Raw genomic sequence first — 110,496 nt, 5'->3', positions numbered from 1 at the left:
ACATCAGATTCCTGACTAAGGACAGGTGCAAACAATTGCAGCGGGTTTAAACTTTTTAATGGTACCAAACCTTCACCCTTATCTGAAACAATAGTGTAACATCACAACATAGAAAGAGATACTATAAAATATCAATTGAAATGGCTTACCTCAATCAAAAGACATATACATTTATTTGATCACTATTTTTAGTATCATGTAAATATGATGTTCAAGCTTGTGAACATTAACCAATATTATAAGGATAATGGCATTTATAACAAATTTATAGGATATAATCATATATGCTTTATACATTGACATATTAATTTAAACTTTGTTAATGCTTTATGTTCAAATTGTTATATTTATTGAGTGTTATTTCAGATTCTTTTCAAATGTAATGTTTAGTGGTTAAGTTCAATTAAGAGCCAATTTTGGCTTATTTTTGTTATATTATGAAATTCACCAACATAAAAATTTCCAGTATTTTAGGAAGAACCATATTTGCATATAATTATACAATTTGAAAACCACAAAAATACACCTATGAAAATAATCTAGTTTAGAGTACTTGTATTACTGATTAAACAACTGTTATGTTTTTTAATAATGAAAAATTTGTTATAGAATGAATTCCAGACATGGATTCAAATGATTTAAATTCTTGATATAATCAAATTATTTGTGTTAAACCAATATTGGCTAGATTATGTTCACAATAATTAAAAATATTACCAGAATTCAGTATGAATAAATCACTGTTCAAAAATAAGATTATTTTTCCCGTCAAATCTTACATTCAAACTTTTTCATAAACTTTTTATTTTTAAAATTGCAAAATCTTATTCAAGCAAAAAGAAACCACTATAAAAACAGTACTGTTTTAATGACTTAAAGTATCAGGTTACTCTAAAATGTATTTATTTTCTGTTATTTTTTCATCCAAGGGGCAATAATTAGAGTTGTGTTCATTTTATTTGTAGTATACTCATAGTTCCTATATCTTATATATTCAGTTTATATTTAGTTTAGATACTGATCTGCAAGTAAAGATTTTTAGTTAGTAGAAAAAAAGCTATTCTTCCACTATTATTTTCAGAATCAAGATAGTCATCCTATAAATTATTAAGGGTTTTTAATTGACTTCCAAAAATGTGCTTTAATTTTGTTAAAAGAGGTTAAAATAAGAATATTTATGTGATATTTCTGCTTCAAATTTTTTTTTCAATTAATTTTAAGGTGATAAACATGTTGAACCATTGTTACTTTGACCACCTTTACCTTTTGGAATTATTATTAAAGTTTCTACATAAAACCTTTGTCATAAATTAATAAATGAACCAGGTCAGCAGATCAAGATTAACTTGTCAAATTGAAGTATACTTTAATATGTCAACTAAATTCATGGTTTGTTGGTCAATGTTAAGTTTTTGTGTTTTGTTCCATTTCTTAGATACTATAAGCAATAGGTCAACTATGTTTGGTGTATATAATGATTGTAAGATGTGCATGTCTTTTGTAGGGTTCATCTGACCTTGACCTCCTTTTCATGGTTTATTCCAATTTTAAGTTTTCATGGTTAGGTCTTTTTCTCAGGTACTATAAACAATAGGTTAAATATATTTAATATATGGAATGAAACAGGTGTTATGTTCATCTGACCTTGACCTCATTTGTATGGCTCATTGATATTGTTAAGTTTATATGATACTTGTATTTAACCCTTATCTTAAAGACTTTCAACACAAAATTCAATCATGATCAGTAAAGCAGACGAGAGATTTTAGCATGTGCACTCTTAGTTATTATTGATATTTATGGAAAGTCTTTTGATGATAAAAGTAAAATCATGCTGAAGATTGTTCAAATCCTTATAATCTAGATTATGATATTTTTTTCTTATGTAAGGATGGGTACTGTATTTTTTTGCTTATCATTTAAATATTTTGTAATTAAGATAATAACTGCAAGCTTTTTTTTTGCATTCACCAGTTGAACAACCAATAAAATGGATATTTCTATGTCTTGTTACTGTATAATATCAAGTCAGTTATTTGAATGAGTTTCTTTATGGAGGTTGATAAATTATAACCATATCATATTGACTCCCATGACATTGTAGGAGTATACAGGAATGCCATGTTGGAATAAAGATTGGCTTCAAACATACTATCTCATTAAGGGTCCACCATTTTATCATGTCTGGATACTGTAATTTTCATGTACTTTTTTATTTGTTCTGTAAGGCAATATATTTGGACTTTTCAAGCTATGCTGAGGCTAATAAAGGATTTGAAACTGTTCATTTCCAATAACTTAAAAACAGTTTCTCCAGATAAATATAAGAAGATGTGATAGGATTGCCAATGAGACAACTCTCCACCAGAGACCAAATGAAATAGATATCAAGCAGCTATAAGTCAATGTATGGCCTTCAACAGCATTATAATGCTCCATATTTATACTGAATGCTAAAATGGAACACACCCTTGTCAAAGGGTAGTAATAAGGTCAACTGGAAAATATTCAGATGTTATCTGTAATTACAAATGACACAATTTTTCATAACAAATATCAGCACAATATCATAGTACATTGTAATGGCTAAAATCGAAAAGAAACTGTCATTTTCATGAAAACTTGTCAAAAATTGAATAAATATGAATTTAAGGAGATGTCAGGTACATATTAATAGGCTGGAACACACAACACAAATATCAAACTAAAACACATCTAGCAATTTTCATACAGTCTACAACAATAGTCAGGTGTCTATACAATATATCAAGCCCAAGTTTAAAAGCTGTAAATAAAACATCAGACATTAGCAAAGATCTATCATCAGCACCAAATTATTAAAAACAAATAAGAAAAAAACATTAAGAAATGGCAACCATTGACAAGTTTCCTGACTTGGGACAGTCACATGAACGTGTCCAGGCTAAATGAGGTAGCTCAGATGGTCCATATCTATTGCCATTTCTTTGGGTCGGTTGTCATAAACTATAAAAAAAACTTCTCAAAGGCTTGAGTGAGATCCTTAGGGTACGTAGTATAAAGTTTGTACTATTTGGTCCTGCAAATCAATAGACATGACTGTCATGACTTTAAAAAACAGAACATAAGGGTAAAATGAGAGAAATTGTCTATTATCATGAAAACTACAGTAGTTCAGGAACAAAAATGCTCAAAAGTCAAGGTTTACTCACTTTCCATTTCTACCAACCAACTTCTTTTATGAGTTAATGCCCCATAATGAATCTTCAATTTACACAAGAAAATTATATATCGTCTAGCTATATCAGCCGAGTTTTGTAAGGAGATATCCAAATATACTGAGTAAAAAAGTTAAGCAACAAATATTTTGATTAAAAATCTTTGCATTAAAAATTTCGAAAGTTGCAGAAATAAATTTAATAATGAGCTTCTGTCAGTGAAATTTGCACCTTATTTTATTTTATTTGTTGCAATAATATATTTATTGTTGTTTTGAAGTGTAGTTTGTTTTAGAAATATGATATCAAAAATGTTTGTTGCTTAAAAATTTTTACTCAGTATAAAATATGAAATCAACAGAACCTTTCACAATCATATAATCACTATTTAAGTCAAAGTGGTAAGTAAAAATATTGGATGGCCTCTTTCTTAGTACTTGTATATAAAAGATCAAAAATATTTGGAATGAAAATGTTTCTTAAGTAGGAAGGGGCCTCGGTGGCCGAGTGGTCTAAGTAGTTACTACTGTAATCACTAGCCAGTCAACACTGAGGTTGTGAGTTCGAACCCCGCTCATGCGGGTGCACTCGACTTCAATCTTAATTGACTAGGATTGTCAGTTTTCCTATCGAAGGTCGGTGGTTTTCTCCAGGGACTCCGGCTTCCTCCACCAATAAAAACTGGCCGCCACGAAATAGCCCAAAAGCGGTGCTTAAAAGTGGCGTTAAAACACTAATAAAAAAAAAAAAAAAATCTTAAGTAGGATATATTCATCTACCCTCAACTTCAACCTAAATATATGATCCAGTGGTTAGATTGAAGTCTTTGGATTATGTCTGTTTTTTACTAACAATACATATGCTATTTTTATACGACCGCAAAAATATTTTGCAGTCGTATATTGGTATGACGTTGGCGTCGTCGTTGTCGTCCAAAGACACATTGGTTTTCGCACTCTAACTTTAGTTTAAGTAAATGGATCTCTATGAAATTTTACCATAAGGTTCAATACCACAAAAGGAAGGAATTTTGGGGGTTATGGTACCAACAGTTAAGGAATTAGGGGCCAAAAAGGGGCCAAAAATAAGCATTTTTGTAACTTCCAGACATAACTTGTGTGTTAGTGTGTGGATCTCTCTGAAATTGTACCACAAGGTTCCATATCACAAAGGGAATGCTGGGATTGATTTTGGGGATAATTGCCTCCAAATTTTAGGAATTAGGGGCCAAAAAGGGGCAAAAAACAAGCATTTTTCTAGTTTCATGACAATAACTTGTGTGTAAGTGTATGGATCTCTGACATTGTACCACAAGGTTCCATATCACAAAGGGAATGCTGGGATTGATTTTGGGGGTAATTGCCTACAAATTTTAGGAATTAGGGGCCAAAAAGGGGCAAAAAACAAGCATTTTTCTAGTTTCATGGCAATAACTTGTGTTTAAGTGTATGGATCTTTATGAAATTGTACTACAAGGTTCCATATCACAAAGGGAAAGCTGGAATTGAGTTTGGGGGTAATTGCCCAAAACGTTTAGGAATGAGGGGCCAAAAAGGGGCCAAAAATAAGCATTTTTCTAGTTTCCAGACAATAACGTGTGTTCAAGTGTATGTACCTCTCTGAAATTGTACTGCAAGGTACCATACCACAAAGGGAAGGCTATGATTGATTTTGGGGGTAATTGCCTCAAAATTTTAGGAATTAGGGGCCATAAAGGGGCAAAAAACAAGCATTTTTCTAGTTTCAGGACAATAACTTGTTTGTAAGTGTATCTATCTTTATGAAATTGTACTACAAGGTTCCATATCATAAAGGGAAAGCTGGAATTGAGTTTGGGGGTAATTGCCCTAAACGTTTAGGGATTTGGGGCCAAAAAACGAGCATTTTTCTAGTTTCCAGACAATAACTTGTGTTCAAGTGTATGGATCTCTCTGAAATTGTACTGCAAGGTACCATACCACAAAGGGAATGCTGGGATTGAGTTTGGGGGTGATGAATCATAAGGGGGTTCAAAAAATTGGGGGGGGGGGATTTTTTTCCTTTTTTTTCTTTAAAATTTTCCATTTTAAATTGGTTATTTCTGATTTATATATAAAAGCAAATAGTAATGATATGGTTTCAATAGGTAAATAAAAAAATTTTAAGTTCAGAGACCACATTCATTCTGTGTCAGAAACCTATGCTGTGTCAAATATTTAATAACAATCCAAATTCAGTGCTGTATCAAGCTTGAATGTTGTGTCCATACTTGCCCCAACTGTTCAGGGTACGACCTCTGTGGTCGTATCAAGCTGCGCCCCAGCGGAGCATTTTATTGCATATAAAATACTTGTTATGCTGTCATGCATGTCAATCTTGCAGGTATTATGCAACTTATAAAGGATAGTAAGAATGATTTTGGATATATAATACCTTTCATGCATCATCAAACATAGAACCTTATATTCTATCATTTCAAAGAGTGAAATTTTAATAGAAATATAGGACATTTTACGACATTTTAAAGATGTAATTTTTGAATGATTTTTGTTAAATTTTGGTGAAGGATACAGGAAAATATATGGTCATATAAAGATGATAAAACACAAGTAAGTCAAAGAATACGAAACTACACTTTACAAGATTGGATCCTTTTGCCCAGATCCAACTTACAGACCGTATTCATTGAAAAAAAAATTGTGATATTCATCTGTTAAGACATCAGAGGTGTTGAGCTCACAAGAATTTTAATTATTATGTCCCTAGGTTAAACATGTTGAAATTCCAACCAAGTTATTTAATTCATTATTCTACACTGCACATCCATTTAAAGACATTTACCTCACCTTAAAAAAGATAGATTTACCAGATAAAATATGTTAAATGGACCAGGAAGATGACCTTCCCTGATAATATTGTATATCGGTGATCTGAACTCAGCTATAACCTACTGTACAATGCTTAAAAGGTTTAGGTTTTATTCTGTGATGTCCAAAGCTATATTCCTGCCATCAGCAAAACAATATGAATGGCTGGACCAATATCTGGCCACATAAGCCTCATACATATACTATATAATTGTCAAATATTAGCTTTAAGTATAAAATTAAAATATTCAAACCAAGGTACTCAATATATATTTCTTAAAGATTTAGGAATACTCCATAGAATTAACATTTCTATACACTGATCACGAAGAAAAGCTAAGAAGTTATTTATGTCCTTGCTAGCCATATTGATATCAGACTTTTACTTAGCATAGACTAATAACAGACAATATCATTTGAGATAAAGAATGTCATTAAAAATGCTTCCCATTGATGTGTTTTCACTTGTTCTGATATATAAAGTCAGAAGTGAGATTCAGTGCACAGAATAACAACAAAATAAAATGCACTGTGAATTATTTCTTCTTCTAATACATGGCAAGACTAAGTCAAAAAGCGAGACATAGGTATGTTGTTGCCAGCGTCAGAGGCATCATCAACAATGTATTAGTTCATGATTAGGTTAGTTTACGGTGTAACACTAGTGGTAAGTCAATGATATTTGGTATGCAGTTGTATTAGCATTGGCACATCTTATTTTCATTGAGATTGTTTGGACCTGTATCTTCAGTCATGGTTCATTAATTTTGAATATTTTGCATAACTATTACATGTTAAAGTATTTCTATTTAAATTTCAACATTAAATCAATATTATACTATCAAAATAACAAAAAGGCGACATATCTCTGTATTAACAGTTTATTTACCCTGGTGAGAGTGTCAATAATTGAGAATACATGCATCTTAATCCACTTTCATATAAGGTTTATCAAAATTTCTTGCAAGGTTTATGCTGAAATCTTTCAACCAGTCACTGTCAGCTGACCCTGACCTAGTTTTCACCCATCATGTCAGGTTAAATGAAGATGTCTGATAGTAGCCATTATTTGGCCCTTAAAATTGAAAAAATAGTAAACTTATTCAAGCTTTTCAAAATTATGTCAATTCCAATGTCCCTCACTGGTGCACATATTTGATCTGTCCAAGGGCAATAACTAAAGCTAAAAGTTTTGGGTACTTTAAGCTTTGTCATAAATATCCAACAATTATAGAAATGTAGGCATTATTTCATGAATAATCTTATCTCATATATGTAACACTCCCAAACGTGTCCATCCCCCCAAACGTGTCCGATTCCCCCAAACGTGTCCGTAAAATCATAAATCGCCCAAACGTGTCTGATTTCACATCCCCCAAGCGTGTCCGATAATTGTTATTCGCCAAAACGTGTCTACTTTAAGACGCCTGAACGTCTCAAAACTTTTAGCGCTATTATGTCCTCAGTGTCGTCAATAACATTTACGGCAATTCAATTTTACGATTGTAGATGTTGGGATCCTAAAAAAAGATTAAAGCCGCATTCAAAGGACATAAATGCTGAAGTTTTTTGGGCACAATTACCGGAAATTAAAAAAGTAACAGAGTTGAAAGAAGAACATCCAAAATTTATTAGCACTAATTTGTTCAACGCCGGTTGTTCATATTTAGCATAATTGCAAGTTTAATTTGAAACATATCAGTTAACTCTTTACTGTTGATTGGTTAATGTCCAATGACAAATATTTCATGCATTTTAGAGCGAACATAAACAAATTGCAATTAATTAGTTTTTTACAGTTAAATTCATCGTTTACTAGATGAATTCTTTTGTACCAATATACTCCGGTGATGTCTTACTACATGCATATTACTGATGTTTGAGAATATTGGACTGATTTTTTTTATCAGCTCTTCAAAGTATGTACTGGTATTAAGTTTTTGGGTTCGATCATCACTAAAGAGACATAAACAAGAGGAATAAATTTGCATGTATCATTAGCATCCTTGATACCAACCTTATAATTCATAACCGTTATTACCTAAAGGTATCGTTAAAATACGTTAAAAACTCTATTCGTTAATTCCAATATTAAATGTAAGTAATTTTGAATGTGCATCATCCTTTTAACTGTCACATTACGTTAAATCAATTGTGAAAGAGGTAATAATCGACTAGGAAAAAGTAAAAGATTAACTGATTGTTGCTTGTGACAATTATTTCATGCATATCTAAGACAATAAATTGATTGATTGGTGGTTGCTAAACGTCCAGTGGCAAATAGTTCATGCATATTCAAGACTTTAACATATCAACAATAAATACATTAGGTAGGTCTATCTCTTCCTACACGAGGTTTCAGGTTTAACATCCCCATTCTGATTGGACGTGGCTACGTACTTATACATCCCACATAGCCAAACTGACGCCCAACTTTCGCAAGGATTTAACTGTCGGTTGGAAGAAGACCTTATTAACCATATTTCTGTTCTCCAGTCACGCTTTGAGGTAGGACAAAAGATGAAAGAGTAAATTAGAAGAATACGTCAATAGAAGAACAATAACAAAATTATATATTTAATATTGGTGGACATTTTATTGTTACTTGAAGGCCAAAAATTAACTTAATTAAATGGAGCGTTTAGGCTTTATATGGACATGTTTGGGCGTTCTTTAAAAAATGGACACATTTGGGCGTTCTTAAAAATGACAGGTTTTGGCGCCCTTTAGCACCTAGACATGTTTTGCAGTTCAGTGACGTCATATGGACACGTTTGGGGGAATCGGACACGTTTGGGGGGATGGACACGTTTCTGAGTGTTGCATATATATTTTCTTTTTCCAATGGGTATAACTCCTGTAAAGATAGTTGAATAGTGCTCATTATAAAACTCTTCAAAGATCTTGCTGATATAAACCATTGCCGATGCCACCATTGCCATGAAGTAATCCCTATGACTCGCATACTGGGACTTTTTTTGCAGGAGAGACAAAAAAATCAGTCAAGAGAATTTAGGTGTTAGAGTTCTTACAATGAAATGTTTAATATAATTTCTATTTCAAAGGGGCACAACTCCTTTAAAAAAAGTTGAAAGGCACGAATTGTCCAAGGAGAGCACTTTCAAGACCAGACAAAGGATAGACACCCAGTATTTCTATATCCCTGCACCGAAGTTGCCTTGGGACAAATATACAACAAAAGCACCCACTAAATGATGAAGCGTAGAAGAAAGATTTGTATGAGAGCCTGGATGGTATAACTTACACCAATGCAATATATAACTTTTTTTAATTGATGTTTAGTTTTGCATACATCCATAAATTTTTGTTTTCTTTTGTTTCTTAATCCAAATAAATGGAGAATGTGTCCATTGGACTTAGATGATGCCCCCTCTTGCATATAACTAGGGATGTCAAAGAGTACTCGAGTATTCGAGTATCGCTCGGTAGTACCGAGTATCGAATACCAAAACAATATTTGACTAATCGGTTTCTTGTAAAATATTGCTGTATCTTTATAAAATTGATCTTCTTTTTGGAAAATTAAATAGGCATCACTGATTAATCATACTAGTAAATAAAATATATTTTGTTTCGAATGCTTGTGCTAAATTGTCATTTAAAATGCCTCCGAAAATACGTGGGCTATACATAGGCTAACACTTTAAACTAAACATGTCTGCAAGACTGTAATTTACAAAGTTGCAAAAACCGACTGTCCCCAATAAAAGTTGACAAGAAAATGTTTCCAAATAATAAAAATCGTTGCATCCTATGGTGATCCTCAGTGAATAGTTAAACTTCTAATCGTTACTCCTTTGTAAACATTAAATGTGTTTTCTTAACGATTACCAAATACTATAATTTAAGGTAGAGAACGGAAATGAAAAATTCAGCAATTTTTCCATTTGTTAAGGGGCATAACTCTGGAATGGTAAAAGTGACGCCACCCAAATTCAAATTTGATCTGAGTTTTGTGGTAATAAGCATTGTGTATAAGTTTCATAACATTTGGTTTTGGCAAACTAAAGTTCAAGAGCTGAAACCAATTTCGGGATGTATGTATGGGCGGATGTACAGACGGACAAGGGTAACACTTAATGCCCTCTCCGCTGCGGCAGGTTAAAAAAATATTTGTTGTCATTTGTCTTTTTGTACATATAACTACCAATTCATTTGTTCTTAGGTGATCAGACAGGAAATAAGATTTTTGAGGACCATATCCTTTCAAACAGAAAACAAAAGTTAACATATATGGTACCAAAAAAAAATCACAAGAATGCATATATATTCCTTTAATACATTAGCAGTGCCAGGAGGTTTCATAAATAATTCATAATTGCATTCATATAATATCATTACTAGTCAACTTTATAAAAATCGCTTATTCTTTTGGCAAGAAGAGTATTTTTAAGTTGCGGTGAGACTAAATGTCTATGTAACATTCTCATTGTAGCTGCTGGACTATGTGACCAAGTTTCTAAAACATATTTCATTGGTAATTCTAACTTCCATCTTTTCCACTGTACCACAGTCTCTGAAGATACCCCTATTCTCTCGGCAAACATTCTCCAATCTGCACCTAAAAATAGAATTGTCTCTAGTTGAATCATAAATATTATATAAATCTGAAACTACCCGTTATAATTTCAAATTCCAGAATATTTTTACTAAATAAATATGCACCATTGTTATAAATTAGTTTTCTCAATTGAATTGTTTCATATTTTTCATGTCAGGGCCTTTTATAGCCGACTATAGGGTATGGGTTTTTCTCATTGTTGAAGGCCATATGGTTGCTTATAATTACTTACATCCACTTGATTTGAACTTTGGTCGATAGTTGTCTCATTGGCAATCATACCACATTTCCTTATTTCTATATCTTAATTTAATATTTTAGTGAAAAAGAATACTGAAATTTAAACAAAGATACTTAATTTAGAAATAAGGAACATACTAACAAGAATCACTATAGCCAAAAATATAGGTCAAGGTGATCCCATTCAATGCTATTATAAATTCAGAAATGTAATCAGTAACATAATATGAGTCCTATATCTTGGAAGATGCTGAAAACTGGATATCTTGACATTAAGGTCATGACTGAGTCTGTGAAAATGCTTAACAAGGGACAGTTTTTGTAAGCAACTTAATACTGTGGATTAATGCATTTTTGTGGGTTACAATTTTTTTGGATTGATCAAATATCGTAACTTTATATATAATCACAGATATATGTTTTTGTGCTTACAAGCCTCTATAAAACTTGTACTTCATTGAATATTTAAATTCATGGTTTTCCTATACCCACTAAAGTTGATACCCCATGAAAAACAATGAACCCACAGTACACATGAATTATTTGACACTGGACATTAAAAAGTAATCAATCAATCCTTGAGAATAATGTGTAGAGAATAATGTAATATGGAATGCTTTTATCAAGTAAAAAAAAATCTGGACTATGGCCAATTCACTCATCACAATTCAAACACTTTGTTCAATAAATTTAAATGTTATATATATTTAGCCTTTGTCAGAAGAATATTTGATACAATAAAAATTGCATTTTCAATTTACTTACCATTTCCTTTACAGAGACTTAGTTCATTGACAATGTATTGCTCCAGGTCTTTGTCCATTTTCTTTATATGTGTTTCTCCTGGTAACTTAGTAATGGGCTAAAATAAGGCAAATACATACCTAGATATTTATATCTAATAGAATAGTAATAATGTCAAATGCATTGAATACAAATTATCTTTAATATTATAGGTTTTAACCAAATTCACACTGAAATTATTGAACAGTGTAAAGTATATTTTACTAGATCAATATAGCTTCAATTGATTAGTAGTTAATCATTGCATTGTTCATTAAGAAAAAAAAAGAACAAATGTTATTCTTCTTTACTCATTCTCCCTTTTCCTGCTCTACCTTACTATATCACAGACTCTGTGACAAACTAAATTGATAATATACTACTGTGTGACACTAGAAATGGAGCACCTATAGCTAGCTCTTTCAGGACTCAGTTTTCTTTAATTGTCTAATGGAGAATATTCCTTTTTTATAGCTCAACCAAAAAATTTGAACATCATAAGTAAAAGATTTTACATTTTTCACAATGTAAGTTTTGTCAAAATAGGATAAGAATGAGAGAACAAATTTTCTTTGTTCTTCCTTTATTTTTAGGAACCAATTACCAATATTAATTTTCTAAGTGTTGAAAAGGGTATCTTTGATAAAAAAACAGAGTTCCAATGTCCCCTGCGTTGCACATATTTTTAAATAACCAAGGGCAATAACCAAAAAAAACTTCTTTTTTTGTTCTTTAAAATACAATGTAATTTCAAATATAATTAATGTTTCCAAGGGGCATAACTTTTAACAATATTTGATCTGCACTGATTTTCGAAATTGTCAGAGACATTGCTTATATAAACCTTTCATATAAATTTGATAAAAATCTGGCAAAAATTGTACACATGAGCGCGCTTACAATTCAATTTTCCATCTAAGTAATATTTCAAAGGGGCATAACTCTTAAAAATATTTGATCTGCACTGATTTGCAAACTTGTATGAAACATTGCTGATATTAAGCTATAATATAAGTTTCATAAAAATCTGGCAAGAATTGTACACATGACAGCACTAGCAATGCAATTTCCCATATTATTAATATTCCAAGGGGCATAACTCTTTTAAAAATAATTGCAGAATTTGGAGTTTGTCCGAGATATTGCTGATATAAACCTAGGATATAAGTTTCATAAAAATCTGGAGAGAATTGTACACGAGAGTGGGAACAAAATATCGGATGGGCGCCCGGTATTTCTATATGTCCCCCTCATCGCGTCACGTGGGGGACAATAAACCTCAGTTTTGTATTTGTATGCTTTTCCCCAAAATGAAAAGTTAAATGATTAACATGCTTACAACGGGTTGCCAAAAAAGGGCATAGATTACTAAATCAAGCTATTACTTGTGGACATCTGTGGTGAGGAGGTTTCTTTGCTTATTTTGAGTGAAAAGTTTGAAGTTTTGCAATTTGCACGATTGTGCGACTGTTAACTCACTAAGGTTAATATTACTAAATCAGTTTGAATAATTCTGGGTTTTAGAAATCCAGTTGAGAGAATTTGTTCAAGTATGACTTACCGGTGTTAAATCTAAGGTTTTAAGTTTTTTAATAATGGATTCAGTATGGGTAATACTAGGTTTGACTTCTGAGGTTGTCACTGTGGTTGAGGTATTGTGGTTGTTAGTGATTTCTTCTTCATTAACACCAAACTGATCTTTTTCAAGGAAAGTAAACAGCCTACTCCCTTCTGAAATTAACAAACAGAGTCAACTTTCTGTGATTTATATGCTCTTCAACTTTGTATTTGATTAAGGGTATATGATAAAGGAATCCTCATGTCCATGATTTTATTCGACTCTATTAACTTTGGTCTCTGGGTGTTCTTTAAAGCATCATTTGAACAAGACTTTTAACATTAATAGTATAAAGAACCATCTTATTCATGTCCTATTTCAGCAGATATGTCCCAATTGATATACAAAATTTGTTTCATTTTTTTTTATTAAATTCTTTGATGATAAAGTAGTGCTCCACATAATCTTATGCAATCTATACACATTTTTTTTTATTTCAATTTTGACATCTGTTGAAGGTATCTACTTTAAATATGTCATGCATACATATTTAACTAAATTAAATGCATAGTAAGAAAAAATTATGATTTTATGTGTAATCATATAGTCACTCTAAACATATAATCACATTAAAGCTTTTAAAGAGACTATGAACCTATTGCAGGGTTAAAGAATTTGCTCATAGCTAAATGTAACAAATACAACAAGCCTTTTTAAAAGTAATTCTTATACAGTACAATTAGTGTATAACAACTGTTCCATATATGTCTTTAGTATCGTATATTTTTTGTATGTTTAATTCAATGCATACTTTGACACAGCATTATGACTTACAAATAAGCCTAAAAAACAACTTAAGCCTGGAGATTAATAATTGTGTTGTTATATATGTTGTGTACAAGTTATCATTTTGTACAAATTATAATTTGTACAAAACAATTGTACAAATTATAATTTGTATTTTGACTTTGTACAAATTGTAATTTGTACAAATAGTGCTTGTACTAATTACAATTTGTACAAAATTTGACTAAAATTCACTTATAACTTGTACAATAATTTAGTATGGATTTTGTTATCAAAAAAAGCATTGATACACACAATAGAATTGTTATTCAATGACCACACAATAAACCTTATTTACATAATACAAAAATAGTTCTGTATCATTTGTTTGAGCATGTGAGTGAATTGTGGCATCGGGAATTGCACAACATCTTTTGCTTTTCACATTTACATTTAGAAGTGCTGCACCCCTCTTTGCATTTACATGAAAGAATCCCTTACGGACCCTGACCACCAGTTTTTGAAACCTTATTTACAAAATAAAAAAAAAAGTTCTGTATCATTTGTTTGAGCATGTGAGTGAATTACGCTATAATGGCATCGGGAATTGCACAACATATTTTGCTTTTTACATTTACATTTAGAAGTGTTGCACCCCCTTTGCATTTACATGAAAGAACCCCCTGACGGACCCTGACCACCAGGTTTGAAAGCCTTTTAACTGATTCACGAAGCGAAAGTTTAAGCTCAGGAACCGTTGCTACGAATAAAGATGTGTCTTTAACAGCTTCAATTTAATTTCTCAACAAATATCCTGTTAAAATTCCTATAGCTGTTCCAATGCGGTATCCAAATTCCCCAGATTCAATAATTACACCTAAGATCGATATTTCGAGGATCAGTTGGGGCACGACCATAACTGACAAGCATGCATCATTTACATTTCCTGTCTCCATCTGGGTATTTTTGTATTTTGTAAAATAAGGTTTATTGTGTGGTCATTGAATAAACATTCTATTGTGTGTATCAATGCTTTTTTATAACAAAACTCATACTATAAATTATTGTACAAGTTATAAGTAAATTTTAGTCAAATTTTGTACAAATTGTAATTTGTACAAGCACTTTTTGTACAAATTACAATTTGTACAAAGTCAAAATACAAATTATAATTTGTACAATTTTTTTGTACAAATTATAATTTGTACAAAATGATAACTTGTACACAACATATATATATGCACATCAAGTTACAGATTTAAAATAGATTGTACAAAGAGGAAATTAATTAACAAATTACTTCCCTGAGATAAAGAATGTAGAATTTTATAATGTACCGTAATGAAAAAGGTCCTTTTACATGTTTTTATGAAAAAATTCAGATTTTGGTCAATATCTAACTAGATTTTAGGTCAGCAATTTATATAGAAAGAACTTGTAAGTACCAACTAAATAATTTACCATGATGTTTGTATATGACCAACAAATCTTACATGACTATGTCATATATCATATATGTAGCAAAATATGCAATTTTTAAATTTGCGTAAAGACAATTGATATGTATATGTTCAAGGCTAAACTTTGAAATTATGAGGTCAAAAGATAGTATGATGTAGTTTAACTTTGATTTTTCCTCTTTTTTTGACTGCCCAATTTTAAAATTTAAACTTTGCACATGCATATCAATTATCTTTATACCAAAATCACTTCATTTTTTAATAGAAACTGTACTATTTTTATAGTTTGGAGTTTAGTATGACGTCCACTATCACTGAACTAGTATACATATTTGTTTAGGGGCCAGCTGAAGGACGCCTCCGGGTGCGGGAGTTTCTCGCTGCATTGAAGACCCATTGGTGGCCTTCGGCTGTTGTCTGCTCTATGGTCGGGTCGTTGTCTCTTTGACACATTCCCCATTTCCATTCTCAATTTTATTTTTATAGTTTGTTCTTATGTTGTACTGTTACACCACTGTCCCAGGTTAGGGGGGAGGGTTTAGCACTCACAAACATGTTTAACCCTGCCACATTCTTTGTGTGCCTGTCCCAAGTCAGGAGCCTGTAGTTCAGTGATTGTCGTTGGTTCATGTCTGTCATTTTTGTTTTTCGTTAATTGTTTTGTTATGAATTAGACCGATAGTTTTCTCAATTGAATTGTTTCATATAATTTTCATGTTGGGGCCTTTTATAGCCGACTATCAGTATGGATTTTTCTCATTGATGAAGGCCGTACGGTTGCCTATAATTGCTTAAATCCACTTTATTTGAACTTTGGTGGATAGCTGTCTCATTGGCAATCATACCTCATCTCCTTATTTTTATATTATATTTTTTCAGGCCAAATATGGCCCTTAAGTGCTGACGTGTCATGCCATGGAAAGGATATACTTTCAATAAAATAGCAATGTTTTTATTTTTGTACATAAATTCAACATTTACTTCTGCAAATATTATCAGTACTTTTTGACATCCCAGATTTTGGGACAAACTTGGCCAATATGTATTTTCCCTTTAGAAAAGGGGGTTATCTGTAACAAATCAGGTAAGAGTCTGGTAGATTGTGACAAAAGATTGACTTTAAAGACAAGGTCAATTGTGAAATGGCAGATATTCTACTTGTAACAAACTATCAAAAGTTAACTTACTTGTTTCATATAACAAAAATCTAGCTCTATTTTGAGCATCAAACAAATTATTACAGTTTTGAATAGCATCTAGTCCATGTTCTAAATTTATTCTCTGTTCCAACATCTTTGCTAATTCCATATTCAAATGAGTAATTCTGGTTTCTAGTTCCTCTACCCTTGTTTCTATAGAAGCCCTATTTCTAGGATCTTTCCCGTGTGTCAAAAACTCAATAAGTTCAGAAATTTTTCCTATAGGTAAATCAAGAACATCCATGTTTTGATTACTTGCACTATATTTGTACCCTTTTGTTTTGGAATGTTCAACAATATCAGTAGTAATAAGTCTTAATCTTTCCACTAGTTCCAAATTTCTAGAATTTAAAGATTTGACTTCAGCTTGTAACTCTGAATTGTCTTTGAGTATTTGATCTTGTTTTGATTTGCTAAATAATCCATTTGTATTGATATTTGCTATTTTGGCTGAAGACTCCCTCTTTGTTAATTTTGATGAGACTGGACGAGATTTATCTCCCTTTTCTCCAGAATCTTTCTTCATTGCTGACTTTTTAGGTTGACTTGCCATGGGACATACTTAAGATACTGCAATATATATAACACATTTCAATTAATAGTATTTGTTAATTTTTCTAAATAATAATAATAATAATAAATATAAATCAACAGTATCCCTTATTTTCACATTACAATATAAACTACATACATGAATATTCAAAAATATTTTTAAAGTTAGAATCAGAACTACATTTAACATAAGCGCCAGTTATCAGTAGTTCAATAATTTAATCTAAAGAAAATTGAACAGTTAATGTTTGAAAAATACAAGTTCCCTTAAATTTGTCTGATTTCTAAATTTTCATTTTTAGTCTTTTATTTTAAAAACAAAATGTTATTTGAATTAAAGTTTTGTGAAATTCCTTTCTCATAAACCCAATGAAATAAAATGGTCAATCAATTATTGTATTACACAACTTTTTCTAATTTAACGGCAATGTCATTTACTAAGCACTTAAAATTTTACTCGTACATGTAGTAACCTTGAATATTATCTGTAACTGTAAACAAACCCTTTTTGAAAAGATGCCACCATAACGTAAAATTGTTAACTCCTTGTTTTTTTTATTTTTGTGTAGAAAAGTTAACAGGCTGTTAGTTGGTTTGCCTTTTCCTAACTAAAGAGCAAACCCTTTACATCTGGTATAATGTATTTCATATATTCCTATATAAATGTATTTGATCATTTTGATCTGCATAATGTGTTTTTTAATAAGCTCTTAGTCTGTAAATGTGAGCATTCTAGTGTTTTTGTTATATAATGTAATAATCAGTCTTTCACAAATCTCGATCTTTTAGAACATATTTTGTGTTGGCAGGGTTTCGTTTGTTTTTTTCAACTAACCTTTGGATATGGAGGGGGGTTAGAGCTTGTTAATCTCAATTTTCTCATTTTTACAGACTATGTGTCAACTTCAGTTGGTTTTTTGTTTCACTATGTATATTTAGAATTTTATACCATGTAAATCTAACCAACATCTTCATTTTTGTATGAGTCATAAAGAATTGAAGATGTAGTATGATTGCCAATAAGACAACTCTCTCCACCAGATACTTAGTGACATAAAAGTTAGTAACTTTTATGTATGCATAATATATACAGATGTAAAATTAAAGATACATATGAAATTTATAATATAAAAAAAACTTCCTTACCAAAACCAGGTACAAGAAATTAATATTTCATCTGTATTTTTTTTCTGTCTTCAAAAATATCCTGAAAAAGATTGAAATTCCTGTAAAATAAAAATATTAAATTACCATCATACCACTGTTCAATCTATAAAATCTTTTAAATTTATTTGTCACCAGTAAAATGAATAATACGCACTCAAGAATATCTATATTGATAACAAAGAATTTAAATGCCAAAGCTTAAATAATTTAATATAAGTATTCAATTTCAGTATGAAACAATTATTAATGAAAAGAGTATGTATACTGTATTTTTAATAGATTTCAGACAGGTGTATATACAAATATTGCTATGTTGAAATGCTGTAATGTAAACATGTAACTCAAATTCCAATAGGAAGTTCTATTATCATGGCGTTTGTTTGAATTGATGTTAAAACATTTCAGATAAGGTCTCAGAATCTGTTGCAATTTGGACAAGATTGAATATATTATGTCCCAAATTGAAGATAAAAAAATTTACAATAGAAGTTCAATGCCATTGCACTTTCAAATTTAAATGAAACTAATATATTCTTGATTTGTTTCAAAGTATGTACACCTTTTTAAAGTTCTTCAGTAGTGTATTGATAAAACACCTTGCTATTTAATCAAGTTCTTAACAATACTTATGAACATGTTAGAAGTATTTAAAATTTAACAAAGAATTATTTACAGACTTCAATCAACAGAAAAAGTGGTTAAGTAATTCTGTTTAAAGGTAAATGTTATCAGAAAAGGATCTTCCATTTAACTTAATCTTAAACATTCAAATCTTTCCATACAGAATGATAAAATTTCACATCAACATTCATATCTGATATAAAGATACACATTTCTATACAAGTAAACAAAACAGAATTTTCTGTAACCAGGTTTATTCAATAAATACTTTTAAAATGACCCCGATTAGGTTTAAAAAAAAATAAAGAAATTTTATAATGGTAATGACACTCCAGTGATTGAATAGGATTACTTAAAGATCCTATATAAATTTATCTGTCTCAAACAAAATATTCACCTTGGGTTGTGTCCCTATCAAAAGCAAAAGTTGGATTAATAGAATTAATATCTAAATTTTAATATTTGTAAATAAACAACAATTGATGTTAGAAATGAAATATAAATTGTTTGACTTAATTTATTGAAAGCTAATTTTTTTTTACAAGAAAGACAATATTTACCAATTTACTTAAGATAGTTATCTGAGAAGATCAATTCAGAATAATCTCACAACCCCACCTCATCTGATGAAATTTATTATTAGTAAACATCATAAAATTGATTGTAAAATATATTTTTTCATAACTTGCATGGAAGCATACATGGTAATGGTCTTAACTTCAACAATAATAAGGCAATGACACATTTTCTAAACTTTTTTTAATCAACTGCTTTACAATTCTCATAAAAGCAACTGGAAAAATTAGTACACTCGATCCTCCCTCTTAAAAATACACACATCACATTGGCAAAATAAACAACAAAGAAATAAACAAAAAATACTGCAATAAACATTTAATTTTTGCTAGATAAATACTGTATATGTTGTATTTCCCAATATCTCATATCATACAGTTTATTAATTAGTTTATTATTTAATTACATATTTTAAAAGATTGTTAAAAGATCTAAATTTATTTTCAGTTCTTAGATCATCTTGAATTTCTCAGACTACAATGAAAATTTTTGGTCTTTCAAAAAAGATGTACGGTAAAACTAACATCAATAATTGCTACAAAATCTACTTTGAATAATGAAATTGGTCAGATAATTCTTATAAATTCAATGAATTAAGGTCTTGTTATAAAATAGTTTTCATTTAAAAATTACTATTTACATCTATTTATAAAACAAGTATTTAGCAACCCAAACTTCATTTTTTCCCCCGTTTTATACATTGAATAATATTGTATGATATTTGCAATACAAAATTTGTCATACATACACATTCTTTTCCCATTACTTTGATGTTTTCCCTACAAATGTGACAGCATTTCTATTCAACAGGTGCACGTTGGTAAGGAAGCCAGACATGCGTAGTTGTTGAACTGTGGACTTCCGTAAACATTGCATATGGCGCTGGAAATATGAACGTCAAAGTTGACAGCTGATTAATGTGAGATTTACTGGTAAATTGTGGATTAGAACCACAATACACGCATAAGAAAACGAATTATGTTTACATTTTTATGCATTTTAAGATTTGTGAATTGACTATTAATAAATAAATCAAGGTTGACACAGCATAATATTTTACTGACCCTGAAACTCACTTTCATGAAAATATGATGACCATATTAAGATAGTATGTAAATTTTATCTAAGGTCGGCATATATATACACAATAACAATCACAGAATGAGCTCGTTAAAATGCTAATCATTATGACACAAAACCATGCTGCTTCATGCTATTCAAAAATATATAAAAGGGCATGCAAACATAATGAAAACATATCATACTTAATTTCTGAGCCTCTAAAGGCAAATCATCGCTATGTACACCGACTGAAGGGACCAACAATCACTGACATATCCATAAAATACTAATAAAATTAAAAAGGATAAAAATAAGTATTAAAGTTTAATTAAGCACTGGCATTTAAAAGCAGCTATATATATCATATGTAAAACCAGAGGTCCATTACTAGAGGAAGTGTGCATCTCGCTATATAGTAAGGCGATCGCGTTGTCCCTGCACTTCCAACTGTGATTGAAACGGGATTTGAGCGAGATTGTTATTAATAGTAAAAATAATCAATAGCCAAATTTTTTGCAACACATTTTGGGTAGAGGTAATTTATGTATACTGTAAATTCAGAAATTATTGCGTGCATTTATTATTGCGATTTTGTCATTTTAGACTAAAATGCGATTTTAATTTTTGTGATATTGAGAAAAATCCTGTTAAATTCATATAAAAAAATTTCAAAATGCGAGTTTAAATTATTGCGATTATAACCCTGTCGCATTTTTCGCAATAATAAAAACATCGCAATAATTTCTGAATTTACAGTAACACCCCATGAATTAATTAACCCACTGTTGCATTGAAAGATAGAACATATGGATATGATAATTAATAGCTGGTGGTGATTGTTAAACAACGTTTATAATGGCTGACAAAGCAGCCATCAATGTGGTGGTGGTATGACGTAAATACTACGTGGAAGTCCTTAAGGATGAAAATATACAGTAAACTACATTCAAGGTGGTATGCTCCACAGAAAGTCATGTAGTAAATAATTATGTCAAACAACAGCTCAGCTAAAGGCTTCTTCTGAACATTTGAAGGTCCCAACTATGTATTTGTTACCTTAACTACACAAAAACACTGTAAAATATCGTTTCATCACGGCCTCTAGCAGTGATCGGGAAGGTCATGCGCCATTTGCGCATATGGAACAGAAATGGTGCATAGAGTGGCAAATGTAAGTGCCAGTGTGGCACACGACATTTTTCATTTCATATCTAAACTTTTAGATTATCGTAAAATGGATTTCAGATTGTGTTTCGTGTGGCCATATTTGTGTACAAAACTGTGCTGTGTTCCCTCCAATAACATGATGTGTTCCCTCCAATAACACTCAGCACCACTATATATTTTTGGGATGTCTTCCTTCATGTTAAGGATAGCAATGTGCGGTATATCTGATTACCAAAAAAACCGTAATTAACCATCATCCATGATCTAAATTTTCAAAGTAAACAACTTTAATTATTTGAAAGTTGGCTAGTACAGTTGAGAATTTTTCTCAAATTATAATCTTTAAAGTAAACTTGCTATAATATCGATTGAAAAACTTAAAGGCCTTTTTATACACCTGTCAAAATTTTGATGGGACGTATTATGGTAAACAAATGTCCAGCGTCTGTCTGTCTGTCCGTCCGTCTGTCCCGCGTCCACATGTCGCACCGTAACTTGAGAATGACTTATCCAAATGTCATGAAACTTAACATAGTTGTTTCTTATGATAGTCAAATGATCTGTATACTTTTTGGTGAAAATAAGATTAAAACTTTATGAGTTACGGGACTTTGTAACTAAAACAGGGGGTGTTTTTTTCACATGTCGCGCCTTATCTCAAAAACGATTTATGATTATTGCTTAAAACTTTACACACTTCTTAGTTATATTAATCTAAAGATCTGTATACTTTTTGGTGATGATTCAAAATTTTATTTTAGAGTTATTGAGTTTTTTTGTGAAAAAAGGGAAGGGTTTCACATGTCACGCCGTATCTCAAAAACGATTTATGATTATTGCTTAAAACTTTACACACTTCTTAATTATATTAATCTAAATATCAGTATACTTTTTGGTGATGATTCAAAATTTTATTTTAGAGTTATTGATTTTTTAATAAAAAAAGGGGGGTTTTCACATGTCGCACCATATCTCTGAAACGATTTATGATGATTGCATAAAACCTCACACACAAGACGATGGGCGTATCATGCGCTCGTGGCACAGCTGTTTATTTCAATATAGTATTTGTCTCCATAAAAGGCATTGTCCTTGTCATTTTTTTGGTCTTTGGCTAAAGTTCGTTTGTACATTTTGTAAACATGCCTACAGCGAATTGTTGTTGTGTCTTATCAAAAAACTTTACTCTCTTTTATTATTCTTGATAAAATGATAATAATATAAAAAAATGCAGAGGAAATGCCTGAAACGTCCTCTAATATGGAACATCAGGAATAAAGTATGGCAGTCGACAAAGACCCAAATTTAATGTCAAAGGAACATAAACATGAACAAGGCGATGTTACCAGTATCAACATTGTTAATAAAGGTTCTCATAAGTATAGCCCGGTTTGGGAGAAGTTATGGCCCTGGTTACTGTATGATGGCAGCAAAATGTACTGCAAATCTGGCCAAAAATCATTTCAAATAACTTGGAATTTAATCGGTCTAGTTTTCTTATCAAGATTCATTTCTTCTTTCTCCAATTTTGTGCAACAAAATCTAGGTCTACTCAGCTACTTTTAGTCTGCCATTGTCGTAGTTCTAGTAACTCAGTTTATTTTTTTGCCTAATATTAATACAGAGTAACAGTTATTACTTTTATCTTTTATTATGTTACTACTATGATTGTACTGTATGGTTTGATAATTAATATACACGTATGTTCAAGTTTCATGTTTTCTCAAAAGAATGAAATTTAATCAAATATCATAGATTTTTCAATGATTATTAGTGCAGATTTTAAAAAATCAGTCCAGATCAGATGTCTATTCTTGATCTCAGCATTTCCTCATTAATGATTCTGTCCATTGAAGTGGTGTTGGTCTAGTCATATATTGCTCAGTTTGATAGTTTTTTTATTATAAGTCATTAAAAGTTTAATTTCTGAGTGATGTTACATTTCATGAACTCATACAATGTCATTCTTAATCACATCAGAGACATATATTCTTTTGTATGTCTTTGGTCACATAAATCTCCATGAACTTAATTAACTTTATTCACTGGACCTACAAAAGCACAGGAACAATATCCATGATATCAATTAAAATCATACAGGTTAGTACCTTTTTGCTGAAATATACAATTTTTTTATTTTTGTTATAAACGAATGGCCCACTCATTTGACAACATGGCCCATTGATTTTATTTTTTGTGGGCCCTGGGCCCATAGAAAAAAATCCTTCCAGATCACTGCTCTAGTACAGTAGTGTCCGGTAATTCTGCCCGTACGGTAAACCAGCCCAATCCTATTTGCTTCCTTGAATATTTCGTCTGCTATTTTATTCATAGGAACTGTACTTATCATCACTGCATGTCAAATTTTAAAGAAAAATCCTTTATTACGAAAATATCTAGTGATATATATAATACATTTCCTAAAGTTAACGATAATCATATTATTGCATACAAAACTCATTTCTGGCTTGAAATGTGTTTTTTTTTTTTTGGATTATCTGGAATCCCTTTATAAGTGGTCTATAAATAGATCATCTTTTCCTTTCATAAATATGTAATAAACTGGCCCTCCATACATATTTACTGTGTTTGGGTGGATTTATGGGACAAACACATTTTCGATAAAAGCACAGATGAACAACTTGTTTTGTTGATTTTAAAATTTATTTCAGATATTTTTTGGGAAATGAGATAAACTACTCAAAATTGATTTGTCAGTGAATCAATTTATAGTAAATTTGATACAATTTGTATATAATTTTAAGCAGAAAAACATGCGATCAAAGCCTATGTGGGCTGATTAACCAGACTGCATTGTAAGCGTTCTACTACAATACTTTCAGTGCTTTTAATGAGTTCCTTAACCACTGTACTTGACTGACTTCTACGGCCTCCGTCTAAAGTATATAGAAGAAAGGAGGAGATACCAATTTAGAATTACTAAGTTTGACAAGGTAATGTTCCAATTTACGTTAAGCAACAACAAAAACGTGATCCAAATTCTTACATCTTGCTGAACACTGTGTGTTATTTTATATGTATAACGAAGGAAACTAACAAGTTCGTGGGATTTTTACAGTATTCAGATTTCAATAATACGAAATATTTTTTTTGGTATTTCTTATCATGAAAGTATAAAATTGACGAATCTTTAAACAGGTGCTCAAGGTCAAAGAGATCCTACTCTTTGTTAATTACTGGAACGATAATTATCGCTGTGTTCTAAGTACTTTGATGCTCATTTTACAGGTACATTTTAATAACTTAAGCCTTTTTCCCATTGAAGATAGTGGTTTTCTCTGGGCACTCCAGCTTCCTCCACCAATAAAACTGACCGCCACGAAATAGCACAATAGTGCTGAAAGTGGTGTTAAACACCAATCAAAATCAATTAAATAAATCCTTGTTTACCATAGATGTTGTCTAATCTTGTGCATTAAAAAAATGTTGTATGCTGTAAAATTTTTATCTTGTTTAGTATGAGGTTACAATTAACCACAATTAAATACAATTTATGACATTGTTGATATTAATATTGCTGATCATATAACAATCAAATATAAATAAATAATCCAAGACAGACTCAGTTTACTGTTAAACTACTGATATTTACAATTTTTTCTCTTATCCACTCTTACATATGATATAAAAAAGGAATTATTGTCCAATACTGCAACAGAAGGTGTTGTAACTTCAAAGTTTACTCTTTTTTGTCTGGGTTGATGTTATTTTTGAAGCCACTTTACATTCAGTTGCTGTAGTCTGCAGGTTTGGTAAAGAATCTAAATAAGTATTGCACTGTGTACTTGAATCTTTGCTGGTTTTATTCATTTTCAGTACTGATAATTAATCAAAAACTGAAGGAGATAATAAGTTTCAATGACTCCCTGATGACTCAGCCTAACAAAATTGGCCTCTCAAACTAGGCCTATAACATACTTGGACTAATAGTCTATCATACTAATAGACTAGTTTAAATAAGATTATGAACACAACCTTATTAACAAATGATTAAGTATATTGGACAAAAAAATATATAATTGGATCAATTTTCATGCAGTTTACAAATTTACAAATGTAAAAATTCAAATATAGATAGATGTTTAAATGAATGGATCTGTATGAAATTTTACCATAAGGTTCAATACCACAAAAGGAAGGTGGAGATTGATTTTGGGGGTTATGGTTCCAACAGTTAAGGAATTAGGGACCAAAAAGGGGCCAACAATAAGCATTTTTGTAACTTCCAGACATAACTTGTGTGTTAGTGTATGGATCTCTCTGACATTGTACCACAAGGTTCCATATCACAAAGGGAATGCTTGGATTGATTTTTGGGGTAATTGCCTCAAAATTTTAGGAATTAGGGGCCAAAAAAGGGGCAAAAAACAAGCATTTTTCTAGTTTCAGGACAATAACTTGTGTGTAAGTGTATGGATCTTTCTCAAATTGTACTACAAGGTTCCATATCACAAAGAGAAAGCTGGGTTTGAGTTTGGGGGTAATTGCCCAAAACGTGTAGGAATAAGGGGCCAAAAATAAGCATTTTTCTAGTTTCCAGACAATAACTTGTGTTCAAGTGTATGGATCTCTCTGAAATTGTACTGCAAGGTACCATACCACAAAGGGAAGGCTGGGATTGATTTTGGGGGTAATTGCCTCAAAATTTAAGGAATTAGGGGCCAAAAAGGGGCAAAAAACAAGCATTTTTCTAGTTTCAGGACAATAACTTGTGTGTAAGTGTATGGATCTTTCTCAAATTGTACTTCAAGGTTCCATATCACGAAGGGAAAGCTGGGTGTGAGTTTGGGGGTAATTGCCCTAAATGTTTAGGAATTTGGGGCCAAAAAGGGGCAAAAAACAAGCATTTTTCTAGTTTCCTGACAATAACTTGTGTTCAAGTGTATGGATCTCTCTGAAATTGTACTGCAAGATACCATACCACAAAGGGAAGGCTGGGATTGGGTTTGGGTCTGATGAATCATAAGGGGGTTCAAAAAATTTGGGGTGGGGGGATTTTTTTTTTCCTTTTTGTCGAGCCTTCGACTTTAGTCGAAAAAGCGAGACATAGCGATCCTACATTCCGTCGTTTTTGTCGGCGGCGTCTACAAATATTCACTCTGTGGTTAAAGTTTTTGAAATTTTAATAACTTTCTTAAACTATCCTGGATTTCTACCAAACATGGACAGAAGCTTGTTTATGATCATAAGATAGTATCCAGAAGTAAATTTTGTAAAAATAAAATTCCATTTTTTCCGTATTTTACTTATAAATGGACTTAGTTTTTCTGCCGGGAAATATTACATTCACTCTGCGGTTAAAGTTTTTAAAATTTTAATAACTTTCTTAAACTATCCTGGGTTTCTACCAAACTTGGACAGAAGCTTGTTTATGATCATAAGATAGTATCCAGAAGTAAATTTTGTAAAAAAAAAAATCCTTTTTTTCCATATTTTACTTTTAAATGGACTTAGATTTTCTGCCAGGAAAGAACACATTCACTCTGTGGGTAAAGTTTTTAAAATTTTAATAACTTTCTTAAACTATCCTGGATTTCTACCAAACTTGGACAGAAGCTTGTTTATGATCATAAGATAGTATCCAGAAGTAAATTTTGTAAAAAAAAAAAATCCATTTTTTCCTTATTTTACTTTTAAACGGACTTAGATTTTCTGCCAGGAAACATTACATTCACTCTGTGGTTAAAGTTTTTAAAATTTTAATAACTTTCTTATACTATTTTGGATTTGTACCAAACTTGGACAGAAGCTTGTTTTTGATCAAAAGCTAGTATCTGGAAGGAAATTTTTTAAAAAAACAAGTCCATTTTTTCCATATTTTACTTTTAAATGGACTTAGATTTTCTGCCAGGAAACAACACATTCACTCTGTGGTTAAAGTTTTTAAAATTTTGATAACTTTCTTATACTATTTTGGATTTGTACCAAACTTGGACAGAAGCTTGTTTATGATCAAATGCTAGTATCTAGAAGGAAATTTTGTTTTCTTCCAGTTAACATTACATTCAGTCTGCAGTTAAAGTTTTTAAACATTTATTAGATTCATAAACTATCCTGGATTTTTACCAAACTTTGACAGAAGCTCTTTCAATCAAAAGATAGTATCAAGAGGAATATTTTTATTGATTTACTTCCTCATTTTTGTTGAGCCTGCGATTAACAGAAAAAGTAGGCAAGACACTGGGTTCCACGGAACCCTTACGAATTTTTTTCCTTTTTTTTTCTTTAAAATTTTCTATTTTAAATTGGTTATTTCTGATTTATATATAAAAGCAAATAATAATGATTTGGTTTCAATAGGTAAATTAAAAATTTTTAAGTTCTTAGACCACATTCATTCTGTGTCAGAAACCTATGCTGTGTCAAATATTTAATCACAATCCAAATTCAGAGCTGTATCAAGCTTGAATGTTGTGTCCATACTTGCCCCAACTGTTCAGGGTTTGACCTCTGCGGTCGTATCAAGCTGGGCCCAGCGGAGCATTTTATTGGTTTTTGTAATTATGTTTCATATGCATGACTCACTTGAATGGACATGACATACTGATACAATTTATTACTGCCACATGTACTGTTGACATGTTTTCAATCACTAATAAAAACCATTAAACTAGATGACACTATAATTGCACAACTGTAAAATCACATTTTTTGTATTTAATCAATTAACTAGGGATAGCAACTGTACAGCCTTCAACAATGAGAAAACCCCATACTATAAAAGGCCCCGACATAAAAAATATGAAACAATTCAATCAAGAAAACTATCGGCCAAATTTATGACAAAACAATGTACGAAAAACAAATATGAAAGGCAACATATACAAAATGAAGGTGACAATAGACAGTACTTAGTCTTTCTGTCTATCTACCTAAGTATATAAATCCTATTTGAATAATTGTGCCCATTCGAAAGGTTTAGGCCATGGAAAATGAATGTTCAGGGGCCGATCCAGCCATTTTTAAAAGGGGGGGTTTCCAACCCAGGATAAAGGGGGGTTCCAACTATATGTCCCCATTCAAATTCATTGATCGTCAAAAAAAAAAGGTTAGGGGAAACAAACAATCATGTTTGCATGGCCTAATAACAATGAGTCAAAATGTTTTTCCAAGATGCAGTTTTTTATTCAGTCTTTAACTTGTGAAAAAATTAAGCTTGTTGCAATTGAAAGGTTGTTAGTATGAAGCTAGTGCTTTTGAGTAAAAAATATTCTTACGATCCTAGTTGTAATTGCATATAGGTAACTTAAGTGCAGAAATGATAAGCCTAACATGTACAAGATCCATATACGCTGAAAATATCAGAAAAATTTGATAACCATATTTGTGAGTTAAATGCCCCTGAAATGTCATTATTTTGCATGTTGCAGAAAGCATTAGCAGAACTACCCTGATTCTAAAAATTTCACAAAAAAATTAAAAGAATCATTTTGGAGTTATGACCCTGAGATGGCATTTTATTAGTAAATTTCACAGTTTTCTATTATTTCTTCTATCTTAAAAGCTATTATTATCATTATTATTATTTATTATAGATGGAAAAAATAGAACTTGCAATAATGATCACCAAAAAAAGATCTATCTTCCTTGAAAATTTCAGAGATATAGGACAAGGCAATTTGGAGTTGTAATGTGTTGGCATTAACTCAATAAAAAATCTTCTTCTTTGAAACATTCAGCAAGAAAAATGGCTGCTGTTGCTAAAAATAGAACATTTGGGTCAAACTGCAATATTTATGCTAGCACAAAAGTATAAATTGCAAAAATGATCACATCTTTATTATAAAAATTGCCATAATGTTGAAATTATATGAAAATTTGATAGAGAATTGTTGCCCCTGAAATGTGTTTCTTTACCATGTCAACTGTTTAGCCTCTATCTCAAAAACTATAAGAGATAGAGAAAAAGTGTAAATTGGAAAAATGTTAAGTACATTCTACATCAAGATCTATGAAAGTCTTAAAAGGGACAGAAATTGTCTGATCACAACTTGAATAGTTGTTGCCTGATCCCTCTGAAACGCATTTTTATACGACCGCAAAAAAATTTTTGTGGTCGTATATTGGTATGACGTTGGCGTCGTCGTCGTCTTCCGAAGACACATTGGTTTTCGCACTCTAACTTTAGTTTAAGTGAATGGATCTCTATGAAATTTTACCACAAGGTTCAATACCACAAAAGGAAGGTTGGGATTGATTTTGGGGGTTATGGTACTAACAGTAAAGGAATTAGGGGCCAAAAAGGGGCCAAAAATAAGCATTTTTTGTAACTTCCAGACATAACTTGTGTGTTAGTGTATGGATCTCTCTGACATTGTACCACAAGGTTCCATATCACAAAAGGAATGCTGGGATTGATTTTGGGGGTAATTGCCCAAAAATTTTAGGAAATTAGGGGCCAAAAAAGGGGCAAAAAACAAGCATTTTTCTAGTTTCAGGACAATAACTTGTGTGTAAGTGTATGGATCTTTCCGAAATTGTACTACAAGGTTCTATATCACAAAGGGAAAGCTGGGTTTGATTATGGGGGTAATTGCCCTAATTGTTTAGGATTTTGGGGCCAAAAAGGGGCCAAAAAACACATTTTTATAGTTTCCAGACAATAACTTGTGTTCAAGTGTATGGATCTCTCTGAAATTGTACTGCAAGGTACCATACCACAAAGGGAAGGCTGGGATTGAGTTTGGGGGTGATGAATCATAAGGGGGTTCAAAAAATTTGGGGAGGGGGGGGCGATTTTTTTTTTTTTCCTTTTTTTTTTCTTTTAAAATTTTCCATTTTAAGTTTGTTATTTCTGATTTATATTTAAAAGCAAATAATAATGATATGGTAGGAGATACACACCAAACAGGATGTGTAAATTATTATATAATAAGTATTGTGCAATAGCAAGAAATTTTCAATTGCACAGTATTGCACAATAGCAAGAAATCTTCAATTGCACAGTATTGCGCAATAGCAAGAAATCTTCAACTGCACAGTATTGCGCAATAGCAAGAAAAATCCAATAGCACAATATTGCGCAATAGCAAGAAATTGTCAATTGGACAGTATTGCGCAATAGCAAGAAATATTTAATTGCACAGTATTGTGCAAAAGAAGATACTTCATATAAATTGCTTATTTCTTGACCAATTTCAATGGGGTTTTATTCTTGAATTCTTGGGGTTCTTTAATATGCTGAATCTAACCGTGTATTTAGTTTTTGGATTTTGGGCCCCGTTTTTAAATTGGTCCACATTGAGGTCCAAAGGGTCCAAAATTAAACTTTGTTTGATTTCATCAAAAATTGAATTATTGGGGTTCTTTGATATGCCGAATCTAACCGTGTATTTAGATTTTTGATTATGGGCCCAGTTTTCAAGTTGGTCCAAATCGGGGTCCAAAATTAAACTTTGTTTGATTTCAACATAAATTGAATATATGGGGTTCTTTGATATGCTGAATCTAACCATGTATTTAGATTTTTGATTTTTGGGCCCCGTTATCAACTTTGTCCACATTGAGGTCAAAAGGGTCCAAAATTAAACTTTGTTTGATTTCATCAAAAATTGAATTCTTGGGGTTCTTTGATATGCTGAATCTAACCATGTATTTAGATTTTGGATATTGGACCATAATAGGTGAATGTCCAATTTAAAATTTTTAAGTTCTTAGACCACATTCATTCTGTGTCAGAAACCTATGCTGTGTCAAATATTTAATCACAATCCAAATGCAAAGCTGTATCAAGCTTGAATGTTGTGTCCATACTTGCCCAACTGTTCAGGGTTCGACCTCTGCGGTCGTATCAAGCTGCGCCCCGCTGAGCATTTTATTAATGATTTGTAATGGACAGATGAATTAAAATGTTTAAAAACCCAACAATAAAGGAGTGTGTTTGTAGTAGTATTATTGTTTCTGACATGACCTTGTTTCTCAAGTGTCTGCTGATGTACCAAGTGAGCGATTCTGGCTCGTGTGAGCCTCTAATTATACTGTCAGTCACCTACATTTTGTGTACAAACCCATCTCACAAACTGAAAACCTAAGGAAATGAAGAAAAAACTTTAAAAAACAAGAACTGTTTTAGTGGTTAATGGTGTAGTCTGATATTTGGACTTTTTTATGCCCCCGCCTCAGATCAAGTTCAAATTTGGGTGTCGTCACTTTTACCAATCTCGAGTTTTGCCCCCTTATACATGGAAACATTGCTGAATTTTTCGTTTCCATTCTCTAACTTTAGTTTGCCTCAACCAAATGTTATGAAACTTATACACAATGCTTTTTACCATAAAACACAGATTGGGTTCGAATTTGGGTGGCTTCACATTTAAAATTCTCTGGTTATGTCCCTTTATAACGTTATATGCAAGCGGGGCCATCAACTGTGTCCCATGGACACTTTCTCCATTTACTGTTTCTGTATTACACCCAACTCATCCCTTGATGATCAGCTACATTTATGTTCATTCTGATTTCCAGACCATCCTGACTGAATCCAATTTATCTAATCATCCCTTTCCCAATGGTTCTTACATAATCATTGATTGTCTTCATGTAAAGTTATATCATTACCTGCCTTATTTCACTGTCACAATAAAACAGATGCTGTTTACAATTTTAGATGAAGAAATGTATTTCTAAGGAAAACATTTGTATCAATATGTCACGAAAGATGTCCATAGGGAATCCTTATATATTTACATTTCTATTGTTTCATCAATTACCAGTTTTCTGAGCATCGTGAGAAATGTCAGTATTAGTGATACTAGAAATTAAGATATCACAAATTGGTTGTCATTGTATTAATGTTAACCCATTAGATGTAATTTTATAAGCGTAAGAAGCAGAAATCTGATTTACTTACACAATATTTCTGGTTAAATTTTCGTAATTTTATTCATTATGTTGTATTATGTCTCCACAAACACATTGATTTTCCATTCTCTGTTATAAGGAGTTGAGCATAAAGAGACTGAAGTTAGATAATAAATTTTAAGAAAGGAACTTTGATTTTTATTTACAGACATGAACAGGAGTATGGAAGTGCTATAGAACTTGTAAAGACTAAGTGATATTGATTAGAACAGCCAATGCCATGTGTTAACCAATCTGTAACTCCAACACGGCATAGAAGGTCTGCATGGCTGGAAGAAATGAGTTAGTTTATCAGTATACATAGTTAACACAACTATAAATATCTGATATTGATTTGTCAACAATTACTCTATCTTTTAGTGGCATTGAACTTGGTAATTTGGATAATTTACTGATGCATGAAGTGAGTATGGATTTAATGATTCGGTGAAGTTTTTTTATATAGATTTTTACAAAACTGGATTTAAAGATGTGAAGGACATGAAATATTAAGATATTGAAAAATATTGCTTTTAGAATGAGTATATCAGAAGCACCAACTACAATATCTGGTGATTTAAGAGCTCCTTTGGCAACATTTGATACATTTGATTTTGGAGAGGAAAGGAGCTCATTCAAAACTTTAAAAGATGATTCATTTGAGTTGAAAAGCGAAGTTGAAAGCACCAATTCAGAAGCCAGTATACCCTTTGAATACTCAACATTCACAGAGGATAGTAATGACCCCTTTATGCAGGACGTAAACACAGATTCTACCAAACAAGAGGATGTTTGGTCTAAAGTAGATATAAAGACATTTTCTAGTCCTCAACATTCAAAATTAAATAAAAGGAATAGTTTTGGATACCACAATTTAAAAGAGAAAAAGACAAGTAGTAGTTCAAATTCTTCAGATAGTTCTGATTCTGAGAGTGGGTACATACAAAGTGGTTATGTCACTGTTTCTAATAAGTTCTCAGGTTCTCAATTTCCTAGCGACATTTTTGATTCACCTTTACCACAGAGGGCATTTTTAAAACACATTGGAGATAATAATAGTTCTTGTGAATCTACGCCATTTTCTTCACCAAATTTGTCTAGATTTTCTCTTCCATCACTATTACAAGAACTTGAAACTGTTACTGAAAAGTCAAAACGAAAAGCAATTGAAAAGAGGATTCAAAGACTCCAGGTAACAAACAAACCGGTGGAAAGACCTCGGAGTACAACTCATATAAATGTGGTCAATTTTGAAGAATACAAACCAGAAATATCTCCATCTTTAAATAGTGAAAAACTGTCAATAAAATTGCCACCTGAGGAATTTCGAAAAAGACATAAAAGCCCCCTGAAGCTTCATGGTGAAATTTTTACCTTTATGAATGAGGATCAACTTTTCACAAGAACAAAATCTTTAGTTGTTGAAACGGCAAGTATACCTGGACAATCTCCAAAACGTGTATTGATACCTCCAACTCTTAGCCCATCTTGTTCACCATGTGTTTCTCGTAGGAAAAATGAATTAACAGAAGCATGTTCAAAACACTCTGAAATACTTTTCTCAACATCACCTGATAATTGGGTTGCATTTCCTAATGTGTCTTTATCTAGACAAGAAAACAGTATTTCAACAACAGCAAACTTCCATACAGATGGCAATTATTGTAAACAGGATGAAATTCCACCTCTAAACGAAGAAGTTCTTACCATAAGCATTGTAGAAAGAGATAATTCTAAGACTTGTGATATTTCATTGGAAGCCAGTTCAGCAGGTGACAGTTTACAATTAGAAAAGCAAATCAATATTCCCATGACAGGTCAAGGAGACAATGAACATTTACATACAGAACAGTTTGACAAAATGACATTAGACAATTCTGAAACATCAGATTTTCATAAAGAAATTATTTCAATTGTCAATGAAATATTTGATGCTGAATCAAGTCTACCACAGGTATTTCAGAATGAGAGAAAAGAAGATGAAGAAGTAGCAAAGGAGGGTGAAGTTTGTGCCAAAGAAGAGAATAATACTCAGAGTACTCATTTGCTTATTTCATAACTCATAATCGTAAGTACATTTATTTACTGGACAACTAAATTAGTAAACTCATTATTATTTTCTGTTTACTCATATTTAGGAATCACTTAAATAGAGTCAAAATAAAATTTAAGCTTTTACACTTCTAAATAACAATATGAAACGTATTATTAATTAGGAATTACAAACCCTTCAAATAGATTTCATTAACACCAAATTAATTATCAATATATATATATATATATGCAGAAGGTAAAAAATCCAATGTGATAAATGTGTGCACTGTTATTACTGCCTAATGAAGCACCATCATTTGACCATGGCTATTGTCTGTCTGTATGATGATACACATACTTATGAACCAAATGTCAAGTATAACCTAAGCTAACCAAAGACCTAACTGTAATGTGCAAGAAAAATTAATCTTTACATGCAATACTCTCAGAATGCTTGTTTAATTCGTGTTTCTTTTTGAAAGAGGTCAAGACTGTCAAGTAACTCTTGTTCATAAAATTATCGTAAAATCACTACACACCTTATAGTAATGTAATCTTATCTCACTTTATTTGTTTTAAATTAAAAGGAGAAAAGTTTGTGGTTCTGATTACACTTACAATGTTTTTTAATACTTCCTTGAAATTACAGCCCTGTTATTTATTATGGGTTTCCTTATTGCTGATTGATACTGATAGACTCCACTCTGTAAACAAATGATTTATGATCAACTGATCAAGGTTACTTCTCCAGACAGTGTCAAATGTCATAATGATCCTCTAGGCAATTGAAAATGATTACCTGTAATTCTCAGGAATTAAAAAGTTTTGTGTTTTATATTCTAAAGTTTTGTGTTTTTTTTTGCTGTGCATGTACTGATTATGTGTCATTGATGGATACCCCTATCCTTTGTTTTTAGCTCACCTGGCCCAAAAGGGCCAAGTTAGCTTTTCTTATCACTTGGCGTCCATTGTCCGTCTTCGTCATCCGTTAACTTTTACAAAAATCTTCTCTGAAACTACTGGGCCAAATAAAACCAAACTTGGCTTAAACCATCCTGCGGGTATCTAGTTTAAAAATGTATCCGATGACCGCCATGGATAAAAGTAGAACATGGGGGTCAAATGCAGTTTTTGGCTTATATCTCTGAAGCTAAAGCATTTAGAGCAAATCTTACAAGGGTAAAAATGTTCATCAGGTCAAGATCTATTTTGCTGCTCCTAATTAGTAATTTTAATGAAATTTTGCAGTTTTTGATTATTATCTTGAATATTATAATAGATAGAGATTAACTGTAAACAGCAAAATTGTTCAGCAAAGTAAGAACTACAAATAAGTCAAACCTGACTAAAATTGTCAATTGACCCCATAAGGAGTTATTGCCCTTGAAAGTCAATTTTTTACAATTTTTTTACAATTTTTGTAATCTTTTACAAAAATCTTCTCCTCGGAAACTACTTGGCCAAATTAAACCAATCTTGGCCTAAATCATCCTTAATGATCTAATGACCCCACCCATCAACCAAGATGGCCACCATGGCTAAAAATAGAACATAGGGGTTTACTATTGAAGTCTATGGGAAAATTGTAAAAAAATAATTTCAAATGGTCACAACTTGAAAACTAATTTAAATAATGATAAGGGGTCTTCAGTAACTATTGTCAGACTACAATGGGATGACCTGCTTTTAATTTAACTACTGGGCCAAATTAAACCAAACTTGGTCTCAATCATTATTGGGGTATCTAATACTATTTATTATGATTTTAACCTTATTTTACATGATTTCCAAAACCACAGTAGATACAGGTGAGCGACACAGGCTCTTGAGAGCCTCTACTTTTATTGTATTATGATATTATTGTTGTTTTATCATGCCCATTTTATCATACACATATTCTGTTGTTGGTACTTCCTTCTTTATGGACAAGGATGGAAGCTGGTTATTGGAAGCACTCCTTGATATTATAGAATTACATGATGTGACAATTTAATGGCTTCACTCAAGTTAATGTTTTGTGTAGGAGTGACATCGCATAATTTAACTTGTAGTTCTTTCAATCTAAAATCATTAAAATGAGTGTAAATAAGGAGAAAAAAGATTAAGAATGGGGAACATTTAAGGAAGGAGGAGTCTTCATGTCTTCCTTCGATACAGAGGATAGTGTTCACTGGGATTAATGAGCTTGAGAACTAAAGGTTATGGTTGTTATTTGGAAACATATATCTTTTATTTATGTTTCAAGATGACTAAAAAAGTCAAAAAAGAAGTTCAAAGACAACAAATTGCAAGTTAATTTTGACAATCAAAATTTATATTTATTAATTGTGAATATAATGCCCTGTTTCTTATCTGAAAAATGTGTTTTGTCTTGTCACTGAATGAATTTCAGCAATATTTGTTATGACTTTGTCCTTACAACTATTTGCTTATCGTATCCTCTCATAAACCTTCTTACATGTATGATTACTTATCTCTCAGTTTTTGTTGGACGTCATTTACTGTTATTTAGCTTTTTTCCACCATGTATAGACTTGCACTAAGGTTTTAGAATTTTTATGCCCCTGCCGTAGCAGAGGGGGCATTAAGTTTTACCCTTGTCCCTCTGTATGTACGTCTGTACGTCCCAAAATTGGTTTCCTTTCTCTAACTTGAGTTTGCCTCAACCAAATGTTATGAAACATACACAATGATAATTATCACAAAACACAGATCAAGTTTGAATTTTGGTAGCGTCACTTTAACCATTCTAGAGTTATGCCCCTTTATAAATGGAAAAATTGCAACATTTTTAGTTTCCGTTCTCTAACTTAAGTTTGCCTCAACCAAATGTTATGAAACATATACACAATGCTTATTACCACCAAATACAGTTCAAGTTTGAAATTTTGGTAGGGTCACTCTAACTGTTCTAGAGTAATGCCCCTTTATAAATGGAAAAAAATGCAAAATATTAAGTTTCCGTTCTCTAACTTAAAATGCATCAACCAAATGTTATGAAACTTATACACAATGCTTTTTACCACAAAACACAGATCAAGTTGAATTTTGGTAGGGTCACTTTTATCATTATTGAGCTATGCCCCTTTATAAATCGAAAAATTGCAAAAATTTTAGTTTCTGTTCTGTAACTTAAGTTTGCCCCAACCAAACATTATGAAACCTATACACAATACTTATTACCTTAAAACTCAGATCAAGTACAAATTTGGGTAGACTCACTTTTATCGTTCTTGGGTTATGTCCCTTTATAATGTTGTATGCAGGCGGGGGCATCATCTGTGTCCATGGGGACACATTCTCCATTTATTATTTTTGCTTTAGAAGTCCAACAGTGTATAATTTGTCATGTTGACCTTGTCTCCAGACCTCCTCTCTCTTTCATTTGACATTTCTCTGTTGGCAGCACTCATAAAAATCCTGTATGTTCTTAATTTGACAATCTGTTGATCCTTTTGTTTTTTTTGTCAATATGTACTTTTTTACCAGAGCATTTCTTGTTGCAGGTATTTTATTATGTACATTTATACATATTATAGTATATTGTTTATTACTATGGCATGTACATGATGTATGTGTAGATCAGCAATGAGGATTTGGTATTCTGAATTTTATATACAAGTCATATTTTAGACCAGTAATGGAAACTTAGTATTGTGGACATATTCTTGAAAAGTCTTTCTTGATGCAGATTTTTAATAGTTAACATCATTGTTCCTAACCATATTTGATGTGCCGTAAGCTTTGTAATGAATAATGAATTAAGGTTTTGTTTTATGTATTGAAAATGTAAAACTGGCACAAACGACTGGTAATATGGATCTTCCTTCCAGAGCTCTTCTTCAGTTTAGACTTTTATTGTTTTATATTATATTTATCATTAGTCGTTACCTTCAGTCCGTGGTCAGATGTACAATTAGGTTTTTGAATTTTGCTTAAGGGATTTTGTTAAGGGACCAAAATTTAAATTTGTATGGCTCATTCACCATTGTACCTATTTAAAAAACCTAGTAAAATTTGTATGTTTCATCCATCATTATCTCTATAAATCTAGTCAAATTTGTATGGTTCATCCATCATTGTCTCTATAAAACCAAGTCAAATTTGTATGGTTCATCCATCATTTTCTTTATTAAACCTTGTCAAATTTGTATGGTTCATCCATCTTTGTGTCTATAAAACCTAGTCAAATTTGTATGGTTCATCCATCCTTGTGTCTATAAAACCTAGTCAAATTTGTATGTTTCATCCATCCTTGTGTCTATTAAACCTAGACAAATTTGTATGGTTTATCCATCATTGTCTCTATTAAACCTTGTCAAATTTGTATGGTTCATCCATCATCATGTCTATTAAACCTAGTCAAAATTGTATGGTTCATCCATCATTGTCTCTATTAAACCTAGTCAAATTTGTATGGTTCATCCATCATTGTCTCTTTTAAACCTAGTCAAATTTGTATGGTTCATCCATCACTGTGTCTATTAAACCTAGTCAAATTTGTATGGTTCATCCATCATCGTGTCTATTAAACCTAGTCAAATTTGTAAGGTTCATCCATCATTGTCTCTATTAAACCTTGTCAAATTTGTATGGTTCATCCATCATTGTCTCTATTAAACCTTGTCAAATTTGTATGGTTCATCCATCATTGTCTCTTTTAAACCTAGTCAAATTTGTATGGTTCATCCATCACTGTGTCTATTAAACCTAGTCAAATTTGTATGGTTCATCCATCATCGTGTCTATTAAACCTAGTCAAATTTGTAAGGTTCATCCATCATTGTCTCTTTTAAACCTAGTCAAATTTGTATGGTTCATCCATCACTGTGTCTATTAAACCTAGTCAAATTTGTATGGTTCATCCATCATCGTGTCTATTAAACCTAGTCAAATTTGTAAGGTGTATCCATCATTGTCTCTATTAAACCTAGTCAAATTTGTATGGTTCATCCATCATTGTCTCTATTAAACCTTGTCAAATTTGTATGGTTCATCCATCATCGTGTCTATTAAACCTAGTCAAATTTGTATGGTTCATCCATCATTGTCTCTATTAAACCTTGTCAAATTTGTATGGTTCATCCATCATCGTGTCTATTAAACCTAGTCAAATTTGTATGGTTCATCCATCATTGTCTCTATTAAACCTAGTCAAATTTGTATGGTTCATCCATCATTGTGTCTATTGAACCTACATGTTCATCCATCATTGTGTCTATTGAACCTACATGTAGTCAAATTGAAAGTATTGTACAATAATACTAAAAGTATGACTTATATTGAAGTGAAATTTTAAAAAGATTTAGAATGACCTTAAAGGGTCCTGCTGTTGACTGAAAATTTAAAAAAAATACAATGAAGTGGCCCTTATTTTCTCTTTCTTGTTTAAGTTGAAGGTCTTTTATTGTTAAATCATAATAATTTAATTTTGGATGTAACACATCATCTGATTGGCTGAGAGAATTTTGTTTATCAGCTCATAGACATAATTTTGTCATGTGACCGTGACGTCATCAACGTTTTGTAGTTGTTAAATAAGGCTATTAAATTTTTAGTTTGATTTATGTTATCCATTTTTTCCGACTCAAATTTAGAACATTCTCACATCTTCCTGTCCAATGGAATTCAAGTGATAGGTTAGATAAATATAGATTATCTATGGTATTGAAAACAAGAGGGAGTTTCTCAGCTACAATCTTATCCAAGGTTGATAGTTCTGAGAGGAGATGTAGCCAAGAAACTTCCTTGAGTTGAAAGACCATAGATAAAATCTGTTTATCTACTGTAAATTCAGAAATTATTGCATGCACTTATTATTGCGATTTTGAAGAATTGACAAAATTGCGATATTAACTATTGCGATTTCAGGATTATCTGCATACAGATATATGTATTGTATATTAGAATGCGAGTTCTTATTATTGCGATACTCACCCAGTCGCATTTTTCGTAATAATAAAAACCTCACAATATTTTCTGAATTTACAGTATATTTTCCTAGTCAAGGTTAATGACATTGGCTTAAGATGTCATCTTGTTCTCTTTCAAGCCATTCTCAGTCCATTAGCTAAAGATGGAAATGATCACACAAAAACATCAAAGCAACATTTACCGGTAAGAATATAGGGATAATACTTGGGCTTGGTCTTTTCTTATTAAAGCCCTTACCAGAGCCTGAATATTCTATTGTTCCTTGCTAATTTTTGGTGTGCAATAATTATAACGTCTCAGAAGTTTGAATTTGTTATAGGGTTTAATGAATTTTCATAACATAAATGTTAAATTGGTAATTAGGATATCCTCTACAGAATTCTCGCATATTTTATATATATTATATTATTATGTGCTTTACCATTTGATTTCCAGTAAGATTTGAATTTCATGTAAAGTTTCCATGTGTGTTTTACCAAAAATGGTAAATTTGTTTGGAAGATATTTAAAATTTTTGATATATCTGCACTTTGCTTGGGAAGCAAAATTCACACAATATGTCAAATTTGTACCCCAAAATGGTAAATGTATAGCTAGAGATATAAGAAGATGTGGTATGAGTGCCAATGAGACAACTCTCCATCCAAGTCACAATTTATAAAAGTAAACCATTATAGGTCAAAGTACGGTCTTCAACACGGAGCCTTGGCTCACACCGAACAGCAAGCTATAAAGGGCCCCAAAAATTACTAGTGTAAAACAATTCAAACGGAAAAACCAACGGTCTAATCTATATAACTCACTTATGAACCACATCAACAAACGACAACTACTGAACATGAGATTCATAAGTATATAACTTACAATGACAAAATTTCTCATTTTTGTCTTGACTGTGAGGAAGGCATGTTGCTTTTCCAGGCAGCAGTAGTGGCATGGTCGTTGAATTAATTAGTAATGTTGCTGTCCATTAGATTGTCTTTTAGTGAATTTTCTGCTGACATGCGAGACATATATCTATGTCAACAGTGTATTTGTTTCAGACTTAGTTTTATATTTAAAATGTGTAGCACATATATCATGCCTGAACATGCAGTTTATTGTTTGATTTTGAAGCTTGTCATGAACAAGTATAAAATTATCAGTTACCGGTAGATTTTTTAAACATTAAGGAAGTGACAGGAAAAGAGGAGTATTTTCTTAAGAAAATTATCCAAGCTAAACTTGATAACCAGTTATTATCATGTATGATATACTGTGTTTTAACATGAGTAGAAGTACACAGCCCCCATGAAGTTTATTTATTGGCAGTAAAGAATCATTGTAAGAACTTATTGATGTTTTCTAAGTTGTAATCAATAGACCAATTAATAAATAGAATATGTGATGATCACTATAAATGTTTTATTCACTTTATATTGATTTGTCAGCGAAGTGAAACTTATGAAAATAAGATAGTCAAAGTCCATATAATGTCCAGAAATAATGAATCAATAGGAAAACCAACTATAGTATACCAATTGTAGCATCTAACAATAAAAACTTTTGTGGACATATTGATTGTGGAATTTAGTTTTAAGAGGTTTCACATAAATGCACATTGGAACTTTTTTATTCACTGTTATTTTCAGAATGGGAAATAAAGGGTCAATATTACCATTAGAACATCAGAAATAAAAAATCTGAAAAAAAGTAAATAGATAATTTCCAGCTTGTAGAATTTAAAATTGGTTTTTGTCTCGCCTTGACGGAGCAAAAAAGCGAGACATAGGTATGCTGTTTCCGGCATCGGCGGCGGCGGCGTCAACAATGTATTAGTTTGTGATTAGGTCTAGTTCATGGTGAACCACTAGTGGTAGGTCAATGATATTTGGTATGCACTTGTATTAGCATTTGCACATCTCATTACCATGGAGATTATTTGGCACCGCCCCCTCAGTCAAGGTCTATTGACTTTGAAACTTTTCATAGTTTACATGTATTAGTTTGTGATTAGGTCAATTTATGGGGAACCACTAGTGGTAGGTCAATGATATTTAGTATGCAGTTGTATAAGCATTGGCATATCTCATTTCCATGGAGATTTTTTGGCTTCGCCTCTTTAGTCATGGTCTATAGACTTTGAAAATTTTGCTAAGTAAACATGTATTAGTCTGTGATTAGGTCGTTTCAAGGGGAACCATTAGTGGTAGGCCAATGTTAATTGGTGTTCAGTTGTATAAGCATTAGTGCATCTCATTTCCATGGAGAATATTTGGCCCTGCCCCCTCAGTCATGGTTTATTTACTTTGAAAGTTTTGCTTAGTTTACATGTATTAGTTTGTGATTAGATCAGTTTAAGATGAACTGCTAATGTTACGTCAATGATATTTGGTATGCAAAGTTATTGGCATTTGCAAGTATCGTTTCCATGGAGATTATATAGCCCCACCCCCTGATCATGGTTCATTGACTTTGAAACTTTTACATAGTTTACAAGTTAATGTTTGTGTTTAGGTTTGTTTAAAGGGAACGACTTATAATAAGTCAATGGTATTTGGTATGCAGTTGTATTAGCATTGGCACATCTCATTCCATGGAGATGTTTAGCCATGTACCTTCAGTCATGGTTCATCGACTTTGAATATTTGCATAACTTACATGTTAAAGTATTGCTCTTTTAATTTCAACATTTGCATTATCAAAATTACAAAAAGGCGAGACATATCTCTGTGATAACAGTTTATGTAATTAATGTTATATTCATTCATTCATGTGTACATGACGTACATTAGAACAAAGCATTACCGAGGGATGATTACTGTATAAATGTTTAATTCATCTAATGTTTAAGTGTCAGTGATTTGACAATTAGATAATTGTAACCTTTAAAGTAATGAATCAATATAAAAGAACAACATTCATTTTGTTTATATGTGGTATTATTGTTTATATGGTGATACATGAATAAATAAGAAGTATAATAAATTAATAATGATTGTCTTTCAAATCTTTTTCTTTGGCCCAATCATCTTAGTTCTTATTTATAAAAGTTATAATTAAGGATGTACACCTCTGAGGAGCCAAAAATTTCTAGAATTAAACTTTTTTTCTTAACCTGATTTTTGGGTTTATATGACTGTAAGAAAGTAATTGATGCAGAAAAAAATCATATGGTGGTGCACTTTTTTTTTTTTGCCTCGGCCATTTGAAAGTATCCCATTTTTAATGAATTTCCCATTTTTGGGCTATTATCATGAAAAATATCACAGTTTCACAATTAAGTAACTTTTGTTCATACTTACACTAAAGATGAAGTGGACCAATCTGAATGAATTTAACTTAAAAAAAACTATAAGTTGGTGTTAATATTAGAAAGTTTTATCAAATTTTGTTGCTTTTTTGTGTCAAATTGACCATGCTGTCAATTTGTGATTTTTGTCGAGCCTGCGACTTTGTCGCAGAAAGCTCGACATAGGGATAGTAATCCCGCGGTGGCGTTAGATAACTTCTTAAAAGCTTTATATTTTAGAAGCTAGAAGACCTGGATGCTTCATACTTTGTATATAGATGCCTTATGTTACGAAATTTCCGTCTGTCATATGTCCATTGTCCTTGACCTCATTTTCATGGTTCAGTGACTACTTGAAAAAAAAGTCAACATTTTTTGTAATGTTAATTTCTCTCTTATTATGAGTAATAGGATAACTATATTTAGTATGTGCGTACCTTGCAAGGTCCTCAGGCCTGTCAGACAATTTTCATTTGACCTCGACCTCATTTCATGGATTAGTGAATAAGGTTAAGTTTTCGTGGTCAAGTCTATATCTCAGATACTATAAGCAGTAGGTCTACTATATTTGGTATATGGAATGATTGTAAGGTGTACATGTCCAGCTGGTAGGTGTCATCTGACCTTGACCTCATTTTCATGGTTCAGTGGTCAAAGTTAAGTTTTTTGAGTTTTGGTCTTTTTTTCTAATACTATATGCAATAGGTCAACTATATTTGGTGTATGGAAATTCTATGATGTACATGTCAGTCTCACAGGTTTTATTTGACCTTGACCTAATTTTCACGGTTCATTTCTCAGTGTTAAGTTTTTGTGTTTTGGTCTGTTTTTCTTCAACTATAAGCAATAGATCAACTATATTTGTTGTATGGAAGGATTGTAAGGTGTATTTGTCTGTCTGGCAGGTATCATCTGACCTTGACCTCATTTTCATATGGTTCATTGGTCAATGTTAAGTTTTCATGGTTAAGTTTGTTTCTTAGATACTATAAGCAATAGGTCAACTATGTTTGGTTTATTGAATGATTGTAAGGTGTACATGTATTTCTCGTTTGGTTTATCTGACCTTGACCTCATTTTCTTGGATCATGTTAAGTTTATGTGTTACTTGTAGTAAAGCTTTATATTTAGGACTATCAACACAAAATTACATATTTTTAAGAATTTTGAAAAGAAAAAATTGATATGGGATGTACATTTTTTTGGTAAAATCATTTCTTTGTACCCTTCACCATTTTCTCAACATTTTGGCTGATGACACTGACCAGATTGCTTACAAAATTTGAAAATTTCATTACTCAAAAACTACTTATTGCAAGTACACAATTTTTTCACAGAGTTTAGTTTGATTATAATATTTTTTAAATTCATTGATATTTTTCACTTGTATCACATGTTTTGGAAATAATTCCTAAACAAGATTTCAAAACTGGAAATCAGAAAAATACATTCTTAAACAGTTATTGTGAAATAAATGTGGGATGCTTTAAGTTTTACCCCTGTACGTCCCAAAATTGGTTTCCGTTCTCTAACTTTAGTTTGCCTCAACCAAATGTTATGAAACTTATACACAATGCTTATTACCACAAAACACAGATCAAATATGAATTTTGGTGGCACCACTTTTACGCTTCTAGAGTTATGCCCCTTTCCAAATTTTGGAAAAATTGCTAAAATATTCATTTTGGTTCTCTAACTTTAATTTGCCTCAACCAAATGTTATGAACCTTATGCACAATGTTAATTACCACAAAACACAGATCAAATTTGAATTTTAGTGACGTCACTTTTACCGTCCTAGAGTTATGCCCATTTACAAATGGAAAAATTGCTGAAATATTCGTTGGCGTTGTAGTTGTCCAAAGACACATTGGTTTTCGCACAATAACTTTAGTTTTAGTGAATTGATCTCTATGAAATTCTACCATAAGGTTCAATACCACAAAAGGAAGATTGGGATTGATTTTGGGGGTTATGGTACCAACAGTTAAGGAATTAAGGGCCAAAAATGGGCCAAAAATAAGAATTTTTGTAACTTCCAGACAATAACTTGAGTGTTAGTGTATGGATCTCTCTGACATTGTACCACAAGGTTCCATATCACAAAGGGAATGCTGGGATTGATTTTTGGGGGTAATTTCCTCAAAATTTTAAGAATTAGGGGCCAAAAAAGGGGCAAAAAACAAGCATTTTTCTAGTTTCATGACAATAACTTGTGTGTGAGTGTATGGATCTTTCTGAAATTGTACTACAAGGTTCCATATCACAAAGGGAAAGCAAGAATTGAGTTTGGGGGTAAATGCCCAAAACGTTTAGGAATAAGGGGCCAAAAATAAGCATTTCCTAGTTTCCAGACAATAACTTGTGTTCAAGTGTATGGATATCTCTGAAATTGTACTGCAAGGTACCTTACCACAAAGAGAAGGCTGGGATTGATTTTGGGGGTAATTGCCTCAAAATTTTAGGAATTAGGGGCCAAAAAGGGGTCAAAAACAAGCATTTTTTCTAGTTTCAGGACAATAACTTGTGTGTAAGTGTATGGATCTTTATGAAATTGTACTATAAGGTTTCATTTCACAAAGGGAAAGCTGGGTTTGAGTTTGGGGGTAATTGCCCTAAATGTTTGGGAATTTTGGGCCAAAAAACAAGCATTTTTGTCGAGCCTGCGACTTTTGTCGCAGAAAGCTCGACATAGGGATAGTGATCCGGCGGCGGCGGCGGCGGCGGCGGCGGCGTTAGCTAACTTCTTAAAAGCTTTATATTTTAGAAGGTGGAAGGTCTGGATGCTTCATACTTTGTATATGGATGCCTCATGTTACGAAGTTTCCGTCAGTCACATGTCCAATGTCCTTGACCTCATTTTCATGGTTCAGTGACTACTTGAAAAAAAAGTTAAGATTTTTTGTAATGTTAGATTCTCTCTTATTATAAGTAAGAGGATAACTATATTTGGTATGTGCGTACCTTGCAAGGTCCTCATGCCCGTCAGACAGTTTTCACTTGACCTCGACCTCATTTCATGGATCAGTGAACAAGGTTAAGTTTTGGTGGTCAAGTCCATATCTCAGATACTATAAGCAATAGGTCTAGTATATTCGGTGTATGGAAGGACTGTAAGGTGTACATGTCCAACTGGTAGGTGTCATCTGACCTTGACCTCATTTTCATGGTTCAGTGGTTATAGTTAAGTTTTTGTGTTTTGGTCTGTTTTTCTTATACTGTATGCCATAGGTCTACTATATTTGGTGTATGGAATGATTGTAAGGTGAACATGTCTAGCGGGCAGGTGTCATCTGACCTTGACCTCATTTTCATGGTTCAGTGGTCAAAGTTAAGTTTTTGAGTTTTGGTCTTTTTTTCTAATACTATATGCAATAGTTCAACTATATTTGGTATGTGCGTACCTTGCAAGGTCCTCATGCCCTTCAGACAGTTTTCACTTGACCTTGACCTCATTTCATGGATCAGTGAACAAGGTTAAGTTTTGGTGGTCAAGTCCATATCTCAGATACTATAAGCAATAGGTCTAGTATATTCGGTGTATGGAAGGACTGTAAGGTGTTCATGTCCAACTGGCAGGTGTCATCTGACCTTGACCTCATTTTCATGGTTCAGTGGTTATAGTTAAGTTTTGTGTTTTGGTCTGTTTTTCTTATACTGTATGCCATAGGTTTACTATATTTGGTGTATGGAATGATTGTATGGTGTACATGTCTAGCGGGCAGGTGTCATCTGACCTTGACCTCATTTTCATGGTTCAGTGGTCAAAGTTAAGTTTTTTGAGTTTTGGTCTTTTTTTCTAATACTATATGCAATAGTTCAACTATATTTGGTGTATGGAAATATTTTATGATCTATTTGGCAGTCACGCAGGTTTTATTTGACCTTGACCTCATTTTCAAGGTTCATTGCTCAGTGTTAAGTTTTTGTGTTTTGGTCTGTTTTTCTTAAACTATAATATAAGCAATAGGTCAACTATATTTGTTGTATGGAAGAATTGTTAGATGTACATGCCTGCCTAGCATGGTTCATCTGACCTTGACCTCATTTTCATGGTTCATTGGTCAATGTTTAGTTTACTTGGTTAATGTTAAGTTTATGTGACAGTTCTAATAAAGCTTTATATTTAGGACTATCAACATAATATCAATGATTAGTAAAGAAGGCGAGACATTTCAGCGTGTGCACTCTTGTTACAGTTTCCAGACAATTACTTGTGTTCAAGTGTATGGATCTCTCTGAAATTGTACTGCAAGGTACCATACCACAAATGGAAGGCTGGGATTGAGTTTGGGGGTGATGAATCATAAGGTGGTTCAAAAAATTGGGGGGGGATTTTTTTTTCCTTTTTTTTTTTTTCTTTAAAATTTTCCATTTTAAATTGGTTATTTTTGATTTATATATAAAAGTAAATAATAATGATATTGTTTGATTTCATCAAAAATTGAAATATTGGGGTTCTTTGATATGCTGAATCTAACCGTGTATTTAGATTTCTTAATTTTTGGTCCCGTTTTCAAATTGGTCTACATTAAGGTCCAAAGGGTCCAAAATTAAACTTAGTTTGATTTTAACAAAAATTGAATTCTTGGGGTTCTTTGATATGCTGAATCTGTGTATGTATTTAGATTTTGGATATTGGACCATAAAAGGTAAATTAAAAATTTTTTAAGTTCTAAGACCACATTCATTCTGTGTCAGAAACCTATGCTGTGTCAAATACTTAATCACAATCCAAATTCAGAGCTGTATCAAGCTTGAATGTTGTGTCCATACTTGCTGCGGTCGTATCAAGCTGCGCCCAGCGGAGCATTTTATCTAACTTTAATTTGCCTCAACCAAATGTTATGAAACTTATGCACAATTCTAATTACCACAAAACACAGACTAAGTTTGAATTTTGGTGGCGCCACTTTTACCGTTCTAGAGTATAAATGCCCCTTTACAAATGGAAAAATTGCTGAAATATTCATTTCCGTTCTCTAATTTCAGCTTGCCTCAACCAAATGTTATGAAACTAATGCACAATGCTAATTACTACAAAACACAGTTCAAGTTTGAATTTTGGTGGCATCACTTTTACCATTCTAGAGTTATGCCCCTTTACAAACGAAAAAAATCCTGAAATATTCGCTTCCGTTCTCTAACTTTAGTTTGCCTCAACCAAATGTTATGAAACATATGCACAATACTAATTACCACAAAACTCAAATCAAGTTTGAATTTTGGTAGCGTCACTTTGACAGTTCTTGAGTTATGTCCCTTTATAATGTTATATGCAATCGGGGGCATCATTTGTGTCCCATGGACACATTCCCCATTTATTTTGAATTAATATAGATTGTCTACCACTAGTTACAGTTTAAAAAAGAATTACATACTTTTCTGTTATTTAAATTTCTGTGCACAATTTCTCTAAATGCAATGCACAAGATCATGTTGCAATACATATTGCTGTATGATATCTACTTGAAAGTCCTACAACCAGTTAACCAATTTAAAAATAAAGGAATGATTTCTATATCAGTAGGATAAGTACTTTGAGCTTGCTTTTCAGTAGTTGTGAGCATTTGATGATGCAGTATTTTTTTACTGGTGCATTTGTCCCCCTTTTCTGAGATCAACTGCCCATAATACCAAGTGAGCTTTTTTTATCATTTGGAATCTGTCGTCTGTCCTTGTCCACTAACTTTTACAAAAATCTCCTCCTCTGAAACTGCTGGGCCACATTTGGCCTCAGTTATCATTGGTGTATCTGGTGTTAAAAAAATGTGTTCGATGACCCTGCCTGCTTACCAACATGGCCGCCATGGCTTAAAATAGAAAATGGGGTAAAATGCAAGTTTTGTCTATTATCTTGAAAAGTTCTATTATCAATAGAGAAAATATGACATGGCAAACATTTTTAAAATGCTGAGATCAACCTCTTGTCTATTTACATCAGAACCATCCAGATGACTTCTTACAGGTGTTAAATGATAAGTCCGAGTCAACTCCTTATTTGAGTTCTATCCCTCTAGTGACGACTTTTACCAATTTTTGTGTTTTTGCCTAATATCTTGCAAACATAATAGATGGATAGAAATTTCAAATTGCAAAATGATAAGTAAGTTAAGATCTACAAATAAGTCAAACATTGTTAAAATCATCAGTGGACTCCTTATTGGAGTTATGGCTCTATAATGAGGATGTTTACCATTTTTTTGCCTATTTGCCTGATATTTTAAAAACTGTTGTAGGTAGAAGGACACTAAAAATAGCAATATAATAATCAGCAATTCAAGATATTCAAAATTGTTTTTGCTTATTAGCTTGAAAACTATATTAAATACATAGAAATTTATAAATCAACTTGGCGGAAATTGTCAGTTGACTCTTTATAGGAGTTATTGCCTATAAATGACTATGTTTTTTACCCTTTTTTGTGTTTTTGGCAAAAACTATAGAAGATAGAGAGAAACTGTAAACAGAAAAACTATCAGCAATACAAGATCAACAAAAAAGTCATGAATTTATATTCTAGTCTATAATGTTGGAGAGCATGGAGAGTGTCCATTGTTGAAGATACACAAAAAACTAGGTGAGCCGCACAGGCTCTTCATTCAGAGCTTCTAGTTAGTCCCCTACCGACGAAGTCGAAGGGGACTAGGTTTGCACTCCGTCCGTCTGTCAGTCCGGCAAATCAGTTTTTCACACTTTTTTTCTTCATACTTGAAGATATTAATTTGATATTTGGTGTATTGTTCTATCATGACAAGTTAACTTACTGATCAAGTTCGAATTTTGTTCTGGTCTGATGATTTTGTGGAGTTATGGTCCTTGGACTTAGAAAATTCACTTAAATAATCAGTTTTCCACACTTTTTTTCGTCATGTTTGAAGATATTGACTTGATATTTGTTATAAAGTTTACACCATGACAAGTTATAGATCAAGTAAGCATTTTGTTCCAGTACAATGAATTTTTAACCGGTAGGTGACTATGTATTGCCATGCAATACTCTCAGAATGCTTGTTTTAAATCTGTAACACCAGCATTAAAGAGTTGTAATAAGAAATGCAAATTATTAAAATGATAAAATTACTGAGCTACTAGATATATTAAACAAATCAATGTCCATACATACTGACGAATTTCCCGAAAAACATCTCTTAATAATTAATTGGGATATATACTGGTTCAATTACTTCTGTCTATCTGTCCATAAAGACTTTCTATCACATTTTTCAAAGCAACTCTGGTTAAGCCTTACTGTGTGACTAGTTTTCAGTTTTTTTGATGTTCTACTTCTTGTTAGCTGAAAACTTTTATCTTAAAATGTCAAACATATATTTTTGTCACATTTTTATCAGCAATTACAAGTCACAACATCTTGATACATGTATATGGCACCAAGCTCCATCTGGTTATGTTGCAAAAATACTTTTTTGGTTTAAAAGTAATTTTCCATGTTTCATTCAATATACAACAGAAACAACTAAAATTTGAAATTTGAAGATTGAATTATCAAAACATTAAGTATTGTTAAGTTATTTAAAATTTTCAGAAAAATCCTTTTAAATCAAGATCAGATAATTATACTGAATTTGATAGGACAATTTGTGTTTTTTTGATTTTAAAAGAAAAAAAGGTCTGTGAGCCCCTATTTTTATTCGTTATTTTGGATGTAATTATAAAAAGCAATTCTCTCATTGAATTTTAACCAATTCTATTGTTTACTGTTTCCTCAGTAGGAAAAATTAATTTAAAAGAATTTTAATGAAAAAAATTAGGTCTGTGACCCCCAGTTTTTATATTGAAATGTGAAAGTACATTTACTCAGAAGTCTTTTACAGAAGTTTTAAGAAAAATCTATCTCCGAACATTTACACACCCCAGCTTCCTTAACACATAGGGTATAGACACTGATTTATTGTCTCGCATGTGACGAAAGTCAGTATGCGAGACATAGGGATTACAATTTTTGATGGTGTAAACTATTTGTATAAAGCTTTACATTTCAGAAGGTAGAAGGTCTAGATGCTTCATACCTTATTTACAGATATCTCATATGTTAAAAAGTTTCCATCTGTCATATGTCCATTGTCTTGGACCTCGTTTTCTTGGTTAAATGACTGCTTGAAAAAAAAATTTTTATCAAATGAAATACATTTAATGGATCAGTGATCAAGGTTAAAGTTATGTGGTCAAGTCCATATCTTAGATACTTTAAGGGTTAGGTCAACGATATTCGGTGTATGGAATAATAGTAAGGTGTACATTTCCGACTGGCAGGTTTTATCTGACTATGACCTCAATTTCATGGTTCATTTGACAATGTTTAGTGTTTGTGGTTTGGTCTCTTTCTCAGATACTATAAGGAATAGGGCCACTATATGTGGTGTTTGGAATGATTGAAAGTGTACATATCCATCTGGCAGGTTTCATCTGACCTTGACCTAATTTTCATGATCATGGTTCATTGGACAATGTTTAGTTTTTGAGGCTTGGTCTATTTCTCAGATATTATAATCAAAAGGTCAATTATATTTGGTGTATGGAATGATTGTTAGGTGTACATGTCTGTTTGCCAGGGTTCATATGTCCTTGACCTCATTTCCATGGTTCAATGGTCAATGATAAGTTTTTGTAATTTTGTCATTTTATCAGATACTATAAGCAATAAGTCAACTTTATATGGTGTATGGAATGATTGAAGGTGTACATGTCTATCTGGCAGGGTTCCTGTGACCTTGACCTTATTTTCATGGTTCATTGTTCAATGTTAAGATTTTGTGGTTTGATCTGTTTCTCAGGTACTATTAGTGATAGGATCACTATATTTGGTGTATGGAATGATTGTTAGGTGTACATGTCTGTCTGGCATGGTTCATCTGACCGTCACCTCATTTTCATAGAACATTGATAATTTTAAGTTTATATGATACTTGTAGTAAAATCTATATATATTACAACATGAGTTCAATAATAAGTAAAACAGGCGAACATTTCAGCATGTGCACTCTTGTTGTTTAAGAACATATATTGAACTACTGATGTCTTTTCTGGTTTTATTGCCTCACCTGTGACGAATGAGAGACATATGGACGATAATCTGGTTGGTAAACTATTTGTATATTTATCAGCTCTATTTATAACTCTCCACTTTAATTTTTCATTATTTCTCACACCCATAGCAACACACATTGTGACGTCAAAATTAACTTACCAAGCTTTGTACTTCAGTGCTTATTTTTGTATGAAAATTGTTCTGATGACGCCTACCTGGCAGGCGAAACATGTTAACAAGCATTTTGATAAAATGGCAGTCTCATGAAGTGTTGTTGTCAAATTGGTACTTTATTATATAATATTTATTGACAACCCTGCATACTAAGGTATCCACTTTAGGAATCTCTACCGAAAGTAAACACAACAGCGTTATAAAAGAGATTATTTGTTTCATTTCCTATATTTTATTCCTAGGAAGTTAAAATTTCAAAAAGAAAAACGTTTTCCTAACAAGAAAAAGAAATATTTTTCACAGTAACTTGTGTTGTAGGAGAAGGATTTATCTAAAGTATTATCCAATTCTAGTTTGAGAAAAATTCAACTAACAGATTAGAGAAAGGTTTAACTAGTGTTTTCCTAAAGATAAGAGATGGGTTTAACTGCACAGGTTTGAGTATAGTTTGACTGTAATGTTGTCCCACAGGTTAGAGAAGGTTTGACTGCAGTGTATATATTGCCCCACAGGTTCTACTAGAGTTTGACTGCAGTTTTATGAAAGGTTTAACTGTTGTGCTGTCATACAAGTTAGAGAAGGGTTTGACAGCAGAATTTTCCCACAAATTAGAGAAAGGTTTAACTAGTGTTTTCCTAAAGATAAGAGATGGATTTAATTGCACAGGTTTGTGTATAGTTTGACTGTGATGTTGTCCCACAGGTAAGAGTAGGTTTTTACTGTAGTGTTGTCCCACAGGTTAGAGAAGGTTTGACTGCAGTATATATACATTATCTTTTACTAGAGTTTGACTGCAGTTTTGTGAAAGGTTTAACTGTAGTGCTGTCCCACAGGTTAGAAAAGGGTTTGACAGCAGAATTGTCCCACAAGTTAGAGAAAGGTTTAACAATAGTATTGGTTAAATTACTGTAAGGGAGGGGTTTTACTACAGGTATTGAAATTTTAACAGTCTGGTGAGTGAAAGGTTTAACTAATATTGTAAGATTTTTGAAAGAAAGGGCAAAAGGGGTTTAGTTGTTATATTATAAAAAGGTTTTTACCTGTAGTGTTGTCAGACTTTAGTTGTCTAATCTTAGACAGGCATTAGTTGTTTGGTTAAATTTGGAGTTTTTATACTATGGTTAAAGAGTGATTCAACTGTTGCAGTATTGTCCGAATCTTTGAAGAAACGGGTTTGTGATTGTGTTTTTGAATCCTGTAAAAATAGAGTTTATCTGATATATTTTCTACTTCATCTGTAAAACCTTTACCAAATACATGTTTTTGCATGCATACATCACAAATCTTGCAATAGCATTCGTATTGTAAAATTTCAAGAACAATGCAATATTGATGTTTACATGTAGTTACCAAAATATTCCTCCAATCTGCCTACACAGAATTTAAACTGAAGCCAGTTCTATATTGTTCTTTAGACAGAATTGTTCATTTACAATTCCAATATTGTATAAGTCTTTTATCAGTGATACCTATTGATTTGCCTAGCATACTATCTATTTATTTAAACCCTGTTCTTTATTACTCTTTAATTACTAGCTCGATGGTTTTTGTAAATTGCTTTGAAATTGGAATTAATGGTTTCCTCAGTTCCTAAAGCGGTGTATTGAGTGTATATAATATGTTATGTTAACTTCATAAATCTGAAGTCTTGGGAGAAAGTGCCAATTAGTTACCATTTGCTCCATCTTTAGATAGTCTTGTATTGTACACAAGGTTGGCAAAAAAGCAGTCAATACTAGTATTGACCATGCCAGTGGTAAATACTGGTAAATACCGGGAAATACTGGCAAATACTGGCAAATACTGGTCGATTGAAATTTTGGGTGGACATTACTATAAAAACCACTCTCTACCTGGTCAATTACTTTTAGTAATGAAATAATGAAAGTGTTAAAGTCATTTTAAATGTTCTCATTTCTATTTTTATTGTAAATTCTTAATAAACAGTGATTTACAATGATCTATTAGTACATAAGATAGAAATGTTTCGTCCCTGGCAAGGAAACTCATCAGGTGGCTTTTGCACTGACTATAGCATTGCAATCATTACATTTTTAACTGGTTTTGTTGTTGTCTTATATTGTATAGATGTTCCAAATAGGGTCTTCAGGTTTCAGTTTGGTGCTTAAGTTAAGGTCAAGATGGTTGTACTATTTGTATGTAAATCATGTAAATATTGATTATGTAAAGGTAAAATTTATACTGCATTATATATTTTTTGGTTTAAAACATAAATTACAGTTCAGCCATAAGAGTAAAGGTCCTTCATACCTTCCATTTCCTGCATAAAGGTGATTTTTGTCTCACATTTAATAGACAGGAAATATAGTTATGGTTTAAGTGAGTCATACAGTTGTCATGGTGATCTTGACATAAATTGTTGGGTTTTTTTGCAGTTCTTAGATTCAGAAAATATGTTTCTGTAGATATATGTGATATTACATTGCCCTTATAAAGAAATTTTGTTTTCTTCAAAATATCATTTAAAAGTCAAAGGATTTTTCAGAAAGCGAGTCCTTCATTATTGTTGCCTTGATTTATCTTATTCCTGCGGCTGTGGTATGACTAGGTTCCGTGAATCTTCTACTTTTAGTGTCTCCACCAGATCTGTTATGAATTAGAATGATGATATATATAGTACCAAATATTTGCTTTTGACTCTGCTTTCAAAATTATATGCTGTCTTCTATTTCAAGTTCAATTTACTGGTTATCTTTTTGGTGGCTGGACTGTGCATGTTTTTAGCTGTGTGTTTCATTTGTATGACATATATAATGATAGGCAAAGGTGAAGGTTATTTTGTGCTCCAGTAAAACAGATTTAAATCCACCACATTTTGTGTCTGTATCAAATCAGGCTATCTTGAAAATGTGTTGTTTGTTGTTGTTTGTTGTTGTTCATCTATTTTTTTCAGAGGAGTCGGTTGTTTATTGTTGATGTGGTCTTTTGTCCATTTTTGTCTCGCCTGGAAAGCGAGACATAAGGATTGCTTTTCCGGCGACTTCGATGGCGTCAACTTGGCGTGAAACTTATACACACTTATACTACCACCACTACAGATCAAGTTCGAATTAAGGTGGCATCACTTTCACCATTTTCGACTTATGTTCCATTATTAATTGAAAAAAGGCTAAATTTGACAGCTCTGCACTCTTAACTTTAGTTTGCCTCAATCAAATGTTATACAGAATACTTAATACCACTAACCACAGATCAAGCTCTAATTTTGGTGGCGTAACTTACATCACTCTCAAGTTATGTCCCTTTATAGATGGAAGATTGCTGCATTTGCCATATATTTACAAGCAACTCATTCTTTTTTATTTGTAATAAATGTCATAGTTAGTAAAATGTAAAAATAATTGATTGCTTCAGTAATATAGATTCAAAATCATTTTTATTGTAGTTTTAATTTTGCAAAAACCAATATTTAAATAGTTATTTAAACGGACTTCATTCTTTTTCACAGGTTACACCTTTCTCATTTTAGTTTATGTACTTAATTCTGCTTCAGGAGAAAAAATATATTGGTCACATTGGTCAATGAAAATGTGTTAGTATCAAAAGAATAGATGGAAGGTACTTTTGCAAATAATTGCATGAAGTAAAAAAGGAAAACACATGGATTCATTCTGTTATTTAATATGGTTCCTGATAGTTAACACTTCAGGTATATGCAATAACGAATTGACACTGATTTCAATAATATTATCAATGAATTTATAAATAAGTCATTATGGCTTTAATAATACCATAAATAATGAACTTAAGCTTCCATGTAACCCTGAATAATTATAATAAAGAGACAAATTGATTAAGCTCCTCCCTAATGATGAAATTTGTTTATGACTGGATCCAAAAATCTGGCATTGATCTGATTCCTGCAAGAAGATTTTGGAAATCAATTTTTTTATATTGGAATATTGTTCTGTTCAACCAATTGCCTTGGTTACAATTGGAGAAAAGTTGCTGGATCAATTAATGGATTTTTCCAATAGACAGAATCATTCGTAATATTAGGCTCCTTACCAAGGCCCTGTTATAATGTAAGTAAATATAATTTCATTGATTTTCTAACCAATTTTCCATTTCTATTAATGGAAGCCATTTTCTTTCTGTCCGATACAAAGAATGAACTGCCCCTGCAGGTTGGCAAGACAACAAACATGGCTGAGGTAATGTTTCTTATCTATTTTTTTCAATTAATGATGTTTTCAGTTAGTAGCTTTAAAGGTACTGCATTAGTACATGTACTGAGCTTCTGTTGTTAGCTACTTTTGAAAAAGCCTGTATCTGACATAATAGAATTAGTTTGGACATATAATTATTGATCAAGCTTCAGTCTGAGAATTTCTTACTGTAAATGGTGCTTAAATCTTCTTTTGTCTTAGACATTTCCACAAGATTCATATTTAGGACACATCGTTTCACACCTTTCTTAGTGTGATGAAAATTTATTAGTTTTATGAATGACTTTGAGCAGATCAATATTCGTGTATTTTTTTAATTATAAAAGGACATTAAAGCAAAGAGTGCTGAAAGTGGCATTAAGCACTGTCAATCAATCATTTGAAGTGTTGTTGATAATTTTGAAACCATAATACTTGTTGTTCCTTATGTTTTTCATAGATACGATCATGTTAACATACCAATTATTTGAAATTGAGAGCAGAATATTTCAGTGAGGTATAAAATTGACCAGTTTTTTCAGGAAAATAGTCAGCAATCAGGAATATACCTACACTTTAGAAGGTGGCTAGTCTCTTGTAAATTCAGGTACCTAATTAGATTCATTTCATAAAACACGTAAATGAAATGTTCAAAGACTTATTTACCATACAACTTGTCCTAAAATCACTTGACTTCTTCAATGTACAAAAAATTCTTCAAAATTTGACCAGAGCAGTGAACTTGACTTAGACTTAAATAATATTAAGATTGGTATACTGATTTTGTGTCATTGATGGATACCACATAAGGCCCATATCCTTTGTTTTTCTATTATACTTTTAAATGTTTCATTTACCAAGGGAAATGGCCACCCTTTTTTACAAATGAAACCAAAGTATAAACCACCACTTTGTAAGCAAGACTTGTATAAAATGTATCAAAGAAGGGATTTTTTTTTTATAGATGATGGTCTGAATCTCTTGACTTGCCCACCCAATTCTTTATTCTTTTTAAAATAGAAAGTCATCCCAAAATGAATAAGAAAATTATACAGTTTTCAGAAATTTTAAGTACATTACGGTTACATTTTTAAATGGTTGAATTTTTCCATCTGACCCCAAGCATGACTGTTTTACTATAAATGAAAATTGGTGAAGGTTATCTGTAAATATAACTAGGATAAAAATTATCATTCATTTATATATGCCTTTTTCCAATATGCATTCAAAAGAGTTATGCCCTTTGGAAATATAAAATTTATGGAAAATGGCCTTGTTAGCACTCTCAAGGGTACAATTCTTACCAGATTTTTATAAAATTGTATAGGTTAATATCAGCAATATCTTGGACAAGTTGTAAAATGGTGGACAATCAACTTTTTTTTAAAAGAGTTATGACCCTTGGAAATATTAAATTTATGGAAAATGGCCTCATTAGCTCTCTCAAGGGTACATTTTTTTATAAAACTTATAGTATACTATAAGTAATGCCCTTGAAGGTCTGTTTGAAATATTTAGTATAAAACAAAAAACTTTTTTGTCCCCGCGCACGCTTTTTATTTATAAATTGTTTAACATGTCAGTAGAAACATGGATGTAATTTACTTTGTTTTCCTTCCTTGAAATGTTATTGGTTGAAAAATCAATAACTGTAAAGTCGACTTAATGACATATTTCTGAACATGTTACCAAATTTTAAAAAATTCCTACAGAGGATCCAACACTAATTATAGTAGATTTTGGCAGATATTGTGTAATTTTCCAAAATTGATTAAGAAAATTTTCATTGAACTTGAAGTTATGCTTTGTCTTTCCAATAAGATTAGTTCCAATTTGTTGGTTAAAATTGAGAATGGAAATGGGGAATGTGTCAAAGAGACAACAACCCGACCAAAGAGCAGAAAACAGCCCAAGGCCACCAATGGGTCTTCAACACAGCGAGAAAATCCCACATCTGAAGGCGGGCTTCAGCTGGCCCGAAACAAAAATGTATACTAGTTCAGTGAAAATGGACGTCACACTAAACTATGAAACATATAAATGAACTAGAATTAAAAAAACATACAAGAGTAACAAAGGCCAGAGGCTCCTGACTTGGGACAGGCGCAAAAATGCGGCGGGGTTAAACATGTTTTGTGAGATCTCAACCCTCCCCCTATACCTCTAGCCAATGTAGAATAAAACAAACACACAGCACTACACACAGTAAAACTCAGTTAAGCAAGTCCTTCAATGCAAAACATACAAAATTAGCAATATTGTATCAAAGCTGCTTTCAACAACAATGACATAGCAATAGATTACAATTTTGATTTTATTACTACTGAAATAATCTTAAAATATTTAATGTATTTAGTTTGTGATTAGGTCAGTTTATGGGGAACTACTAGTGGTAGATCAATGATATTTGGTATGCAGTTGTATTAGCAATGGCACATTTCATTTCCATGGAGATTATTTGGCCCCATCTCCTCAGTCATGGTCTATTGACTTCGAAATTTTTGCTTAGTTTACATGTATTAGTTTGTGATTAAGTCAGTTTATGGGAAACCACTAGAGGTAGGTCTTTGATTTTTGGTATGCAGTTGTATTAGCATTGGCACATCTCATTTCCAGGATTGTTTGGCCCTGTACCTTCAGTTATGGTTCATTTTCTTTAAATATTTTGCATAACTTACATATTTAAGAATTGCTTTTTTGATTTCAACGTTTGCTTTTTACTATCAAAATAACAAAAAGGCGAGACATATCACAGTTTATTATTCAAGAGATTGATACAATCTTGATTTCTGATATGACTTAATTGTTTAGGTTAGGTATTCTTGCCATACAATGTTGGCTCTTTTAGTTGTCTGTAATTGAAATTGTTACTTTTATATATGTTTTTTTGTTTAGATGTGTTCAGTGGTTTCTTTCTTAGTGACATTCTCAGCATGGCTTCCATCTTTTACATGATGATAGATCTATGGTAGACTCTTGTGTGGAGATTGAGAGCTTGAGATGTGGTATAAACAATTTGTTGTCTACTGTAAAGGACCATAGGTTGACCTCTAGATGTTGTTTTTGGTCTTTTATGTTGTTGGGTTACTATCTCATAGGCATATACATGTACACCATATCCCCTTTTAAATCATATCTAAAGTCTAATACACTTTCATTCAGTATTTTTATAGATTTATATTTTTTCTGTTGAAAGTTTTCTTTTTGTTGTTTTTCTGTAGAGGTAATTACATTGTGCCATTGCTATTGTAAATACTGTTATATTAGCATCTTGGAAATTGGTGGTTTTCAGTTTCAATCATTGACAGTGTTATACCCAAATACTTTTTAGTCTTTTGCTACTTTATCCACAGAATTAAAAGACTCAAAACTGGTTTTCCTCCGAGTTTGAATAACTTGTTCAATAAGGTTTGGTGTTTTCCTGAGTAATCTTACCTTATTTATATGTAGTGGTAAATATTTAGCTCAGCATTATACGCATATCTTCTTTCGGTCAAGAATAAGATTTAAAGAGGATTAACATCTATCCATTCTATGATATATGTTCAAGCCTTTGTATGTGAATTAGTTTAAACATCAGTTAAGCAGCATGATTTGTGCCTTGTATGTTTAATTGAAAGAATTACATTGTAGTTTCTTTACTCAAATTAATTTTCATGAAAAAGTTTTTAAATCAATAAGACTGTAGATTTTCCATCAGTGTAGAAAATTAAATGGTGTTAAGAGTCTGTTCATCCTATAAAATGATGTTACTTTAATCAATCTTTATTAAACTTAAGACTTTTAAACCAAAAAAACGTTGACTATATTGCCTGGAATATTGCAAGTGGCCTGTCATGTATCCCACCCTTTCTTTGGTCTTCCTATTATTGTAAATCTCACACTTTGTGATACAAAAGAGATTCTGATCCATTTATTGATTTTTGCAAATTTCTATCTGTTTTGTTAAACAGAGTTGTTGGTTTTCTTGTCTTAAACATTGTTGTCAATAATGGAAATTTATTGCTCATTGTTGTGCAGTATCAAAGACAGCAAATTAGAAAACAAGGATGTTTTTATAATCAAAGGTTAAATGAAAGTCATCACAGGAACGCCAGGATTAATTGCATGATGGCATAACTTGTTTGATGTAGTGTGGAGTCAACAATTCAAACACAGAAATTGTGCAATTGATTTCTCTCCTTGCTTTTAATTAGTCAAAAGTTCTATAGTAAATTGAATTGTACCACTATTAAATACTGAAAGATGAACATATAAAAATAAGGAGATGCGTTATTATAGCCAATGAGAAAACTGATAATACACCCCAGAGTTCAAATGGCGTAGATGTAGGCAACTACAGATCACGTCTTGTAGTTCAGTTTACATATTACATATAATCAAACCTTACTTTCACTTCAGTTGAGATATTTGTCATGCAGATTGTTTTTACATTTTATATTGCACTGAGAAACTCATTGGTCTTTGATATCATGAATTCAGCTCAAAAGTTTGCTCAGATGGTTGTTGATTGAAAACTTAGATAATACATATAGAGGATAACACAAATTACCAAAAATATATTGGATAGTACAACAAACCACACCAAACACCCAACTCCTCCAAAAAATAGACATACTAAACAAAGACAAAAAACAATGAACAACACATGTTCTAAATATCCTGACTTGGTACAGGCACAGCATGTGGTGGAAACATGTGCATTCCTCCCCCTTTCCCCCCCCCCCCCCCCCTCTCCCTTTTTATTAACAATAATCTTGCGTCCTGCATAACTGAAAAAGAGATATACTGTTGTTCTGTAGTATGTAATTGTTGTGCATTGCAATAATTTTACTGTTTGTTTATACTATTACCATTTGTAATAAAAAAAAAAAAAGACAAATAGATTATGCCTCAAGATAGAGTTTATGAAAACTGATAGACATATTCTATTTTATATTAAGATTTTAATTTATTATTTTTTGTAATTTTAGGGAACTTTAACTTAGCTATGTCATCAGAATCATTTGACGAATCATCTAATTTGGTTGTTACCTCCCCTAATGGAAATGATGATGAAAAAATCAGCAAACATAAAGAAGATAAAGGAAAGCTACGTGTCCGAGACAAAAGTCCTTCAAAGGGATTTGGTTTTATGAAAAAGAAGCGATCAAAATCACCATTTAGTTCACCATTCAAATCATCTAAGCCTCCTAAATCACCAAAGTCACCTTCAAAAGAAATATTAACTGAAGAATATCAAGATATTGAAAAGAAAATAAGTGAAAAGAAGTCAGAAGAATGGAAAATATTCCAGCAAATGCAAGACCGAATAAAGCAGAATCTCTTCCAGACTCAAAGTACACTTCATAAACTCTCAGCTAGTTTTGATGATGATATTGAACAAGCTGAAAAATCCAAATTAAATGTTGATGAAACAAATGATAATATGTCTCTTATTAAACGTGAAACTGGTGAAGACCTTGATCTTACAGAATACAAAATGGCAGATGATAATACAACAGAAGTTGAGTTATTGAATTTCTCTCAAGAAGTTTCAAATCTCAAAGTAACACCAGATATTTCTCCAAGAGGTACACCTAAACCACCAGCAAACAGTTTGAGAGCAAGTAGTGAAAATTTACTTGGATTAGACAAAACTTCTGTTTCTGTTGACACTGGATATATTGATCTTCTTGGACTTTCTACAGATGAACAAAATACTACTGTGGATAATCAAGTGCCGCCATCTTACATGAATGAAGATCTACTCGGATTAGAAGACTTTGGGACAGATCAGTCTCAACAAGGAAGTAGCTTATGTAGTAGTTTTGATGGTTCAGATATGTTATACAGTAGTAATGTCCAATCTCACAGTGAAATGTCATCTTGTCGATCCACACCATTGGGCTTTGAATCAGCATTCTGGGAAGGTCAGGACAAGGTGACACACATTCCTTCTGATTTTGTGAGTTCAATGGTAGATGAATTTTTACAACTTGATACAATGAAGGGTACAGATGTTTCTCTTGGCTCATTTAGGAAAGATAAACCTGCCTATATGCCTGAATTGTTTGATCCATTGACCCCTCCCTCAATTCCCATAGCAACAACCAATATAACTTTCCCACCATCTAATATTCAGACAAATGTAGATCCTTTTGCTTCTTTATTGGAGGACAAAGACATAGAAAATATAAATAGTAAAGATGACGCCGAGTTACAACCTGATTCTTCAGCATTTGCTACACGAGAATATGATAATTTAGGCTTCAGAATGCTGTCTGTTGATGTCCCTCCTGAACTGGAATCTCAAGGGACTGAACTGAAAAATCCTTTCTTGTGTGATACAGGACAGGAAACGTCTCAACAACAAACAGCAGATGTTTTTAGTGACAATAACTTTTTCTCTGATATGCTCAGCACATCTGATATACCTACAAAAGGAAATATCTGGGGTGATATTACAGAAAATGTGGACAATGCACAACTCGAGGGAAGTATCAATCCATTTGAAGAGGATTTCTTTGCTGCTGATCAGATAACTCAATCAGATGTTCCTATACCAGGTAGAAAAATGTCTTTAAATAATCCTTTTCTAATGATGGATGGATCAGATTTTGATCCTACAAGTGATGAATCTACAATAAATCCCTTTATAGATCTTGAAAAACCTGCTTCAGCTAAACATAAATTTCTATCAGACTGTGACAAATATTTATCTAATTTTACTGATTTGGATTCAGTTGTTTCTGACACGACCAAAATTTCAACGGATTTAGAAAATTTTGATCCATTTGGTACTGCTGTTGATAAGCGTGACTCAGGAATCAGTGATAAGGTGGAAAATGGAGATGTAAATGATGTTGATTTGATTGTTGATTCAACAAATTTTGATGATGATGATGATGATGATGATGACAACGAAGAGGATGATGACACATTTAGATTGAAAATAAAACCAATCATGAGTGAATCAAAAATATTGAATACAGTGACTGTACCTGCTCTTGTACCACCTCCTAGACCTAGTAGGTCACCTCAGCCACCTAGGGAAAATCCATTTGATAGGGAATCTCCCGCTGAAGAAAATTTTGCAGAATTCAAAGATCTTCATGAAGAAACAAATGAACCAAAAGTAATAGATTCTTCTTTTAAAAGTAGTGATATATCTACTGATATCAATTCTCCAGAAGAAGAAAATTTAGAACCACTTTCACCATTTTATGCAAAGGCTGATCTAGAAAAAGAGGGATGGCATTTAATGTTGAGGCAGCCAACAAAGAAAAAGTTGGCTTTAGCAGGAAATCGCTTCTGGAAGGAAGTTTATGTCAAATTGGTTCAACAAAAAGAAGGTCCAACTCTTCAAATATTTCGTGATGACAAAAGTGCAGAAATTCTCCAAGAACTTATACTGCAACCTTGCTATTCAATATCAGAACCTACATTGCAACATTATGACCAATACGGCAAAATACACACAGTAAAAATACAATATATCTTCTACAAAGAAAGAGTTGGGATAAGGCCTGATAGAATTAAACCTTCATTTGTCAAAAAACCAAAAGCTACTATGATACTTGACCATGCACCACAAGTATCAGAAATGATGAAATTTGGTTCTTTAAAAAAGGAGGAGATAAATACATTTGTTCGTCTCATAGAAGACACAATGATGAACATGGATGCTCGCCGTGAAAAAACATTGACTTATGTGAAGGATGAAGTATCTGCTGAGGTTTGGGATGAATATAAGACTGTTCTCGATAAGCAGGGTAAAATTTTATCTCAGAAAGTAAGATGTAGGATATTTTTCTTAGCTTTTGTCACTGGAATGCCTGCAACAGAATTAGGCATCAATGATAAAAGAAAGGATGGTAATGAAGTTGTAGGTCGTCATGACATTCTACCTATCAAAACTGAAGAATGGATCAGACCAGAAGATCTTGAATTTCATTGTACAGTGAACAAAGAACTTTTTGAAAAAGATGGAACAATAAGATTTCATCCTTTAGATGCATGTCGGTTTGAATTAATGAGATATCGTGTCAGACTGCGAGAAAATAAAGAGTTGCCCCTTCAGTTGACAATAACGCAAGAAGTTAAAAAGAAAAAGTTTGAAATTAGGTGTGACCTCCTTGTAACTGGATATCATTCTTTCAGTAAGAAGCATGGTCAGTTTCCATGTGAAAATATTGAAGTCAGATTTGCAATACCAGAACAATGGATATATTTATTTCGATATGAAAGACGGTTTGGGTATGGCTCTTTAAAATCAGCATGGAGAAAACCCGGGAAAATCAAAGGACTGGAAAGATTGACAATGATAGCTCAAGGATTAATGACTCCAACTCTTATGGAAACTGATGTTGGTGTTGCAAAGTATGAGAATGTATATCATGCTGTTGTTTGGAGGATACCTAGACTTCCAGAAAAAAGTGAAGGTAATTAAACTAACTGTCAGTGATTCTGTCAGTACCTTTTTCAAAACCAATAAAATTCTGTTACAAATAAAAATAAGAATTATGGGTGGTGGGGTATAAAAATAAATGTTGTTCAGTCCAAGAACTCTCATACATTTTTTCCTTGAATAGCCTTTAATAAAAAGAATCTTGATAAGCATATAAATGTTGCCATTTTTAAATTCAATGCATACAGATTTTTAGAGTCAATAAGAGAATTGCTTACTTGGTTAAGTAATTATTATTTTATTGACCTGGGATCTTTTCTCTTTGTTCATTAAAGCATCATTCTTGAGAAAAATCAATAAATGAGGAAATTTGCAACCACTTAATTTTACTTCACCAAGTGCTTTCTATTGCCATCTATGTTTTAAACCCTTAAACATGTTAAACACGTAAATATATATTCTATTTTTTAACTATTACTGGTAGTTTTCTTCTCTCTATAACTTTTGTTCATACCATTACACCACTTTTTATAGAAAAATACAACTTAAGGATGTTCGCTACTCTTTGTTTTAGAATTTTTGCAAGATATTCAGAATCCTCTGGTTTTATCCATGTAGTGCCATTAAAAATTTTGCCCACTGACCCTTACTTTTCTTTCCATAATTTTATTACATATAGTTTAAAATGCCTATTTGAAAATCTTATAAAATCCTTGTTATTTTTTCATAGTTTTTGAAAGAAAAATGTGCCAATGTTAAATGTATGAAAAATCTAGAGAGAATAATTTCCCGCCAAATTTTCAATGGCTTATATCTCGAAAACAAGCACACGGACCCTTAACTTTTTGTACTTTTTTAGTTCCTTTATTTATATACTATCTATTCATAACAGTCTTTTTAAAAGTTTGTTATTTTGAAACAGAGTAGCGAACATCCTTTAAAACACAAGCCTAAGTTTGTTGACTAGCTTGCTGCTTGTATATTTTCTGAACTGTTGGATATATTCAATATAAATTACAACTAATATAAGTATGGCAATCTATACAATTCAAGACAATCTTTAAATCAATAAGCATATAATGACATCTATATTAATTGATGCTCAAATTGTTTTTTGGCCAATAAAGCAAAACTAATTTTAGAGACCTGTGTCCTTTGGTCAATGACAGTTGAAACACAAGTGTAGGACCTCACTATAAGAACATTTAAAAATGCAATTGATATGGAATTATATTTGCTATTTTTCCTCACTTGAGAACTTAGTCATTTTTCAACAAATTCTTCCAAAGATGGTAACAATTTTTGTCTTGTCTGTGATAAAAGTCGCGGAAAGCAAGACATAGGGATTGCTTTTCCGGCAACAGCAGCAACAATTGTTAAGTTTTCTGCTTAAGTTAGTTTGATAGGAACTACTTGTGATAGATCAATGTTATTTTGTATGAAGTTGCATTGCTATCAGTACATATCAGTTTGATTACTATTTTGAGGCCCCGCCCCCTAGGCCATGGTCTAGTGACTATGAATTAATTAGCCATTTTCAATGTTAAGTTTTCTGATTAAGTTAGATTGATAGGAACTACTTGTAAGAGATCAATGATATTTTTTATGAAGTTGCATTGCTATCAGTACATATCAGTTTGATGACTATTTTGAGGCCCCGCCCCCTAGGCCATGGTCCAGTGACTGAATTAATTAGGCATTTTTAATGTTAAGTTTGATTGATAGGAACTACTTGTGATAGATCAATGATATTTTTATGAAGTTGCATTGCTATCAGTGCATATCAGTTTGACGACTATGTGGAGGCCCTGCCCCCTAGGTCATTGTCCAGACTTTGAATAAATTAGCATTTTTCAATGTTAAGTTTTCTGCTTAAATCAGTTTGATAGGAACTACTTGTGTTAGATCAATGATATTTTCTAAAAAGTTGCATTACTATCAGTACTTATCAGTTTGAGGACTATTTCAAGGCCCTGCCCCTAGGTCATGGTCCAGTGACTTTCAATTAATTAACAATTTTCAATGTTTAGTTTCATAGGAACTACTTACAATAGTTAACAATATTTTCTATAAAGTTACATTGCTGTCTGTACATCTCAGTTTGTCAACCATTTCGAGGCCCTGCCCACTAGTTGGTCCAGCGACTTTGAATTAATTAGCAATTTTGCTGTCCATCAGATTGTCTTTTACTGAATTTTATGCTGACAGGCGAGACATATCTCTGTTTCAACAGTTTATTGTTTTTAACCCAGACCTTTGGAACTTCACAGCAGTTAAACCCCTCCCCAAAGTGTGGCATCTGTTTGGCCATGCAAGATGTATAAATTTGCAGCTTTGTCTAGTCAAAATTGCTGACCTTAAATCTGATGCCTCTGCAGTCCCTTGTAGGAACAATACCTTGCTGTCTGTGCATAAAACAACTCTTGCAACTACTCTTTTGAGGGGTCTGAGATGGCCTGTTGCAAGGCTAAATTTTTTCACTATCCAATATACCCTCAATGTCCAGTCGCTTTCTAAATTTGATACCTCAGTAATGCATGCACTACATGTTTTTTGTGATTTGGTCACTCTCCCATATAAAATTACCTCAGTGCAAGTAATAATAAACATATTTGATAAGTGTATATGTATATATGTATATGTTATTTTTGCTTGAATCACCTGGTTTTGACCTCATTTTTTCATAGTTTAGATATTCACGTATGAATATGTTTTTTAGTTACTGGATGAAGAAGATTAACTTTCTTTAGTCTATAGAATTGTTTGCAATGTACTGCCTGTCTGAAATTTAGATCACAACATTTATGATACAACCTTGACCTCATTTTCACACGCCAGTGATCAGGTTAAGTTTTTCATCATAACATTTTGATTCTCATTAACTATACATAATATTGGTCAACAAATTTTGGTATGTGAATTGGTTGTGAAAAGAACAAGTCTGTCTGTAATGGACTGGACTTCATTTTCATGCTCCAACTGTCAGTTTCGGTTTCAGGATTAGATATATTCCTGGAAAACTATACATGGTAATTCAAATATTTAGTGTGTAAAGGTATATGACTGTCTGACATATTTCATATATATTTTGCCTCATTGCTACTCTCAAGTGACCACATTAGGCTTTCTGGATTAGATCTTCTCCTTAGTAACTATGCATGATAGGTCAACACAGTTTGGTAGTATGGTAATATACCAGTAATAAACATTTCAGTAATTAGGAACATTTCCTTGTCAGTTGTAAAAAAATTGTTTGTTCTGTTTTGTAGACTATAATGAGTTTGATTTTAACTAGATTTATAGAAGTTCTTGTTTGCTCAACCTTGTTAACAGGCTTTTGACTAATGTTGTATTCAAATTTGCATAATCAGTCAGGGCTTCTTTAGTACATGTATTATGCAATTTCAAAAACATGCATATTTACATGTGAAAAGGAATTTTCTAATCATTGAAGTCTCTGCAATGGTTTTACAGATTATTAGCAGTGTATTAGTGCTATTTCTTTAAAATCATTGGTCTTGATTCAGGGTTCTCAGTAAGACCAGTTCATGAATCCTGGGACTCATGAACAATTGTCTGGACTCATCATTTGCTAAGCTGATGAGTTCAAAGATGCATCAGTATTGTACAATGTTATATCAACTCAGTCCAATTATCATAATTTCATATTATTAGCTTGATTTGATTTCTTTTGTTGCTCTATTTTATGATAGAGACTTAAATAATGAATAAAGGCCAAAATGTCAAGGATTTTGCTTTTCTTTCCACTGTTTGGCTTGTCATGGCTTAAAATAGTGAGTCCCAGGACTGGCCTACATAAATCCTTATTGATTGCAGGAGGGTTTTAGTTTTGATACTCTTCTGGGTTATAAGAAGGACTTTAAAATTGATATTTGCTGTTCCTCAACGAGCCTTTGGAACTAAGGAGTGAGAGCAAAGACTGGATGGCTAAGTCAGATTAATTTATCCTGTTAGGGTGACATGTCATCCTGCAGACTGTTACCTTGTGAGCCTGTATATTTAAAAATCTGATTTAGCATGTCAGTCTAGCAAGGTATATTCTTATCTCATTATGTAATTGTCCTGAATATGTATGTTACATGTGTTGCTGGATGTTAAACAGTCAGACCTCAGAACAAGTAATTCAAAACATGTTTAGATTTCCCAATGAAAAAAACACTTTAATCATTTTTTTGCGTCTAAAGCACTTTTTTAGATTAATCTTCATCAGGAATTTGCAAGCCAAGGATGTAGAAGACCTAAACACATGAAGAGCTATAAATGACAAATTGGACATACAAACATAGACAAATTCATCTTAGGTCAACTTTGTGTTGTGTTTAATTTAAGAATTACCTCTTGTTTTAATGAGCCAAAGTTGACTTTAATAGTGATGGTGAATAAGTGAAAAGTTGTTAAACAGTGGGACAAATGCCCAGATGATACTACAAATATATTGTTCACAAAGAAAAATTGGAAAAAAGAAATGAGGAACGTTCGAAGATGTGCATAATAAACACTAATTTTACCATTTGAAAAATACTGTACTCTATTACTTTTCCACCTCAGAGATTTCTGATAATCATGTGTGAAATCTTGTCAAATAATTTGTGATCAAAGATTAAGTATTAAGATGGCAAACTGAAGAAAAAAAATCCTCTATTGATGAAAAACTAGCTGAAAACAGAAACTGACACTAACAAATCAAACATTTATTTCATCACATATACACATTTTGACTTACAGAAGTCAAAATAGGAAGACTTATCTACTTTTGAGCTCTGACTTTGACCAATCAATCTTTTTAAATCTGAATTTTTCTTTTTAAGTAACTTTACATTTCAATAATTAGGAGCAATTGAAGAATTGTTTTAGTGGAATTCATATGGTACCTTGACTATGCACTAATAAGAAATATATAAATTTTTCTTTCAGGTGCTTACAAAAATCATTTGTTCAAACTTTCCTTAGAGCTTAGTACTCATGACGTTATTCCAGAGACATTTGAACAAACTGCTGAAGTTCGCTTTACTATGCCATCGTGTACAGCATCACAAACTCAAATTAGGTCAATCTCAGTAGAAAATCCAAATCCCCCAGATAAATGGGTCAGATATGTTGCCAAATATGAATACACTGCAGCAATAAATCACATTGACTATGTGAATAATGTAGTAAGTCCAACAGAGAGTGACATGGATTACAGTATATCGACAAATCCTTCACAATTACTGGTTGAAAAAGGAGAAACAGAAATCCCTGAGAAGGACCAGTCAAGTAGTGATGATGATGACTAAGTCAAGAGAAATCAAGAAGGAAGTTGTTGTCATGTTGTATTAAGGTTCAAAGTGAATCTCGTCTAGAATTCACTATGAATATAGAGGCAATTACTATTCATTATGATAAAATGCTATAATGTTAAGTTAGGATGAGTTGAGAATTGATATGAAAATATCATTTAGCTTTCTACATGATTTTAAGATATCTATTCTTTTCAGGAAAAGATGACTGGAAAGTAGTCTTTGACTATACTACCCTTTCAATGTCTTGAGTGTTCCAAGGTTCCTCTGGTTCTGGACTCAGGGGCGGATCCAGCCATTTATAAAAGGGGGGGGTTCCAACTATATGTCCCCATTAAAATGCATTGATCGTCAAAAAAAAAGGGGGAAACCCCCCCAGGATCCGCCACTGGGACTTAATAATCATTAAACAGACAAAATGATATCAGATTTATATATGTGATTTTAATTCCACCAAATAAGCATTATGTAAAGAAAATGGTCTAAATATTACTCCAATAGTGAGGTAAAACACATGATAAAGGACTTGTTGACAAGCATGATTCAAAAATGCATGTCTTTTGCAAGAAATTTGAAGGTAGTTAATCTGTTATTCTGTTCCACAGTAAATTATAAATTCTGCAATTTCATCAATAAAAGTTTGTGCTTTATTTTATAAAATGTTAGACAACAGGATGCTCCAAATTAGATTTACTAGTAAAATTAGATTATGTTTTATTTCCTTTGCTGGTTCCAATAGTTTCAGTGTGAAATTAATTCTCTGGTTATCAGATAGATATGTTTTAACAGGTATTTTTTCATGTAAAATGTATTAAAATATTGAAGCAATACAACCGCTAGAATAATTATAATTCATACTTTTATTATGCTATACCAACTGCTGGAAATTCTGTCCCAAATTATTCCACTATATTTTATATTTATTATTTTTACAATCAGTTTCTTCTTGTTCCTCTTTTGGAAGCTTAGAATGGTTGCAGATTACACTTATACACACTTATACACCTAACATTAAAAAAGAATGGGACCAGCTCCATTTAGTTCGCTTAAATTGCAAATAAGGATTTAAGGCCAGTTTTACTTTTATTTCAAAATGATAATATTTAGATAGACATTAAAAATACATGGAAATCTTGTGTAGGACTTGGAGGTGCGATGGGGACACTGAAGTGCGATGGTCTGCGCAGAAGTGCGATGGTCCGTTCGCTGATGTGCGATGGTCTATATGACGCCTGGTGTCTTGTTTAAAATCTACAGATGTGCAATTATTTAATTGTTTTATAGTTAGTATATAAAATATTCATTATTGTCTATGTATGTCCTTAGTTACAGTTGCATATTAATGGAGAAATCGTCCTCTTTGATTTTCTGCATGGGAACATAATTCTGCCTTAACATTTTATTTTTACCTGGTTCTTCTCATGAGTTCCTCTTTTACAGTAATATTATAATACAGAGAGTCTGTTTACGAACCCGTGTGTATTTAGAGAATAATGCAACGTTCTAAACTAGAACCTTTTGTAGATTTCGAAAAAAAAGATCCGCTACAGAAGTTAATTCAACCAATCACTCTCCGTTTCCTGTAGTTTATAAGCCCCTTATTAACTCAAAAACCCGAAAACTGCTTCTACAGTAACACAATGTAACGTTGACCTAAAGCAAACAAACTGCCTTCTACATAGACATGAAAAGCATTGAAAATATAGTTTATTTAGTCCATCGCACTTCGTCGTAGCTATCAACAAGATAGCGTCACAATGCCACCATCACACTTCAGCATGACTATCGCGGTTCCGAGTACCATCGCGGTTTAGAGTCCTACATATTGTCATGGTGAAGATGTTTGTAGAAGACTACAATGTAAACAAAGGCCATCTTTTCCCTCAGAGCTATAAGGTTCTTGATTTATCTTTATGCTTATTTATATTGTATAAAATATAAATACTTAAAGTAAAAAATAATTTAATGATCAATTCTAATTATATATATCCTGTCTTTCAATACATGTGTGTTGTGAAATTGTGGAGATTACAATAAATTCTGAAATAAATATGTATAGGTTTTTAAAACCTAGCAAAATATGAATTATTTTCAATTCAGTATATATTCATAATCAATTATATAATTTTTTTCAGTCCTAAGAATTCTTCGCATTTTCCATGTATTTAGTTGATTAAAAAAGAGTAAAACTTTTGCCCATAGTATGCAGTTTGTGTATACATAGGAAAAAAATCCATTTTTCTCGCTAAGCTATTTTGAATTTTCCAATTTTCTGTTTAAGAAAATCCTTATATTCAAAAACTATTCTTTCTGTTGAAGAAAATCTTCAAACTTTTCAAACTAGTCATACAATTCATGTTTCAAGTTATTCAAATGTATAATTAAGGAAACATTGTTTCTTAAAATCACTTTCAATAGTTTACATGTGAACTGTATGCTGTAAGTGAAAATTGAATGCATACTTTGCCGCCAGTGGAATGTTTGAAATGAATCATATGAAATTACAGGATCTCCTAAAATCTGCTTATTTGCATGTTATATTCATTCAAAAAATTTACTGGTTTGAACAGATTTTCATGGGTGGTTTGTCTGCAGGCCACTGTTAAAGTGAATGACTTCAACAGTTCTTTTTAATTATTAAGAATCCTTATGCAACTGTCTAAATAGTTTTGTAAAGTTTTGAAGTTGTCTGAGTGAGTTTTGATTTGTATAAGTTCTTTGTATTTGGTGCTATGAATTGTTTATTACAAGTGCAATGTTCTTCAGTTATATTTATTTATTTATTTAATTGTATAAGGGGAGATAACTTCATAGTTTTTGCACAACCAACAGATTTTTTTATTTATCATTTTTCCAGGCACATGTATCAAAATTATCACTCATTTAAAACATATACGGAGTGCTGACTTTGGGTTTGCCAGGAATTTAGGATAAAAATTGTCATCATTGTGAGGAGATATGCGGACATAAGGTGTTTTTTTTTAGGGGGATGGGAGTATATCAGGATTTTAAAAGTAAAAAAAGGTATCATAAACAAGAGCTTTATGGAGAAGTAATATCAATCTAACTAGATCTGACTTTTATGTTTTTGTTGGTGAGATATAGAATATTGTATTCTATCTATTCAGTGCCCCTAGTATTTATAAAGTACCTAAGAGAGTTATTAAAAACTTTATTTGACCCTGGAATTTATTTTCCAGTTTTCCAGTATGTACTAATGATATATAATGGTAATTGGACTAACATATCAGTTGTAGCACATTAAAGTGATAGTCAATCATATGGGTGTTTATAAGTTGTTACAGGGGCACTTTTACATGTTTTTATAATCATTTATTATTGCCAGTGTGTATAGATGCTGTGATATTTGTTGTTTTTGTTTTCAATACTTTTATTATGTTTTGTATGTTTTCTACTTTTCTGTGTAATCGTTTTATACTACATCTTGCTGATAAGCTAGCTAGCATTTGAAAAATAATTTACATTAGCCAAAGTACTAAAGTTAATCATTACCAAATCAATGAACATTTGCATTTCATAGAAAAGTATTATAAACTGTATAAACTAGTCATGTACAACATTTTTAGACTCCTTCAGATTTAGATTTTGATATGTTGTATAGATGCATGTCTATTAGTGAAGAATATATGTTAACCACTAGATTTGGTTATTTGTGTCATAGTGTTGCTATATCATTGACATATTCCTCACATATCCTTTTGTTTATTATTAAATGTACTCATACAAGATAAGTATCATTTTTTTCAGACTGAAATGATCAAATCTAGAATTTATACTATTTAATTTTTCAACTTGTTATTAATGATCCCTTTTCAAAGAGCTGTTCCCCAGGTTATTTTATATGGAGAGAGCTTGGTATTTTTCCAACACCCTCTTTGGATGTAATTTCCCCAATCAAACAGGAAATGACTGACAATCTATTGTATGTATACAAGGTACAGCCAAACATAGACTCCATCAGCTAGAGTTGTTGTTAGGGTTATTTATATGCAGAGAGCTAGGCATACTCTGGCATGTGTCTTGAGTTATTATCCCCAATCAGACTGTGTATTTCTGTATCCTTGGCAAAAGTTACAGGAAGCCTTTGCCAACATGCTGTGAATGTTTGACATATTGTCAATATGGAATATTAGACCTTAACACCAGCCTATATTAATCCTGTACCGACCAATAGACAATAATGAAAGTAACATACTTGGACAGGAGAGTATCAAACTCTAAAAATAGATTTGTAATAAAAATCACATACACAACAGGACTTCAAAAGATTTGTTGCTTAATATATATGGAAGTCTATTAATTAGATATAAGAAGATGTGGTATGAGTGCCAATGAGACAACTCTCCATCCAAGTCAAAATTTATAAAAGTAAACCATTATAGGTCACAGTACGGTCTTCAACACAGAGCCTTGGCTCACACCGAACAGTAAGCTATAAAGGGCCCCAAAAATTACTAGTGTAAAACCATTCAAACGGGAAAACCAACGGTCTAATCTATATAAAAAACTAGAAACGAGAAACACTTATGAACCACATCAACAAACAACAACTACTGAACATCAGATTCCTGACTTAGGACAGGTGCAAACAAATGCAGTGGGTTTAAACGTTTTAATGGTACCAAACCTTCACCCTTTTTCTGAAACAATAGTGTAACATCACAACATAGAAAGACACACTATAAAATATCAACTGAAATAGCTTAACTCAATCAATGGACATATTAACACCATTGAACATACACTGAACAAATTAATTTGACCTATGATACAATGTAAATACAAAATAAATAAACTAAGGGAAGAATAATAAAAGTAACATGTTATATCGGTATGAAATGTTACACAACTAAAGAAAAACAATATGCTCGAACAAAAATATCAGCCATTTGCAATAACTTTAAACACAGGTAAATGAAAATAATTTTGTTGTTAGGTATACGTGTACAGTTCCAATAGAGAAAGGAAATATTTTACAATTATTAACTCTATTTACAATGAAACTAGAATCATCTTTGTTATAGTGTAACCCTTAGATCATCTTTGTCCTGCCATTTTATTTTGTAGAAGAGGCCACACTAAAAACAAACATTATTGCACTATTTTCTTTTCTAAAGTTTGCATTTGCCTCTGGGTATAATTTCTGCTGTAGCCAAGAGTTGCAAAAGAAATAATAGGTATTTTGGATATATTACCAAAGCAAAAGTGTTTACTCACACAGACTGTTTTCACAATCTTTATTTGATTCTGTAAATAATAACAGTAAATAATGTTTAATACTAAAGTTTTGTTTTTTTATTATATTTTTTTAGGTTTCCACCAAAGCTAAACCAAGAAAAAACATTGTTAGTCTCCAAAGATATAATCAAAAGTGGAAAAAAACAATGCTTGAAAACTATTTTGAAATGTCTGTTCTTAAGAAAATTGTACTTAAAGCTGTTTATAATAATTATTAAGGTTGTATGGAAAATTTTCTTCTGGTTTATCTTATGCATTGCTTAATACATTGAGTAAATTACCTACTACATAAAAGGTTGGCAGATACTTAACAATAATAATGTTATTTCTTGTTAGTAAATGTAAACTGGATTTGAAAGATTTTATATCAATCCTGTAGTGCTTATATGGAACCATGTAATATTCATATAATAATATCAATCATATTTATACATATATATATATGTAATTATTTATAATTTATACATTTGTGAAACATTTTCATATTTGTCAATTACAGGACAAGATGTTTTATTGAACTGACAATACTCATATCTTATATAATCATCATCAGATCTGTTTTATTACGAATATCTAGTCCCTTCATTTTTTATTACAAGGATAGTTACTGCAATTACTGGATGTTAGGAGTTTTGAATTAAGTTGAAAATAAAAAATATAACTTGAATGAGTTATCTTTCTTGATGTGTGTTTTGTACTGATCAATTCATAAATGTTTATCATGTAGATGATGTATGTCGATATAGGATGTTTCATTTGGGTTCAAACTTTTAACTTACAAGTATTCAGTACGATGGATTTCCTATTGGACAGATAACCTTTATTGAAGTCCACTTAATTTACAGTGAAGTTCACAACAGCTATAAATACGCTTTAAAATATTAGGTTTTTCCAGTTTTTATATATATTGGTATGACGTTGGCGTCGTTGTCGTTGTCCGAAGACACATTGGTTTTCGCACAATAACTTTAGTTTAAGTGAATGGATCTCTATGAAATTTTACCATAAGGTTCAATACCACAAAAGGAAGGTTGGGATTGATTTTGGGGGTTATGCTACCAACAGTTAAGGAAAAAGGGGCCAAAAAAAAGCATTTTTCTAGTTTCCAGACAATAACTTGTGGAACGGTGTATGGATCTCTCTGAAATTATACTACAAGTTTCTATACCACAAAGGGATGGTTAGGATTTGCTTTGGGGGTTATGGCTCAAACCGTTTAGGAATTAGGGGCAAAAAAGGGGGAAAAACAGGGGTGTCCTGGTTAAAGGACAAATACTTTAATACAAAACATAATTTAAAGCAGTGTAAGGGAGGTAATTCAAATACATCATTTGAATTACCTCCCTTACACTGCTTTAAATTATGTATAAAGTAATGGTTAATGAACAATTAAGACAATTTAAAAGCAGTGGAAGGGAGGTAATCCAAATACAACGTTTTGATTACCTCCCTTACACTGCTTTTAAATTATGTTTAAAGAAATGTATATTTATAATGAAGACCAGTAAAAATATCTGCAAATGTTGCATCTTTTTTTTGTACCAAAAAATCCATATGAAAGATTTGACACCATATTTTAAATTCTATTATAAAAAAGATTAAGTAAGCACTATGGTAAATTTAAATGAGTAATTATGGTTGCAAACTCCATTGGAAATTTGAATTGAGATTATGACCATATCTTGAGGGAAAGAATTTTTTTTTGGGGAAAAAAGGGGGGTGGGTAAAAAGAAATTGCGAGGGGTCAATTTTTTCTCATTTCAGATTTCAGAAATTAAAAAGAAAAATTCTTCAAATTTTAATTTATTTGCAAAAAAAAGTGTTTGTGGGGGGTAGGGGGGGGCTTAATACCCAACAGCATAGTGTATTGCACAAAAGCAAAAAAAAAGGGGGTAAGTTTTTCTTTTTTTTTGTGGGGGTGGGAGGTCAATTCACAACAGCAAAGTGTATTGCACAAAAGCAAAAAATTGAATATAAATTCAAATCATATAACCAATTCTAAGTTCTTTGACTACAGTTATTCTGTGTCAGAAACCTTTTATGTGTCAAATATTTAATTACAATCCAAATTCAGACCTGTATCAAGCGCGAATATTGTGCTCATTTTTGCCCCAACTGTTCAGGGTTGGACCTCTGCGGTCGTATCCAGCTGCTCTGGAATAAAAAATTCTTAGCATATAGTTGTCTCTTTGTCAGTTCGTTTATCTGTGGGGATGTAATTAACATTTTGAGGGTAATAACTTGAGTATTTGATTTCAATGAAACTTGTTTATATGGAAGTGGGAACGTATATAGATTTTCGGATTCAAAGGTGAAGTTCGATGTTACTAAATATAGAACTCTTTGTTGTTCAAACCAAATGGTTTCTGGATATTTGCTTGAGTATCCCTTGCTGGACTGTAAGGAATTATAAATAGATGGATGATATTTGGAAGGGAAAGAAGCCTATTTATTTTTGGATCAAAAAGGTCAAGGTCTATGTTACTAAAAATTAAAAAAAGCTTTTTGTCTGGATATCAACTTGATTATCACTTGATGGATTAGAATGAAACATAGATTGAAGATATATGGAAGGATAAAAATCCAATTGATGATCAATAGGTAAAAAGGTGCTTATTATAAAAATATTATCATATATTTTGTTTGAACTAAATAGTTCTGGATATTAACTTGAGTTTCACTTGATGGATTGGAATGAAAGTTATAAAGATAACAGATTGAAAAGGGGATAAAAATAAGTTAAAGGTTGACGAGTTTTCCTTTTTGAAATAAAAAGAAACTTATAATGAGTGGGAATATATAGGTACAGGTCAAGAGTCCTATCTATTTTCAGGTCAAAGGTCAAGGTCACAGGTATATATACAATAAGTGCAGTTTAGTGTTTGTTGATGATTACTTGTTGGATATCAACAGTACTTATACAATAGAATTATAGATAAAGGTCAAAAGCCTATGATTTTGAGGTCAAGGTCATAGTTACACAAACATACAGTAACTTCACTCTGCCACATTTTCATGTGCCTATCCAAAGTCGGGAACCTTTTCAGTAGTAGTCGAATGTCATCTATTAATGTTTTTCGTATTCAGAGAATTGGGTGTTGATAGCAGATTTTTGATTGTTGAATATATTCACAACTTGTATAGAAAGATTTTGAGTTCGACACATTGTATGGACACCTATCTATCGTTGAAGACTCTATGTTGTTTTCTAAATGCCTTTCTGGTTATTTATGTCATGGGGTTCACAACTTGTTTAGACTCAGAAAGATTTTGAGTTTGATATATTGTATGGACACATGACTATCGTTGAAGACTCCAGTGTCGGATCCAGGGGGGTTCCGGGGGTTGGAACCCCCCCTTTTTTTTGACGATCAATGCATTTGAATGGGGACATATAGTTGGAACCCCCCTTTATCCTGGGTTAGGAACCCCCCCCCCCCCTTTATAAATGGCTGGATCCGCCCCTGGACTCTATGTTGTTTTCTAACTGCCTTTCTGGTTATTTATGTCATGGGGTTCACAACTTGTTTAGACTCAGAAAGATTTTGAGTTTGACACATTGTATGGACACCTGACTATCGTTGAAGACTCTTTGTTGCTTTCTACATGACTTTCTGGTTATCTATGTCATGGGGTTCACAACTTGTTTAGACTCAGAAAGATTTTGAGTTTGACACATTGTATGGACACCTGACTATCGTTGAAGACTCTTATGTTGTTTTCTAAATGCCTTTCTGGTTATTTATGTCATGGGGTTCACAACTTGTTTAGACTCAGAAAGATTTTGAGTTTGATATATTGTATGGACACATGACTATCGTTGAAGACTCCAGTGTCGGATCCAGGGGGGTTCCGGGGGTTGGAACCCCCCCTTTTTTTTGACGATCAATGCATTTGAATGGGGACATATAGTTGGAACCCCCCTTTATCCTGGGTTAGGAACCCCCCCCCCCCCCCCCCCTTTATAAATGGCTGGATCCGCCCCTGGACTCTATGTTGTTTTCTAACTGCCTTTCTGGTTATTTATGTCATGGGGTTCACAACTTGTTTAGACTCAGAAAGATTTTGAGTTTGACACATTGTATGGAAACCTGACTATCGTTGAAGACTCTTTGTTGCTTTCTACATGACTTTCTGGTTATCTATGTCATGGGGTTCACAACTTGTTTAGACTCAGAAAGATTTTGAGTTTGACACATTGTATGGACACCTGACTATCGTTGAAGACTCTTATGTTGTTTTCTAAATGCCTTTCTGGTTATTTATGTCATGGGGTTCACAACTTGTTTAGACTCAGAAAGATTTTGAGTTTGATATATTGTATGGACACATGACTATCGTTGAAGACTCCAGTGTCGGATCCAGGGGGGTTCCGGGGGTTGGAACCCCCCCTTTTTTTTGACGATCAATGCATTTGAATGGGGACATATAGTTGGAACCCCCCTTTATCCTGGGTTAGGAACCCCCCCCCCCCCCCCCTTTATAAATGGCTGGATCCGCCCCTGGACTCTATGTTGTTTTCTAACTGCCTTTCTGGTTATTTATGTCATGGGGTTCACAACTTGTTTAGACTCAGAAAGATTTTGAGTTTGACACATTGTATGGACACCTGACTATCGTTGAAGACTCTTTGTTGCTTTCTACATGACTTTCTGGTTATCTATGTCATGGGGTTAACAACTTGTTTAGACTCAGAAAGATTTTGAGTTTGACACATTGTATGGACACCTGACTATCGTTGAAGACTCTTATGTTGTTTTCTAAATGCCTTTCTGGTTATTTATGTCATGGGGTTCACAACTTGTTTAGACTCAGAAAGATTTTGAGTTTGACACATTGTATGGACACCTGACTATCGTTGAAGACTCTGCTTTCAAATGCCTTTATGGTTATTTATGTCATTGGGTCAGCTGCCACATGTCACATTGATGTATAACCCACATATATTTCTTATCTAAGCTACAAATAATCTGACATTCTTTGGACGTTAAGCAAACAACAATCAATCAATCAATGATATGAAATTCTACAAAATCTTTGTTTCTAGATAAAATCTTTTAAATACGGATTTTTATGCTTCAAACCCCCACCCCACCCCCACCCTTTCCCCCTTTAAAGGCAACAGGGTCATATAGTTAACATTTATATCACACCTACTCATCCATACTCCCTGGAGTTGGTTTCCAGATGTTAATTTGAGTAAGCCTCCACCATCAATTTTTTTTTATTGGATTTTTTGCGCACATCACACTACTCACATGCACACAAGTCCTTGTATCAAATGTCCAGTATGGATTTTGATGAGTAATGGAATTGAAGTTGACCATGGCGTTTGAAATTCTTAGGGTCCACAAAACACAAATCGAGTACGAATTTGACCAATTTCACGATTGTCATTTCACATTTACCCTCTTTATCAAAGTGGAAATTAACTGGTGCTTTGGTTTCTGCACAATAACTTTAGTAAGCTTCCACCAAATTAGTTTTAATTAGGAATGTCGATAACTACAGATCCAGTTCGGATTTGATAGATTTAATTTTGTCTTTCCAGAGTTATGCTGGTAGTTTAAGCGAGAAATAAGAAACTTGCTTGGTTTTCAGCTCAGAAACTTGAGTTTCCACCAAATCATTTGAAATTTAGAAGTAACGTTTAGGGACCACTAAACACCGTGAGATTAAATTTGAGCGATATACCATAGTCTTTCCAGAGTTTTGCCCCTTTATGAAGTGGAAAAAGGGATTTTTTTTTCTGCACAATAACTTGACTAAGTCTCCACCAAATCGTTTGATATTTGGAAATGTAAGGGACTAACAAACACAGAAATTCTTACCAATTCCATTTTTGTCTTCTTACAGTTATGTTTCTCGATCAATTAGAAATTAGCAAAATCTGTGGTTCCAAGATATTAACTACTGAACCCTTTCTTTCAGAAATAAATGATGCTACATTATATAAGCAGGGGCATCAGTGTCACATTAACGTATGATTGTTGGGGAATATATATACGGGGTGTATTGGACATTTGCCTCCTAATAGACCTAACGGGTAATATAAAAATAAGAAGATGTTATATGATTGCCAATGAGACAACCCTCCACCAGAGACCAATTGACGTAGGAGTAAGCATCTATGATCACTGTACGGCCTTCAACAACGAGCAAATCACATACAGCATAGTAAAATGTAAAAGGTCCCGAAATTAAAAATGTAAAACAAAGCCAGGGCTAGGGAAACCTATTGATTAAATATTCTTCAAAAAGGAGGATGGAAGGATTTTACTGTTTATCAAGACTCGAGCAAGTATTTATAACACGACAGATAAATGTAGATTGAAATTTCAGGAAATAGAACATTTTTTAAATAGTTTACAGAAATATTATGTGTCCCATACCAAGAAGGGTTTAAGCCAAGGTCAGGGAACCCTTGCCCAAATTTTGGCCAAGTGAGTTGTCCTGTGTAAAGGATTCTAGAAGAGTATATAAAACAATTTTAGTTTAAAGGTGACTTTTTTATAAAATATTTTTGGGTATATTGGAGACTATCTATCAGTGTGCGGTCCTGGCAGTACCAATTTTCGACTTCTATTATTCATATGCAAGACCAATGATATTGACATTTTGACATTTAGACAAAACCCTATATTGATGCAATTTGTAACTTTAAAAAAATAAAGAAACAATATATATTTTTCTAATGCATACGGTTGTTTATAATAAAAATTTGTAATACATGTAACTAAAAGCAGTTGTTTGGCTTTTCACAATCTTTTGATGAAATCTTCAACTTTGTAATCATTCAAAATGGATATAACAGACACAATACCAAACCAAATTGTTGTTTTTGAAATACGAAAACAGAAATTATTTGCGTACAGCCACTTTAGTTGTTCCTATAATCTGAAAGTCTTGTTCTGAATCAACAGAAATCATAGGAACTTGTCGATAACATGGCCAAGTTTGCTTTACTATTACTTTGTTACTAGGTGTTGTTGTTTCTTTCAGTACAGGAACAATCATGGCCAACCTGCATTTCAATACATAGGCCAGCACAGTGATATTCTTGGTTTTAGGAACCGATCTTTGTTTACAGGTTGTTGATGCAATACGTCTCTTGAGGTCCTGAAAAATAAAATGCAGATTTTTGATAGTATTGTTCGTTTTTTTCACAACTTTTCTAGCCCAGACCAATTTACAGCTTTACATATTGTGTAGACACTAATGTGAGACTAAATGTAACCTCAAGAGGTGCTTGTGATTTTTTCTATATTTTGTTTTTGCCTAGAGATATCTTTCTCACTGACGAATACACTTTTTCATCTTGCCTAGGGGTATCTTTCTCACTGACGAATACACTTTTTCATCTTGCCTAGGGGTATCTTTTTCACTGACGAATACACTTTTTCATCTTGCCTAGGGGTATCTCTCTTACTAACGAATACACTTTTTCATCTTGCCTAGGGGTATCTGTCTCACTGACGAATACACTTTGTAATCATCATCAGGTATGCTCAAGAACACACTTTTGGGAATCCACATATATAACGTTATATATATACAGAGTATTAAAGAGGGTGGTAAAGGGGGGGGGGGGGTGCTTGCACGGAAAAAAACGTGAAATAAGACATAATTTCACGTTGAACGTGAAATAATTTCTGTCATGAACGTTGCACGAAAAATAAAGACTTTGATGTGAACCTTTTGTGACTGAGTCACTGTCTTCTTGTATATATAAATCATAGTCTCTGTGTTACTTGATATTCCCGATTTAGTATACACATTTATGATATATATGGTTTACGGCTTTTTAAAAAAGTATATAACAATCTTCTTAACTATCAAAATGCAAAATCGATAAGAAACAACATAAAAGGCCTTTCCGCTTTATCAAAAAACAAAATTAAATTCATTTTTTTCTTGACGATTCCTGCCAAGTGTTTGAATTTTATTTGAAAAATACCGAGCACGGAAAATAAGCATTTGAAAATCACGATGCACGTAAAATTAAATAAGCCGAACACGTTGAACGAGGCACCTGTCTTGCACGACTGAACGTCAAATAAAAAAGTGAAAACACGTTGAACGTCAAATAAAAAACGGCGATCACGTTGCACGAAAATAACCCTTTACCACCTTCATTAAACTAAAAGGGTCTTAAACTTTGGTTTAAGTACAATTACATAATTCTTAACTGAAATTTGAGTCAAAATGTATAATTTAAATCAGTTACATAAATATGTATTACTATGGTATCATACGTCTCTGTTTAAATTCTAAAGTCTGAATTCCGACTTTAAAAAAAAATAAAAAATTTTGACTTTTTTAACCTTTAGAATTAAAAAAATTTTAATATTTTTTTTTTTTTTAATTTCTAATAGTGCAAACTGAAAATTTCTACTTTTCCCAAGTATTTAAACTTTAATGATAGTTATTCAAAAATAAACGTTAATTACAAATGACAGAAATACGACATAAATTAATAAGGCGATATTTTACTTTAACTATTGAAGAGGTTGGTTTATAGAGACATTCTTAATTGGCGGATGAATAAGTTGGACGCGTTTAAGGGCATACAAGACAATTTCGATCCCAAGGTGAATTGTTGACGAAAATTTGCATACAAGGTATTTTCCACCTAAGCAATTCAAATATATAATAAAAAATATACCTTCATGTGCTACTTTAAGAGATGAATGGGGTCGAAATTTTAAACATTTACTCAAAGCGAATTTTTGATCTAAGTATGATCTAAACAATTCTTTGGAAATAATTAATTTTTATCAAAGTTTCAGGATTTTAGGAAAAAAAGGCATTTTTGCTGTATATTCATCTAATTTAAAAAAAAATCATCGGTGACTTTTTCATAAAAATTTGTACAAGTAATCTTCATACATAATCAAACCTAATGTCATTTTAAAAATAGAGGGGTCCATGAACTCCTTTTCAAGTTAAATCAGTCTCAATGATAAAAATCAGTCGAAAAAGCATCTTTTCCCGATATGTCGCGAAAAATAACATTTTACGTTAGCAACGTCATTACCTCCACCGTGTATCGTATGCCATTAACGTTGTAACTTGCTAGCTTGGGTCTGATCTTCAAATATCCGCATCGTCACAACTTAGATATTCCAAAACTCCAATGATTAGCCTGACATTCTTATAGTCCGACCTCCCATTGACCCGACAACCTTTTAGTCCTCAATTCAATTTACGGACAGTGATTAATTTCAGTGTCATAAAATTGCCTAACTGGTGTAAGAAAAAAAATGAATGTTCGGAACAGAAGGCCTTTCTTGCCAAAACAAACAAGCAAAAAACTAAAGAATGCAAGTAGCATGCACTGTTTATACATTAAACAAAACGATAGGACATGTGCATAATTTGGCTTTCGCATCATATTAACTAAACAGCCATTTTATTTTCATTTCAGTATTACTATTAATTTGTATTAATTAATTTCCAGTCGACATTAAAGATGACCGTTTTGATCGAACACAATTTTCTGTTATCTTATTTCAATATGTAGGATAACTGAATGAACTAGTCAACAAAGGGACCGCTCATCATACTTAAAGGACAACACAAACTATAAGTTCATACAAATGCCAGCCAAATATTGTAATCATTACCACATTACACAGAATCCATAAACATTATAACTATGCAGACGAGTTTGAGATAAAAGGAGTTTTAGTGTGCGGAAAAAGTTATTTGTAAGGAAAATTTATCATTTAACGCAAATATGTATTTAGAATTATTGTGCATTCAAATGACTTAAAATATATCGAATAATCCTATAGCTATAACTAAAGCTGTTTTTGAAATTTACAAAATTCTTAAGAAATGTCACTCTTTGGATATCTTTTTTATATTTGCATTCTTGAATTAGCTATTCTATGAATGTTAATTGATTTGGTGATAAACAATTCCACCCGACACCATGTCTGACAAGTCTCGTTTCTGATAAATGGCACCTTACCTTAACAGTGCATGGTGTTTTATAAGATAACAATATATGATCGAGCAACTCATTGTCAATGAATAGACTGTGTTTTGTTACTCACTTCTCAGTTGCCGATAGGTGATCCAAGTCGTATTTTTAAATGTAGATTTGGTATCGCCGCTACCCTTTTTTTTTTTTTGCGCAATTTGACCGCCTCCTTTTCTATATAGCCGAAATAGGACACCCAAAAATTGCAAACATGTGAATCAATTTATTGCGTGTATTCCAATTATTCGCAATGAAACTAAAAAAATAAGTAAGTATCAATTTTGTAAGAATTAATTCGGTTTTCGTCTAGTGCAGTTGCCTTTTTCCGTCCATTTGTCTACTTTGATGTTTGGTACGATTTGATTTGTTGTTGTTTTGAAGAGTTTTTGGGATAAAGATTGCAACTATACAATCAAAACCATTCTGTGGCTGGCTAGATAGTTATCAATGTTACAGATCACTACTTTTGATATACACAAAACATAGTGCATCGAGCACAACTTTCTATACATCCTACCCATGAAAATTTCAAGAAATGTATCAATGATATACGGAAATATATACTCAGATACTTAAGTGTATAACCATACGTTATTTTATTTGGCAGCATTTTGTCCAAGGTTATGGTTGTCTTTCTGGTATTGTTTTACATCTAACCCCCTTGTTTGATTAATTTGGTATTTACATTGTATCATAGATCAAATTCATTCGTTCAGTGTATGTTCACTTGTTTTTGTTAATATGTCTTTTGATTGAGTTAAGCCATTTCAATTGATATTTTATAGTGTCTTTCTATGTTGTGATGTTACACTATTGTTTCAGGTAGGGTGAAGGTTGGCGCCTATTAAAACGTTTAAACCCGCTGCATTTGCTTGCACCTGTCCTAAGTCAGGAACCTGATGTTCAGTGTTTGTCGTTTGTTGATGTGGTTCATAAGTGTTTCTCGTTTCTCGTTTTTTATATAGATTAGACCGTTGGTTTTCCTGTTTGAATGGTTTTACACTAGTCATTTTTGGGGCCCTTTATAGCTTGCTGTTCGATGTGAGCCAAGGCTCCGTGTTGAAGGCCGTACTTTGACCTATAATGATTTACTTTTACAAATTGTAACTTGGATGGAGAGTTGTCTCATTGGCACTCATACCACATCTTCTTATATCTATTGTAAATAAAATTACATAAATTGCGCATGTTGCATGAATTTTGTATCTATTCTTAAAATATCAATGATGTCTTTTATAAAGTAATATTTAAAATTTGAGTTATCTTTCGTTATACATAATTGTAGCTGAAACAACCACATATCTCCGATTTATAGTAATGCTTTCCAATGCTAATACATTGCAATGTGTAATTTTTTGTTTCCACTGCAAAATTAATGCAATCTTTACCCTTCAATACTTACAATCAGTTTGATTGCTGGAATGTAATCCATTTGATTCTTTCATGTACATTGTATTGTCAGCTTGTCAAATTTAAAAAAAAAAGTTTTACGGAAGCATGCAGTAACTGTTACGAGTTGGTTGTCCGTTATTGAATATCTGTGTCACAGATGATCACGGATATGTTTCAAATGTCATGAATATCCGAATGAGACTTATCATCGAATTTTACTAAGCATGAGCAAAATTCTATCATATAAGACAAGCTGAAATTGCTCTTTAAAAATATTATATAATTTTAATCCCTTAAAAAATGAAATAAAAATAGAATTTGGAAAAAAAAACATGTTTTCCGACTTTTAATGCATTTCATAATATATCCACAAAGAAGTAATGCCAACAAAATGCTGACGATGAACGAAGTCATTGGACGTTTGTTTCATATTGAATTCATATAAGAATACGACAAAGAAATTTAACAATACCTTTACAATTTCTTTTTTTGATGTACCATCGACTTTCCTAACAGTCATCAAACAATATTGACTAAGAACAATGGTTACCATAGGAACGTTGCTCACGTACCGTCTTTTTTCAGTATAGCTTACAATATCGGTGTCAAAACGCTTAACTTAATGGAAGCCGACACAATGTCACATATTATAGGCTAACTCATTTTAATGGTTTTAATTTATGATATAGCGTAGATGAGATATTTGCAAAATCACAAAGAAAAGATTGGGTTACCTTTCTTATCTCCGAGAAAATAGAGGCACAATATTGAAAGTTTTCTACTTTATTGTAAGGAAAGTAACGTAAAAAAACGTAATTGGGCGACAGTTTGAATTTTGGTGGCATATTTTTATTTATTCAGAACTGGTTGAACTGCATTTGAATATAACAAATATAGGTGTAGCGTTTATGCTATACAGGTGTAGTATTGATACTTCTTAAAATACAGGTGTAGTATTTATACTTATTAAAAAACAGTCGATTCAAACTCTGTAAAATAGGTCTGTAAATGTATTGAAGGTATTTTAGTAGAAATCAGTATTTCATGTTTTATTTCATTCATCTCTCATGTTTGAATGATGTTGACCACAAAAACGAATTTGATGACCAACCTAATTATTGCATATCATTAAAACGGAAATGTCTAATTTCTAATCCAAATTTTGTGGGTTAATTTCGGGAAAATTCAATTTAAAGTGAATAAATGTATTTTCTAAGCCGCGTTTTACAAAGATATATTTACAGATTTATTTCACAAATTTTCAGTTGACTGTATCTTTGAAGTATGAATACTACATGTATAATTTTCGATATTCAGATGCAGTTAGACTACATATAAATGTTCAAGATTGTATCAAAATCCGATATGTCGCCCAATTACGTGTACTTCGTTTTCGTTACTACACAACAAAAATGAAAATCATATTATTTCAATTAAAAAAATCGATTATCATAAACAATTTGAATCGTATGTCAAAAAATGATTTTTGTATACCTTAATTGAGCCATTTTGTCGGCAATGGACATTTGAGCGATTAAAAAGGGACATTTGAGCGTCAAAATTTTAGGACATTTGAGCGAAAATGAAAAATAAGCATAGGACATTTGAGAGAAAAAAAAAATGAAAATGATGAAGGAATACCTCTTCCGTTCGCCAGATGTAATCTGTTACCCTTGCTCACCATGGGGAGGTAGAAGTAGGAGTTCGAGCAGGATATAGTTAATAAAATGTGGAGTTTATAACGCACAAAGTTTAAGACATCTTTTAATTGTAAAATATAGAAAGCACTGTCTTAAAACTTAAAACTCGGCAATGGCATTATTTTCATGTCAGTTCGGGCTTGAAATTTATATCCTAGGCTTCTGACATAAGAATCCCTCATTATTTCCTCCTGGCAGTACCGCAAATGAAAGTCCAGAAGATTCTGTTCCTTCTCCTTGTCTGTTCGGCTATGAGGTTTTATTGGTAAGTAGAGACCAATTCAGAACTACACTACCATTTACTAGCCAGAACCGGTCGAATTACTCGGTGCAAAATCAAATAAAATAAATTTAATTTAAAAACTTACTCTTTTTTCTTACTTTTTAAAAATATTTTCTTAACTCATATAAAAGTATCGCAGGAAATTTCGCTCAAACGTCATATTTGAAAATCCAGATAAGGTTAATATTCTGGCGCTAAAATGTACTATGATGTCGGCTATCAAATGACCTTATGTGCATTTTTTATTTTTGCTCAAATGTCCTATGCCCCATTTTGTATGGTTCTTGTTGTCATTTTTCTCTTATTTTTATGAATTAATAGATCTTTGATAGTTTCCATTTCATTTATTCCAACTTTTTTTTTCGGATTTGGGACGATATAAAGTTATATGTCCCCCGAAACCATTGTTGATTCGTAATGAAACGGCAACATGTCGGAAGTAGTAGCGTTTTTTTTTAATAGAAGACTGTTATGTTTTTTACTCGTTAGATACATAAGTCGACTATATATCCACTTATTATTTCGTGTACGCATAAAAACCTGTGGAAATTCACAATTTTGATAATACGTCAGTTACATCAGACCTGGGACCAATATATAAAGGGACTTAAAAAACTAAGAATAGTTTTAATATCATTGTACCGCAAAATTTACCTGTAAAGGGCCATTTTTTGTCCAAACATTGGTCTACTATCTTTCTAACTCCTCTTAGGATGGCTTTTGATATTGATAAAATGATATGACATTGAAGATGATAATATTTATTAGTCCCAGATCAGACATCAATAATTCTGCTTCAGTTAATATGAAATTATGAAACAGGGAAGTTTAGATATGATCCCTATGGCCATATTATTACAAGTTTCAGACAGAGAGGTTGTACATTTTCTGATAGAAACAAATATCGTCCACCATCTAAATTAAATTGGAACCAGGTTATGAAAAATACTCGTTCGTTCAATTATAAAATATGGTGTAAAATGGAGTCTTTGTCTAAAATCTGATAAAAACCACTCCATTCTTATTTCAATAAATGTATGAATACTGTAAATATACGCATAAGACATCTCAAAAATGATTGAGAAATTACTAAAAGGATATATGATACATCATTTTCAGGATTAACATTTCAGTAAGTACTAGGGAAGTCGTTTGTGTTAGTATACCGACTGACAAAGCAACCAAAAATGTGGTATTGTTATGACGTTAACACTACTCAAAAGTTCTTAAGATTGAAATTATATTGTCTCCTACATTTAAGATAGAACATTTTAATGAAAGGGTCAAATAAAAGACAATAATATCTTCAAAATATTAAGGATTTTCTACCACAGGAATAGACTACCTCAGCTAAAAACGTTCGGAATTGTAGGTCCTCAATGTTCTTCAACTTCGTACTTGCTTGGCCTTTTTAACTTTTTGTATTCGAGCGTCACTGACGAGTCTCTTACATACGAAACACGCGTCTAGCGTACACAATTTTCATCCTGGTATCTATGATGAGTTTAATGAAACATTACCACATATCAGTTTAAGAATATTTGAAGTAACTATGAGTACTCTTGAAGTACGTTGTGTCTTTTTCCATTTTGTTAGTGGATAATCATGCGTGCTTACCGATCTGATGCGTCAAGTCCTTTTCAACTGATCTTTACAGTTTGTTCTAATGTTGTAATGTTACACCACTATTTTAAGTTCTTGTTTAACTTCGTCACATCCGTTATGTGCAGGTCCCAATCCAGTAGCCTGTAGTCTAGTGGTTGTCGTTAATTGCTGTCTACCATAATAGTTTTCGTTTAATGTTATAGTCTTTAATCAGGCCATTCGATTTCACCCTATGAATTGTTTATCCCGGGCCTTTTGTAGCTTTGTCCATTGTTGAAGGCCGTACGGTTACCTGTAGTTTCAAACGAGAAAACCAACATCCTGATTTATGTACAAAACAATAAACGAAAAACAAATATGATAAACAGTAACAAACGACAACCACAGAATTGCAGGCTCCTGGTTTTTGACAGGCGCATACAGAATGTGGTTGAGTTAAATATATTTGCGGGCGCCAAACCCTGCCTTAGTATGGGACAGTGAAGTAACAACAGAACATAAAAACTAAACTGTAAAAATCAGCTGGACAGGGCTTGACTCAGCAGATTGACACAAAGTACAAACACTAACAAATAGACAAAAGTCACAAAATATCGCAGCTAATAACCAATAACAACTAATGAAAAACATATATGTATTCAAGAAAAAATATCAATCATCACACAACTAACGGGTAGACTGTAAAAACGTCAAAGTTAAGATTTACAACAGGCAAATGAGCAATAAAGATAAAAATAAAAACGATCAAAGTGGTGGAGAAGGTTTCGAACTCTCGAGCAAACAAATGTAGATTTTTTCCCTACATGTATTTCTGTCTCAAATATAAAATCGCGTTATCGGATTGGAGATCAATGGCGCTGCTCCGTTTATAAAACAATAAGAAAATTCAAGCAAAGTAGAAATCTACCTGATGTAATGTGGAAGAAAATATAATGTAAAAACACAAACTAAGCTTAAAATATGACCGAGAAAAGTATGTAGGTCTCCAGGGTAAATATTTATCGGATCATGTTTGTTTGTGACAGTTCGCACAATTTTAGGACTAAATACATGTAAAAATGTCATTATTGTTGACCATTTGTTCAATAAAATATGTTTATATATTATACTTTCAACTTTTTTATTGCTCCTATTTATCTATTGAGCATCAGCCGGTCCGTGTATCGATCATATGAACCGGGTCAGTGGGGTGATGACTATATTATAAATATTCATGGAAAACGTTTAAAAAATATATAATGTAAAATTACCTACAAATTATAAAATATATTAGGATATCGTCGTTACACATGTTCAAGAATCGATACACATTGATTGTTTGAAAAAGATACACACAATTTCGAAACTAACTCTAAAATGTTTGATAAAGTTCGTTGATTCATGAAGCAGTCAAAAAGACTTTACCATTCAAAGTCAGCTGTTTTGTCTTTTTTGTCTTGTTTGTTTGTTTGTTTTTTTCTTTTTCTGCTAAGCCAATGTGTGATCCCTTCCTTTGTTTTCTATAACTAAAGCTTTATTATGTATGTGTTTTCTGTCCTCATACATGTGTATTGTTTATGTAAGAAGAGATAACTTGTGTCGATTATTGAAATAACATATTATTAGATTAGAAAACAAAAATTGAGCGGTTAATGTTTAATAAGTTTTGTGCCGTTTGAATATAATGATGACCACACAATATAATTATGTGATTCGGGAAATTCATTTCTGATCCTTGATAAAATATACAGCTTTTTTGCTTTGTTAGAACACTTAAACATTTAAGTTTAACGTTACAAATAATTCATATTATTTCGGGCAAAATGACATTCAGTTACGAACTGTTCGGTCATCTTCTGGCCAAATTACATAGAAGTTAACATCTATAGGTCACTCACGGTACAGCCTTCAACAATGAGTAAAACCCTTACCACATAGTAAGCTATAAAAAGGCTAACACGGATATTGTTTTAAACATTGCATATGCAGTATGATTTATACACCAGATATATATTATAGTACACGCTTTGTAAAAGGTAAAAGTACTATAAATACTTGTAACGGAGTGGCTATTTGTCCGGCTAGCCGGACGAATAGTGCTAGGGCTATTTGTCCGGCCATTGCAATGCGCATGTCATTTTATGTGCGTTCGAAAGTGAGTGTAATATTATCTTCAGCAGCACCAGGGGTCGCGTGTAATCCGATCACTGATTTTCAATTTCATGAGATCATGGGTGAAAATGGGGATATTAATATTTGTGATAATTTTCCAGTTTTCATAATTTGACAAGGGAATACGATAGTACAACTCACAAAAAGTGGGGGATGTGGGATATAGGATTATAAAAAGTGGGGATATGAAATATAGTGGACAATAAAGGTGGGATCTGGGTAAAAAGAAAAGAGGGATTTGAAAACTGAAGGAACGCCAACCCTCTCATCACCCCTAACTCAAAATATGGACAACTTTATGTTAAGGGGATCTTTAACTCGATCTGTTTGACAGTCTCAGACATGATAATTTTGTACCTTTTTCAACAAGAAAATCCTTACGTTAACTAAATCTAAAATGCATGAGCCAATCACGACCCAAGTTTTGTTTACAAGTAATTTCCTCCCTCTTTTTGCAATGTGAAGCAATAGATATAGATATAACATTGAATTTATATGATTTTTTTTTAATATACATTGACCGCATTGGACTTTATTTGAAGAAAACAACAATTTCAATTACCAGTAACAAAATTGGGGCCTAACAATTTAAGATTGCAAAACATTGCTTTATAGATGTCCATATATATAAATATGATTTGCCACACCCTGGTGCTGCAGAAGATAATATTTCACACTCACAGACATGCGCATTGAACGGGCCGGACAAATAGTTCTGGTACTATTCGTCCGGCTAGCCGGACAAAATGCAACTGCCTACTTGTAATTGTCACACAAATTCATCCAGGACATTTTACAATTACCACGCTTTTTTATATTCCTCTTGTCTAGAAAATAAATAACATTCAGATTTTTAGCTCACCTGGCCCCAAGTGAGCTTTTCTCATCACTTGGCGTCCGTCGTCCGTCGTCCGTCGTCGTCCGTCGTCGGTGTTAACTTTTTACATTTTGAACTTCTTCTAGAGAACCACTGAATGGAATGAAACCAAACATGGCATGAATGTTCCTTATGAGGTGCTGACCAAGTGTTGTTACTTTGTAGCGGATCCATCATCTAAGATGGCCGCCAGCGGGGGACTTAGTTTAACATAGGACCCTATGGGAAATACATACAAATGTCTTCTTTTAGAGAACCACGGAATGGAATAAAACCAAACATGGCATGAATGTTTCTTATGAGGTGCTGACCGAGTGTTGTTACTTTGAAGCCGATCCATAATCCAAGATGGCCGCCAGCGGGGGACTTAGTTTAACATAGGACCCTATGGGAAATACATACAAATGTCTTCTGTAAGAGAACCACTGAATGGAATGAAACCAAACATGGTATGAATGTTCCTTATGAGGTGCTGACCGAGTGTTGTTACTTTGAAGCCGATCCATAATCCAAGATGGCCGCCAGCGGGGGACTTAGTTTAACATAGGACCCTATGGGAAATACATACAAACGTCTTCCTTTTGAGAACCATTGAATGGAATGAAAGCAAACATGGCAAGAATGTTCCTTATGAGGTGCTGACCAAGTGTTGTTACTTTGAAGCTGATCCATCATCCAAAATGGCAGCTAGCGGGGGACTTAGTTTAACATAGGACCCTATGGGAAATACATACAAATGTCTTCTTTTAGAGAACCACTGAATGGAATGAAACCAAACATGGCATGAATGTTCCTTATGAGGTGCTGACCGAGTGTTGTTACTTTGAAGCTGATCCTTCATCCATGATGGCTGCCAGATGGGGACAATGTTTAACAAAGGACCCTATGGACAATACATACAAATGTCTTCTTTTAGAGAACCACATACTGAATAGATTGAAACCAAACATGGCATGAATGTTCCTTATGAGGTGCTGACCAAGTGTTGTTACTATGAAGCTGATCCATAATCCAAGATGGCCGCCAGCAGGGGACTTAGTTTTAACATTGGACCCTATGGGAAATACATACAAATGTCTTCTTTTAGAGAACCATTCAATGGAATGAAACCAAACATGGCATGAATGTTCTTTATGAGTAGCTGACCGAGTGTTGTTACTTTGAAGCTGATCCTTCATCCATGATGGCTGCCAGATGGGGACAATGTTTAACAAAGGACCCTATGGACAATACATACAAATGTCTTCTTTTAGAGAACCACATACTGAATGGATTGAAACCAAACATGGCATGAATGTTCCTTATGAGGTGCTGACTAAGTTTTGTTACTTTGAAGCTGATCCTTCATCCATGATGGCCGCCAATGGGGGGACTTCCTTTAACATAAGACCCTATGGGAAATACATACAAATGATTCTTCTAGAGGTTCACTGAATGGAATGAAACCAAAACATGGCATAAATGTTTCTTATAAGGTGCTGATTAAGTGTTGCTACTTTGTTGCCGATTTACTGTTCAAGATGGCCACCAGGATTTTTTTAATAAATTACAGGACCAATATTAAACCAAATTTGGCCTCACTCATTATTAGGGTATCTGTTATGATTTTAATCTATTTTTACATGATTTCCAAAACCAAAGTAGAATCAGGTGAGCGACACAGGCTCTTGAGAGCCTCTAGTTTCTATTGTTATACAATTTACATGATACTTGAAACCTATAAGATTGCATGTTGTGTGTCATACCTTCTGTAATACGTAACATAATATCTTTTGCAGGTATCAGTTGGAAAATAAATCTAAGTTTTTCGTTTAAATTCAAACATTTCTACTGTATTCACATTCTCAGAAACTTTAGTTTACAGTGCAAAAAGTGCGCGCGTTTGTTCATTTTAAGTCACATTTGTGAAGAAAATTAATGATAAGTATCATTTTATATAATTGAATTAATTTTGAAGTTTTGTGTTTTGTTACTTGAAAGGGAGTGTCCAATAATATATTCTAACCGTAATTCTACCAGAGTCATACATATGTTTCTGATTCCGCAGACCATTTGTTTTGTAGTGTTCAAAGACTTTGTTTTATATTTCAAGTAACAATTGTTAAGATATTTACATGCTGTTTTCAGTTTTTGTTTAATATCATTATCTCAATAACTGTTTAAATTGTACACTGAGATTGTCAAGATTTTATTCGATGATGGGAATAACCAAAATTATTTGACAGTTCGACTCACCACACCAACCACCAACAACCGACTACGAACAACACGTGGACTAGTAGCCTGACCTGGTACAAGTAGAAAATGTTGTACGGTTAAACCATTTTCACGTGCGAACAAACCTCCTCCATTGCCTATCTAGACTGATCTAGACCATATATAGTAAAAGTAAAACACACGATAAAAATATGTTTAATAAACTAGCAATTATCCACAGTAAGTAATACATTATCAAGGTATCTACTACAATTATCCACAGTAAGTAGTACATTATCCACAGTAATTATACATTATCCACAGTAAGTAATACATTATCCACAGTAAGTAATACATTATCTACAGTAAGTAATACATTATCCACAGTAAGTAATACATTATAAAGGTATCTACTACAATTATCCACAGTAAGTAATACATTATCCACAGTAAGTAATACATTATCCACAGTAAGTAATACATTATCAAGGTATCTACTATTGGTTTTTTTTTAAATGTCGATTAATTGTCAGATGTTATTTATTTTACCTTTTTTGAAGTTTTCTGATGAATTAAGATCCCGATGATAACAGCAAAGAAAGTTATTTGCAATTAGAGATGTACAGGTAGTGCCCATACGAATTCCGGTAGCCAGTTTAACTAAACAAAATCTGAACATAACGAATATAAATATTTTCAAGAAAGAAATTTAAAGCTTTAACCATGTCTGTGCATGATCATTATTTCTGTTATGACCAAAGAAAGACCATTTATTATTACAACAGATAGTTTCAGATCCGATGTATCAATTAGTTACCAGTTTATTTTTGATTAGATTATGTTGAAGAATAGTGTATAAAGAAGAAAAATCATAACTGCCAACAGAGATATATTATTGACTTTTTCTAAATCTCCACTAGAATTTTTATATACTCCAAGAATATAATTAACACATTAGTTTTGAGACCTTATTGCAATTTTATATGATCTGATTTTTAGTGGAGTTAAATGCACATGCCAGAAAAACTTAAGTTAGTAGTAGGACACTTGCTTCAAGCTCATATTTAGCGGGATTTATTGTGAGTTTTGTGTAATATGCCATCATAGCAATGAATCTCATAGATATAAGGTTTTCCATATCTTTTTATATTAGTTTTTATGGTAAAAGATGATTCTTCATTGCGCAGTGATAATCGGAATTCAATGAGAATACACACAAGCTATTGAAACAAATTGTAATTACTATTGAAAATATACAGTTATATATATAAAAATTAATATTTTGAGAAACATGTATCTTAACATAACATTCATTAGCAACTTATATCAATGCAGAAAACAAATGTTTTAAATATGTCTTAGGATGCCCCCGGGATTATTATGAAATATTTTTTTTTTAAATATTTCGTCATAGACAAAAAATGAATTACTTCTTATAGGTAAGTAAAATGATTAAAAATAAATAGATGTGATAAACTGATTAATTTGATTACTTTTAACTGCAACCCTTTAGATTTGCTTACAAATTTGTTGTTCATAATATCACAATGATATAAACGTTATCCATTATCCATTTTTTTACGTCATATCGATGCTTGAAAGGTGTCAAAATTCAATATTTGACTATGATTAACGTCCATATGTACATTTCAGAAATAATGTACTTCCTTAAATTGTGCAATATTGCACCGACAAAAAGAGAAGTGTTTTGCTATTGGCCAATAAAATATGTACGAAATTAATTAATATTTTCAAAAAATAACAGTATTATAAAACTGAATATTATATCTGATAAACTACCTTAGAGTAAAATACATCAAAATGTGAGTATGATCTTATGTATTCTAAACATTCGTTTGATTTGTATTCTACTTTTAAGAATATATTTTGTTTGACGAAGCAGACGATACCGTTCTGTAAGTTTGACGAAGCAGACGATATCGTTCTGTTGACGAAGCAGACGATACCGTTCTGTAAGAAAATAGGGCATTCGTAATATAAAGTAATGATAATACAAAAATGTCTAGCAAACAGTATTTGTACGATTTATACAATATTTTGAGAAATCTCTTTTTTCCATTTTCAGACTAAAATGAAATCACTTCTATGCGTATTGGGAGTGATTTGTATAGTATCTGGTCAAAGAGGGGATATAGGCTTCTTAGAAGAAGACGTTGATGATTTTAATGCCCCTGTAGACAACTGGGACGAAGATCGTGGAGATGGATGGGGATATGATACCCCAACATGGGAAACTGGAACTGGACCTGTAGTTAGTGCTCAAACATTCGCCGCAACAAATATTCAGTATCCACAAAAGGACATTTATGATTTTAATGAGAATTATGGATATTTTGGACAACGTAAGTTTAATTATTTCAAACGGGACAATATGGCAATGGTAGATTGCATTACATTTTATATATAAATAGTTCCATTTTATTAATTTTGATTATGTCGTGTCATGGGATGCGGAAGTAAATCGCTGCTTAAACGGGCTCAATCGAGTAGGCTTAATCATACATTTCAATTGATTGATTGATTGATTGTTGTTTGCCTTACGTCGTATGGGAAATATTCCATTCATGTTCAGACGTGAACAAATTAACAAAGAATACAATAGGTAGGTCATACATGATAAAGGTCGACCGTGATGAAGGGCGGGAAATTTGGACTGTCACTGATGAGTCTTATGTAGACGAAACGCGCGTCTGGCGTATCAAATTATAAGCCTGGTACCTTTGATAACTATTGACATGCATCAGGTCACCTATGGACCTCTTTGAAAGTTATTGCAAGTGTTCTTTAACATGCAGAGGGCGTGATACTGATTTTAACATGAGACATCTGATTTAGCGTTCCCATTCTCACCGGTCGTGGCTGTGTATTTATTCATCCGGCACAGCCAAACAGAAGTCATACCTTATCAAGAGATTTACTGCCGAAACGGGATAAATCCAAAGATTACCATATTATATGTTACTGATTAAAATAGCCATAACGGAGGTTGGTTATCTCTCTGATTATTGACTTATTGAGTAACTGAATAATTCTACAAGGATATTGTAAAGGATCGCTTTAGTATACTGGTCAGTATAATTTGTGATCTAGCTCTTTTCCGTCTTTTTAAACAGTAAGATCGAAACCTTTACATGATGAAAAGAGGAAATTCCTTCCTATTCAGTTTACTAATAAAGGAATTGATGCTATCAACATCGGCAACGTTCTTCATCACAAAGAGGTAACATCTAAAATTCCAATTTATTTTCCAAATCAGTCTGTTCCTATTGTATCCTACAGTTACACCAAAACCATTGCACATAAAGTACTTAACTATAAGCAAACATTGCAGGACCTTGATTTAGAAAAATACATAAAAAACCTCCGACATGTGACTGTTCCCACTCGCCTTATATTTACAGCCCCTCTAGCCATGTTATTACTAGGGATCTAAACATAATTCAACATGAACATCTCCGAAAGGTGATATCTCATGGTCCTAAGTTCAGAGAACCCCAACACATCAATTGGAACCATAACTTCAAAATGATTCCTCTGAGGACTACGCCAAAGCATGGGCTAAATGAGAAGAAGTTGATCTGGACACATTGTCAGAATGGGTCAAAACAATCAAGTCGCTAATAAACGTCGAATTCATAAGTTAAAAAACTTGTGTGAATGATCGACCAAAGTCCGTTTTCAGAGACAAAGGCGCTGTGAAATGTCTATTATCTCTTCACGATAGATATGTTGTTGTTCCTGCTGACAAAGCTTCAAATAATAATTGTATGTAAATCGTACTACTCTCGTACTGTAAATGAATTAGAAATAAATGAGCATTCAAGTAATACCACATACAAAAACATATCATATGACAAGGATAAGATTTTGGCGAATCATAAGTCCTTCATGGCTTCAATGAACATTACATTAAACAGCAAATCTGAGGACTTACCTTGTTTGTATTGGATACCTAAGCTTCACAAATTCCGTACAAACACCGGCTCATCTGCATGTTCTACAAAGGAATTGTCCATTAGATTGACAAAAATTCTGGCCGCAGTGAAAGAGGGTCTTCAGAAATACTGTGAAACTGTTTACTCGCATAGTGGTATTAACCGTATGTGGATTTTAAAAAACTCTAAAGAATATATTGATAATTTTAAATTTCGATCTTTCTGTGAAATTAATTTGATCAAAACCTTTGATTGTTCAACCCTGTATACCACCATTCCCCATGTGAAATTGAAAAATCGTCTAAAAGAAATAATCCACAATGCTTTTCAATATAAAAATGGCAGCATACGCTATAAATTTATTGCTTTGAGATACCATACGGCATATTTAGTTAATAGTGAACAAAAAGGTAAAACATGCTACACAGCGGAACAAGTGATCAGTATGCTAGAGTTTCTTATTAACAACATATTTGTTGAATTTGGAGCTCGACTTTTTCAGCAAGTTGTTGGCATTCCTATGGGAACGAACTGTGCGCCTCTCCTTGCCAACCTCTTCTTAATTTCATATGAAGCGGAGTTCCTTCAGACACTTTCAAAAACAAGAGAATCAAAGAAGCCCGATCATTTACTAGTAATTTCACATTCAGATATATTGATTATGTTCTTTCCATTAACAATCCAAACTTTTCTGATTGGGTTCCATTAATATATCATCCAGAACTAGAAATTAAAGAAACAACAGACACGGCTTCCTCCGCTTCACTTTTAGACTTATACCTCGAATTTGACATAAGCGGTCATCTCAATACCAGAATCTATGACAAGCGAGACGATTTTAATTTTGAAATTATAAATTTTCCCCACCTTAGCAGCAATATACCAACTTCACCTGCATATGGGATATACATTTCCCAACTCATTCGGTATTCAAGAGCTTGCAGCTGCTTCTCATACTTTATAAAACGTCACCAGTGTTTGAGCAAAAAATTGATGAGCCAAGGTAATGTCAAAGAACGTCTCGTCGTATTTCAAAAAAAAGTTCATTGGAAGATACCAAGACCTTATTGATAAATATTCCGTATCAACCTCACAAATAATACATGATGGTCTTGAAGTATAGATTCTAGGTACTGACGTTGTTTATTTTCTTAATTTTGTGTTAAAGTCCCCTTTTTTGTCCTTGTATATTTTTAACCTTTACTGTTTATCCATTTCTAATTATATACCAATGACGTGGATCGGTACTTATACATCCCGCCATTGTGTTATTGATAAGATAAGATAAGATATTTTATTTCCAATTATGGGCCCCAAAGGGCATAAACATTACAACATCAATAATTTTTTCATAATACAATACAAACAATGAGATAAAAAAAAAAAAAGTTAAACGAGAACTATTTAAGTTCTTAAAGAATACGTAGATAAAGAATCTATAGTATGTTGTTTTTTTTAATACTAATGCATTTTATTGCAAGTGTGGTTGATATAGATAACAAACAAGCAGCCCAAAAAGAAAAAAAGAAAAATAGATATCCACATATGTATAGTACACAAAAAGTTGGATCAATTAAATATATAATAATTAGCCAAAAAGAAAGTAGAAATTAAACATGTCCATGACTCATCCTGTGTCAGCAGCAAATAGGAAAGCATTATGGTTTCCTAAAGGCAGCTGACACCAGGGGGCGATACCTTATGGGCCATAGGCATGTAAAATGTGTGTAAATGTCTCTTTCCTACCTGTATCAAAAGCAAACAAGGAAGCATCATAGGTAACTTGAATGCAGTTGATACCAGGGGACGATGCCTCAAGGATATAAGAGAACATTTGAATAAATAATATATCTTAACAATTATTTTTTTTTTTAATCGGCTAGTATGTTTGTGATATTCAGATGAATATAATTTTCTATGTCCAATCAAATGTATATACACACATAGATTTCCTTTAACTAATCTTCACTAAGGAAGATGTTTGTATATAAAATTACATATTATTTTAAGTAACTCAACATTTTCTACACTAAATAACCAGATAATTTTGCTTTGACTGTTCATATGATTAAAATAAGAATTATATTGTGCAATACTAGCTAACATACAATTTCTATCATCCTCAAATTTGTTACAATCAAATAGAAAATGAGCCTCATCTTCGACAGTATTGGAAGAACATTTATTACATATTCTGTTAATTCGGGGAATACCCTGATATCTACCTAATTCTATTTGTAATCTATGAGAAGATACACGTAATTTAGTAAAACTTCTTCTAAGTTCAAAATTCTTGATCAATGTTAGATATTTTTCAAAACCAAAATTTGTTTTATATAAAAGGTAGGTTTTCAGTTTACTGTCTGAAAATTTATCTATTTGTTTTTTCCAACAGCTAATAAACAATATTGATAGCTTGGTTTGTATATATTTCTTAAATTTGTATAAGGATTCACAAAATGGAGCATTTATGGCATTTGTATAGTCAATACCAAGTATTTTAAAAACAACATTTATTGAACCATACCATGATGTTATATTCATGTGATGTAGTGTCTTTGATTGTGTATATGCCTCTTTTAATAGAGGAAAATTATTACCTAAATTCTCTAATCTATACCAGTACAATAACATTCCTTTTATAATATTAAAATATATTGGAAATCTTCCAAGTTCAGATAACACTGCAGCATTTGTTGTTTTCTTGTGTACCCCAAGTATAAATTTACAAAATTTTATATGAAGTTTCTCACAGGGTAAACCTGAATATAATTTTTCAAAAGATATATCTTCCTTCTTACATTTAGAGGAAAGAGAATTAAACATCCCCCATATTTCGCTACCATATAATAAAATAGGTTTTACAGTGTGGTCAAAAACATGAATACTTGTTTTTACATCAGGATTAAGTGATAAAAGATCTTTCCTTAATTTGAAATGAGCTTTCAGGGATTTTTTGTATAGTTCATTTTGAGCATAACTGAATGAACCAGATGAGCTTAAATATAAACCTAGGTATTTGTATTTTGAAACACATTCCAGATTTATATTCTGAAATGTGAATATCTGTTTTACATGTCTGCCTGCCTTGTTGAAAATCAGCACCTTTGTCTTATTAGTATTCACATTGAGACACCAATCTTTGCAAAATTTATCAAGCATTCCCAGCTTTTCTCGTAGTCCTTCAGCTGATGTAGATAATAAAACAATATCATCAGCATACATTAAACAATGTAGATCTTTGTCATTGACATTAACTGGGTCTCTAGTATCTGACAAATATCTGGGCAAATCATTTATGAATATCTTGAATAAATTCGGACTGAGGTTGTCACCTTGTTTGACTCCAATATCTAATGGGAAAAAATCACTTACTTGATTTTGAATTTTGACACATGATTTGCTAATTTCATACATACTTTTAATAATGTTATAAAAATAAGACCCAGCCCCAATATCTAGTAGTTTAATCTTGATCCCTGTATGTATAACAGTATCAAAAGCCTTCTGAAAATCAACAAAACAGGCAAACAGTCTACCTTCTTTTGAATTACAGTATTTGTTAATAAGACAGTTTAAAATAAACATATGATCTGCAGTTCTGGCTTTCCTTGTGAATCCAATTTGACTATCATGTATAATATTATGTTCCTGAAGAAATTTGTCCAGTCTTAGACTTAATATTCTATTAAAAAGCTTTCCAATTGCACTTGTTATTGTTATTCCTCTATAATTGTTAGGGTCACTTGTATCGTTGCTTTTAAAAATTGGTGTAATATAACCTTCAGCCCAAGATGTTGGGTATATACCTGAAGACAGACAAGTATTAAACATCTGTTGAAAACTTTTTAAAAGGAAAGTCTGTCCATTCTTTATCATATTATTACTAATGTTATCCAAGCCTGATGATTTATTGCATTTTAAGTGTGAAATGGCTTTGGATATTTCATTGTGTTATGGTCAATTTTGAGTTCTTGTCTTTCATTTTTGCTTATGTACTTTGTCTATATGCCATTTTGTGTTTCTTTGTAGAAACAGCTGTTTGTTTTTATAGTGATTAAGATTATATTACAATGTTTACTGCTGTACCCCAATTATTGACATTTTACCTATTATGTCTGTTTGTTTTGCTCAAACATTGTTGTCAATATAATGGAATTCTATGCGACTGTCGTACAAGTGAGAGGTTTAGCTAGCTATAAAACAGGTTTAATCCACCATTTTCTATATAAGGAAATGCATGTATCAAGTCAGGAATATGACAGTTGTTTTCCATTCATTTGATGTGTTTGAGCTTTTGATTTTGCCATTTTATAATTCCGTTTTGAATTTTCCTTGGAGTTCGGTATTTTTGTTATTTTAATGTGATATGAATATTTACCCGGCTTTGTACTAGACCGACACGCTGAGTAGGATTTTTTACGTGCTAGTTCACAAAGTATCAGTCCGCAGGAAGACATGTCACCTTACCCGGACACATTATTCTGACTCCGAGCCGACCAGCCTTTTCTCTTACTCCTAAATGCCGCGTGCTTAGCGGAGAAGCAGCAAATACCAATTTTAAAGTCTTTGGTTTGACACGGACGGGGTTCGAACCCTCAAATTTAAACAACTTTTTTTTTTCATAAAGCATTTAATTATTGGAGATGATTGACTTACAAAGCGTTAACTATGCACAATTTGTATAAAACGCGTTTACATCCCAATATGTCTTAAATAAACATGTTTTTATTTGTGCCGTTATGCAACTTTAAAGACAGAAAAAAAACAACAATAGGACGCCAACGGTGACCTTTTATTGAAAATGCATTAAATGTTTTATTTTTTACACATTACTTTTTCCAGTCGGTAAGCACTGCAAAGTGATAAAGGGATATGGTAAGCGTATCAATTATCATGAAATATACCAATCATACAACGATGGCGGCTCTTATTACAACGGATATCCGAGTACCAGTGGATTTCAACAATTTCCATCGTACGCAGGGAACTATTTTAACTACCAGAACAACCATCAAGTCGACAATACCTTATCAGCCGTTCCTGTCACAGCTGCTGGTGGCGCTGTTCCTTTAACATCTATGCTTACAGATCCAACTTCATCGATTGGCGGTTTTCCATCATATACAGACATCAAAAGACAGTATCATCAAAACAATAATGAAATTCCTAATAGCTTATCTGCCGTTCCGGGAACAAACATAGGTTTCGTTGCGCCATCGGTATCTGCTTTCAGCTCACCAGAATCGAACGCCGGATTTTTAGGAAACGACAATTCTTACCACTAAAATATTAGCTTGGCAATGTATGATTTCTAGTCATTATCATTAATTTAATTCAAAGTAAGTGTATGATTCTCATGATTCCTTTAATTCACATGTTCATATATCATATACTAGTATAAGCATTGTATATGTGACGTCTCGTATAATGTTGTAACTGATATGTTATATTTATTTTGTAATAAAAATTATTTTTTTATAAAGTTATCGATTGCTTGCCAAACAAAAAATTTAAAAAAGAAAAAGAAAATCAGAAAAGAGCGTCAATTTCGACTGTTTATCTTTACGGTATATCGCCACAGTGCCCAATTTGCATTCATTTTGCAAAAATAAGCAGCGGGAATCGTAAAGGTTTTCTTAGAAACAAAATAATTCGTATTTTTATAATTCATCATTATGCACGTCTTTTCACGTAGCTTAACATATTTAAATATATACAAAACAGTCACATTATATTTATATATCAACAGATTAATTATCCAGTGAAAAAATTAAAATCTACGGAAACCCACAAAAATATAAGAATAAGGAGATGTAGTATGATTGCTAATGTGACAACTATCCACCAGTGTTAAAATGAAGTGATAGTTAGCGTACGGCCTTCAACAATGAGAAAAACCCATACCGTATAGTCGGCTATAAAAAAGGCTCCGACATGAAAAATGCGAAACTATTCAATTTTTCAAAGTGAGCGATTAAAAAGTGTCACAGGCATCCATTTCTTACAAAAATGCAATGTAAGCATGGACTATTGTCCAATTGTTATAAAAATTTGGAGGAATAAAACAAAACATTAGTTATTAGATTTTTACGGATGTGAAGTTAAAAATGAATGCAATTTAGGTAATTCTCATTACAGAATCTTTGGTCGTTTTCAAGTCGGTTCAACTTCGTTTTTCTGTGATTCAGTATGGATTCAAAATTTAATTTGTGGAACAATATATTAAAGAAGGATACATCTACAAAATAAACAGAATAATACAGAATGAAAACTTTTGTATATTTCTTAAATAAACGTCGGTGCAATTTAGATACCCGACGTTAATAACAGCATGAGGTACTTAGGTATTAATTTTTTTAATATCTTTATATCGAGCGAAAGCGAAGTGTAAAATGTTTATAAATATAATGCCTATATCCATGTTAAAATTAGCAAAGCATGAAAAACTGAAAGAATAATTTCTATTCTAAGAGCATTGATACTTTGAAGCGGCAATGATTCTATTTTAATTCCTAGCGAATAATACAAATGTCCTTTGTGATCTCCGGCGTCGTTATGAATAACATCAATTGATTTGACTAGGGGAGATAGTTTTTTATAAAGATAAAAGATATGGTATGGTTGTCAATGGAACAACTAAACTAGAGACAAAATGATGTAGGTGTAAACAACTAGAGGTCACCACAAGGTCTTCATAAAAAAAATAAACCCTATCCCGTATAAATAGCTATTAAAGGATGACAAATTCTAAAACAATTAAAACGAGAGACAACCAATTGCCTGATTTATGTAGTAAATAACAAGGATGTAAGAGACCGTACCTGGGACAACAAAGTGTGAAAAAAATCAAATGGAGAAATCCAACGGCCTGGATTAAGCCTATTCTAATAAACAAAAATAAATATGATAGATAGCAACCAACAAATATCACTGAATTACAGGCTTCTGACTTCGGATAGGCTTATACAAAATGTTGCGGGGTAAACATGTTTACGAGCGCTTAACCCTCTCCTAACCTGGGGCAGTGGTGTTTCAACACAACATAAGGAACAAACATCAGCTGAAAGGGGCTTAGTTCTTCAGATAGACAGAAAAACATAAAAACAACAACTAACACACAGACTAAAGACACACAGTATTGACCTAAGATAACTCGCAGTTACTGAAAATCTAGCGCAAGGTCAATTACAACTAATAAGTTAATCATGCTTCCTAGACAAAAGTATCAATCAGTACTCATCCAATAAATTTAGTGGACAGACATCATAAAAAGTGTGAGAAAAGGCTGACATTTTGCAATGCTATGATATTTACAGGTTGTAGGACCGTAAGTGTTCATAGCTGAACAGCAACACACAGTCAGCTGTATTTTAATTTATTAACAACAAAATCAAAAGGTTTTAAGTTATTTGTGGTAACGAAATCCCTGACTAAAAAATTTACCAGTGATACATAAATTACGTTCAGTCAATAAAATTTCCCACATTGATATAATGCATTTTTTTTTTAATTTCTACTGGAACAATGGCTTTTAAATTTTCGGACAGGTAAGACTATAGATTAGAAAAGTTGCGAGTGAAAATTCTGGTAGCAACGGTTGGTTTCATTTATTGTCGCTGTTGTACACATGTATGCCAGTTTTGATCGATTTACTCAAAGCTCTACCATTCTAAGGAAAACGTCGATTTTATTATTCACTTGGTTCATATAACATATTAAGATGCTTTCGTAAGCAAATCTTGAAGCAGAAACTTTACATAGCAACATCTGAGTTCAACAAACTTCTCATCTAGCAATTTGCTATTTTTTCGAATGTCGGAGCTCCGCTTGACAGTCTCCCATTAAAAAATCATACAGTTCCGTTCCCACACTGTGATAAAAAGGTTTTTGAAGAAAGTTTACAAGTCTACTACAACCATCTAACACATTTTTATAGTGAAACATTCTGGAATAGTCAACGAAGCTATCGTTACAATGTATCACCTTCTTTTTATTTCTAATAGCATTTTTGTTTAACAATGTCTTAACGGTTTTTTTTTTTACAACCAATGCTTAGACAATTAAAATGATGGTTTATTGACAAAATAATATGTATATTATTGATCACTGGTCAAGTTTAATGTGTCCGTAGAAAAGAAGTGTCCATTTTTGATTGACAATTATTGCCCTTAGAAACCTTTCCATTTAGGCTCATTTACATTCCATATAAAAATCTTGCTTTTCTTTAATAATCTGCCACTAGACTTTATATCAAGTAGCCATCATAAAGGACAAACGGTAAGCATTATTACTATAGCATTTATAGTTTACATAAATAAACCTTTTTAAGCATTATTGGATTTTGTCCTGTATGCATACTTCAAGGAAACGTATAATGTTACTTCAAAATTATATATTCAGCAGTATTACCATATTTATAAAACCAGCAATAATCTTTAAAGTCAGAAGAAGTAATATATAATATTTACCCGGGTGGTAGTATATTACATAAAATGCTCCTTTTTAGTTTTATTGAATTACAGATCTGTTTCACCAGTGATGAGAACATTCAAAAGTAGACTTTTCCGGCCATGTTCATATTAACTCAAGTTTGGCTTTTACAGATCTTTATCAATAATTTTCACGTTTGAAAGAAATGCTCTCTTCTGATTATGGAGATTTTTATATTTGTTCTTTTAAAGTAACTTATGAGATTTGAACAGTTGAAAGTTTAACAATTATGTCTGGTGATTACTTAAATTTGATTTGAAGAAATCTTTACAAAAAACTTAGTTTTCCAAAGGCAGATGGCTTTCGATTTTGAAGTATAAATTGTCATTTTTGAGTTGTAGACTTTCAATTGTTGAAAAATAGCAACCACGAAGGCTTCATTTTTGTTGTTTTAAGAATCATGAGACATAAATCGTAAAAAAATCGACGATCTGAGTACTTTTTAAAGTTTTAATTTACTTCATTGTTATCTTAACATGACGTGTAGTTTCCGAGTGTTATAATATTCAAATCTGTCGATTAAGTTGGCGAAGTTGGTCCTCCACGGGAACATTTTACAGACTTAATCATGATTTTGTTGACTATTATGGAATACCTGTTTCAGAAATGACCACGGATATGAAATCGGGTCGTTAGTTTTCTCGTTTGAATTGATTTACATTTGTCTCATTGTTGAAGGTCGTAAGATTCAATGTTATGGTTGTCGTTCTGATATTGTTTTACATCTAATCTCCTTGTTTTATTAATTTTGTATTTACATTGTGTCATAGATCAAATCTATTCGTTCAGTGTATGTTCACTTGTTTTTGTTAATATGTCTTTTGATTCAGTTAAGCAATTTCAATTGATATTTTATAGTGTGTCTTTCTATGTTGTGATGTTACACTATTGTTTCGGGTAGGTTGAAGGTTGGCGCCTATTAAAATGTTTAAACCCGCTGCATTTGTTTGCCCCTGTCCTAAGTCAGGAACCTGATGTTCAGTGGTTGTCGTTTGTTGATGTGGTTCATAAGTGTTTCTCGTTTCTCGTTTTTTTATATAGATTAGACCGTTGGTTTTCCTGTTTGAATGGTTTTACACTAGTCATTTTTGGGGCCCTTTATAGCTTGCTGTTCGGTGTGAGCCAAGGCTCCGTGTTGAAGGCCGTACTTTGACCTATCATGAATGGTTAACTTTTACAAATTGTGACTTGGATGGAGAGTTGACTCATTGGCACTCATACCACATCTTCTTATATCTATATACTTGTTGACTTCTACGTCATTTGGTCTCTGGTGGAGACTTGTCTATTGGCAATCATATTACAACTTTTTTTATTTTTTATATCTTCACTTTATGGTAGCCATAATACCACCTCCTTTCCTCGTTTATGACATAACAACTGAGTTCACTCTCAGTTTTTGTAGGAGTCTGTATTATTCATTCCTTATTTTTGTTTGGCTTTTTTTCTTTTTGCCATGGCATCGCCAGTCTTTCGTAGACTTATGGGTTTAGGTTAACCCTTGATACCTCCTTACTTTTCTCATAAGCTGCGATCTAAAGACAGTTAGGTGTCTCGATTGACAGTTATAATATCTCGGCTCTTGTAGACGACACTCCATGTACCTCGTATTCTTATGAA

The 110,496-nt window shown here is 32.4% G+C and overlaps 2 protein-coding genes and 1 long non-coding RNA gene across 6 annotated transcripts in view; 2 read left to right on the top strand and 1 right to left on the bottom strand.

The window, feature by feature from the left end:
• Nucleotides 1–10,322: 10,322 nt before the first annotated feature.
• Nucleotides 10,323–20,414, bottom strand: LOC127698178 (uncharacterized). Of its 2 annotated transcripts, none has more exons than XM_052201529.1 (6): nucleotides 20,316–20,414; nucleotides 18,350–18,429; nucleotides 16,640–17,221; nucleotides 13,210–13,379; nucleotides 11,631–11,727; nucleotides 10,323–10,625 (listed from the first exon to the last, which is right to left on the bottom strand). In XM_052201529.1, the coding sequence occupies exons 3-6, from the start codon at nucleotides 17,202–17,204 to the stop codon at nucleotides 10,405–10,407; spliced, it is 1,053 nt and encodes a 350-aa protein (XP_052057489.1). In that variant the 5' UTR covers nucleotides 17,205–17,221; nucleotides 18,350–18,429; nucleotides 20,316–20,414; the 3' UTR covers nucleotides 10,323–10,404. The 2 variants fall into 2 exon arrangements, with proteins under 2 accessions (XP_052057489.1, XP_052057490.1); XM_052201530.1 differs by having other exon boundaries at nucleotides 18,350–18,410; nucleotides 20,316–20,397.
• A 12-nt stretch (nucleotides 20,415–20,426) lies between these two features.
• LOC127739435 (protein stoned-B-like) lies at nucleotides 20,427–76,902 on the top strand. Of its 3 annotated transcripts, XM_052251200.1 has the most exons (5): nucleotides 20,431–20,486; nucleotides 24,640–24,750; nucleotides 32,826–34,724; nucleotides 62,261–65,710; nucleotides 70,612–76,902. In XM_052251200.1, the coding sequence occupies exons 4-5, from the start codon at nucleotides 62,278–62,280 to the stop codon at nucleotides 70,971–70,973; spliced, it is 3,795 nt and encodes a 1,264-aa protein (XP_052107160.1). In that variant the 5' UTR covers nucleotides 20,431–20,486; nucleotides 24,640–24,750; nucleotides 32,826–34,724; nucleotides 62,261–62,277; the 3' UTR covers nucleotides 70,974–76,902. The 3 variants fall into 3 exon arrangements, with proteins under 3 accessions (XP_052107159.1, XP_052107160.1, XP_052107161.1); XM_052251199.1 differs by lacking the exon at nucleotides 24,640–24,750 and having other exon boundaries at nucleotides 20,427–20,486; XM_052251201.1 differs by lacking the exons at nucleotides 20,431–20,486; nucleotides 24,640–24,750; nucleotides 32,826–34,724 and adding an exon at nucleotides 57,025–57,164.
• Nucleotides 76,903–108,595: 31,693 nt separating this feature from the next.
• LOC127698208 (uncharacterized) overlaps nucleotides 108,596–110,496 on the top strand; it is a 5,277-nt gene continuing 3,376 nt past the window's right edge. The window contains exon 1 of the long non-coding RNA XR_007980749.1: nucleotides 108,596–108,663. This is a non-coding gene — a long non-coding RNA (uncharacterized LOC127698208). The remainder of the gene's footprint in view (nucleotides 108,664–110,496) is intronic.

Source organism: Mytilus californianus, unplaced genomic scaffold (genome assembly GCF_021869535.1).
Source record: "Mytilus californianus isolate M0D057914Y unplaced genomic scaffold, xbMytCali1.0.p SCAF_4, whole genome shotgun sequence".
In the NCBI taxonomy this organism is placed as follows: Eukaryota; Metazoa; Mollusca; class Bivalvia; order Mytilida; family Mytilidae; genus Mytilus; species Mytilus californianus.
Note: the sequence above shows the minus strand (reverse complement) of the source record. Positions and strands in the feature narration are given on the sequence as shown.

Excerpts from the sequence above, each read along its gene's own strand:
- LOC127698178 (XM_052201529.1), bottom strand. The coding sequence starts at position 17,204 with ATGGCAAGTCAACCTAAAAAGTCAGCAATGAAGAAAGATTCTGGAGAA. Across the intron at positions 11,728-13,209 it reads AAACCTTAGATTTAACACCG|CCCATTACTAAGTTACCAGG; the intron begins GTAAGTCATACT and ends GCCTTATTTTAG. Across the intron at positions 10,626-11,630 it reads AAGTCTCTGTAAAGGAAATG|GTGCAGATTGGAGAATGTTT; the intron begins GTAAGTAAATTG and ends TTCTATTTTTAG.
- LOC127739435 (XM_052251199.1), top strand. The coding sequence starts at position 62,278 with ATGTCATCAGAATCATTTGACGAATCATCTAATTTGGTTGTTACCTCC. Across the intron at positions 65,711-70,611 it reads ACTTCCAGAAAAAAGTGAAG|GTGCTTACAAAAATCATTTG; the intron begins GTAATTAAACTA and ends TTTTTCTTTCAG.